Source organism: Balaenoptera borealis, assembly GCF_965194805.1.
Source record: "Balaenoptera borealis genome assembly, chromosome: 1".
Taxonomy (NCBI): domain Eukaryota; kingdom Metazoa; phylum Chordata; class Mammalia; order Artiodactyla; family Balaenopteridae; genus Balaenoptera; species Balaenoptera borealis.
The window spans coordinates 138201988-138346166 of record NC_138860.1 but is presented as its reverse complement, the minus strand read 5'-3'; the positions used below and the strand labels follow the sequence as shown (position 1 = coordinate 138346166).

Below are 144179 nucleotides of genomic sequence, written 5' to 3'. Positions count from 1 at the left end.
CCTTCTGAGGGTGTAGAGAGGAACGCGCAAGGAAAATTTTACCACAGGGTTATGCAGGCGCCAGGTATTTCAGAGGTGAGCCAAAAAGGGTGCCTTGAAGACATAATAGCTTTCTGTTTCATTCTGTTTAAAACATGTTTATTGAGGTTTAATTTAGATGCCATAAAATTTACCCATTTTAAGTGTAAACTTTGTTGAATTTTAGTGAGTTCATACCATTATTCAGCCATCACCACAATTCAGTTTTAGAATACTTTCATCACCAGGAAGAATTCCCTTGCGCCTATTTGCAATCCATCTCTGCTCACACCCCCAGCCCTAGGCAGTCACTGATCTTTCTGTCTCTACAGTTTTGCATTTTCTAGAATTTTCATATAAATGGAATCATACAATATTGAGTCTTTTGTGGCTGCCTCCTTCCATTTAGCATAATGCTTTTATTGTGTGTAATATTCTATTCTATAGATATACAACATTTCATTTACTGATTTGCCGGTTGGTAAACACTGTTTCCAGTCTGAGGGCTATTATGAATACTACTGCTATGAATATTTGTATACAAGTGTTTTTGTGGACATACATTTTCATTTTTATGGGGTAGATACCTAGAAGTTGAATTGCTAGGTCAAATGATTAGTGCATGTTTAACTTTTTTAAAAGTGCCAGACAGTTTTCCAAAGTGGTTGTCCTGATTTACATTCCCACTAGCGATGTATGTGTTTCTCCATATCTTCACCAATACTTGGTCAGTCTTTTTTGTTTTAGTCATCCTAGTAGGTATGTAGTGGTATCTCATCTTGGTTTTAATTAATTTGCATTTCTGTGGTGACTAATGATATTATCTTTTCATATACTTATTTGCCATTTATATATCTTTGGTGAGGTGATTATTAAAATATTTTGCTCATTTCTTATTGGGTAGTTTGTCTTCTTATTGCTGAATTACAAAAGTTCTTTATATATTCTGGATTCAAGTCCTTTATCAGATACAGGTTTTGCAAATATTTTCATTTTCTTAATGATGTCTTTTAAAGAGCAAAAGTTTTAATTTTGATGAAATTCAATGTGTTGATTTTGTCTTTGTGTTATATATAAGAACTCTTTGCCTAATCCCAGGTTGCAAAGATTTCATCCTATGTTTTCTTTAAGTTGTTATGAATGATGTAAGGTAAGGGTCAAGATTCATCTTTTTGCATGTGTTTATCCAACTATCCCAGCACCTTTTGTTAAAGGTCTATCCTTTCCCTCCCCATTGAATTACTTGGCACCTTCCTTGAAAACCAATTGATCATCAAGGTCTGTTACTGGACTCTCTATTCTCTTCCATCCATCTAAATGTCCAGTGTTTTTTTTTTTTTTTAATATTTATTTATTTATATATTTTGGCTGTAACGGGTTTTAGTTGCAGCATGCGGACTCTTATTTGCAGCACGTGGGATCTTTGTTGTGACATGCAGGATCTAGTTCCCCGACCATGGATTGAACCCAGGCCCCCTGCATTAGGAGCCCAGAGTCTTACCCACTGCACCACCAGGGAAGTCCCTCAGTGTTTCTTTTTAAAAACGGCTCTGTCCTGCTAGCCATCATTTTTTTTTTTTTTTTTAATTTATTTTATTTATGGCTGTGTTGGGTCTTCGTTTCTGTGCGAGGGCTTTCTCCAGTTGTGGCGAGTGGGGGCCACTCTTCATCGCGGTGCGCGGGCCTCTCGCTATCGCGGCCTCTCTTGTTGCGGAGCACAGGCTCCAGACGCGCAGGCTCAGCAATTGTGGCTCACGGGCCCAGCCGCTCCGCGGCATGTGGGATCTTCCCAGACCAGGGCTTGAACCCGTGTCCCCTGCATTGGCAGGCGGATTCTCAACCACTGCGCCACCAGGGAAGTCCCAGTGTTTCTTAATTATTGTAGATTGGTAGTAAGTTTTAAAATCAGGTAAAGTCCTCAGATTTTGCACTTCTTTTTCAAAATCATTGCGGTATTCTAGGTTTTTTGCATTTCTGTATAAATTTTAGGAACAGCTGTTAGTTTCTACCAAAAAAAAAAATCCCACTGGGATTTTGATAGGTATTACGTTGAATCTATAGTACATCAATTTGGGGAAATTGCCATCTTAACAGTACTGAATCTTTCAATCCATGGACATTGTGTATCTCCCTATTTTTATAAATCCTCTTGAACTTCACTCAGCAATGCTGTGTAGTTTTCAGTATACAGATTTGCACTTCTGTTGTTTAATTAATCCCTGAGTATTGTATTCTCTTGATGCTATTATAAATTAAAATTAATTCATTTTCAAATTGTTTGTTTATAGTTTATAGAAATACAATTAGCTTATTTATTTATTTTTTATTTATTTATTTTTGGCTGCGTTGGATCTTCATTGCTGCGCGCGGGCTTTCTCTAGTTGCGGCGAGCAGGGGCTACTCTTCTTTGTGGTGCACGTGCTTCTCATTGCGGTGGTTTCTCTTGTTGCGGAGCACAGGCTCTAGGCGCGCAGGCTTTAGTAGTTGTCGTGCACAGGCTCAGTAGTTGTGGCTCATGGGCTTAGTTGCTCTGCAGCATGTGGGATCTTCCCGGACCAGGGATCAAACCCGTGTCCCCTGCATTGGCAGGCAAATTCTTAACCACTGTGCCACCAGGGAAGTCCCATACAATTAGTTTTTGTACATTGCTCTTTATCTTGTGATTTCATTAAACACACTTATTAGTTCTAGTCATTTCTTCACAGATTCTTTGCAATTGAAAGAACTTTTTTCAGCTTCACTGAGGTATAACTGGCAAAAATTTAATACAGTTAAAGTGTACAACATGATGATTTGATGCACATATATATTGTGAAAGGATTCCCACCATCGAGTTAATTAACACATCCATCACCTCATGTATTTGCCTTTTTTTTCTTTTTTGCTGTAAACACTCAAGTTTCGCTCTCAGCAAATTTCAGTTAAACAATACAGTATACAATACAGTACAGTATCACCATGCTATACATTAGATCCTGAGACCTTATTCAACTTGTAGCTGAAATTTTCTACCTTTTTTCCAGCCTCTTCCTGTTTTCCCCAACCCTCAAGCTCCTGGCAGCCACCATTCTGCTCTCTATGAGTTTGAGTTTTTAAAAAAACTCCACAAATAAGTGATATCATGCAATATTTGTCTTTCTCTATCTGGCTTATTTCACATAGCATAATGCCCTCCAGGTCACAAAGGGCAGGATTTCCTTCTTTTTTAAGGCCAAATAATATTCCGTGTGTGTACGTGTGTGCGTATCACATTTTCTTTATCCGTTCATCTGCTGATGGACACCGGTTGTTTCCATACCTTGTCTATTGTGAATAATGCTGTAATGAACAAGGGAATAGAGATAGCTCTTCTTCTTCTTCTTCTTTATTTTTTTTGAAGTATAGTTGATTTACAATATCATGGTAGTTTCAGGTATACAGCACAGTGATTCAGATATATATATATATATATATATATATATATATATATATATATATATTCTTTTTCAGATTCTTTTCCATTATAGATTATTACAAAATATTGAGTATACTTTCCTGTGCTATACGATAGATCCTTGTTGGTTATCTATTTTATATGCAGTAGTGTGTATATGTTAATCCCAACCTCCTAATTTTTCCCTCCCTCCCTCCCCCTCTTGAAGAGATATCTCTTCAAGATAGTGATTTTGTTTCCTTGGGATATATATCCAGAAATGGGATTGCTGGATCATATGGTAGCTCTATTTTTAACTTCTTGAGGAACCCCCATACTGTTTTCCACAATGACTGTACCAGTTTACATTCCCACCAAAAGTGCACAAGGGTTCCCTTTGAGGTTTTTTATGTACAAGATCATGTTGCCTGAGGTTCACAGTAGCTTTTAAATTCTTTGCTTGCTGCATCTTGGTCAAGCCTCTCACTCCCTCCAGCTCCCAACACTTTGGCCCCCCAAAATCCTTACTCTTGATAATATTAAAGACTCCTCCTCTGAGGGTAAGATAGAGTGTCGTTAGATTCCTCCTAAAGACTGGAACGTTCCACTAACTGTAGTGTTGGCCTCCAGCTATGTAGCCTTCCACATCCATCTCTTCCAAAGATAAACATGTCACAAGAACCAAGAGCATGTGTTGATGCATCTACAATCCATATCCCCTTTGCCTCTGGGACTTGCCTGTGTCTTTGCTTCAGTTGTTGACCAACCATCCTGCTGATGTCCATACTCTACCAGATTAAAGTAAAATTTTTGCCAGGAAAGTTTTTGTCTCTAGTGATGCTGTCATTGTCTGCCCTGATCCATTGCTTATTCTATGTGTTGCTCTGAAAGGGCTTTTTTTTTTTTTTTTGGCTGCACCACCCTGACCAGGGATTGAACCTGGGTCCTCGGCAGTGAAAGCGCAGAGTCCTAACCACTGGACCACCAGGGAATTCCCTGAAAGGGCATTCTTTTTTTTTTTTTCTTTTCTTTTTTAACATCTTTATTAGAGTATAATTGCTTTACAATGTTTTGTTAGTTTCTGCTGTGTAACAAAGTGAATCAGCTATACGTATACATATATCCCCATATCCCCTCCCTCTTGCGTCTCCCTCCCACCCTCCCTATCCCACCCCTCTAGGTGGTCACAAAACACCGAGCTGATCTCCCTGTGCTATGCAGCTGCTTCCCACTAGCTATCTATTTTACATTTGGTAGTGTATATATGTCCATGCCACTCTCTCACTTTGTCCCAACTTACCCTTCCCCCTCCCTGTGTCCTCAAGACCATTCTCTACATCTGCATCTTTATTCCTCTCCTGCCCCTAGGTTCTTCATAACCATTTTTTCTTTTTTTTAAGATTCCATATATATGTGTTAGCATATGGTATTTGTTTTTCTCTTTCTGACTTACTTCACCCTGTATGACAGACTCTAGGTCCATCCACCTCACTACAAATAACTCAATCTCGTTTCCTTTTATGGCTGAGTAATATTCCCTTGTATATATGTACCACGTCTTCTTTATCCATTCACCTGTCGATGGACACTTGGGTTGCTTCCATGTCCTGGCTATTGTAAATAGAGCTGCAATGAACATTGTGGTACATGACTCTTTTTGAATTATGGTTTTCTCAGGGTATATGTGAAAGGGCATTCTTACTTTTAATTTCCAAATGGTGTGTGCAAATACACATGCAGGGGTGGGGGTGGATATCTTGTGATAACACCCAGTTATCATCCAGTACTCAAGCCACACTTTAAGTCAATCAAACTCTATACAACTCTTTTACATGTGTCACTGTTAATTCATTTGGCCTCCAATTGACCTAGTTTGGGAACTGTTTAGGACTTTATGTTTAGTTCTCTCAGTTACATCTCGTTATATTCAGCTCATTGTTCTAGACTACTGAGATCTTTTTGCAGCCTAATTTTCAGCCATCCTATGTAATTTATTCCACCAAATTCATGTTTTCCTATATCTGGGCAGTAGATCACAGTCTTTATCCAAGTAAATTTTGAATAAAAAGCTCAGGGCAGGGACAGCTCACTGTGGCATGCCATTGGAGACCTTCCCTCTGGTTGTTTGTGTTCAACAGTTAGCACTCTTTAAGAAGGGCTGCTCAGTCAGTTACGCATTGACTTATCTGTGCTTCCTTTTCCTCTACTGTTAAATGATAATTATAGTACCCAACTCATAGGACTTTTGTAAGGATTAAAGGATGAAACACCTGCAATGCGGCACAGGACATGTGCTCAAGAAGGTGAGTAGTTATTATCTGGGGAGGCAGGGGCTTTATAGTCAACAGCTTGGCCTTTATCTTCATCTTGTCATTTCCTGGCTGTGCATCCTTAGACAAGTTATTTAACTTCTCTGAACCTCAATTTCTTCATCTTAAGAACAGTGCCTTCTTTACAAAGTTGTTGTGAGGATTAAACGGAATAATATAGGTAGAGTATTTAACACAGTGTGTAACACTCAGTAAGTGTTTGTTGCAATGATTCTTTTTGACATTCATCTTGTACACATTTTAATCTCCTCCCTCCATTCTCCTACCAAGATACTTCCAAAAGCTTGAAGATATTCAGACAGGTTTTCTATAGCATTCCCCTGATCAACCTGTTTGGTAACTGAACTGGTAGGTTGCAGAGTTATGCTTCATTTTAATCAACTTTTAAAGCTCTTCTAGGGACTTCCTGGTGGTCCAGTGGTTAAGAATCTGCCTTCCAGTGCAGAGGACATGGGTTAAATCCTTGGTCAGGGAACTATGATCCCACATGCCGTGGGCAACTAAGCCCGCACGCCACAACTAGAGAAGCCCGCACACCGCAACGAAGATCCTGCGTGCTACAACTAAGACCCAATGCAGCCAAATAGGTAAATAAATAAATAAATATTTTTAAAAAAAGATGGACCAGTGTTCCATTCTAATAAATAAATATATAAATAAAGCTCTTTTAAAATTCTAAAAATACAAGCAAAATAATTATTGAAATGTTTAATTAATATATGTTATGGCTAGATTATTAATCTTAGATTCATTTTATGAGTGAATCCACCCTAGACTTGTGTGTTATATATGCTGTACGTACAGTTATAAGAGTACCCTGGAGACCCTTGGAAAGATTGGGATCATTTCATAGGCTGGGAAGTACAGCTTGATTATTCAAAATAATTATGAAGGTATATATTTGTTTTTAATCACTACTTTTTCCTTTGACTTATTTGGTGCTGAGAATATTGCTCAGGAATACAACCTCCAATAATAATGCTGTTTCTATGAGAAAATGGTCTGCCCCACAATGGTCAGCTGAGGTGTGGAATCTAGGGCTCACTGTGGTGAAAGCCAGATACTGCTTGCCAAATCACAACCCTCCTTATGTGTGGTAGTGGAAGAAATCTCAACTCTTAAAGGTATGATTTCCACAAAACAAACAATTCAAAAGCTCATGCCTTATAGTAGCTAAGAATCAAGGCCTGATTTTTTTATGTTGTTTTTTCAAATTCCTGTGTCAGACTTTCTAAAAAGTATCTGTGTGAGCATAACATGAAAACTTGCAAGTCAAACACATTTGGATCTTATTCTCCATTGTGCATTTTTTTAAAATTTGGAGCACATTACCTGTCTTTTTCAACTCTCAGGATTTATTTCTCAAAATGAAGATAATAATTACCAAAAGGATTGTTCCAAAGATTAGATGATGAGTATAAAGTTCAGGGTCTGGTGCATGATACATGGTAGGTGCTCAATAAATGTTGGTTCCCTTCCTTCCTTTTTTTTTTATTGTCAGTGGTGATCCATTAAAAAATACAAAGGAAGTGAGACAAAACTAATTTTTTTAACTCGGCTCTGGTTTGAGCTGGCTCCTTTAAAAGATACAAAGAGAAAGCTTTCATTTTTTTTCCTTTTTTTAACGGAAACCCCATGGCGAAGTTTTTAGCTGTGGAAGATGAGGCCCATGCTAAGGAGCTTTAAAAAAATGTTGGTACGGGGCTTCCCTGGTGGCGCAGTGGTTGAGAATCTGCCTGCCAATGCAGGGGACACAGGTTCTGGCCCTGATCTGGGAGGATCCCACATGCCGCGGAGCAACTGGGCCCGTGAGCCACAACTACTGAGCCTGCGCGTCTGGAGCCTGTGCCCCGCAACGAGAGAGGCCGCGATAGTGAAAGGCCCGCGCACCGCGATGAAGAGTGGCCCCCGCTCGCCGCAACTAGAGAAAGCCCTCGCACAGAAACGAAGACCCAACACAGCCAAAAATGAATAAATAAATTTATTAAAAATATGTATATATTGGTACCCTCATTCTACCCATAGAGACTACGATCTCATTGGACTAGGGGGTGGCCTAGGCATTAGGATTTTTTTAAAGTATAGTTTACATACAACAAATTGCACACATATTAGGTGTACAGTTCAATGAGTTTTGACCATTGTTCACCCTCTTCTAACCACCACCCTAATTAAGATAAAGATCTTTTCCATTACCCAGAAATGTCCCTTTCCTGTCAGTCTGTCCCACTCCCACCCTAAGTAACACATGTTCTGATTTCTATCACCATAAATTAGTTTCGACTGTTTTTTAATTCCACACGAAATTTGTAATGGAATCAAACAGTATGTACTCGTTTGTGTCTTGCTCAATATACCTTTGAGATTCATCAATGTTAATATGGATATCAATAATTTCTTCTCATTCTTCTTCTTATTATTATTATTATTACTATGCTTTTAAATACAAAAGATTCACAATTTGTTTATCTCCTGCTGGCGAACACTTAGTTTGTTTCCAGGTTTCATTATTATGAATAAAGGTGCTATGAACGTTCCTATATGATTTTTGTGTACATATATTTTCATTTCTCTTGGGTAGATGCTTGGAAGTGGAATTCCTGGTCACAGTGTGGGTATATTCTTTACAATAAACTGCCAAACAGTTTACCAAAGTGGTTGTACTATCTTATCCCCCACTAGCAATGTACATAAGTTCTAGGAGCTCCATGTCACTGCTAACACTTGATATTTGTCATTCCTTTAAAATGCAGCCATTCTAGTGGGTAAGAAATTGTATCTCACGGTTTTAATTTGCATTTCTCTGATGAATAATGAGGTATTCACACAAATTTACATGGTATTTTCACGAACACTGGTAAAAACCGTTTTATGTGTGTACTAGTGATTCATATAACTTCTGAAACGTCTGTTTTGAAATCAAGTGTTTTCTCCATTTTTAAAAACTGGGTTTTCTTTTTATTATTGATTTGGAGGAGTTCTTTAGTTGACTCCTGTTTGGGCTACCCTGTACCTGCTTTTATTATTCTTATACAGTCAGTAAGAGTTTTTAACTTGTATTAGCCCCATGTTGCTACCACTATGGAGAATGAGGGGAGAAAGAATATTGGCGTGCAGGGGTGCAGAGGGGCAGAGAGGAGAGCAATCTCAGGAGGCTTGAGAGTGTACAGGGTGGTCAAGAGGAATCAAGCGGGTAGCAGGCTGGCTGAGTGAGCCATGGAAGGAGACTTGCAGCCACCCTCTCAGGAGGAGCCCCCTGAAATCTTGGGTAGGTGCTGGACTTCCACACAGCCCCGAGAACAGGGATCCAGATTAAATATATATGTGTATATATATATATACACACATATATAGTTATCTGTGTATATATGTATCTGTGTATATATGTATGTAGCTGTGTGTATATATATGTATGTATATATACATATACATATTATATATGTGTGTGTGTGTGTTTATACATATATATCGCCAGAAGCCTGGTGTACTTGGATGCTTTTGTGTCAAAGACACGATGCAGGCCCTTTTTAAAAGTTTTTAAAAAATTTTTATTGAAGTATTATTGATTTACAATGTTGTGTTAATTTCTGCTGTACAGCAAGGTGACTCAGTTATACATATATATACATTCTTTTTCATATTCTTTTCCATTATGGTTTATCACAGGACACTGAATATAGTTCCCTGTGCTATACAGTAGGACCTTGTTGTTTATCAGGCCCTTTTATAAGTGATCTAGAAAACTAATATGTGACCCAACTTCTACCTCACTGTGAACTCCCCGAGGGCGGCAACAAATTCTTTTAGAGTTTCTTAAAATAGAAAAAGTCCAACTTGTGATGCCACAGAATATTGGCTCCTCTGTCGTGTTCTTGGTTCTCCTCTTAGCAGTTGTTTGCTTAGGTTACAGGTACAATTAGCAAGCTAAGGCTTTAATGTATGGGTAGAGGCTTATTATTATTACCGGCTTTAATGTGACTGTGGCTTAAGTCTTATTATTTTTGGACTTCAGCCATTACTGTCATTATTAGATCTGCTGATCATCAGTCATTTCAGAGACAAAACCAATAAAACACCAGGAACTGGAATACAAAGGGCAGTATAATCAACTCTTGTTATTCAGGGATTCATTAATTCAAGTCCCCAATTTAGAATTTATTAGAGTTTCCCCATTGGATATGCATTTGAGTTTAACTCTGTTTTGTCAGTAGCAAAAGACATTGCAAAGCCAAATGATAAACAAGATTGCAAGAGGAACGTTCACTCAAAGAAAACAGTAGGATGAGAACATTGGGAACTCATTAGAGATTTCCATGTACTTAAACAATTAGAAGCATGCATGTATTACACTAAGATCTCACAATGTATTTTGCTGATTTATTTTCCTCTCTGTGTCCCTCATTAGACAGGGCTTGGTTGAGGGCAGGAACAATGCTCCTGCACAGAGTAGGTACTCAGCATGTGTTAGCTAAATGAGCAGGTCCTTCCGTGCGGCATGGAGGGCTCAGGTGTTAGTCAGACTCATGGGTCCTTACACGTGTGTGTGTATGTGTGTGTGTGTGTGTGTAAAACTCTGTCAGTAGGGTCCACTAAGCTGCAGTTGGGAGTGCAAGAGGTTTGTCGGAGACAATGTCTGTATAAGATAAAAGAGGGGCTCTTCCCTTTTGCGGCCATCGCTGAAGCGCTAGCGGCCGAAATGAAGTTCAATCCCTTTGTGACTTCTGACCGAAGCAAGAACCGGAAAAGGCATTTCAATGCGCCTTCCCACATTCGCAGGAAGATTATGTCTTCCCCTCTTTCTAAGGAGCTGAGACAGAAGTACAATGTCCGATCCATGCCCATCCGAAAGGATGATGAAGTTCAGGTTGTAGGAGGGCACTACAGAGGGCAGCAAATTGGCAAAGTAGTCCAGGTTTACAGGAAGAAATATGTCATCTACACTGAACGAGTGCAGCGGGAGAAGGCTAATGGCACGACTGTCCACGTGGGCATTCACCCCAGCAAGGTGGTTATCACCAGACTAAAACTGGACAAAGACCGCAAAAAGATCCTTGAACATAAAGCCAAATCTCACCAAGTAGGAAAGGAAAAGGGCAAATATAAGGAAGAAACAATTGAGAAGATGCAGGAATGAAGTAATCTTGTATACAACTTTCATTAAAAACTGTTAAAATGAAAAAAAAAAAAGAAGATAAAAGAGGGGAAGAAGCAGGACTGTGTAGGAAAAGCCTGAGACCATGATCTGAGAGAGTCTTGGATGACCCACTGGGAAGCTCTGGAACCAAGATCGCCCATCAGAATAGGTCCACATTGGGCAAAAACTACCAGGCCCTAGTATCCTGCCATGCTTAGCTGTTGGCTAGGGGTTGCTGAAAAGGAGAATGACCTCAGCTCCTAAGCTGATCCTGAGGCAGATGCTGAAGATGCTGGTAACTGGAGGCTGTCAGCCAGCAGGGCTCCATGCGGCCACGCAGCCACTTCTCTCCTGAAGGGAGGTCTCCCCAGGGAACATCTCCCCACCTCTCCTCTGACCTCTCTCTCATCCTCTCCTCTGTGTATTGGGAGACAGAGAGCTCCATTTCGCCAGGGCGCCCGATGTCCCCAGTATTGGGCTGACATTATAAGAGTCAGTCAGCCAAGAGGAAGAGGCTGTGAATTACCACTCTGATCCACCACCAGTAGGAAGTGCCACACCCCAGCCAGGGCAAGGACAGATTTGGACGGCACTGGCTGACCCCCGAAACCCCCGGGCTGGCTGACCTGGTTTGCCCTGGTCATTTCAGTAACCTCACAGGGCCAAGACCACACATCTTACACAATTGAATTTTTTGACCCCACTAGGATGCTATGAGGGGATTTTATTGTATCTTTATTTTCAATTATAAAAGTCAAATGTGGTCTTTGTAGAAAATTTAGACAATGCAACCTATTCTAGGGAATAAAGTAAAAATCTGTCATAATATCACCTCCCAAAGACAATTATTAGCAATTATGTGTTTTCTCTTCCAGTTACATACATAACAAAATATCCCCTCTCTCCCCATTTATCAAAGGTCATGTACATTTCTCAAAGACAGACAATTCTTGTTCGTTCTTTAGCATAGCCTGAAACTGGACTGAGAAATTCCCAGTGCTAAAGTCAGATGACGGAGTGGCTTAGAGGAAGGAGGGTGGGCTGGGGAAGGTGGAGCAATCACTTCCAAAGCTGTATTTTGCTTTGGGCACTCTTTGAGGGTAGAACTGAGGATCCTGGGACCTCATCATGAAAGGACTTCTTTCCTCTCTTTGTCTTGGGGTCAGGTTGGGCTTGTGGATGTTTATGGGTCTGGAAAAAACACGGGGCTAAGGCAAACTCATGCTTTGGGTCCATGCGGGTGTATGACTGCCACCCATGCCACCATGCAGAATGGCAGACCAACTCATCTAGCTAACATTTACTAAGCGCCTATGTGTGATAGAATATTCTTCTTGCCCTGAAGGAGTATAAAGTATAGTGAGGGAGATGGGAAAACTGACCTTTAAAATACATTCTGGGACTTCCTTGGTGGCGCAGTGGTTAAGAATCCACCTGCCAATGCAGGGGACACGGGTTTGAGCCCTGGTCCTGGAAGATCCCACATGCCGCGGAGCAACTAAGCCCGTGTGCCACAACTACTGAGCCCGCATGCCTAGAGCCTGTGCTCCACAACAAGAGAAGCCATCGCAATGAGAAGCCCACGTACCGCAACAAAGAGTAGCCCCTGCTCACCTCAATGAAGACCCAACGTAGCCATAAATAAATAAATAAATAAATAAACTTATTTTAAAAATAAATAAATAAAATAAAATACATTCTGATATCTACTAAGTAGCAAGAGGTACATAATACAATGGGAGGATAAAAGAGGGAGTGTTTATCTGCAACATATGTGTCAGGTCTCCATGGCTGTGTTGGCTCTCTAGACAAAGGCGCAGTCAAGGGTGAGACAACACCATGTGTAAAACACAAGAGTGAGAGGTATGCTCGGGGAAGAGACTGATGCTTAGTGAGACCGAAAACTGGGCACGAAAAGGATGGGACTTTGCATGATTAATTTCACTGAATTAAAAAAATAATGACTGAATCCTTATTAGGTGTTGGGCTGGGGATACAAATTAAATAAGATGGAATTTTAAGTCACAGTGTTATTGAGAATGAACCAGGAAACATTGATTGAGACCTAGCATATTCAAGAATTCTGGGAGTTCTACTATGGCAGTTCTCAAAGTCCAACTCAAGCCAGATATACTTTTAGTAATACCAAATTCTTGGTCTTCCCATCCAGTAGAAGTTACATCTGAAATATAAAAATTAACTAAATAATTTGGTTTATAATACCTTTCAAACAAACTCTTTCTAGAATGTACAGTTTTAAAACATATTTAATGCACATATATTGTTATGGGCTGAATTGTGTCACCCCCCAGATTTATATATTTGGGGAAAGTTCTAACCTCAATACCCCAGAATGAGACTAGAATTGGAAATAGGGCCTTTAAAGAGATGATTAAGTTAAAATAGGCTGTTAGACTGGGCCTTAATCCAATCTGACTTTGTGTCCTTTTTAAAAAATTTTATTTATTTTATTTTTGGTTGTGTTGTGTCTTCGTTGCTGCACGCGGGCTTTCTCTAGTTGCGGTGAGTGGGGGCTACTCTTCTTTGCGGTGCGCGGGCTTCTCATTGCGGTGGCTTCTCTTGTTGCGGAGCACGGGCTCTAGGCACGGGCTTCAGTAGTTGTGGAACACAGCCTCAGTAGTTGTGGCTCACGGGCTCAGTAGTTGTAGCTTGTGGGCTCTAGAGCTCAGGCTCAGTAGTTGTGACGTGCAGGCCTAGTTGCTCTGCAGCATGCGGGATCTTCCCAGAGCAGGGTTCGAACCCGTGTTCCCTGCATTGGCAGGTGGATTCTTAACCACTGCGCCACCAGGGAACTCCCCTGTGTCCTCTTAATAAGAAGAAATTTAGACGCACAAAGAAACAACAGGGGCATGAACACACAGAGGAAGGACCATGTGGGATTACAGCTAGAAGGCAGTCATCTGCAGGCCAACGAGAGAGGCCTCAGGAGAAACCAACCCTGCTGACACCTTGATCTTGGACTTCTAGCCTCCAGAACTATGAGAAATAAATCTCTGTTAAGTCACTCAGTGTATGGCATTCTGTTCTGGCAGCCCTCGAAAACTGATATACATATGATCTGGCCAGATGTGTACATGCATTTTAACACATACTTTTGCTGTTTTTGTGTTTAAAAGTCTATACTTCATCCTGTAGAAATCAGGAACCATGTAGAGTTTTTGAGCAGAGTAGTGACAAGATCAGATCTCTGTTCTACAAAGAGAATTTTGATGTCAACCAGGAGGCCAGACTAGATAGAAGCTGGAAATCTAATGAGAGGCGTTGACCTCAAGTGGAGGTTCATCCTCTGTCTAAAGTTTCAGAAATATCTGGAGGGTAATGCTGAGAGCAGGGGTGCATTAGTGAGCTCATGATGGGAAATGTATTTTGCACAGTTATACCCATAGGCCTGAATTTAAACTTTCATTACCAGCTAGACTAGCCTGGGTGGCAAAGCATTCTGGGGGAAGTTGTCTTCGCTTGTCTGTGAGATCCCTGAGTGTTGGACACCAGTCTCTTATAGAAAACGGGTGCATTTCTTTTTCAAATGTTTGCTCTTCTTTATTTGGTGACTTGTCAAACTCAGATATCTGCTTGTTGTGCAGGAAAAATTACTTCCTTAGTGGGTAAAGAGATTTTACAAATCCTGCATGGAGCCAAAAGAATAATTTTGGACTTGAAATCAAGACCCCAGGGACACACACAGTGGAATACTATTCAGACTTAAAAAGAAGGCAATCCTGCCATATACGACAACACAGATGAACCATGCGGATCTTATGATAAGTGGAATAAGTCAATTGCAGAAAGACAAATACTATATGATTCTACTTATATGGGGGTATCTAAAATAGTCAAATTCATAGAATCAAAGAATGGAATGGTGGTTGCCGGGGGCTGGAAAGAGAGGGAAATGGGGAGTTTAATCAACAGGTATTAAATTTATTTAAGCAAGGTGAATAAGTTCTAAAGAATAAGTGCTATACAACCCCATGCCTACAGTCAGCAATAGTGTATTGTACACTTAGATCTCAGGTTAAATGTTCTTACCACAATAAAATTTAAAAATTTTAAGAAAATAGGGTTCAAACTCTGACTTGTTTAAAAGGCTGCTGAGGGGGACTTCCCTGGTGGTCCAGTGGTTGCGACTCTGCACTTCTAATGCAGGGGGCGTGGGTTTGATCCCTGGCTGGGGAGCTAAGATCCCACATGCTGCGAAGTATGGCCAAAATAAATAAATAAAATAAAAATAAAAAGCTGCTGATTTGCTTAGGGCTAAGGGCTTTTTCCTCCTCTGGGCTTTGATTTGCCCATCTGTAAAATGGAGAGATGAAGAAAACGAACAGTTATTCAGTCCTCTTATGTCTGAGGCACTATATACACATTATCCTATTCAATACTCAGAATAAGTCTGTTAAATATTACTCCACATCTTTGGCAGATGAGAAAACCTTAGTTTGTCCAAGGAAGCAGGGTTTATACTCGGGTCTAAAGTTTCATGGCCCATGCTTTCTAAGGTTCCTTCCAAAGCCAAAACGCTGTAATTCATGTGTGTCTGAAATGTTTTGGCTGAATAAACACTAATGACTAATCAAGCTGCAACAGTAAAGACAATAGATTCCCCAGTGATTTCTAAGTGGCTATGGAAGAACCACTCACCCTGCAGGAAAACGCGGTTTCTCACTGGAAGAGAATATAACAGATAAAAGGTGGCCAACAATCAATTTTTGAGCAGCAGATGGCATTTTCTTGGGTTGAAATTGTAGGAGCCTGGAATTTGGCAAGTGCTCTAGGCATTGTGAAGAATAAATGCTCTGAATCTCCAATGGCTTTAGGAGTGGAACAGGCATGTTAGGTCCAGGTAAAGGGGCATCTTTTGAAGTTGCTGCTAAAAGGATCTCCTCCTCCACTGACATGAAGCAGAGGAGAATAATCCAGGTCTCCCGATTTCAAGGCTAGTGTTCTTTCATTGTCCTCAAGTAGCTTTATGCTCTGGTTGAGAAAACATGTACAACACATATCTGTTCATTTCTTCATTCACTGACTCAAAAGCACTTATTGGACAATTTCAGTGTGTCAGCACAGAGTTGTATACAGAGATATAAAAGCAAAATCTCTGTCACACTTGATTTTGTCCCTCCCAAATTTGTAGGTTGAAGCCCTAACCCCAGCACGTTAGAATGTAACACTGTTTGAACACAGGATCTTTTTTTTTTTTAATTGGAGTATAGTTGCTTTACAATGTTGTGTTAGTTTCAGGTGTACAGCAAAGTGAATCAGTTATACATATACCTATATCCACTCTTTTTTAGATTCTTTTCTCATAGAGGCCATTACAAAGTATTGAGTAGAGTTCCCTGTGTTATACAGTAGGTCCTTATTAGTTATCTATTTTATGTATAGTAGTGTGTATATGTCAATCCCAGTCTCCCAATTTATCCCTCCTCCCCCACCCCCGACACAGGATCTTTAAGGAAATGATCATGTTAAAACGGGGCCCTTGGGGACACCTATGACTGTTGTCCTACGAAAAAGAGATTAGGACACAGACACAACAGACAGAGAGATGACCACATGAAGACACAAGAAGATGGCCAACTGCAAGCCAGGGAGAGAGGTCTCTGAAGAAACCAACCCTGGAACTTCCCTGGTGGAGCAGTGGTTAAGACTCGTGCTCCCAGTGCAGGGGGCCCAGGTTCGATCCCTGGTCAGGGAACTAGATCCCACGTGCATGCCACAACTGAGAGTTCGCATGCCACAACTAAGGATGCCACATGCTGCAACTAAGGAGCCCACGTGCCGCAACTAAGACCTGGCACAACCAAATAAATAAATATTAAAAAAAAAAAAAAGAAGAAGAAGAAACCAACCCTGCTGACACCTTCATCTTGGCCTCCAGAATGGTGAGAAAATTAACTTCTGTTGTTTAAGCCACCCGGCGTGTGGTATTTTGTTACAGCCACCCTAGCAGACTAATACAGTCTCCCTGCTTTGCAGAAGTTTCAGGGAGACAAAGCAGGCAGTAAACCACAGAGGGGTATCCAGGGAGGCACGGGCACACACAGGTGGGACTTCCTCCTCAGACTGCAGAGGGCGGGGGTCTGGAGACCATGCCGGGAGAAGCATGACTGCAGCCGAGTCCTCAAAGATGAGTAGGAGGTAACCAGGAGTCAACGTGAGCAGAGGTAGAGGGAGTCGTTGGAGACAAGAAAAAACATGGCACCTGCAGGGAATGGCAAGTCGTTCAAAACGCAACGATGGGGCTTCCCTGGTGGCGCAGTGGTTGAGAATCCACCTGCCAGTGCGGGGGACATGGGTTCGAGCCCTGGCCCCGGAAGATCCCACATGCCGCGGAGCAACGAAGCCCATGCGCCACAACTACTGAGCCTGTGCTTTAGAGCCCTTGAGCCACAACTACTGAAGCCCATGCGCCTAGAGCCCGTGCTCTGCAGCAAGAGAAGCCACTGCCATGAGAAACCCGCGCGCCGCAACTAGAGAAAGCCCGCGTGCAGCAATGAAGACCCAACGCAGCCAAAAATAAATAAATAAATAAATTTATTTTTTAAAAAATTGCAACGATGGGCGAAAATGCGAGTGCAATTGTGTGGTTCTGACACAAGCACACTAGGAGTTCAGAGACAGGAGACATGATTAACGACAACGAGGATAATATCTTATATTTTTACAGCAATTTACAGTCTGTAAAACACTTTCTCAGGCCTTATCTCTCAGTGGCAACAGGAGAATTGAACCATTTCATACACGTGGCAAATGAGGGTTGAGAGGCTAAATGGCTTGGCTGCAGCTTTACAGGAAGTTAGTGGCAGAGTCGAATCTAAAGCTCAGGGCTCTTTCTTCCCAAGTCCAAGTGGGATGCGGGGGTCAGAGGGCCCTTCGTCAAGCGCAGCTTATGCTTCCTTGTCGCTGACTTTGCTCATAGAGCTGCACACAGGGCAGCCTGAGGACAGAGCAGCCCAGGTTTGGTGGGTCCTACCGGACAGGAAGGAGCTGGAGTAGAGCGCCACAGCATCCTAACACACCACCTCCTAGGGCGGAGACAAGGGCGCCGACCTCTGCTCATCTTTCGCTCACTCTGTCTCTAATGAAAGGGTGTTTTAGTTCAAATGGAGACAAGAGTAATGGCGCCCACACCACCAGCTCTCCTGCCCTGCCTGCCTCTCAGGCAGGACATTTTTAACTCCAGGGACCCCATCCAGGGATGGACACTGGGCAACATGGCAGGGGAATCCCCTTAGGGTTGATGTGCTAGAAAGGTGAAAGAACAGTAAAAATGTACTAGGTGTTTTACAAAGGCAAGAGAGTCTTCCTATCTGTTTGGAATGGATCGTATTTAGGACCCTGGGAAGGGGAGAAGGAAAGGTTCTGAGCAGTCATTTCTCCCTCACTCTTTGCCTGCATCCGTGTAGCAGATGGTGTAGGTTCTCCTACCCACCATGTCCCTTGGTTTAACTGTTTCCGTAGTTCTGGCCTGAATATCAACTGCCAGTGCCTGGGTCTCTTTGGAAGAGGGCATTCTCCAGATGCCGGTGACCACTGTGCCTTCACCTGCCACAGGCTGGGACTTCCAGGGAATTCATGCCTCCTGGGAACAGCTCTCCACCATAGTGTAATGTGATCTGGTGGATAAGCACCGCAGCTCCTTCCTCTCTTGTGGGGTGACTACACTGACTCCCAGAGAGCTCCAGTCGAATGAAGCTCTGGTTGTCCATAGTGGTGACTTGCTTAATATCACAACAGTTACTGGTGTCTGTTCCTTTCCTATCTCACTTCCCCACTCCTCTACCAGTGTCTCCAGGAGTCACCTTCCAAACAGACCACTTGCACTCCGATCCTTGTCTCATGGTTTCCGGGGAAACCCAGACAGGACCATGCTCCCTGTCCAATGAGTTTTTTGCTGCTTTGGACATTGTGAAAGGGGATGGGGAAGACATTGTGAAAGGGGATGGCCTTCCTATGCCCTTACAAGCTAGGGAGATACAGACAAATCATTCATTCATTCATGCGTTCTTCACTCAGCAAGTACTTATTAAGCATTGATCTCATGCCAAGCACCATGCTGGGGGCCAGCTGGAAATCTCACCTCCTAGGGCTCTGAGGAATCATCCATCACCCACATCCTAGCTCACACACCCAGGCCAGCACTACCTGGATTGGAGGTGGGAGTGGTACCCAGACAGGCTTCATATGAAGGAGGTAGGGGGTCAAAAAGGGGAGGAGAAGATAGAGGTTCTGGGAGTCTGTCGGGGTGGAGAGGAGGGGTTGGCGAGTGACATGAGTAAACGAAGGCCAGTGGGTGGGAATGAGATTCACTTCTGCAAGGGGCAAAGGCTCTGGGCGAGTACATACATGTGGGCTTGGTGAGCGCCTGATTCTTGGGGTCATTAACTGTCAGGGCTGAGAAGGGCCTCAGAGGTCACAGGCAGCTCTCCCTCATTTGACTTCCCTGAGAACTGAGGACCAAAGAAGAGAAAATGATGTCCTCGGCCCTTTATGCTCTGAGTGCTCTTCCTCTTGAGAGAAATAGGCTACATCAATGTTTCTTAAACCCTTTTTCATTATAGTCCAGGAACTGTTGTAGACATTTTTCCTAATTGCCCCCTCCAATGAAATCTTAATACCACAGCTATTTGTATATCTGTTATGTACTATAGGTCTGTTCATATGCTACATACATAAAAAGAGTAGGATTTTTTTCAACCTCCAAGAACCAATATTTGCCCCCTTGGGGGCGATATTGCCCTTGTTGAGAATGCATGGGACAGAGAGACTAAATGTGGCCAGGTTTCCTAGGCCTTGAAATTCAGGCAAAGACACTGGATTTGGTGCAGTAAGCAATAGGGAGCCATAGTAGGTTCTTGAGCAGGGGAGATGGAGTGAGGAAAGAAGTGAAGAGTCTACCATGCGTAACAGTATCTATCAAACACTATGTGCCAGCTGCTTTGCCAGCATTGTAGATATCATTAAGAAAAAGGCCAGGATTGACATATACACACTGTAAAATAGATAACTAATAAGGACCTACTGCATAGCACAGGGAACTCTACTCAATACTCTGTAATGGCCTACATGGGGAAAGAATCTAAAAAAGAGTGGATATATGTACATGTATATGACATACATGTACATGATATATGTACATGTATAATCGATTCACTTTGCTTTACATCTGAAACTAACACAACATTGTATATCAACTATACCCCAATAAAATTTTTTTTAAAAAAGAAAAGGAAAGAGGCCAACTTGGCCTTCCTATGCCCTTACAAGCTAGGGAGAGACAGACAGTGTTAAATATACACACAATAATTATTTATTAGAGTTGTAATAAATGCTACTACCAGCTTTCTTTTTGTTTTGTTTAACCAACATTTATATAGTCCTTGTTATGTCCCAGAAGCTATGCTAGGCACTAAATGAATATTAGCTCATGTAATCCTGTGAGAGAGGTATAGTTATTATACCCATTTTACAGATGGGGAAACTGAGGCACAGAAAGTGTCTTACCTCAAGGCACATGGCTTGTAAAGGTGGAGCTGAGATTCAAACCCAGACAGTCTGGCTCCAGAGTCAGTGTTCTAAATCACTATACTATGATCTGAAAAATATAGTACATACGTGTACACATGTGTAACTATAATTCAGGCCGAACGCAGTGCAAGGTGCCAGTATAGATTCACAGACCTCTTGCAATAACTCTAATGGAGCCAAGGGCTGAAAGTTGGAGACTGGTGGACTAGAAGACTTTTAATGTCTGTTTGACTCTAAAGCTCATAATCCCAGTAGAATTTGAAAAACGGGGTGAGAGTTAAGGCTCTCTCAACTTCAGCTTGTGTAACCAGAACAAGCCAGCTGATGTCTGGCTCCCTTCTCAGCAATGAGCAAAAGAGGCACACACCTCTGCATTATATGCAGAAGAAATGTAACACAGGGGCTATAACTAAGTCACATACATGAGTCTGCAGAAAAGGACATATGTGCCCTTGGACCTGAAACTGGCGAGGCAGTGAAACCAAAAACATGCGCTCATGCTTTACTATTCAGCCACCTCTGAACTTTTTCCTCCACCCTTTTGACTGTTTCCAATGAATGAGATTTTTTTAATGATAATTTTAGCTTACACAGGACTCATATACCTGCCATAGTCTGTAATTTTTTCCTAAATTAAAAAAAACTGTTTTCCCTAGTGGTCTTATCCTACTGCTGTAGAACAGCATCCAAGATATCAGTTTGAAGGACAATGAGCTAAACCCAGAAGAAACCCCTCTCCAAACCTATCTTCTTGTTGCTGTCCTGTCTGTTTACTTATTGAACACCTACTACATGCCAGGCACTATACTGGGGGATGGAAATACAGAGATCAACAAGTCATAGTCCTGCCCTTTGGGGGCTCACAGATGAGTAGGGGAGACAGATAAGAACAGAGATCATTGCAATGCAGGGGATGTATATATATCATCTATATATATCATGCTCCACGATGTTTTTATCCTATAGACTTTTGCATATGTCGTTCCCAGGGCCGAGAATGTGTTTCCTTGGCATTTTGGCAGGCTGATTCCTGTGGGATAGATCATACAGCAGGAGCCCCTAACCTAGTAGAGGGACATCAGATTAGGCTTCCTGGAGAAGGAGGAATGTGTAGGCTGAGACTTAAAGAACTAACATTCAGCTTGGATGTCAATGTCTCTGATTAGTCTTCCTGACCTCATTGGCTGAGTGAGGTGTGCCTTTTTTGTACCGTTTAGCCTCTGGTTCAAACCCTTATTCCAGCAAATATATTTGTGACTGCTGAATAAATAGCACTTATCAATATCTGGTAATTGCCTATAGACTAGTTATCTTCTCCATAGGACTGTGATCTCTCTGAGAGAAAGGAACCTGTAGGATTTAGTTTTTATCTCCACCAATGAGGAGAGGTCTTGCTAAGATAAATCCTCATTAAATGTTTGCAGATTCCAAGATGGATGGAGGAGTGGCTGGATGGATGGATGGATGAGTGGTGGGTAGATGGGAGCATGGAGGAATGAGTAAGTAACAGCGCCCACATGGAGGTAAGTGGACAAATTGGATGGGAGGGTCAATGACATTTTGATAGAAGTGATGACTGGGTTAGGCCCTAAAGAATAATCTGGTGCAGTGCTTTTCAAACTGTAGTGCATTTATGAGTCATCTGGGGATCTTGTTAAAATACAGTAATTCAGCAGGTCTGGGGAGAGGGGTACCGCACTCTGCATTCCTGACAAGCTCCCGGTGGTACTGGTCCTTCTGGCCCTCAGACTGAACTCTGAGTACCAAGTAGGAGTTTGGGGATAGGAAAGAAGACAGGAAGAAGGGAAGATGATCCAAACAGGTGCAACTGTTGAGAGCTATGCTGGCTCTGCCCTGGTGCAAGCAGGGACCTCAGTGCACATGCTGGGGAGGAAGATAGGGGAGAGGGGATGGCATGGCACTGGTGGGCACGCAGGACTGTCTGTGAGGGTATTGTTACCAAACACTGGGTTCACCTCTTGGTGGGTGTTGAGCCAATAAACACAACCCAGCCAAAGATTGAGAGAAGGAAAGATTTGTTATTACTTGCAGCAAGTAAGGAGAACATTGTGGATCTTTCCCAAAGCGGTGTCTCCCAACAGCAAAATTGGAGAAGTTTTAAGCATATTCATGAAGGGGCTTGAGCAGAGGAGAATTCAGCATAGAACTGGGGCAAAAGTCGACAGATTCCATGCTTTAGTTGATTGAAGTCAGGAGGGTCAACATCATCATTCCGTCCTCCACCTGGGCGGGGTCCTTAGTTCCTGCAGAACTCAAAGATATATTATTATGTGTATCCCTTGAGGATCCAGGACCCTGCCCCAAGCCTGCACTATTGTTTCTTGACAGCACCTCCCTTGTTCCTGCATTCCCTCTCTTCCCTTAAGATTATTAATTACTGAGACGTGTTCAAGGGCAAGCATTGTGGCCAGGCAGAGATCACAAAATGGCTTAGGCCAAAATGGGTTCTCTTATGTCAAGAAAGCCATTCCTGGGACTTCCCTGGTGGTCCAGTGGGTAAGACTCCATGCTCCCAATGCAGGGGGCCTGGGTTCGATCCCGGGTCAGAGAATTAGTTCCTGCATGCATGCCACAAAGAAGATCCCACATGCCGCAACAAAGATCCCACGTGCAGCAACTAAGACCCGGCACAGCCAAAATAAATAAATATTAAAAAAAAAAAAAAAAAAAAAAAGAAAGCCATTCCTGGTTCTCTTTTTCCAGGGATCCCCTAACCTATCTGCTTACAGTATGGGAAATTCATGCTTTCATGGAGACTCAAGAAGGCCAGAAGCAACGGACATAACACCCAAAGCTGAGATGAGGGAAAAGCAGGCTGAGGAGGGAACTAATATTTCTTGAATATCTCTGTATCTCTATCTATATCCTGATCTATATCCATACCTGCATCTGTCAGTCAAACTAATTTCGTCCTCACAACAGCCCTGAGAAGATGCAGAAAATGGAGACTGTTTCTTTTCCTCCCTTCCTTCCTCTCTTTCCTTCTCTCCTTTGTTCCTTCCTTCCTACCCCTCTTCCCTTCCTCCTTCTCTCCCTTCCTTCCTTTCTCCCTGACTCTTCTCTCTCTGTCTCCCCTCTTTGCTCTCTGTCTTATTTATTGGTCTTTGTGCTTAAGTTGTTTAGCTCCCTACGGCATCCTTCTCTTATTGTGGCATAGGTGGCAGATTCAATTCCTGTTGAAAGTCACACAGAAAAACCTTTTTTATTGTCTCAATTTATTTTATTGATCACAGGGAAAGAGAAACATGAATCTTAAGTATTGAAAATAAATATTATAATATTTGAAAATATATTGGACTAAAAAAAGAAAAAGAAAATGGAGATTCAGAAAACTTAGGTTACTTGTTCCAGGTTTTACAACTAGTGACAGAGTTGGGATTCCAGCAAGGGCTAAGTAGGGTGTGAAGACCCAAACAAATAGACAGAGGTTCAGAGAAGAGCTCTCAGCCCAGTGGGGAATTCAAGTATAAATGAGAAATTTGCAGCCCTCATGCAGTGGTAGAGGCCAGATCAGTAGACCAGGAGTCTGAAAGGCTGGGATCTGAGGATGGGCGAGGGCAGGAGCCCAGGGCTCTTAGCAAATTGAGGGAGCAGCCCAATTCCAGATTCCCTGACTCCAGCAAAGCAAGGGCTGAAGTTAGAGGAGCCGCTTCTGTCCAGATGGCTAGAGGATTCCATGGTGAAACTCCCAGGAGAAGTAGCAGCCATGGAGAGTGAGGAGGCCTGGTGAAGACAAGGGAGAGGGAGTGAGGAATATTTTATTAACTTGGTAAACACAAGGATGGGAGAATCTAGACGGGAAGGAAGAGCCTTACTTAACTTTTAACGATGTTCCTGTCTCTTGTCATAAAAATATCACAGCCTTCTTGAGACATACATAGATTCTTTTCCAGCTGCACAATGCAAAGGCTCTCTCCACCCACGCCCATTCATTAATGTTAAATAGACACTACCCATCTGATCTCTGGCAACTTTCAACTAAGAAACGTCTAAAATATGTTTATTTAGGAATGAAATTGGTTCACTTCGTTTGTAATGAGCTCTGTTATTCCAACTCACTATGTTATGACTCATTTAGTCCCTTTATCAGAAAAACTGAAGATATATTCAGAAATCAATATTTTATACATAGCTCTGTACAAATTAGGAATAAGTAGGAACTTCCTAGGTAAACATAAAAATAAACAGCATTCGTCAAAAGTCAAAATGACAGTGTTTAGAGTGTGACCAATACACATGAGCCCCCCCAAGTAGGATAGAGAACATGAGAAGTCAGTGATGAAGAGACCAGGACACCGGAAGAATCATCTACGTGGATAAAGAAATCGCAAGAATAATGATGGGAACAGTGTTGGGGAGAGTCACAGAGAATCCGGAGCTAAGTCAGGGACCTAGTGTTGGTAGATGTCTGCAAGCGGGAGGGCGTTGGGCAGTGTGGTCTGATGATGTGAGATTCACTGCTGGGGCTTGTAGGGTTCCTGAAAGGTCCTTTAATTCCTTTCACTCAGAGGTTGAAAGTAGGGACCTGGTGACAAACAATTAAGATAGTTATATTTATTTTATTTAATAGGTGTACAGTGCTTATTATGAATCAGGCATTGTTCTGAGTGCTTTTACAAATATGAAGCCATGGAGACCTATGAGACAGGTATTATTACTATCCCCATTTTACAGATGAGGAAACTCAGACATACAGAGAGCTTAGGTCACTGCTTGAACCTTAAGAAACATGTAAATCATTCAACTGAGACACGAAGACCCAAAGAGGTGAAAATATTTGTGCAAAGCCGAAGAGTAGCAGGAAAGGATTAGAATTCCTGTCTTCCGAGCGTCAGCTCACTGCTTTTTAAGTATAGCATCTTGCCCATTGCTCACCTGTTAAGATTTTAGAAACAGTTGGGTAATTTCTGTGATGTCCTCTGCTGTCCTTTGTGGCTCTTCCAGACTTTGCAGATACCATTGGTGCACTTAACGCCATTGTCCTGCGAATATACCAGACTTCAAGCTGCTGGCGGGCAGCTACTATGCCTTTCTCATTTCCATGTGGACAGCACTGAGTGTAGCACCCGGCTTATATGAAACGCTCTATAACATTTATTGAATAAGTGAATGGATTAAATCCCAGAAAACCCACCCTAATTCTTTCCTGACTACTCGTGCTTTGTTGCCTTGGATTTATCTTTCTGAGACCGTGGCAGCCTGGAGGTATCTGGATGTCACCTGCCTTACCCGATGGCTCTCTGTGCCATCAGTGTTTCATGACTGAAGCTGTGTATTGCTTGTTCTGGGCCTGGCCCTATGCCAGGAGGTATCTCATTGATAGCTGGTCTGCAGAGCAGTCTTGATCTTCTATCTTTCCAGGTGTTTTAGTTCTCAGGTCTTGTTTTCTTCATAGAAGCACCAGGAGTTTCATATATTCTTCTTGGTCTCTGTTTTTCAGACTAAATGCCGTGTCCTTGAGTGATTAAGTTGCGTATGTAATGTAAGAACTTAAGATAGAAATTTATTTTGAGTAAATTAACAATCTATCAGGCATTTCTTATGTGTTAGGTACCTTGCATCCATTATCTCATTTAATCCTCAGAAAATTTCTATGGATAAGGTGTTGCTATCCTCATTCTACAGATGTTGAAAATGGAGGTTCCAGGGACTTCCCTGGTGCCCAGTGGTTAAGACTCTGCACCTCCACTGCAGGGGGCACGGGTTCATCCCTGGTCGGGGAACTAAGATACCGCATGCTGCATGGCCCAGCCAAAAAATAGAAAAAAAAAAAAAAAAAGGGACGTTCCAAAGGGCTAACTGATGGAACCAAGATTATGCAGCCAGTAAATGGTAAAGCTCAGATACGTTTGTGGCCAAAAATTATGTTCTTTTCGCGATAGCATATTGTCTCTACAGGCAAAAAATTAAAACCTATTTCACAAAAGTGTTTGGGGAAGACCTGCCTGGCTATGTGCTAGTGCTTTTTTATTTATTTATTTATTTTTTTGGCTGTGTTGGGTCTTCGTTGCTGTGCGCGGGCTTTCTCTAGTTGCGGTGAGCGGGGGCTACTCTCTTCGTTGCAGTGCGCGGGCTTCTCATTGCTGTGGCTTCTCTTGTTGTGGAGCATGGGCTCTAGGCGCACGGGCTTCAGTAGTTGTGGCTCGTGGACTCTAGAGCGCAGGCTCAGTAGTTGTGGCGCACGGGCTTACTTGCTCCGCGCCATGTGGGATCTTCCCAGGCCAGGGCTCGAACCCGTGTCCCCTGCATTGACAGGCGGATTCTTAACCACTGCGCCACCAGGGAAGTCCCGTCAGTACTTTTTTACTTTTTTTTTTTGCTGCGCCGCGTAGCATGTGGGATCATCTTCCCCGAACCTGCGCCCTCTGCAGTGGAAGAGTAGAGTCTTAACCACTGGACTGGACCGCCAAGGGAGTCCATGCCAGGAATTTTTTCAGAAATCCTCAGTGATTTGAGGGACAGTGAACTCCGGGTAAGTTGTCAGTGTTGGGCCTGGGGCGACTGCCATAAAGCTAGCAGTGAGCTAGAGGGCATTAGCCAACTTTGACAGTATCCAGTGTGAGATGAGAGTCTTGCTCTATTTGGTGAGCAAGACAGATACGTTCTCTGCCATCTGGAGTTCACAACTGGGTAGATTGTTTTTTTGTTTTTTTTCAGTTCTGGCCATGACAATTAAATTGGGAAGCTGACAAGCAAGAGAGTGTAAAAACCAGGATAGTAAGAAACAGGAAGGAACAGCTGAAAGAACTAAGAAGAGATAACAGAGAAGAAGTAGAGATTAGATATATTCTGAGCAGCGCTTGAAGAGATAAACATGACCAGCGTTAACAGACGACAGCCAGCATTTAAAAAAAAAAAAAAAAAAAGAATGTCCCCATAATTAGCAATGGACTGCCTCTAAAAATAGTGAGCATCCCATTACTGGAGGTGTCCAAGCAGAGATTGTGATCACATTTCAGTGACATCATAAAGAGAGGCAGTGTATCTGGGACAAAGAGCATAGAATCTGGAGGTTGATAGCCTGGTCATAAACATTTATTGGCAGTGTGACTTTGGAAATTTCCTTAGCCTGTTTCTACATCTGTAAGCTGGGAAAATGAAGCCCCTTCCTCCTAGGGATGTTGTGGGGATTATATCAAATGAAGAGCACATAGTTGATAATAAGCCCTCAGAAAATGGTGTCAAGTAGTATTAGTAGTAAGTATATCAGTAGAGGTGCAAGTAGATGGCCATTAAGTGCCTTCCAAGTGTACTGATTCTGTGGTTCCATGTTTACCATAGAATATGCTCCCAAGTGAAATTTTACAGAAATGATTTCTGAAGGTCCATGATTCCTATTCAAGTACCCTGGCTGGGAGAGAGTGGTAGAAAAGGTAAGGGGTAGGAGCCTCTGCTTGTGGGCTCTCAAGTCCCCCAAAAGCTGCTTATCCAGTTCATTTAGTGAGGTAACAGAGAGAAAGGTCTAGTTCTTCGGGAGGATGTAAGTTTCCTTGCTGAACCAATAGTTCTTTTGCCTTCTTTCTTTTGCACTTTATCTAACAATGGTCACTTGTGGCACTTCTCTAGGTCGTTTGCATTTTAGGGAGAAACACCTTCAAACTTGAAGGCAAAAAAGAGAAGAGAAAGAAGGAAAGAGAAAAGAAAAGAAGAGAAGATTTCTAATGGTGAAAATAAAGGCATAACCCAATGAACATGCTCCTGTTGTGAACAGCAAGGGCCCCAAGATCTTCCTGAACAAATAGGGCTCTCCCTGTAGGAAATGTGATCTGATTTTTCCTCTTCCTTTGCCATGGAAAAATTCCACTCCCACCACTAGCAACTTCTTTGGCAAAGAGCCAAGAGGCAATCGGGCTGCCTTTTTCTGCTTTTCTCCTTCCCTAGAACACAGAGTTTGATGGGCCATTCCAGAGCTTGGGCTTCCACAGTCCTCACTGCCCTCACTCAGCAGGCTGGTCAATTTAAAAAAAGACTTATGCAGCCCAGCGAGAGGGTTTTAGCCTCTTTTTTCTTTCTTGTCCAGGTGTACTATTATAACAAGCTAACCAGGGAGACTTTAGGAGAAGTCAAAGGGATCCTGCTTGTTAAACTGTTTTTTAGGTTTAAAGCACCAGTTGAGGACTTTAAAGTGTGTGTGTGCTTGGAAATTTTAGGTTTTCATTCTGAAGTACAAAAGTAATGACAGCTTGAGGCAACAAATCAAACAATACCACTGTGTAAAAGAGTCAGCAATATCCCCTTCTGCTTAATCTGCCTGTCTCCCACCTCCCATCATAACAAATGTGAACATTTTGGTACATATCTTTTCACATCCTTATCTATGCATATTATATATATATATATATATATATATACACACACACACACATACATACACTGTACATATGTATGTCTATATATGCATATATATTCACCTATTTAGAGATTTTTGTCATACTCTTTTAAAACGGGACTTATAAACTCATAAAAAAATCACTTGCTTTTTCCACCTATATTTCATTCAAACCCCTCCAGGTAAGTACATATAGATTGAACATTATTTTTATGCATAATATCCATAGTTTGGATATACCATATTTTATTTATATATTCCCCTATAGTAAATGCCCAAGTGGTTTCTAGTGTTTTTGTCTCTTGCCACTTCAAATAACATTTTGCATAAAATATTCGTGTATCTATCTTCTTATTTATTCATACTTTTAGTTTAGTAGAAGAGATTTCAAATTTCTGGGTTCACCTGAAGATTTTAGATATTACCAGAGGGAAGGATTCAGTGCCTAGCAAAACACATAGTCCTTTGGCAACAGCTTTTTCCTCTTCGTTGGGAAAGAGGCCTAGAAAAATAATGTCCCTTTCTCTTCCTTCCCCACACCATTATTCTCCTGCAGTAGAATGAGCAGGGATAATATATCCTTTGTAATTCAGCAAGGAATAAGAATACCAGTTTGCTGGGCTATTAGAGGATACAAGAGAAACCCAAATTAAACAACTGCATACTCCTCTAGTAAGTCTTTTGTTCCTTTTTTCTTCATGAAAAGGCAGATAATAAGAAAGAGGAGGCAGGGAAAGATTGTGCATTGCTGGGCAAATAGGCAAATAGTTAATGATGGCACCTGCAAAACCATTGCCTTATTCCTCATTCAGAGTCTGAACATATCTTTCTTCTCTTTGCAGACCAGAGGAGAGAGGGAGTGAGAAGAATGAGATGAATCACAATAAAAGTCCTCTTTTATTATTATTTTTCAGTTTTCTCATCCCAGACACATCAGAGCTCAAGGTTGGAAGGGGCCTTATGTCATCTGCTCTGCTCTTCCCAATGTATCTGGACTCGTCTTGTTCCAGTTTCTGCATTTCTCCTTAACACAGTTGTGTTTGGTTATTTCTTTCTTCCTCCCTTGACCCTTCAAAAGTGCACTTATTGAATGCTTCCTGTGGGCTAGACCCCAACTACGCTTTGGGGACAAAGAGGAAAGACACTGACCCTGGCTTCAAAGAGCTTACAAATAAGGGGAAGAAAAATCAGTAGGCTTAAAATTATAAGGGAATGGGTGCAAGTACGAAGGCAACACAGAACACAGAGAAGTACCTAACACAGCAATAGCCAGGAGGATGGGCAGTGACAAGAGGCTGGTAAGCTTAAGTTTATGGAATAGAAGTTTACCAGTGTAAACAGATAGGTTAGGGGGTCCCCAGAGAAAGAGAACCAGCAACGGCTTTCTTGACGTGAGAGAACCCATTTTGGCCTAAGACATTTTGTGATCTAAGCCTGGCCATAAAGCTTGCTCTTTTTTTAAAATAATTAATTAATTAATTAATCTGGTTGCACTGGGTCTTAGTTGTGGTAGGCGGGATCGTTAGTTGTGGCTTGCAGGCTCCTTAGTTGTGGGATGCGAACTCTTATCTGCAGCATGCATGTGGGATCTAGTTCCCTGACCAGGGGTCAAACCCAGGCCCCCTACATTGCTAGCTCGGAGTCTTTTTTAAATTTTATTTATTTATTTATTTATTTATGGCTGCACTGGGTCCTTGTTGCTGCGTGCAGGCTTTCTCTCGTTGCAGTGAGCAGGGGCTATTCCTCATTGCAGTGTGCAGGCTTCTCATGGCGGTGGCCTCTCCCATTGTGGAGCACAGGCTCTAGGCGCATGGGCTTCAGTAGTTGTGGCACACGGGCTTAGTTGCTCCGCAGCATGTGTGATCTTCCTGGACCAGGGCTCGAACCCATGCCCCCTGCATTGGCAGATGGATTCCTAACCACTGTACCACCAGGGAAGCCCCTAAGAGTCTTAACTACTGCACCACCAGGGAAGTCCCCATAATGCTTGCTCTTGAATAGGTCTCAGTAATCAAAGATCCTAAGGAAACAAAGGAATGTAGGAACAGAGAAAAGGCAAACAATAGTGCAGTGATAAAGCAAGAGTCCAATTCCTCCTCTAGGGATGGATACACATAATAATATATCTTTGAGTTCTGCAGGAACTAAGGCCCCTACCCAGGTGGAGCATGGTGACTTCAGGCTGAGTACAAGATTTCTGTAATGCCACCCTGTTACCTCACCACCAACCAATCAGAAGAAAGTCTGCACACAGTGGAAGATAACAAAGACTCTGAACCCCTCCTCAAATAATTTTCCCTTTAAAAACTTTCATGGTCAAGCAGAATATTTGGAGTTGGTTTTGTTTTTGTTTTAATTAATTAATTAATTAGGTTGCTCTGTGTCTTAGTTGCGGCAGGCAGGCTCCTTAGTTACGGTTCACAGGTTCCTTAGTTGCGGCACGTGGGCTCCTTAGTTGCAGCTCACCAACTCCTTAGTTGTGGTATGTGAACTCTTAGTTGCGGCATGCATGTGGGATCTAGTCTCCTGGCCAGGGATCAAACCCGGGCCCCCAGCACTGGGAGTGTGGAATCTTAACCACTGAGCCACCAGGGAAGTCCCTGGAGTTGGTTTTTGGATATGAGTCTGCCTTCTCCCCAGGTTGTCAGCCACCTGAATAAAGCAGCCTTTCCTTTCCAACCAACACTTGGCTCTCGAGCATTGGCTTTGGAGTGGTAAGTAGCTGAACCTGAGTTCGGTAACAGATATACAACTCAGGAGTTCAAAGAACTCAGTGACATGCTCAGTGACATCCATTCCCATCTATATTTTATGAACAGCTTTCTCAGCTCTTATACCCATAAAATCAAAAAATAGGAATGAAATTGGAATACAGTCTTCTCTATTCTAGCAATAGTTTATATTAATCCATGGATTCATGAACTAATTGAAAAAACAAAAACACAACCAGCTCATTGAAAGATGGATTTCCAATACAATTAGCTTTTAATATGTAATAATTATTTATCAAAATTTCAATACGCATTAAAAAATTTATTTTATTTAATTAATTAATTAATTTATTTAGGCTGCATTGAGTCTCTGTTGCTGTGCGTGAGCTTTCTCTAGTTGCCGTGAGCAGGGGCTACTCTTTCTTGCGGTGCGCAGGCTTCTCATTGCGGTGGCTTCTCCTGTTGCAGAGCATGGACTCTAGGCGCATGGGCTTCAGTAGTTGTGGCATGCGGGCTCTGGAGCACAGGCTCAGTAGTTATGGCGCACAGGCTTAGTTGCTCCACAGCATGTGGGATCTTCCCGGACCAGGGCTTGAACCCGTGTCCCCTGCATTGGCAGGCAGATTCTTAACCACTGTGACACCAAGGAAGCCCTCAATACGCATTTTTAAAAGACCTGTGTGCAAGGGTGATCAACAAATGACTTTCATGCATAAAATAAATCACAATAGAATACAATATTGAGGGAGAAGTGAAAAAGAGATATGAGTCCAAGAGCAGAAGGGAATAAAGCAAAACTTCTAGCCATTATAGACCTGTTCATGTATTTTTTAAAATAGATAATGTGGATACAAACTCACTTTTGGTTTTAAATTCCACCGGATGTATCTTAAAAAGTGATTCAGTTCTCCCTCTCAGTCCCATATTGAACCCAAGTTGGAAGAGGCCAGTCAGGTCTCAAAATGGAGGTAAGTCGTCTGCCCAGTTGCCCCCAGCTAGACTTTATCTGCCTCCAGAGGGCCAGGGCCTGTTTCTAGAGAGGATGCCCTAAAGCCTGGTGCCCATCTAACAGTAAAGAAATTGGTGATATTAAAGAAGATACAGAAGAATATAATTTGAGAGACTACTTTGAAAGCAATGGTAAGATTGAAACCATAGAAGTTATGGAAGACAAGCAGAGTGAAAGAGAGGATTTGCTTTTGTAATTTTTGATAATCATGATACAGTTGATAAAATTGTTCAGAAAGACTACATTATCTTTTTTATATATAAATTTATTTATTTATTTTTGGCTGCATTGGGTCTTCGTTGCTGCACGTGGGCTTTCTCTGGTTGCGGCGAGCGGGGGCTACTCTTCGTTGTGGTGTGCGGGCTTCTCATTGCGGTGGCTTCTCTTGTTGTGGAGCACGGGCTGTAGGCACACAGGCTTCAGTAGTCGTGGCTCGTGGGCTGTAGAGCACAGGCTCAGTAGTTGTGGTGCATGGGCTTAGTAGCTCTGCGGCATGTGGGATCTTCCCAGCCCAGGGCTTGAACCCGTGTCCCCTGCACTGGCAGGTGGATGCTTAACCACTGCACCACCAGGGAAGTCCCGAGACTACACTATTCATGAGCATAATTCTGAAGTGAAAAAGGCTTTTTCTTAACAAGAAGCACAGTCTGCTGGATTACAAAGAGGTCATGGAGAGGATGTGGCAACTTTAGGGGTCATGGAGGAACTTCAGCTATAGTGGTAATTTCAGGGGAGGCAACTATGATAATAGAAGTGGTGGCAGCACAGGTAGTTATGAAGGGCATAATGGTAGATATGGAGATTTGTAGGTGATGGTGGCAACAATGGCAGATGGTAATAGAGGGGGGAATGGACCAGGATGTGGAAACCAAGGTGGAGGATATGGTGGCAGTGGTGGAGTATATAATGGCTGCAATGAAGGAGAAAATTTTGGCAGTGGTAACTATGGTGGTGGTGGGAACTATGATTTTGGAAATTATAATGGACAATAGCAGTCAAATTATAGACCAACAAAGGGGGGTATTCTCTATGGTGGTGCTTATGGATCTGAATGTAGTGGTAGAAGTAATGGATATGGTAGTAGAAGGTTCTAAAAACTTGGCATAAAAGGGCTACAGTTTTAGCAGGAGAGAGAACAAGGAGTTGTCAGGAAAGTTGCAGATTACTTTGAGACAGTCGTCTCAAATGAATTAGAGGAACTACAGAAATCTGCCACAGAAGGAATAATGAATGACGATCATCCATGGTCAGAAAAGTTACTGTAGCTTAAATAGGAAACCCTTCTTGTTTAGGGCTGTCATAGTCAGTTGGCACAAAAGGCAATTAATGACTAATGCGATGTAGTGTCAATTAGATGTACATTCCTGAGATCTTTTAACAGTTGTAGCTTTTTCCTTTTCTTTTTATTGCATCAGGCATATTGCCCTGATTTGCAAATTGTGGTAGTAGTACCAGACATTTTAAAAATTAAGGAAATTTTAACTACCCCACCAAAGAAAGGTGATGCAATGTTGTTTTTTTCTTTTTTTTTTTAACTTTTTGGGTTTATTTATTTATTTATTTATACTTATGGCTGTGTTGGGTCTTCATTTCTGTGCGAGGGCTTTCTCTAGTTGTGGCAAGTGGGGGCCACTCTTCATTACGGTGCGCGGACCTCTCATTATCGCGGCCTCTCTTGTTGCGGAGCACAGGCTCCAGACGCGCAGGCTCAGTACTTGTGGCTCACGGGCCTAGTTGCTCCGCGGCATGTGGAATCCTCCCAGACCAGGGCCCGAACCCGTGTCCCCTGCATTGGCAGGCAGATTCTCAACCACTCCTTCACCAGGGAAGCCAATGCAATGTTTTTAAAATGTCGGTATTTATAATACCTAGGAAATTACAGCCTTTGCAATTACTTCAACTAATGATAAAACCTTCTAGATGTCAACATGAAAAGGTACAAGGTGAACAAAAATACTTAAAGACCACAGGTATAGAGATAAGAGCACACAGGCTTTGCTGTGAGGAGGCATAGGGGCTGTTTGTCAGTTGTGTGTCCTTGGGCAAGTTACTTTACCTCTGTTCAGTTTCCTCCTCTGTGTATGCAATCCTTGTAGGAGGATTAAGTGAAATAGGACACATAAAAGAGCGTGGAACAGGGTAGATAATAAATAAATAGAACTTCCTTCCTCCTTACAACAATGTTTCAAGAAGGTATCGATTCATTCATTCAACAGTTATTTTTAGCACCCACGTGTCTGTCACTATTCTAGGACCTGCAGATAGGGGCTGAATAAGGTAAACAAGGTCCCTAGAACATGGATAAGAGTGGGCTCTTGGAGCCAGATGGTCTGGATTTGAATCCACTCTTTACTAGCTGTATAATCATTGACAACTTATTTAATTTGTCTCAGTTTCATGACCTGCAAACCATGGATCATAACAGTACCTCAGAGGGTCGTTGTTTTGCATTGTAAAGGAGCTAGCAACGTGCCTGGCACACAGTAAACACTCAGTAAATTTTACCTATTAATGTGATTCTTCATGAAGCTTGAGGCTGATGTGGAGAGAAGGGGGGAGAGAATATTGGTCTGCATTTTATAGGTAAAGAAACTGAGGTTCAGAGAGAGAGGTTAAGTAAACTGCCTAAGTCAAATAGTAGGGTGAAGTCCTCTGTTGCATCAGACTTCAAAGCCTGCGTGCTCGACTATTTCTGTCTAATCGAGTGGACTCTTTCATGGCCTGTCTTCTCCCGGACATTACCCTTTACAAATTCCATTGGTGGGGGCAGGAGTTTGAAAGATTTTTCAATGGGGGATGTAGAAAAATCCAAGACCACAATTTGTAAGCCTCAGGGCTCTTCATTATCAGGTCTGTCCACTGCAAAGTCTAGCTTCTGTCCCTTTGGATAAAAGAGAGCATCAAACGAGTCATAAGGAAGGAACTCAGAATAAGTCTCAGGAAACATGCCATACATGGAGGTGGTGATTGCCTTAGGTTCAATACAATATGGACACTGGCCTTCTGTTTGTTTGTTTGCTTGTTTTAAATTTTGAAATGTTGCCATGTTACAGGCGCTTTCCTACATTATGAGCATATCAGGTCAAATACAGTAGTCTCTGCCTCTTCACAGCGCGCAGAGTCCCACAGGTGAAACCAGAAACCCTTGCACAATGAGCTGTATCCTACGATAATGATGATATGAAAAGCCAGCTGTAGGACTCCTGAGAAGGAGCGAGCTCTAGGGCCAAGTGAAACTCCAGAGGAGGCGGCATGCAAACTGGACCTTGAGGCATAAGTAGGTGTGTCCTAGTTAGAGAAGGGGAAGTAGAATATTCTGGGATCTGAACAAAGATCTGAAGAGAGGGAAGGAGAGTTAGATGGAAGGGGCTGAGACACAACGTGCAGAAAGGAATTTGGCGGGCAGGCAAGAGGATGCAGTGCCATGATGGCAGGGGCTTTCCTTGTTCACTCTGATGCCTCAGATGGTGCCTGACACATGGTTGGTACTCATTAATGACCTGTTGGCTAATTGAATGCTAAAACACGTACCTACATCCGGTGATTCTGACTTGACTGATCAGGGAGAGGGCTGGGGCACTGGTATGTTTTAAAAACTCCCCAGGTGTTTCTAATGTACTTCCAAGTTTAGTACTGAACTGAATGAATGACCTGAACCAGTGGAGCTGAGAAAATTTATCTCTCTAGTTTTCTGTGGGTCAGAAACCTTACTCCTTGAAAACGTTTTGGGTGAAGGTACAATGGTATTTTCCTGTTTTATCCAAAGGGGAAATGTAAGTTGCCAAAGATTTGTTTAAAAAATAAGTCTGGGGCTTCCCTGGTGGCGCAGTGGTTGAGGGTCTGCCTGCTAATGCGGGGGACACGGGTTCGCGCCCTGGTCTGGGAAGATCCCACATGCCGCGGAGCAACTGGGCCCGTGAGCCACAACTACTGAGCCTGCGCGTCTGGAGCCTGTGCTCCGCAACAAGAGAGGCCACGATAGTGAGAGGCCTGTGCACCGCGATGAAGAGTGGCCCCCGCTTGCCGCAACTAGAGAAAGCCCTAGCACAGAAACGAAGACCCAACATAGCAATCAATCAATCAATCAATAAATCTTTAAAAAAAAAAAAAAAGTCTGGCTGATACAGTAAAATATTAATGGTAGAATCTAGGTATACAGGTGGGTGTATAAAAGTTTTCACTTTAGATGTTTTCAAATTTTTTCTTAATAAACTGTTGGAGAAAAATTAGCTTGAATCAGAGCTGAAACATGATAATTGAGTCTCAATGAGAAACTGACAGAAACCTGAGTGTCATTTACTCCAGTATCCTATGAGGAGGCAGAGAGGAGCAGTAGAGGCCTCCCTGGTAGGAGACAGAGGTGCCGTGGTGGTGTGTTGGTCCACTTGGTTGGAGCAGAAGCAGGGGTCTCTGCTAAATGAACCCAGGTTGTTGATTCAGCTGGGTTCAAGTGACTTTAGGTAATTGGTGTGATGCTTCTGCCCCTTAGTTTCCTCATCTGTTAAGTGAGAGTCATATTAATAGCTTTCGTAAGTACCAAACTCACAGAGCTGTTATGAGGATCAAATGATGTAAATGATATAAATCTAATAGTTTTCAAAGGCAGATACAAGGACTTTCCAAGAAATCGGATGATACAGATACTGTTAAGGGAATTAGTTTCTGGATCTTGGTTTCCATAAGTAATTCTGCTAGAAAGGATTTCTCTGAGGAAATGCTGGGTACTGAGGTGTTAGGCCGGTTTTCCATTCCCAGCTCCCCATGCATAATCATCTTTGTCCCATTGGATAAAATAGAAAGACACAGTTGTCCCCATCTTATTATGGTAACTTGCACTGGGTGTAAAAACCTCCAGGCCTCCAAAGAGACTATTTAAAATACTAGAGTAGGCTAAGCCTCTTCTAATCCAGGCTGCCTGCACCCAAAGTCGGACTTGTGTTTTTTCTTGACTTATGCCACATCCTGTGAAGAAGGAAATGTGACCTCTGGGATGGACTATTTTGGCCCCTGTTAGATGTTTTGAATCCAGTTACACTGTAGAGTAGGGACATGATGGCATTTTTTATTTAACAACCTCAACCTTTCTGTCCCCTGACTATTGTCAAAGAATCTATCACTTCTGGAAATTCTCTGGCGGTCCAGTGGTTAGGATTCCGCACTTCCACTGCAGGGGGCATGGGTTCGACCCCTGGTCAGGGGAACTAAGATCCTGCATGCCGTGCGGTGTGGCCAAAAAAGAATCTATTACTTCTGACAGTCTTGTGACAACAAACAAACAAATGGGGGTGGGGGAGGGGTGGGGAGTATTGATCAAAAATTTAAAAACCTAACGGCACTTTATATACTTTATTTCATTCAGGAACAAATTTCTCAGCAAGATCCTCTCTCTCTTTGAATTCAGAAGTGAGATGGTTGTCATGAGGATGTGTCTTAATATATTTATTTGGATAGAAAAATGTAGTCAGATCTTTTTTGACAGTAAAACAATCTGATTTGGCTGGTTGGTTTGACAGTGAGGGCTGACTTTTCCAGTTAGGTGTTAGGCAGATATTTCCATGAGCTAAAAATACAGCACCAAGATTTTTGAATAAAATATATTTAAATCACACTATTTAAGAGAGAAAAATTCCTTGTCAAAATTTTTATTACCTAAGGTATTTTGAAGTTAATGGTATTTTCATTTTCTAAACCTTTCTGAACATACCAGGTTAATCAAAATGCCTCTAGGTGGAAAAGTAACAAGTCCGATTTAATAATTGTTTGATAATTCTTGAGAAAGCCCTTTTGATAAACTTCCGAGAAATCCAGAAACTCAATGGCTCTCCATGACTGGATAACAAATGCTTTTGCAAGTCAGGTATTTTCTAATTCTTTGCTTGCAACAGAATTGAGGGAAGAATCGAGTTTCAGCTAACAGATAAAATGCATTTTAATGATAGATCATTCTGCAGTTTTTGGAATATAACTTGGAAGGAGTTCAAAGAACTGAATGATATTGCTGCAACAAAACTCTATTCCCATCCTCTGATTTGCGTGGAAAAGTTTTCTTAACGCTTATGTCTATAAAACGGAAAATAGAGTGGAATTAATGCTGAACATTATCTCAGCCTAGCAGTAACATTTATATGATGTAATTTTTTAAGTATAATTTATCTTAGTAAGAGAGGCATTTATAATAAAATATTAATTTTATTAGTATAACAGAGCTGTTGTTCCTCACCCATATCCCCTTAATCCTCCCATGAGATCACCGGCGGACAATTCCTACCATGCAGATGGCTTCCTGTGTTTTTCTGCTTGAGGGACGCCTCAGGAGTAACCTTCTACCAATGAAAACAAGCTGGTGGACTAATATCCCAGGACAGTTCTGAGCTGTGCTCTACACAGTCATTCAGAAAGTCCCTGTGAGGATGAGCTCCAGTTGCCTCTCGAGGTGATCCGCTAATTCATGTGTACTATATCGGGCTTTTTTCTCTTTCCCTTTTTCACTTCTCTCCCTTACCATGCTTTCCAGGATCACCTCTCAAAAAAAAGACTTACGCCCAATTCCTTTACTCAGGATCTGGGAGAATCCCAAGTTAAGAAAGTCAGATTCTAAGGATACAACAGTGAGCTTTCATTATATGTATTTCATTATATGTATTATATTGCATGAAAATAGTAATGTAAGCTACACAAGGACAGATTTTTGTCTGTTTTATTCACTGATATATCACAAACACCTAGAACAGCGCTTGAATCATAGCATTTAATGAGTAGTAGTAACAGCTAATATTTATTGAGTGCTTAGTATGTGCTTGATATATGATTTTTTCAGAAAGCATTTAATAATCAAAAAAAATCTTATGACATAGCTATTATTATTATTATTCCCCTTTTGGATATAAAGGAATTAAGGTTAAACAATGGGTCCATAGCACCCATCTTGTAAATTGTGGATCCTGGTTTCTAATTAAGGTCCCTTTGGTACTGGAGCCCATTCTTTTCCAATTTTTTGTTTTTGCTTTGTTTTGTTTTGTTGTTGTTGTTGTTATATGTCCGACTCCTCCATTGGTCTTAAATTTTATGACAGGTAGGGTCCCTATTCAACTCTGTATCCCCAACACCTAGCCTAGAAGCTGGAATAAAGTAGGAACTCAGTAATGTTTGTTGAATGAATAAAATGAATAGTGGCTTATTTATACATATCTATGTTGAGGAAGAAAGGAAAAGGACGTATTCTGGATCCAATTGGAGAAAAGCCTTGAATATAACCTGAGATATGGTCTACTTTAAGACAAGGCATTTTTAGAATGCTGCCATTTAAAACTCCCCTGAGATTTTTTTTTTCCCTTGACCGCACCCCGTGGCATGGGGAACTTTCCCAACCAGGGATGGAACCCACATCTCCTGCAGTGGAAGCTCAGAGTCTTAACCACTGGACCACCAGGGAAGTCCTCTCCTGAGATTTTTGATTCCACCACCAATTCAACCTGGACTCTATTTTGGCTAGTGTTTGGAACTGACTTCCTTGTTGAATTTTCCTTCATCTAAGAATTTAACCCATATCTCTTTTTTTCATTTAGGGGTTTCCTGACAGAGGTATTTAAACCACTTCTGAACCTGAATTCCTTGTATCCGATAATCTGTAAGTCAATGAAAATGGGACTCTTTTGACCATTATTGTATTAAGTGCCTGGCATGCAGTTGGCACTCGATAAATGCTGTTAAATGAATGAATGAGGCAGAAGTAGAGAGTGGAAATTGTCTAGTTTCCAGTGATTATCCATGAATAATTAAAAAATATGTATATCTTCAATGCTTTACATAAGTCAATACTGGGTTTGCGAAAAAAGCAACTTCAATTTTATTTATCTATTTATTTATTTATAAATTTTATTTATTTTTTTGGCTGCGTTGGGTCTTCGTTGCTGCATGCGGGCTTCCTCTAGTTGTGGCGAGCGGGGGCTGCTCTTCATTGCAGTGCGTGGGCTTCTCATTGCAGTAGCTTCTCTTGTTGCGGAACATGGGCTCTAGGCGTGAGGGCTTCAGTAGTTGTGGCAGGTGGGCTCAGTAGTTGTGGCTTGCAGGCTCTAGAGTGCAGGCTCAGTAGTTGTGGCTCACGGGCTTAGTTGCTCTGTGGCATCTGGGATCTTCCTGGGCCAGGGCTCGAACCTGTGTCCCCTGCATTGGCAGGTGGATTCTTAACCACTCTGCCACCAGGGAAGTCCCAACTTCAATTTTAGATAATGTGAAATTTTAACAAAACGAATCTTAGTTCTTCAACTATGATGTGAAAATTGTAGCTTTTAAATTTTTCTATGACTAAAATTAATATTTATTATGAATCTATGTCAGGATGCTTTAACTGTGGGCAATAGAAAATATAACTCAAATTGACTTAAACAATAAAGAATTTATTGGCTAATGTAAGAGGACATCCAAAAGCAGGGAAGAATTCAGGGTTGGTCTATTGGTTGAATCATGTCATCAAGGACCAAGTTCTTTTCATGTTTCTGCTCTGTCATTCATGCTGTTGTCTTCAAACTCATTCTGGTCCCCCTCGTGACTGTAGGGTGGCTCTCAACAATAGTTGGGCTACAAAGACGTCTTGTTTCAAAGAAAGATAGATTGGCTCCCATTGCTGACTCTGAACTTTCCCAGAAACTTCCATAAATTGCTTTTACTCATAATTGCTCAGAATTGGGTCACTTATCATTCTTGAATTAATTAATGGCAGGGGGCAATTGAAATGCCCTTGGACCAATCAGGTATATCACTTGAATCAGGATCAGTTTCCCAAGTTTCATTGCTGGTCCTCAATTAGAGAGAGAGGGAATAGCTACTAGGGAGTCAAACACAATGTCTAACCCAACCCTAGCTTATATCTAGGTTGTAAAAGCTTCATCTCAGTCAATTCAGTGTTGCTATGCTTTCTCCCAGTTTTGGTGGAGAGTGGGACTTTGGAAGTGCCATAACTTTGAGGAAGCATCCTGGTCTAGTTGTCACCCATCCACATCTGTTCTTGGTTTTGTTTTGTTTTTTTGGTGGGATCTTAGTTCCCAGACCAGGGATTGAACCCCTGGACCCTCAGCACTGAGAGTGCAGAGTCCTAACCGCTGGACTGCCTGGGAATTCTCGTGTTTACATCTGGTTTTCAACCACAGCTGACCCGTCCTCTTTCTCTTCCTCTCGCACCACTCTCTTTTGAGTAAACAGAAATACCCTGCTGAGGCATACTGGGAACTGTGTGGAGTATTTTCATGTTTGTCTCTCTAGTCAGGGATTTTAAACTCAACGCCCGGGGACTTCCCTGGTGGCGCAGTGGTTAAGAATCTGCCCGCCAATGCAGAGGACAGGGGTTCGAGCCCTGGTCCAGGAAGATCCCACATGTCGCGGAGCAACTAAGCCCGTGTGCCACATGAGCCTGCACTCTAGAGCCCGTGAGCCACAACTACTGAGCCCACGTGCCACAACTGCTGCAGCCCGCTTGCCTAGAGCCTGTGCTCTGCAACAAAGAGAAGCCACCGCAATGAGAAGCCTACACACCCCAACAAAGAGTAGCCCCCGCTCGCTGAAACTAGAGAAAGCCCACGCACAGCAACGAAGACCCAACTCAGCCAAAAAATAAATAAATAAGTAAATAAAAAAAAAAAAAAACATAAATAAACTCAGTGTCTGTAGGGGAAAGTCAGTATAGTAGACCAGGTACAAGATAATAGGGATTGAGGACTGGTGAACCTAGGAAGGGCATGCTCCACTCAAAGTCATTCAAAATCACATAGTTTAAAAACCCTGTGCTTGCCAAACAAGACCTGCTTGTGGACAAGATTCATTCTGTGATGCACTTCACTCTGGGCTTTTGCCATTTCTCTAGGTCCTACCTGGGGAAGCGGCTACACACCTTCCCTGCATTTGGATCTTCCCAGTCTCTGTTGTTTCTTTCATCCTCCCTGCTGGGCTCAGTCCTGGGAAGTAAACAGGTAGGCAGGTAACCCCTTCTTTCCAGGAAATCATTTTCACTTAAATTCTCCTCTGGGGGCTTCCCTGGTGGCGCAGTGGTTGGGAGTCTGCCTGCCGGTGCGGGGGACACGGGTTAGAGCCTTGGTCTGGGAAGATCCCACATGCCGCGGAGCAACTGGGCCCGTGAGCCACAATTACTGAGCCTGCGCGTCTGGAGCCTGTGCTCCACAACAAGAGAGGCCGCGATAGTGAGAGGCCTGCGCACCGCGATGAAGAGTGGCCCCCGCTTGCCACAACTGGAGAAGGCCCTCGCACGGAGACGAGGACCCAACACAGCCATAAATAAAATAAATAAATAAATTCTCCTCTGACTCTCTCATCTTCCTAACCCAGAGGATTTTTCCAATTTCAGGATATGGGAAGTAGAAAGCTTTCTACCATTTGCAGACTCCCAAATCAATTGTATTTACTAAGCACAAGCATTTTTTTCCACTTCTTCTGGGGCCTTAGCCCAAAACTCAAAGCCAAGAAAAGACTCTTGGCTTCTCTCTTTCTGCTGCATTACCTTTCTTAAGATGATGGGCATAACATTCCTCAGCTGTTGCATGAAGAGGGAGAAGGATCATGGGGTGAAATAGGGGAAAATGTTATCCTGCTATAGAAGAAATATAGTGTCCAGAACAAGGGAGCGTTCATCAGACTACACAGGGAATGTCTTGTATGTTGCTGTGTATCTCATCTTAGAAAGAATATATTTATCCACAGAAGATCCAGGGAGGTGAAGGGATTCTGAATCACATTATATAAGTATCTAATCAATAAGACTTCTATATAACATTCAGCATCCAAGGCTGAGGATGTAACAGTCAAGATAGGCTAGTTTATGCTGTGATAGTAAATGACCTCTGCTCCACGCACAGCTGGGTTGGCCCATGCTCCGGCTGGCAGCGAGCTTTAACACCTGGGACCCGACTGGGGCAGCGGGGACCTGCGTGCAGTGAGCACGGCCAATGCACTGGGCTGGAGGCTGAGCCTTGTGCCCGGGGTGGGACACAGCTGACACCTCCAGATAAGGCCCAGGGCGGCCAGGGGACCTCCGGTGCCAGACGAAAATACCTTCCTGTTTGCGCCTAACCTCATCAGTTATGCACAGATTGTCTTCGCCATCATTTCTTTCTACTTCATGCTCTGCTGCCCCCTCTCGGCCTCCTCCTTCTACCTGCTCAGTGGACTTCTGGACGCTTTTGATGGACACGCTGCTCGAGTCCTTAATCAAGGGACCGGGTTTGGGGCCATGCTGGACATGCGGGCAGACTGCTGCTCCACAATGTGTCTGCTGGTCAACCTGGCCCTGCTGTATCCTCACGCCACCCTTCTTTTCCAGCTCAACATGAGCTTGGATGTGGCCAGCCACTGGCTGCACCGCCACAGTTCTGTGGTCCGAGGCAGTGAAAGTCGCAAGATGATTAAGCTGTCTGGAAATCCAGTGCGTTGCATCTACTACACCTCCAGACCTGCTCTATTTATCCTGGGTGCTGGAAATGAGCCCTTCTACTGCCTTCTCCTCTGTCATGTTCTCTGTAATCCTGGGGACCAGTCCCACCCCTGTGATCTCTCAGGGACCTTTAGTTGGCTTTGTAGGTCTTTTCCGAATGCACCTCTGGATCACCACCTGATCACAGCCGCCTGCAACATGGCTGACTTGGATGCAGCAGATCGTGCCAAGAAGACGTGACCCTGGAACCCCCAGTCCCTGGCTGCCCACCGGCCCTGGGAGTCTCACTGTGCCACGTGGCTCCCCTGTCCCTCCTAGGAGGTCCCAGGCTCACATCTTCCCAATGTGTCATCCAACCTGCTGGGAAGGGGGGCCAGCCTCTTTGGTGATGTCATGTTCTCCGTAATCCTGGGGACCAGTCCCACCCCTGTGATCTCCAGGGACCTGGACTTCAAATCAGGAAGGATGCTCAGGAGGCCCCACCCACACGGGCAGTGCTCCTGGGGCCCCAAGAGAGCTGTCTGAGGACGCGGTATTGTCACACCCGCTGGCTCAGCCCTGGGATCTGGCTTGGCCTGAGACCTTAGGGACACTTGAGCGAGGGAGGTGGGGTAGGGGCCAGGTTTCCCAAAAGGCAGGGATTCAGACCTCTGCCCCTGGCTAGAGGAATCCTGTGGGTCTAGTGGTCAGGAGAGAAGGGGCTGTCGAGATCCCCATTGCAATCTCCTCTGTCCTGGCTCTGAAAACCTTGATAATGAAGGTAGGAGGGTCACTGGAAAACAAACTAACAAGCAAACAAAAAAACCCTCAAAAATCTTGCTGACTTACAAAATTAAAAATTTATTTCTTGCTCCTGTTACATGCCCATCACGTTTCATTCTTTTCTAGGGAGATGGAGTCAGCTTTACTCTGGAACACACACAAACATTTTGGCAAGAGGAAATGGACAAGGGGAACCCTGACTCTTAAAGCAATTGCTAATATTTGCTAAAGTAAATCACATGGCCTGAGATGGCAAAATGAGGAGGGCTATTTCATGATGGGAAATCAGAATACTTCATGGACAGTTATATAATCTACCATGTGCGAAGTCCTGTATCATCTTCTTTGGGGGTCCTCTGTGGATCATCTAAGAACCCCCAGGGATTTACATGGTTCAAAATGAGGTCTCATACAAGGCATAGTAATATTTAATACATATTAGCTGTTATTGTTATTATTATTAATATTTCATTAAGAAGGGAACATTCTATATGTTACCTATATATAAATCTTTTGGCGATGAACAGGAGAAATTTCTGGTATTTTTTTTTTTAATTGAAGTATAGTTAATTTACAATGTTGTGTTAATTTCAAGTGCACAACAAAGTGATTCAGTTATTTATATATATATATTCTTTTTCAGATTCTTTTCCATTATAGGTTGTTACAGGACATTAAGTATAGTTCTCTGTGCTATACAGTAGGTCATTGCTTACCTATTTTATGTATAGTAGTGTGTATAAGTTAATCTCAAACTGCCAATTTATCTCTCCCCCTCTTACCTCTGCTAACCCCTTTGGTAACTATAAATTTGTTTTCTATGTCTGTGAGTCTATTTCTCTGGTATTTCTTGCTTGAACAGCAAAAGACACACTGGTGTGCTAGTCTCCAGCAAGATACCATATGACATAAGGAATGGTTGAGTAATTCAGAATATTCAGCACGAGGAAGAGAAGCCACAGGTGGGACGATACGGCTGTTTTCAAATATATGAAAGTCTTTATGTGAAAACAAATTACACGAACAACGTGCAGGTCCTCGGGACACAGCCCTGGTAGTGGAATAAATTTGTCTGGCAGGCTTAATTCTTCCAAGAACTTGCCTTTAGTGTCATGAAGCACAATGAGCTTTGTGGTGGTTGAAGAACCAATAATAATGAAACTTACACGTATATAGTCCTTAGTATATGCCAGGCATTGTTCCAAGTCTTTACATATACTAATTTAAGCTCTAAACAATCCTATGAGATAGGAACTATTATTTTCCCATTTTTCAGGTGGAAAAAATGAAGTACAGATTAAGGAACTGCTAAAGTCACACATCTGTAAGTGGTAGAGCCAATGATTGAACTTGCCAATCTGTCTCTAGGGTGCATCCTCTTAACCCTTGTGCTATATTGCCTTTGTATAGTTGGAATTCACTTGGAAAGCCTTATTTAATCAGTCTTATAACGTGGTCATTGAATTTCTGATCTTTGTTTCGCCTCTGGGTCTTCTGTGCAACTCTACAACAAGACACTTTAAAAAAAGTTGAAGTACAGTTGATATACAGTGTTGTGTTTCAGGTGTACAACAAAGTGATTCAGTTTTATATATATATATATATTTTTTTTCAGATTCTTTTCCATTATAGATTCTTACAAGATACTGAATATAGTTCCCTGTACTATAGAGTAGATCCTTTTTGTTAATCTATTTTATGTATAGTAGTGTGTATCTGTTAACACCATACTCCAAATTCATCCACCCCCCTTTCCCCTTTGGTAACCATAAGTTTGTTTTCTATGTCTGTGGGTCTGTTTCTGTTTTGTAAATAAATTCATTTGTATTATTTTTTAGATTCCAGTGATGTCATATAATATTTGTCTTTCTCTGTCTGACTTACTTCAATCAATATGATATTCTCTAGTTCCATCCATGTTGCTGCAAATGGCAAGATTTCATTCTTTTATGGTTGAGTAATATTCCATTGTATATATATACCACATCTTCTTTATCCATTCATCTGTTAATGGACACTTAGTTTGCTTCCATGTCTTGGCTACGGTAAATAATTCTGCTATAAACATTGGGGTGCACGTATCTTTTTGAATTAGATTTTTTCATCTTTTCCAGATATATGCCCAGGAGTGGGATCGCTGGATCATAGGGTAGCTCTATTTTTAGTGTTCTTTTGTTTTTTGGCCGTGCCCCACAGCTTGTGAGATCTTAGTTCCCTGACCAGGGATTGAACATGGGCCCTCAGCCATGAGAGCACGGAGTTCTAACCACTGGACCACTAGGGAATTGCCTATTTTTAGTTTTTTTAAGGAACCTCCATACTGTTCTCTATGGTGGCTGCACCAATTTACATTCCCACCAACAGTGCAAGAGGGTTCCCTTTTCTCCACACCCTCTCCAGCATTTACTGTTTGTAGACCTTTCAAAATTTTTATTCATTTATTTATTTATTTATTTATTTATTTTGGCTGCATTGGGTCTTTGTTTCTGTGCGGGCTTTCTCTAGTTGTGGCAAGCGGGGGCTAGTCTTCATTGTGGCGTGCGGGCTTCTCATTGCGGTGGCTTCTCTTGTTGGGAGCACGGGCTCTAGGTGCGTGGGCTTCAGTAGTTGTGGCGTGTGGGCTTCAGTAGTTGTGGCACGTGAGCTCAGTAGTTGTAGCTCGTGGGCTCTAGAGCGCAGGCTCAGTAGTTATGGCACACGGGCTTAGTTGCTCCACAGTATGTGGGATCTTCCTGGACCAGGGCTGGAACCCGTGCCCGCTGCATTGGCAGGTGGATTCTTAACCACTGCGCCACCAGGGAAGTCCCATGTAGACCTTTTGACGATGGCCACTCTGACCGGTGTGAGGTGATACCTCACTGTAGTTTTGATTTGCATTTCTCTAATAATTAGCGATATTGAGCATCTTTACATGCACCTCGTGGCCATCTGTGGGTCTTCTGTGGAGAAATGTCTATTTAGGTGTTCTGCCCATTTTTTGAATGGGTTGTTTACTGTTTTGATATTGAGTTGTATGAGCTATTTGTATATTTTGGAAATTAGCCCCTTGTCAGTCCCATTGTTGGCAAATATTTTCTCCCAGTCCATAGGTAAGACACACCTTTTAAATTATACTCAATTTCTACCCCTTTGGTTTGTCACTCAGAATGAGTTGTCTGTAGTGACCTCTCACACAGCTGGGGGTCTATGACTGAGGCTGGAGAGCTGGGAGCCAAGTTTGGAACTGGTGTGGTAGAGAGGTGGCAATGGTGGCGGGGGAGGGCAGCTGGAACTTGACTCTGGAGTTGGTAGGTTGGCCTGTGGTCATGGGGTGGAGAACAAAGTGAGAATGCCATTTGAGAGCCAGATCCACAGTGAGCCAAGCTCCAGTCAAAGGGGTCTAGCAGCAAGATCTGGGGCACAGCAATGATTTGGCAACAGGCTGGCAGCGGGAGGCTGACAGATGAACTGGCACGTTCAGGAAGGAAAACGTAAGTTAAAACCTGCAGAGATTCCTGAGACGGAGGGCCCAGTGGGAAGAACCTGTCATAGGACCCTGCTGGCCTCACCTAGCGAGTAAAGCCAGGTTGAACATAAGTGACTTTCTCCTTGCTGTTAGTATTTCTCTACAGAGTAGCAATCCGGTGCAAAGCCCTCCTGACAGAGTCTTAGGACCCTCTTCACTCAAGTACTGGGGAGACTGGGTAGTGTGTAGTGGTTATGTGCCTTGACCCTGATGCCTGGGTTCAAATTCCAGCTCTGGCTCAGTGACACTGGGGGATAAATTACCTAACCTCTTAGTGTCTTAGTTTCTTCATCTATAAAATAAAAAGATAACAGTGTTACTCCTGAATCAGCGTAGCACAGTGATTAAAGAGCCCTGTCTCTGGAGTCAGGATGCTTGATTTATGTCCTTAATCTTCCACTTATGTCTGTGGGACCTCAGGCAAGTTACCAGATGTCTTGCTTCAGGTTTAAGGTCTATAAAATGGACACAAAATAATAGGCACTTATGACCTAGGGCTGTGACAAGAATTAATATTATATATAACATAATAATAATATAATTATATATAATAAAATATATATATACACACATACGGAGAGAGAGAGAAACACTGGCACATAGCAAATACTCAATAAATGTTAATTATAGTCTATACTGCCCATATCAGAAGACCAAACTCAGAAGGCTCCCACAAGCAGGATCCCCTTTACCCATCGAACCTGATGAGCAATACTTGGGTGGAATAAACTCAGTGTTCAGTTCCAGTCCCTTCATCCAGTTGGAGCAGGAAGAAAGTTGCACTCCCCCTGGCAGTCAACTTTGCACAGAGGAAAGACACAGTCAAAGGCATCCAAAGTAGAGACTTGCCTACTAATCCCAAGGCAACTCTAAGAAGGAGTGATTGTGGTTAGGAAGGTGGCGTGAAGAGTGAGAATGACACAGTCTTGTTCATCCCCACTACCAGATGTGCAAATCAGAGCAAAGTTCTGAGCAAGATATCATCATTATATCACTACATTTGGATGGTAGAGCTTAACAGATTGTTACCTTGCTTTTTAGTGTTTCACAGTGAAAAGACCTAGGGTGGGAGTTCAACACCTTCATCTCCCAAGGAAGCACCTCTATCATAGACTGCTATTCCAGGAGCAATTTGTAAGTAGTCTTTTGCTCATGGAGAATAATGGGTCATGCCAGGTAAACATGAAGAATGTTGATTTCTTTCCTCCCAGTTCTTTTTTTTTAACTGCTTGGGAACTTTTTTTTTTGGTCTGAGAGCAAGCTTGTAAAAAAAAATGCTGCTGCCTCTTTTCAATAACTGTTAAGATGTTATAAGTTAATAACCATGTTAACTAGTAAAATTTGGAGATAAGATGATTCTTTCACTTGTAAGAATGTACTACTGTCACACATAATGCCCTGTTAGTCCTCACCATTTATTCTTCTCTCAATACAATTGTTACTGAGTGCAAGCTCACTCTACTCGCCACATGACAGGCCAATAAATCGGGAGGTGAGGTGTTGAGGCAAGGAATAGTGACTTTATTCAGAAAGCCGGGCGTCTGAGAAGATGGCAGACTAGCGTCCTAGAGTACCATCTTATCAGGGTCTGGATGATAGTTTCTTTTATAGAACAGAGAGGGGGAGGCGGTGAGGAAGTGAAGTAAAAGTAAAAAGGCCATAAGTCTTGCAAAATATCTCTTGGTTTGGTCAGCCTCGGGGAGGGGATGTGTTAATTTCTTCTTTCGTACAGCCATTCACAGGTGGGCAGGGTCAGAATGTTTCCCTGAGAACTGAACAAAGGCACTTTAGTTTAACATTCAGGCAGAGGGGCAGGTTCCCCGAGGCAGGCCATTTTGTATGCTTAAAGCTATAGACAGCATCCTTTTAGTGATTATAGCAACAAAAAGCAACAGAGAACAAAGGTTAAAGTAAAAGAAACAGATCCAACATAGAGTCAGATTTTGTTCTTCCCTGTTACACAATCTTTTGATGTCTTAAATATTTCATAAGTGCCTATAGGGAGAAAGGAGTCAGGCACTCTGGGGCTGATATCTTGTCCCTTCTTCCCATTATTTTACATCTTTCTTTTCTGAAGCTTGCCATTTCCAAGTCACTAGCCTTTCTTCTGTCTGTCCAGACACTTTATCCACTCTTCATTCAGCTGTGAGTCAGTCATTCAGTGATATTTACTCTCTATGTCTGGAATCGATACCTAACTCTGTGGAGGCCACAATATACAAGATGAAGCCACTTTGTAAGCAGATAGATTGCGGGGACCTTGGAGAAAGAGAACCAGGAATGGCTTTCTTGACACAAGTGAACTCATTTTGGCCTAAGCCTAGCCAAAATAAGTTTACAATGCTTGCCCTTGAACAGGTCTTGGTAATTAATGATCTTAAGGGAACAAGGGAATGCAGGAACAGAGAAAAGGCAGTCAAACGATAGTGCAGTGACAAAGCAGAGTTCTAGTTCCTCCTTAAGGGATATACATAATAATATATCTTTGACTTCTGCAGGAATTAAGACCCCCACCCAGGTGGAGGACAGGATGATGATGTTGACCCTTCTTACTTCAGTCAACTAAGACTTGGACTCTCTGGACCTTTGCCCCAATTTTATGCTGAATTCTACTTTACTCAAGCCCCTTCTTGAATATGCATGTACCCTTAGCTTAAAACTTCCCCAGTTTGGCTGTTTGGGGGGACACTGCTTTGGGAAAGATCTCTGGTGTTCTTCTTACTTGCTGCAAGTAATAATAAATCCTTCCTTCTCCCAATCTTTGGCTTGGTTGTGTCTATTGGCTCAACACCCACCAAGAGGCAAACCCAGTTTTCATGTAACAACTATGTTCAAAGAACCTACAGTCTGTATTAAATACAACAGAAATAAGCCTGAAATGATGATAGAAAGACAGTGATGGAGAATGATAGTGTGAAGAATGGGGGTGGGGTGGGGGCGTGAGGGTTAATGTTTGAAGTGAGAGCAGCATAATATCTGTGAACTATGGTTGAAGTGGTCACATCATTTAAAAAAATCCTGGTGAGGTTATATTAAATTACATTTCAAGGGTACACTTTGAAGTATGTGAAAGCATCCCTGATGAAGCAAGAGATAATTTGATGTGGAGCTAGAGCTGACTCTAGGTGGTACATGGATCTGGCTTTAGATGATAATAAACTAAATGTTAGGAAAGTATTCCCTTTCTAATCCTATTTTTAAAATATATTTTAAAAAATTTATTTATTTATTTGTCTGTGCCGGGTCTTAGTTGCAGCACATGGCATCTTCATTGCCACGTGCAGGATCTTCAGTTGTGGCATGTGGGATATTGCAGCACGTGGGATCTAGTTCCCTGACCAGGGATTGAACCCGGGCCCCCTGCATTGGGAGCGTGGAGTCTTAGCCACTGGACCACCAGGGAAGTCCCCCTTTCTATTTTGAGCTGTATGTTTATAGACAAACAGAAAGTCTCATTTAGATGCTGCATGTCTTTTTTTTTGTTTTTTGTTTTGGCTAACACTTGGTAAACAACACACTTACTTTTTTCTTTTTAAACAAAGATTAAGCTCAGAAACTCAAGAGGTAGATTTCAGCTGGAATTTGGTAACCTTATTTTTCTTGCATTTATTCTAGTGTATCCTTTTACTTATGGTTAGTGAGTTATATACAGTTTCTTTTCCAAATAAATTATTTAAACAAATTGAGTTGATATAAAGAAACATGATAAGCAGATTAGAACCAAGGTGGTACAAGGTTATGGCAAAATTGTGAAAGTAGTATGGAAATGACTGAAGTTTAGTAAATGAGACACTATGCCTGGAATGAGAAAATCTGGGTTTGAGTCCCTGCAATACCACCAACTAGCTCTGTGACCTTGGGAAGTTCACCGAATCTCTCAGAACCTTAGTATTCTCGTCTGTAAAATAGGAAGAAGAATCTCTACACAACCTTCTTTGCAAGCTTGTGAGAATCTGATGAAGGAAGGTGTAAAGTGTGAACAAATGTTGACTTTATATTATGTGAAGCTGCAGAGAGGCAACATGGCTTGATGGTGAGTGTGTTAGGATGGGGAGGGAGATTTGCCAACATTTACAGAGTACTTACTATTGGCAAAGTGCTGTAGATTTTTGAAAGTAGAAAAATGAATTCAATTTGGCCTTAGCCCTCAGAGTTTACTGTTTGTCTATGGACTAACACATAGATGTGTATTATTTTGTAGACTGTGATACATATTATAAATGGGTTTAAAACCCTAGGCAAAGGAAATAGGAAGAAGCTGATTACAAGAGCGTTTGTGATAAGAAGAGCTACCATTATGGCCCTTGCAAGGGCTAGGGAGTCTGTTACGTACTTTGTCATACTAGCTCATGACTCAGGAGCTGAGATCAGAGAGGCTAAATAATTGTTCCATGGTTAATCATGGTGATGTTCATGAATAAATACTTATTATATGCCCAGTCCCATGCTAAATTCTCTTATACATTGTTTCATTTAAGCCTTATCACAAGCCTGTGAGATAAGTCCTATCTCCCTTTTACAGATAAGCAAACTAAGACTCACAGAGATCAAGAGGCTTGCAGTTAGTGAATGGTGCTGTTGCAGTTTCATCCTGGGGTGTCGTTTTGATGCCAAAACCCATTTCTTCCAATTCTACGGCTTCCAATCAGCAGCTGAGTTGTGGGACTGAGGATGGCTGTGCACAAGGAAGGTCCATTCAGGGCTCTTGAAATGTTAGGTTCTAATCTCAGCTGGGCTTCTCTAAGTTCACTATGTCACAACTCCTCTTTTGTTTCATAATATATGTTCCTAAACTCTGAAAGGACCAAGTCCTAGGACCATGTGAGTAGCTAATATGGCTGCATGACACCATAAGGCGATATTGGTGAAGACATTTCAAAACTAGGCAAAAGAACTGGGTGAGAGGGCAAGGTAGGCTATCTACATCTAGTTTGCAGGGGCTAGAGGCTCTCTTTCCTGTGGGAACTTATAGGATCAATTCTTGGTAAATACAAAGGGACCTTGTGCTAAATCCAATCATCTCCTCAGTTTCGAAGGAGAAGACGTTAACGGCCAAAGGTCCCACAGCAGGCAGAGGAATCAGAGACCACACAGCTTCCCTGTCTCAATGCTCATTTCCCAAGAGCAGTGGTTTCCAGTGCGCTCTCCCGATCAGCAGCCCCAGCACTACCTGGGAACTTGTTAGAAATGCCCACCTCAGAACCACAGAATCAGAGACGGTGGAGGTGGAGCTCAGCACTCCGTTTTAACAAGCCTTCCGAGTCATTCTGATGCATGCTCAGCTTTGAGAATGACTGCAAAGTATCTGCTATATACTATAGAGCACATGGCGGGAAGAACAGTGGAGATTTAAGTCATCCCCTCCAAACCCCCAGAAATTCTTTTCCCTCTTTGTTCCCAGGAGAAGGGCTGAAGGGGCTCAGTGTAACAACCCCCCGAGGTCCACAGAACACTGAGATATTTTAGACAGGGGCGTGAACCTATGGAACAAACACTGGCCGGGGGTTGGCAGCCTGGGTGTGCTCCCAGGTAGCCAGAGACAGGTGCTGTCTGGCCATCAGTGTGTGGAGGAGGAGGGCTGGGACCTGGGATACCATCAGGCTTCCCCATCCCCCAGTCCCCCAACACAGACAGAGCAGCCAGGAATCTAGAGAAGGCTCTTCTCCACACTGTCCCTCCGAGTCTGTGAGCCTCGAGTTGGGCGCACTCAGAACCCTGCAGTGGATTTCCCAAAGGCAGGAGGCAGGAGGCCTGTGGAAGGAGGGCAGAGGACCAGAGCCGGTGGGATGCAAAGGTGTATGGAAGGCACCTGTGTGCCCCTGCTGACGATTTTTTGCTTTATGTTGAAGGGACGATAATATCTGAGGTGGGGAAATAATGGAAATTGATTTGCACTTTAGCAGTATCTCTGGCCGCTGCATTACGGATGGATTGGCGGAAGCCGGAGATTTGTGGGCAGGCGGTTATCACGCTAAATCTGAGTGGGAAATGAAAGCTGTGTGTGGTGTGGGAACAGATTTCAGAGAATATGGATTGGGATATTTGGTTATGCCGGGGTAGGCGAGGGAGGAGACAGCACCCACCGGGACTTAGTGAGTTGTAAACGTAGTGCCAAAGTCCTGGCTTCTGAAGTCATGGAACCAGTCGGCTATAAGACGCTGAGGGCTGGATGAGCTCCCCCCTCCCCGCCCCACCTTTTCCTCCCAACCCAAGGAACCTGGGCTTTGGAGTCCGGCAGATGAGAGTTCAAAATTCCCGCTGGAATGTAACTTCCACCGGGGCAGGATTCTATCTCTGGTTCGCAGCTATATGCTGAGGGACTAAAACAGTGTCTGGCACATAGTAGGGGCTCAATAAACATTTGCTGAATGAATGAATCAATGAATGAATGGCCATACTCCAAGCCTCCCTTCCTCCCTTGTGCATACCCTACTTGGAACGGTTGTTGCTGAAGGAAATCACCTAGCCGCGAACTTGACGCACAGTAGGCGCTCAGCACCTTGTGTTTTTCCTTCCTCTCCACAGGAGACCGGGTCCCCAGGCGACCGCAAAAGAGGGGTTTTTGTCCCTTGCGTCTTCTCCACCTCCCTTCGCCCCCGCGGACCCCACGGGGTCTTGGGGAGCAAGCGGGCCGGGGAGGCGGGTGGGAGCGGAGCTACGGGGCGGGGAGAGGCGCGGGCGGACTGACAGGCGGCTAGCGCGGGGCCGTTCTCCCCGCTTACGTAAGGCGCGAGTCCCGCGCGGCCGGCCGGGGCTCCGAATGGGGGCGGGCGGAGGCGGCGCCGCCCAGCGGGATCCGGGCTGGAAGCCTCGCGGAGCGCCGCGTCCCGGCGGAGGTGTGTGTTTATTTGACTGCTCCGGGTGGAGAGGCGCCGAACTCCGGCTCCTCACAGCTGAGAGCGCATCCGTCAGCCCTCGGCGGAGGTGGGCGCTGGGCCGTCCGCGCGGCCGGCAGCCGCTGCGACTCCCCGGGAGGTGACAGCCGCCGGGGAGGGGCCGAGGCGCGGACCAAACGCTGCCCACGTGCGGGGACCCGGGTTGGGGCTCAGCCCCCAGGCCTCCCGGGGCGTGGGCGACTGGAGGCGCGCCTGGAGTCACCGCCTAGCCCGGCCCCCCCACTCGGGGGAGGCTGGCGTGGGGATGCCCTACTCCCTTCTCGGACGGGGCGTGGGGCGCGAGGTTTAGGAAGGGATTGAGGTGGGACGGGCCGGGTGGACCTCCGAGCCCCCGACGGCTGCCCCCGCCAGGGGCGGGCGCTCGGGCGTTCGCCAGAATCGCAGCGTGGGGGCGAGGAGGGCGGGGAGGTGTAGCGTGGCGCTTACTCCGCCTTCGAGCCGCCCCGCGGCGGGGCGGAGGCGAGGGGTTGTCTCAAAAGTCTCTCCTTCCCCTGCAGGGGCCGCGGCAAGTCCCCGCGCGAGCCCAGGGTGTCAGAGGCTGAGGCAGAAGAAGCAAAGTTCCCGGGGCTTCTCCGAGGCCGCTGTCCGGGTTGCCAGTTCGGCCTCCCCCTCCTCGCCAAGGCAATGGCTTCCAAACTCCTGCGCGCGGTCATCCTTGGGCCGCCCGGCTCGGGCAAGGGCACCGTGTGCCAGAGGATCGCCGAGAACTTTGGCCTCCAGCATCTCTCCAGCGGCCACTTCTTGCGGGAGAACATCAAGGCCAACACGGGTGAGGACGTGCGGAGGCGAGGGGCGGGGTGAGCCGACGCGCGATCGGGTGAGGCCGGGAGGCGAAGGGCCGGCGAGGGGCCGGCGAGGGGCCGGGTCTCTTCGGTCCCCTGGCGCCCTTCCCCCGCCCACATGTGGTAGTGCAGGCTCCTACGTGCCGGGGCGCATGCAGCCGGTGGCCCGCGGCCGTGCGGCTTAACCGCGCCAGGGAGGAGGCCGAGGCTCGTTGGGAGGAGGGTGGGAGGTGCACGCGGCCCCTCTCTCCGCGCGGGCTGCTCTTGCCGTGGCGAGAAGCCGGTTACCACCCAGCTGAGGAGCGAGATCCAGGCAGCTGAAAGCCCCGAGCTTCCCTCTCGCCCGGCTTCCTTAAGGCCAAGCCATCCCCGTCCCTCGGCCACCTCCTACCCCGTCCACCGCGTCCCTGGTGACCCGCAGCGTCCCCTCCTCTCGCCCGAGCCCCCCGGGCCGAGCGCCGCCCACCTGTGGGAGTCGGGCGGGGCCGCGCGCTGGGGAACCTGTGGCGCCGCGGGGCTCGCAGCCGCGCGCTGCTCCAGCCCCTCTGCGCCGCCTGGGACCTCTGGGCAGAGCCCTGGGTGGCTTTGAAAGGCCTGTCTGTTCCCTGCCGCCTTCTAAGGTAAACTCTCACCACTAACTCCCCCCTCCTCTCCAAGCCGGGGCCTGGCCGTTAGGAGACAAGGAGGAGACTCGTTCTGATAAATTACATTTTTGAATCCAGCTTCCCTGGAAATGGCTTCTTGAGAATGCCTCCTTTGGCTTGCGTGGTGAATTGGGGGCTATAGATCGCCTGCTCTCTTAGCCTTTCAGTACGGCCCTTCTCCCCTCTCCTCCCACCCCACGTTCACACCAGTTCATAATGAATTGGCGTTCAAAGGCGAGAGGTAGCTGTGGTGCTGCTGCGAGGTATATACATGGCCCTTCTGGGATGCAGATGCTCACGATTAGCAACTCCTTTATGAAAACTTGTTATTGCAAACGGGGTGCTACACTGTGGCTTCTGTTCTCATCAGTGTCCTGGGTGGTTATGGCCTATTATGGGCTAATTATCCAGGGATCTTCATTACAGAAGCACAGATTAGTTTGGCGAGGTAGGTGGAGGACGGTGCTGGAAAACAGAAAGCCTGAAAGCGGGGAATTAAGATGTATCTCAAAGGCGGAGTTTTGTTCATTATCTCTTAAGCAGGTTGTAAAAGCAAGCTTTTATTTTGATCTTCAAGAATCCTGTCACCCTCCCTCAACATACACAAGGCCGAGTTCTGTGTACCAGATTGCACCTGGAATTTTCTCTTGTGGGTATTGTTACCACGATTGGGTCTATTTTAATTTTAATACCACATTCAAATGCATTTTATTCCTTCCGTGTTTGGAATGCAGTTTGGGTAGGGGGGAGAACTGTGTGAGAGGGAAGGCTGGCTCTCTACCCAAGGGTTTTGTGGTCAGGTGGGGCTTCTCCTGGTAGGCATAATGAGGGGAGGAAACTGCTGGGTGGGAGCCCATTTTTCTGCATTCTCTATAGCAACTGACTTGGTAACTTGTTTCTTCTGGCATGAAGGGCTTCACACCATCCATCCTGGTTCTGGATTAGTGGCTCTTCCCATTTTTAAAGAGAATATGATGGGAAATAGTTTATTTCTGCACTTTTTTAGGGGTTTTGAAAACTTTCCACTTGCTGTTTTCCCTTATTTTGTTCATTTTAACTTTCCTTTGTTCTGAATTTTAGTTTCCATTCTCTTTCAAATGCTTTCATTTCCCTCCCAGTGTTTCTCCCTGGAGTAAGAAGTGACTCTGCAATGTTTAAATTATCTTTTTCTGTTGGGAAGCAAGTAGTTTATGCATGAACAATTAAAAAGCTTTATCAGGGAAAGAAGAAGAAGAGGAGGAATAAAGGACAGTGATTCGTTTTGAAAGTGGCCTGTTTCTAGTGGACTTGGAGGATGTTCTCAGATTATTTTTTCTCTCTCAGAAGGTCTAAGAGTCTTACCGGCTCATTGCCTGGTAAATAAGAAAACATTCCACAGCATTTATTTTTCTGTTAGCGGCTGTTTGCTTTTCCCTAATTTCCTGGTAGAGAAGCACAAGGATCCCTCTGTAGGTACCCCTTTATAGCTGAAGGTTTGAAGGAGATGATGAAGCGCAGCAAAACCCCAGGAAATAAAACCTTGGTAGGAATTTGAGTTGGAAAGTAGCTCAGGCCATCTGCCGCAGCCTGGATTGGGGCATACTCCTGTCCGGGTGGTTTTCCTGCAGCCGCTCCCTGGTGGCTCCTCCAGGGAAGGGCTGGCTACTCATTGCTTTTGGGCAGTCTTCACTCACCTGCCTTGGCAGAATTCGTCTCTTTCCTCTGCACATAGCTTGTGGGTTCTGTTGCCGCCGTCACACACAGTTATGATGCAGTGCAGCAAATGTCTTCTGATTTATCCAGTAGAGACTTACTGAGTACCTGCTATCTATCAATGTTCTAGGTGCTGGGGGCTAGAGTGATATTTTTTCTACCTTCACCATGTTCCAGTTTCTGCTGAGAGACTTAAAGGACAGGGATCTGACAACTTGCCTAATGCATAAAAGGAGTTCAACAAGTCTGATGAAGGCATGGGTCACGGATTCTATCTACATTTTTTCCAGAAAAAGTCAAACAGCCTCTAGCGATCAAGTCCATTCTGCTTAATTAGCTCTATGATTTATGGTAAAAGTTTGTATTTACTGTGTATCTGAGATTAGCCTCATGGATAGATGCCACCCATTGGCTCTGCCTAGTCTGCCTGGAGCAGTGCAGGCCGAGACTTATCAAATTCCTTATTGGAAGACCCACTCCCAAGTCTTTGGCTCACATTGTCTTTAGCAAGTGAGTGAGTAAACAGATGGGAGAGTTCTCTTAGGTTGCCAGAAGCGGGGTCCTACACTCTGTCATAAAGAATATGAGCTTTCCTTGGGGCCTCCCTGGTGACGCAGTGGTTAAGAATCCGCCTGCCAATGCAGGGGGACATGGGTTTGAGCCCTGGTCCAGGAAGATCCCTCATGCCGCAGAGCAGCTAAACCTGTGCACCGCAACTACTGAGCGCGCATGCCACAGCTACTGAAGTTCGTGCGCCTAGAGCTGGTGCTTCTCAACAAGAGAAGCCACCGCAGTGAGAAGCCCGCGCACCGCAACAGAGAGTAGCCCCCGCTCACTGCAACGAGAGAAAGCCCGCACAGCAACGAAGACCCAACGCAGCCAAAAATAAATAAAATAAATTTATTAAAAAAAAAAAGAATATTAGCTTTTCTCTATGTGTGTGTGCGTGTGTTGTTTGCATACATATGCATGAGCCTGTGTGTGCACGCGAGTGCATGCGCACACACAGGAACACACACAGACCTGGCACTCAGTAGTGAGTTCCATTAAAACTTATATTTAGCGGTAGCTTCTTTTGTTGAGTGATGGGTGACTGAAACTTCCCTCTGAAGGGTATGAGAATCCTGTTTTAAGGGTTCTACTAGATCTGCTATCTCAAGTGCAGGAAAATTGGAAAGTTTCCATTTGGAAGCATCCTGGACTTGAGAGAAAAGATGTTCAAGAACAAACCTGTTTCTGCTCTTAATATTAACTGCAGCTCTTGCTGAGGTTTGCAGATGGGACTGGCATTTCAAATTAGTCAGTGGGCTGAGCCTCTCCTCTGAAAAGATGACCTAGTTCAGAGGGCTTAAGCTTTTTTTTGTTTTTTTGTTTTTTTATGCTCATTAAGTATTAATGTGTGTCTTTTTTTATGTAAGAATGAAAACTTCTGATAATTGGAGAAGTATTAAAGAGACTAATGTTCAACAGTGTATCTAAAACAACTTTAAATAGTTCACCTTTTTGTAGGTCATACAAAGTCTTGGCTTATTCTGCAATATTTGGAGTATGGTATGTTCCATTTTTTTTTTTTCCCCTAGCTTGGTGAGACTCAGGATGTAGCCCAGGTCAAGGGTCTGACCAGCTTGGACGCGTCTCTCCAGTCTACAGGTCCACTTCCACATCCCCCTATTTTTTCTGGTTTCTTTGTCTGAGGGTTTTCACGTGTACTTCGGGAGAACTATTTGACTTGAATAAGGTGTCCCATGACTGACTGACTTTGTCACATGCACAGCTGAATCTGAGCATCCTTCCGGTGTGGTCATTTTTTTAAAGTAGCTTTTTCCGATCAAAGTCACGCCTTGTAGAAAATTCGGAAAATGCGAAGCTGTGGAAGAAACTGAAAAGGCAAGTGAAAATTACCCACAATTCCACCCCAACACTTGGAAATTCCAACAGAAGTTATTTTACTTTTTTTCTTTTCTGTGTATTTGCCCCGCTACCCCCAACAAACTTGGTGTTCCATTAGTTGATAACCGTTCCCCCTCCCACTTAGATATGTATTGTAAGCATTTTCCTGTGTTCTTAAAGCTTCTTCAAAAACATTTAAAATTTCTGTATTATAGTCCGTTCAGATATTCTTTTGAGTATCTTTTGAGTACTCAGATATCCCTTTGTTCTTTTTTTTTTTTCTTTTTTTGTCTGCGTCGGGTCTTCGTTGCTGCATGCAGGCTTTCTTCTAGTTGCAACGAGCAGGGGCTACTCTTCGTTGCAGTGCGCGGGCTTCTCATTGTCGTGGCTTCTCTTGTTGCAGATCACGGGCTCTAGGCACGCGGGCTTCCGTAGTTGTGGCTCGTAGCCTCAGTAGTTGTGGCTCACGGGCTCTAGAGCACAGGCTCAGAAGTTGTGGCGCATGGGCTTAGTTGCTCTGCGGCATGTAGGATCTTCCCAGACCAGGGCTCGAACTTGTGTCCCCTGCATTGGCAGGCGGATTCTTAACCCCTGCACCCCTAGGGAAGTCCCTTCCTTTGTTCTTAGAGGTGAGAGTCCACAGCAAGGTGAGGGGATGCGGGCATTGAGGAGACAGGAGATAGCACATACAGAATAAGCAGCATAGTATTTGATGAAGGTGCCTGTTATGAAGGATGTGAAAGGGTGATGAGTTAGTGATGAGGCTAAGGTGATTATCCTAGGTTGTGTGGTTAGGGAATGCCTCTCTGGGAGGTGAGTAACCACAGGATGAACATATAATGATCCAGGAGCAGAGTGTTCCAGGGAGAAGGGACAGCAAGTGCGAAGGCCCTAAGGTGAGACTAGCATAGCTTGTTTGAGGAACAGAAAGGCAGGGAATGTGATTGGTGCCTGGTGAGCAAGGGGGATGTCGAAGGAAGTCAGGTGGAGCCTTGAGGGTCCTGGGAAAGATTGGACTTCAAAGGCACTGGAAAGCTATTGAAGGGTTTTATAGGACAGCAGCACGAGTGGATTCACCTTCTAAAGGTTGACTTGGGATTCTGTGTGAGGTGCCAAGAGTGGTACCAGGGACACCAGGTGGATGAAGAGAGTGGACCATGGCTTGGACTGGGCGGTGGCGGTGGTGGTGCTGAGAAATGAAGGGCTTTAGGGTGTGTATGAAGGCAGGGCTGACTGGACGACATGAGTTGGCTCTGAGGGGTGATGGAGGCAAAGCAGTGCACAGTGAGTCCTAGGATTTTGGCCTGAGCCTCTGTGTCATATGTACCTTAGGGTTGAACTAGAGTCTGTCTAACCAGTGTGGTATGGAACATTTGGGTTATTTGCTGTTTAGTAATGCTCTTATGAACATCATTGTATGTAAACCATTGAGCAGATATCCTTTCCTTGGGATGGGTTACTAGGAATAAAATGACTGGATCAGAATAGTTTTTTTAAAAAAATATTTTATTTGTTTAGTTTCACTGGGTCCTAGGTGCGGCAGTTGCGGCTTGCAGGCTCCTTAGTTGCAGCTCGCCAGCCTCTTAGTTGTGTCATACAAATTTTTAGTTGTGGCATGCATGTTGGATCTAGTTCCCTGACCAGGGATCGAACCCAGGCTCCTGCATTCGAAGTGCAGAGTCTTAACCACTGTGCCACCAGGGAAGTCCCCAGAATAGTTTTTAAACCATAGGGTAATGAGAGTTTTTTTTTTTTTTTTATCGTGGACTATTTTTAAAGTCTTTATTGAATTTGTTACAATATTGCTTCTGTTTTATGTTTTGGTTTTTTGGCCCCAGGCATGTGGGAACTTAGCTCCCTGACCAGGGATCAAACCTGCACCCCCTGCATTGGAAGGCGAAATCTTAACCACTGGATTGCCAGGGAAGGTCCCACAAGAGTTTTAAACTTAGCTTACAAACATCCAGACAAGGTCTTGGTGTAAAGGTATCTAATAGGTGCTACTGTATTCATGTAATTTTTGGCTTACTAAATATTTTATTAAGTACAGATATAGATACACATACATTTGTACCTTTGGGTTTTTTTTTTCGGCCATGCCTCATGGCTTGTGACATCTTAGTTCCCCAACCAGGGATTGAACCCCGGGCTCTCAGCAGTGAAAGAGTGGAGCCCTAACCACCGGACCACCAGGGAATCCTCTGTACCTATGTATTTAAACTCTTTCCTTGTTTTTCTGATTATAGAAATAGTTTGTATTAAGTTATCAAAGGTTTAGAAATCCAAGAAAGATAAGGAAGCAAAAAACTTGTAATCGCACTAACTGGGAGGAAAAAATACTGTTAATACTTTTTATATGCAGTATATCTTCCAGACTGTTTTTCAAGAATATATTATGTATTACTGTTTTAAAAATTGCTTGTTTTATTTCACAATGTATCATTTAATATTTTACAGTGTCATTACAGTCTGTTCTTTAATGTGAGTTTAATGCTTTGTACTATTTCAATATAATTTTTATTCCACTCTTGATTTTGTGAAAAGGTAGTACATGCAGATGGTAGAATTTTCAAATACACTAGGAGTGGAGTGGAAGATCTCTCTCCCATCCTGCCCTCTGGTTCCCCAGTTCTGTCCTCAGGGATACCTACTTTTTTACTTTTCTTGGATGTTCATCCAAAGAATTTGTGTATACATATATCTCATGTATGTATAGTGGTGCCTCTTTTAAAAAAAATGTACACATATATACTTTGTTTTGCCTTCTTTTTTTAAAACTTAGCAGTATAGCTTCGACACTGGTTTCTACTAGCACTTATCAACCTACCACATTCTTTAAAAAATAAGGCTGGATGCATACTCTTATTGTACAACTGTACCATTGTTTCTTTTTTTTTTTTTTCTTAAATTAATTAATTTTATTTATTGATTTTTGGCTGCGTTGGGTCTTCGTTGCTGCGTAGGCTTTCTCTAGTTGCGGCGAGTAGGGGCTACTCTTCGTTGCGGTGCGCAGGCTTCTCATTGCAGTGGCTTCTCTTGTTGCGGAGCACAGGCTCTAGGCCCGTGGGCTTCAGTAGTTGTGGCACGCGGGCTCAGTAGTTGTGGCTCGCGGGCTCTAGAGAGCAGGCTCAGTAGTTGTGGCACACAGACTTAGTTGCTCTGCGGCATGTGCGATCTTCCCGGACCAGGGCTTGAACCCATGTCCCCTGCATTGGCAGGTGGATTCTTAACCACTGCGCCACCAGGGAAGCCCCATTGTTTCTTTAACCAACCATTCTCAGGTGTTTTGGTCTCAGGACCTTTTAACACATATAAAAATCACTGAGAACCCCAAAGAGCCTTTTTTTATACAGGTTCTCCCTGTGGACACTAACTGTATTAGAAATTAAAACTGAGAAAATTTAAAAATATTTACTAATTCATTAAAGCTAACAATAATAAACCCATTACATGTTAACATATTTCTATAAAAACATAACTATTTTCCAGAACAAACGCCAATGAGAAAGAGTAGTTTTGTTACAGGTATTTGCAAATCTCTTATGTTTGGCCTAATAGAAGAAAGCTAGATTCTCACATCTGGTTCTTCACTCAGGCAGTGTGCTATTTTGTTTTGGTTAAAGTATTGGAAGAATATGTGTCTTCACCCAGATATGTAGTTAAAGGGGGAACTCGCAGACTCCTGGAAGGGTCTCATGGTCCCTCAGGGATCCTTGGACCATACTTTGAGAATGGCTGGTTTAACCAGTCCCCTGTTGATGGGAGGGTAGGTTATTTATAGTCTTTCAGTATACAAAGCATGCTGGGCTGAATGTCCTGTAAATATGTCTTTCAACAAATGTTTGAGTGCCAGGCAGTGTTGGCTTATGGAGCAGAAAGAGGGGAGACAAGGTCTATTCCCTGAAGGAGCTGCTAAGTTTATTGGGAGATGCAGTCAGGCAAACAAGCATGAAGTCGTGAAAGTGTGCAAGGTGTGCGTTTGTAGGTCCTGGGGACGTAGGGAAGAGGCGGTCTACCCGGCATTTAGGAGGAGGTAGGGTTCGGGAAGGCTTTTTAGAGCTGGAGGAGACTCCTGAGCTGTTCTGACAAATGAGCCCATCTGCAACGTGAGGAAAGGTGGTTGTTGCCACACAGAATTGGAACTTACCCTCTAGAGCTTGTTTGTGGTTCACAGGGATCTTTTGTGTGCTTTTGTGGCTTGATCACACCTTGTATAGTATCGTTTCAGACCTCATTCATCTCTTAGCTGTACATACTGTCAAAGGGAAGGGTTATTATACCTGCTCCAGATCACCTTTTCCAGTTTCCATTACTTGTGCTTACCTTTAAGGTACATACACATATGGTACCAGGAAACCTTTAATCTTCTGCTTCAGGCTTCCTGGCACTCACGGGATGGCAACTGATCATGAAACCTAGTAAACTGGGTACTAGACTATTAGCTATAAATCCACCCATTGCGAAGAGCACATAGAATTGCCTCTTTAACAGTCTACCAAGTAAATTGTTACGTGGTATTATATCATGCTAGTCTGCTCAGTAGCACTCTGTGGTCCATGTTGTGAGAAGATTTAAGACTCAGAAATTGTTTTTCTTGTAAAGTTTTAGACAGTATGCTTTCACAATGGATCAGATAATATCAACTACGTATTGTCTTTTAGCAAACTGATAGATACACATTTTTATTCATATATATATATATATTTTTTCTTTTTTTTATTATTGCTCCTCTAAAGCATTTAATATAACTTTCAACATATATATTCATATATTTTTAAAGCAGGTAGTAGAGGCTTTGGATTACTCTGCCTTTTTCCCTCCACCACTTGATATTTAGTTCAGGTTGGCCTTTAAGACATAGTACAAAAGGTCTCATTTGTAGAGCTTCCTGCAGTTCAGTTAGATGGCTGATGTTATATTTTAACAGTCTCACTTCCAAGTTCCAAGAGTTCTTGTACTGGTTAAACGACAGGTCCAGCAGCAAGCATCCCTTCCTTAGCCAGAAAGACTGATAGTATTGAAATAATGCAAAGTCAGTCCTGCTCATCAAATTCCCAAGAAGCTAGAAATCAACTATTTTCTGTACTAAAGCACTTTTTTTTTATTGACCAGCAACCTGTGACCCTGGCACTTTGTAATTCTTGTGACTGTAATTCTTTTGACTTGGTCATTGTAACTAACGTTTGCAGTGGATCAAGCGTGTGCTAGGCCCTGCAGTGGCTAATGTATGCACATTCTCTAGTCTACACACACATCTACAGGGCAGTTGAAATACATCATTTTACAAATAAAGAAATGGCCTCAGAGAGGTTGACTTACTTACCTTTGGTTAAACAGTTAGTTAAATAGAGAAGCTAGCATTCAAACTTGGGACCACATGGCTGGGATTAAACTTCCCATTATGTCGTGCTGATATGCAGGTACTCCAGTAACTACTGAAAATCCAGTTCATGTCTTAGAAATGCCACACTGGGACAGGAATGGCAGGGAACCTTTGCAGCTTAGTTCTCCACAAGTCCACTGAGATTCAGCTTTAAGGGTGACCTAGAGATATGTGGTGTGTTGTTGTTATCATTCTGTCCTTAAAACATTAAAAAAAAAAAAACCTAAAAAAGGACCGACTTCCTCCTTTCTCCTAAATAAAGGGCCAGAAAAGGTCTGCAATAGAAACCATGTGTAATTGTGAGGAGGCAGAAATTGCTTCTCATCAAAATGGTAAGACTTCTGGAATAGTACCTGTACTTGTTTTTTTATTAGTTGTTTGACAAATGTTTCTATGCCTGCATTAGGTGGGGGGAGGCATTCACAAGTGCCCTTGGAGCATTTATGGTTTAAGATTCAAGTTCTCGGTTCCACGTTACAGTCCTATGAGTCATGGTGGGGTGTATGTGGGTGAAGTGCTGGTCACGGACACGGTCGGGGAGGGCGTTATGCAGAGGTACCTTTCTCCCATAATGCCTTTCACACTTCCATTAATCTCTCAGTCTATTTTCAGTCCCATCACTTCCATGAAGCTTTTCCACAGCTGTTGCAGCTACATGTCATTTTCTAATCTGGAATTTCTCTCATACCCATCTGTACCTCTAACATGGCATTTATTAATACCTCCCTGTAAGATGATCTATTTCATAACTTCAGTTACAATCGTTCACCATCTGAATAGTAAGTTCATTAGCGTCAGTTCAGCTCAACAGATGTTTTGATAGCCTATTAGGGCAGGAGGGACAAACAAAGGAAAAATAATCAAGATAACTTTGTACACCTTATGCCTTATAAGTACTATGAAGAAAATGTAATAGTACAATGACAGAGTGACTGGGAAGACCACTTGGGAATGTGAAGTCGGAGGAGGGCTCTCTGAGGAGATGATGTATAATCTGAGCTCTGAACATGTGTGTGGAAGCCAGGTGTATGTAGACTTGGTCAGAGGGAAGATCATGTGACAAGACTGTAATATAGGAGTGAGCTTTCCATCAGTGGAGGGGAGAGGAGGCAGGTGTCTCTGGGGCACCATGAGCGTGGAGGAGATGGCAGAAAAGGAGGCTGGAAAGGTAGGCCTAGGACCTTGCAGGCTGGCCAGGAGTTTGGGCTTCATTATAACTGGATGAGAAGTGATGGGGTTTGTTGTTGTTGTTTTTTGTTATTTTTGTTTACTTTTTATATATAACAGCTTTACTGAGATATAACTTGCATATAGTAAAGTTTATCCTTTTAGAGTGCACAAAGCAGTGCTGAAATCAGTATATTTTATAGAGTTGTGCAACCATCACCACTATCTAATTTCAGAACATTTTCATTACCCTGGAAAGAAACCCTGTACCCATTAGCAGTCATTCCCCATTCCCCCCTCCCTCCAGCCCCTGATAATCACTAATCTACTTTCAGTTTGTATGCATTTGCCTTTTTTGATGTTTCATATAAATGGACTCATACAATATGTGATTTTTTTGGAGCTGGCTTCTTTAACTGCATGTTTTCAAGATTCAACTATGTGGTAATATGATATATATCAGTACTTCATTCCTTTTTATTGCCTGATAATACTCTATTGGATGGCTATACCACATTTTGTTTATTCTCTCATTTGTTGATGGACACTTGGGTTGTTTCCTGCTATGAACATTAGTATACACGTTTTTGTGTGGACATATGTTTTCATCTCCCTTGGGTGTATACCTAGCAGTGGAATTGCTAAGTCATGTGGTAACACTATGTTTAACATTTAGAGCAACTGCCAAACTATTTTCTAAAGCAGCTGCATCATTTCATATTCCCACCACCTATGAATGAGTTTTCCAGTGTTTTCACATCCTCATCAGTGCTTGTTATTGTCTTTTTCTTTTTCCTTTTAGCCTCCCTAGTGGGTGTGAAGTGGTATCTCACTGTGGTTTTGATTTGCATTTCCTTAAGGACTAACGATGTTGAACATCTTTTCTTGTGCTTTTGTATGTCTTGTCTTCGTTGGAGAAATGTCTATTTAAATCCTGTGCCAGTTTTTAAGATTGGCTCATTTGTCCTTTATTGTTGAGTTCTTTATATATTTTGGTTATAAGTCCCTTATTAGATACATGATTTGCATATATTGTCTCCCATTCTGTGAATTGTCTTTATTTTTTTGTTTTTGTTTTTTTTTGTTTTTTTGTCCGCGCCATGTGGCTTGTGGGATCTTAGTTCCCCGACCAGGGATCAAACCTGGGCCCTCTTCAGTGAAAGCACCGGGTCTTAACCACTGGACCGCCAGGGAATTCCCTGTGAATTGTCTTTTTACTTTCTTTTTTTTTTAAATAAATTTATTTATTTATATATTTATTTTTTGGCTGCATTGGGTCTTTGTTGCTGTGCGCGGGCTTTCTTAGTTGCGGCGAGCAGGGGCTACTCTTTGTTGCAGTGTGCAGGCTTCTCATTGCGGTGGCTTCTTTTGTTGTGGAGCGTGGGCTTGAGGCACATGGGCTTCAGTAGTTGTGGCTCATGGGCTTAGTAGCTTTGCGGCATGTGGAATCTTCCGGGACTAGGGCTCGAACCTGTGTCCCCTGCATTGGCAGGCGATTCTTAACCACTGTGCCACCAGGGAAGTCCTACTTTCTTAATGGTGTCCTTGGAAGCATAAAAGTTTCGAATTTTGATGAAGTCCAGTTTATCTGTGTTCTTTTCTTCTTTTGCTGCTTGTGATTTTGGTGTTGTGGCTAAGATACCATTGCCTCATCTAAGGGGAAGCCACTGTTTTTAAATATGGGATTGACAGTCTGGTTCACTTTTTTTTAATTAATTTTTATTGGAGTATAGTTGCTTTACATGATTCACATTTTTTAATAGATCACTCAGGCTGTTTGGAAACTGGACTGGATGGTTCTAGAATGAAACTTCCAAAGACAGGTAAGAGGTTGTTACAGTATCCACAGACAAATGGGTAGACTTTAAACTTCAGTAAGCACTTGTCTAATCAAGGTATTCTAATAGCATCCTGTTAGTAGGAATAAAAAATGGTCTCCACCTGTAAAAAATTCACAAGGTAGGGACTTCCCTGGTGGCGCAGTGGTTAAGAATCCACCTGCCAATGCAGGGGACATAGGTTCAAGCCCTGGTCTGTGAAGATCCCATGTGCTGCTGAGCAACCAAGCCCATGTGCCACAACTACTGAGCCTACGCTCTAGAGCCCATGAGCCACAACTACTGAGCACGCCTGCCACAACTACTGAAGCCCGCGTGCCTAGAGCCCATGCTCCACAACAAGAGAAGCCACCGCAATAAGAAGTCTGCACACTGCAACAAATAGTAGCCCCTGCTCGCCGCAACTAGAGAAAGCTGGCGTGCAGCAACGAAGACCCAATACAGCCAAAAATAAATAGATAGATAAATTTATTAAAAAAAAAAAAGAAATTCACAAGGTAAAACATATAGCCAATTAATTGTTTTATCAGGCAGATTTTACTGAATACTGTATAAAAAGAATGAAAATTCTATTATAAGAACAGTGAGGAGAGTTCATTTTTGTATCTCCAGTGTCTTAACATACAGTCAATGCGTAATAGTTGTTTTGTTACGCTTCTGGATGACAGAGTAACTGAAAGCTGTGACATTAGAGCTGGGCCTTGATAGATAGGTAAGGTACTGGCAGTTGGAAAAATGGGAGCAGGTTGTTTTTGATGGAAAGATCATGTCTGGGAATAGGTGATTAAAACTAAGGGTATTTTGGTTGAAACCTAGAGTTGCGGAATTATAGGCAATGAGGCTGGAAATGTCCCTGGGGGCTTATATGTAATTCCAGGTTGAGTTTGTAACTAGGAAGACTGTGGGGAGTCAGTGCCTTCCTCAAACTCCTTTAGTGGTTTGATTGCTTTTCATAGCAAAGTATGGGGTCGACTGTGATGGAGAGGAAGTGGAGCACAGCTAAGGTAGTGTCACAACTGTTAGATCAGGTATACGGTAAAAGTAATGGAAAGAAGCGTTTGGGAGAAGTTGAGGTGGTGATGGCAGTACCTGATGTGACTGTGTATGGGAATGGTGGGCAAGGGCAGATCCAACTGCAGCCCTTTGAAGTGCAAAATTTCAACGACTGTGGAGAAAAGTGGTCTCATTTAACAGAAGGAGGGCAGTCCATACCTGTGGGAAGTTCCAGTTGGAAGTACCCATGTAGGTTTGGCATAGCAAGTAGTTGGCACGGAGATTGGCTCCATGGCGTAGAGGAAATATAGTTGGGCTTTGGGGTCATGCATACCTCGGGCTCGACCTCTATTAATTGTGTTGTCCTTCTGTTTTCCTTTGAATTTTCTTGGCGTTTCCATTCTTGTCCAAACAAAAATACTTACATTAAAGTTACGTGTGTGCCTCTTTTGGAAGACTCCCTTAACGTAAAATTGCTTTTTAAAAGTTGTGTCATCATTAAAAGGGACAGTTTTCTAACTTTACCTATTTGTCTGATTGGATAGATTTTCTCAAGGTCTTTTAATATACAGGTAGCTGACAAATCTGATTCAACTTTTGCTTTGCTTGGTTTTCCTAAATTCTAACACAACTGCTTCTGTATTTTTTCTCCTACATGACCCCTGTAGATCTTGGTAAAAATAACCCATGTGATTTGCAGGAGAGCTATAAAATATTGATTGCATATATGACTATAGTTTCCCAGTTTTCTTAAATGGTGACTATAAATACCAACCCAGGACATAATTTAGTTTTTCCAAGAGGGAGACTGATTTTCAACTTGCATTACTTCAGTGGGCTTAGTTTTTTAAAAAAATCAAGGGTACAGCTTGGAATGGGATGAAAGTGCAAAACCTTTTCATTGAGCTCATAGTTTTGTTTCAGTTTTCTAGGGTTCTTAGGAACTAAACACTATGCATAACAATGACTGTATTAGTTTAATTATTTGTTCCATTTCTTAACATCTTAGAATTGGAAGGGATTTTAAGTCCTTCTGTCCAAGTGGCCATTCTGTGCTAGATCTCCTCTATAGAAGCTGACAGCCAACTTGCAGGCTCTTTCATTGCTGGACAGGTCTAATTGTTGGAAGATTTTTTTTCCTTATACTGAGATGAAAGCCAACTCCTTGAAACTGTCATCCATAAACTGTCATCCACTTATCCAGCTTCAGTCTTTTGTTGTCACATAAATTAAACCCACTAGCTCTTCAGATAATTGAAAATAGTTGCTAGGCACCACTTCCCTGACTTAAGTTGCCTTTTTTTCCCCCAAGAGAAACAGCCCTAGTTCCCCCAGCCATTCTTCCCATGATACCATTTCTAGGTTCTTTTGCAGCCTGATTTCACTATGACCCTTTTAATCTGCAGTGGCCACCCTTCCGAACAACTGGCTAAATGTGGCAGGATCATTGTAGCTATGTTACCGGAAAGCCAGGTTCACCTCTTGGTGGGTGTCAAGCCAAAACACACAACCAAGGTGAAGAATGGGAGATGGAAGGACTTATTACTTACAGCAAGTAATTTGGGATCTTTCCCAAAGCAGCGTCCCCAAACAGCAAAACTGGGGAAGTTTTAAGCTAAGGGGACATGCATATTCATGAAGGGGCTTGAGCAGAGGAAAATTCAGCTTAGAATTGGGGCAAAGGTCTAAGTCTTGGTTGATTGAAGCCTAGTGGGTCAACATCATCATCCTGTCCTCCACCTGGGTGGGGGCTTTAGTTCCTGCAGAACTCAAATATGTATATTGTGCTGTGTATCCCTTGAGGAGGAAATAGGACTCTGCTTTATCACTGGACTATTGTTTGACTGCCTTTTCTCTGTTCCTACATTCCTTTGTTCCCTTAAGATCATTGATGACTGAGACCTGTTCAAGGGCAAGCACTGTGGCCAGGCTTAGATCACAAAATGGCTTAGGCCAAAATGGATTCTCTCATGTCAAGAAAGCCATTCCTAGTTCTTTTTCTCTGGGACCTTCTAACCTATCTGCTTACAGTTATAATAGATTTACTTATATATTCTACTCTAAATGAACATGTTATTTGGGAGTATTTCTGAACATTGTCCTGCAACGCACAGTGTAGTTCAAGTAGCCTTGTAAAGCTGACAGTATTTGAGGGTATGTACTAGGCTCATCTCAGACCTAAGTACAGACACCAGCTACTCCACACTACTCAACTCTATAGTCCTGTCCTTGAGTGAGGGTCCAGAGATCCTCTCTCTTCCTTGGCTCCTTCTGAAGGTTAGAATAGCTAAAAAATTAGGGACAAATTAGAAAGATTCCAGGACGAACTCCAGATGGAATTAATCACTTAGCCTAAAGATTGCAGGACACGGATCAGCGATGAACAACTCATGACTAAATTTACCCAGATTGTCATTAATTATAGTTTATTTGGATTGTTTTCCACATATTATTTTATGAAACCCAGGACTGTAGAGACTTAGGTTACTGAATGAGAGTTGGAGTGCCTGATGCACAGTGAGGCCAAATGAACAGAAAAGTCGGAGTTTGGAGCAGGCAAAGTTTTATTGCAGGGTCAAGCATGGAGAACGGGTGGCTTGTGCACAGAAACCCCTGAACTTCCTGATGGTTTTTGGGGAAAGGGTTTTATAGGCAAAATTTGGGGTGAGGGCTGCAGGATGTGTGACTTTCTTCTGATTGGTTGGTGGTGAGGTAACAGGGCGGTGCTCCAAGAATCTTGAGCTCAGCCTGAAGTTACCTTCCTCCACCTGGGTGGGGCCTTAGTTCTGCAGAAGAACTCAAAGATATTGTTATGTATATCCCTTGAGGAGGAACTTGGATCCTGCTTTAATCCCTGCACTGTAGTTTCTTGATTGTTCCTCCTTTGTTTCTTCATTCCCTATTGCTCTGATTAGTAGCTGTTTGAATCTGCCCTTTGGAACTCAGGGAAGGTTTAGAAGGCTGAAGCCTTTATCCTGCAAATAAGAAGTGGGGACCGGGAAAGGCTTTTGTGCCCAGGAGGGCCCCACAGGGTCCTGCTCAGTTTCACTTATGGTAAATATTTTAGCGATGCAAAGCTCTGAGAGGTAGTCTTTAAGAGTTTGGGCTCTGACCCACATAGCTGGGTTTGGAATCTGACTTGGCCACCCTACCTGTATGAACTTGGGTAAAGTAGCTAACCTAACCCTAAACTTTTTGTGTTTACTCATTTGTAAACGAGAGTAATGGTAGAGCTACCTCACAGGGTTTCCTTGTGCGTATTAAGTTAATATGAGTCGGCAGGGCGGAGGCTAGGATGAGATGAGCAAGGCACTCTCCTTGAGTAAAAAATTTAAAGGGGTGCCAAAAAATCAGTAAACAAGATAAGTAGTAGTGTAATGCAGTAAAATGAACAAATACCAACATTTTAAATAAAGACCAGATCCGACAGGACTGAGATTAGGGTGAGGTGAGTGAGAGTGAGTTGTGCGCAGGGTTGGATCCTCTTTAAAATTTTCATAGTTTTTCATCCTGGATTTTTTGCCTTAATTTGATATTTGAAAACACTGGATTAAAATATCTATCTTGGTTACTAGAGCTTGTTTTCTCTTGTACCCTCTCCAATTTTTTGCCCAAGGTGAGTGCCCTGGTTGCAGGCAAATGTGTGTTGATGTTTGTTTGTAGTTATTGCAGTGATGTTAGTTTTGTGGAGGAAATGCATTCTAAGAGCCTCCTGGAAGGATTACTTTCCCCAGCATAGATATTTCTGTTACGTTATCTCAGAGTGCCAGGCCAAATCTCGTAATCAAGGTCAGTTTTAGGTTTCCAAATGTCATGTTTCAAACACTGCTGAAGTTCACACTCCAGAGAATAAATGCATGCACTGAGCTTATGTCTAGAGGAATCCAGCCAAACCAAACAGCACTGCAACATTGATTCTCCTCGATGGTAGGGATTGTGAAAGATGAACACAGACGGTGGCTGAGCCGGAGCTGGAACTACGGTTAGTCGGCACGAGATGTTCTAAGTGACAGAAGGCAGGACCCCACTGGGGGTTGGGAAGTGGTGTTTCTAGAAGTTAAATTATGGTGGTAGAGTCTTTCTGTAATCTGGTTCTGCTCCAGTTTGCCTTTAGTTATACAGGCCTGATTCTTTTTTTTTTAATTAATTAATTTATTTTTGGCTGCATTGGGTCTTTGTTGCTGCGCAGGGGCTTTCTCTAGTTGCGGCGAGCGGGGGCTACTCTTTGTTGCGGTGCGCGGGCTTCTCATTGCGGTGGCTTCTCTTGTTGCAGAGCACGGGCTCTAGGCGCGTGGGCTTCAGTAGTTGTGGCACGCAGGCTCAGTAGTTGTGGCTCGTGGGCTCTAGAGTGCAGGCTCAGTAGTTGGGGCACATGGGCTTAGTTGCTCTGCGGCATGTGGGATCTTCCTGGACCAGGGCTGGAACCCTTGTCCCCTGCATTGGCAGGCGGATTCTTAACCACTGTGCCACAAGGGAAGCCCCAGGCCTGATTATAAACATGTCCTGCAAATCTTTTTCATAGTTAGTGACCAGTGAAGGGCAAAAAAAAAGCTGCAGAATGTTTTAAAGCATTGTTCTTGACAGTCCAGATGTCACATAGGCAAGGCAAGGTATCTGCTGGGCACCACCTTATTGCAGTAGTCTTTCCTTCTTTCCTTCCTTCTTCCCTTACCCTTATACAGATTTATCCAATGTTGCTTTTCGCACAAAGTAAGAGAAATAGTTGTTCTTAAAAGGTCACGTGAACTGGGTGTTGATGCTTTGCATAAAATACGTAAAGCTAAATAAACTAATAATCACCATAGCAGTTATCATTGGCTTTGATTAGGTTTAAATTTACCTGCAGGTTTTCTCATTTTGTTTTTATATACCAAAGAGTGGAATCCAGTTACATACTTGAGAAGTGGAATGAATTAAAACATAACTTCATTTTGTTGGCTGCTGCCAGACAGTTCTGCTTTGCTGTGTCGAGGTGGCTCTATTGCATGAATTTGATCATTTTTAGAGACTCCAGGTATCTTCTGGCTTAGCATTAAAAAAAAAAAAGGGATGAGAAATTCTTGTCTCAAAAGAGTGTATGTCACCTTCTTTGTACCAATTTTCAGAGAACAGCTGTGGCAGCTGCTGAGCTATATATGTCTGCTTTGTTTTCCCTCTTTCATTTGGTGGGTGGAGAAAGTGTGAAAGTTTTAAGTTGAGGCTAAAATTGTATATCTGGTGGAGCATTCAATTTCATGTATATGCATATCTAGCAGAAAATGTAGAGACCTGGGTGTATATTCTACACTCAAGTGTAGTGTAGAATTCAGCTTCATCGAGGGGCCAGCAAACTAGTGGCGCTTTCATTTACAAGGGAAACATCCTCAGTTATTGAGGAACTCCTTTTGGGATAGAGGCAACTAACTGTGGGCATACATTGTCCTAGCCTGAAAGCAATCCTTTGGTTTAATGGGCAGAGGTTTATGTTTCCTGTTGGGTAATTTACCAGCTCATCTTCAGATTAGTTAGTGAGGTAAGACTTCCAGAGTCAGAGAATGAAATCCAGTGCTATCTTCTCTTCCTCCTCATTACTTCTGCTTCTGGGCCAGCTTGGACTGAGTTTTAAAGAGATTTGCAAACCACAAATCCTGGTCGTTAGTGTTGAGTCATTACGATGTGTGGCCTGGGAGTGACTGTGCTCAGGCATAGACGTGCTGTCATGGTGTGGGTGATGGGCGACCCTGGGGAACAGTCTGTGGCACTTGGCTGGTCCTCCAGCATTATCTGTTGAGTTAGGAAGACTCAGGTTCCCATCACCTGCTCGGTCAGTACACAGCATTTCACTCCACCATCTACGGTACTGGCCACTCTCTAATCACTCCTTTTTCAGATTTCACGCTTCCCTGGAATTCTTCACTTCTGCTTTTCAGTCTTAATGAGGGCTGCCGTTTTCTACATTCCTTACTCCTTGTTGGACATTAATCTTCTTCTTCCAAAGGACTCCTAATCTTAGGTGGTTGTGTTAAAGGTTTGGGGGTGATGAAGGTTAGAGTCTGGCATAAGCAACATCTTGACATGGCATATTATTATTATTTTTTGGCCACGCCACGCAGCTTGTGGGATTTTAGTTCCCCAGTCGACCAGGGATCGAACCCGGACCCCCCTGCAGTGGAAGCATGGAGTCTTAACCCCTGGACCGCCAGGGAAGTCCTGACATGGCATATTAGACACCACTGTCTGAAAACCTGTCTGCCATTCCCTACACACCCCTTTAGCCCTGCCTGCCCCTCTCCTACCTTAGAGTTCAGTTTACCTTCCTGTTCTTTTCCCTTCTGGAAAATTTGCTCTTTTTCTGTCTACCAGCTTTCAATCATCCAAAACCTGTTGTTACTTTCTTATCCAGAGCAGTTTACCTTTTCAGCGTCTACCCCGCAGATAAATCCTAGCCCTACCTTTGCTGAGCCAAAAACTCATTAAATTGCTTTCCCTGAATGAAGTGTAGACATATGCTTTAAAACTTTAGTGTGCTTTTTAAATCTCATTAAATTTTAGATAAAACTTTCTTATGTCCCCTCAAGTACTTCTAAGAAAGAGAAGAGTATTATTAAGACTTAGTTTCCCAGGACTTCCCTGATGGCACAGTGGTTAAGAATCTGCCTGCCAATGCAGGGGACACGGGTTCAAGCCCTGGTCCAGGGAAGATCCCACATACCACAGAGCAACTAAGCCCGTGTGCCACAACTACTGAGCCTGCACTCTAGAGCCTGTGAGCCACAACTACTGAGCTCGCGTGCCACAACTACTGAAGCCCGCGTGCCTAGAGCCCGTGCTCCACAACAAGAGAAGCCACCGCAATGAGAAGCCCGCGCACTGCAACGAAGAGTAGCCCCCGCTCGCCACAACTAGAGAAAGCCCCTGCGCAGCAACAAAGACACAACACAGCCAAAAATAAATAAACTTATTTAAAAAAAAGACTTAGTTTCCCTTTGCCTAGGACAGACCCTCAAGTGTCAGGGTTTATTATTTTTTTTTTCTTGCTACATTTTGCTTTTCTTCCTTTTTAAAAAATTCTATTTTTATTTGTTTGCTTATTCAACTTTGAAAACCTCTTGAAGGCATCCTTTGCTCCCTGAGGCTTAGTTTAAGTCACTCATCTAGACCAGACCTGCAGTTGAGATGTCCTCAGTTCAGAAGGGGAGAGGGCAGATGGCTGAACAAAGGATGGCACTGTGGGAGGAATTGGGAGGAAGAGACTAGTTGCCTGAGGAAGTGGAGAAAGGCTTGGAGGCAGGGCCAGGGAATTCAGCACTTTCGGGCATGTAAGATACAGGCTCTGGGAACACATCGCCTGGGAAGCTAAAATACTTCGTATCTCCATTTCTTCAACTATAAACCAAGGATAATAATGGTACTACGTCTGGGACTTCCCTGGAAGTCCAGTGGTTAGCACTCTGCGCTTCCACTGCAGGGGGCACGGGTTCAGTCCCTGGTGGGGGAACTAAGATCCCACATGCTGTGCGGTGTGGCCAAAAAAAAAAAAAAATGGTACTACGTCTTAGCCTTGTTGTAAAAATCAAATGAGATAATGCATGTAAGTGGTTTGAGTAGGGCATGGCCCAGTGTTAAATTTTTTAATGTGACGCATAATAAGGTTGAAATAAATTTCCAGGCCCAAGACAGAACTGCTTCTGCTTGGTGTGCCACACCAGCAAACTGAAACTTAGATAAGTTTCATGTCCATGTCAGTGTTCTGCTTGACCATAAACATGGTACATCCAGTCAGCCAGTCCCCAAATGCCAAGCCAGCTCTAGGTCTTCTCACCCTAAACCAGATCGACTGACGATGTGGCCCCAGCCAATCAGATATCTTTTTCTTGTCTCTTCCTTGTTCTTTATTCTTTATCCTATAAAGGGCTTCCTGCCTTCTGCCCCATCTTGCAGTTCTCTGAAAGGAGACTGTCTACTTCATGAAGTGTTTAAAGTTTGTTTGTATCACCTAAATTGTCATCTTTAATCATTTTTTTTAACAGTAGGAATTAGTAGAACCTTGCAATTAACTATATACCTACAAATACATAAAATGACATACATTTAAAAAATTTGTAATATTCTCCCTTTTTGGGTACAAAACACTTTTTTTTTTTTTAATACTGGAATACATATCTGTATCTTTTTTAAAATTAATTAATTAATTTTTATTTTTGCCTGTGTTGGGTCTTCGTTTCTGTGCGAGGGCTTTCTCTAGTTGTGGCAAGCGGGGGCCACTCTTCATCGCGGTGCGCGGGCCTCTCACTATCGCGGCCTCTCTTGTTGCGGAGCACAGGCTCCAGACGCGCAGGCTCAGTAATTGTGCCTCACGGGCCCAGTTGCTCCGCGGCATGTGGGATCTTCCCAGACCAGGGCTCGAACCCGTGTCCCCTGCATTGGCAGGCAGATTCTCAACCACTGCGCCACCAGGGAAGTCCCAACACTTTTTAATTTCAAAACCAGAATTGTGATACTGACAGCAGTTTGACAACCACTGGTCCAGCACTTAACAAGTGTTTAATGACTGTTGCCTCTGGTATTTTCCCCCATTACACTCTATCTGTCTATCTTATCTATCTATCTATTTTAAATTGACCTGCTTTTATTTTATTCATTTATTTTTATGCAGGTATAGTTGGCATACAACATTATATTAGTTTCAGATGTACAACATAATATTTGTATATCTTATGAAAAGATCACAGTAAGTCTAGTTAACATCTGTCACATAGTTAACAGAATTAATTTTGTTAATTCTCATCTCTCTCGTGATGAGGACTTTTAAAATCTACTCTCTTAGCAACTTTTCAATATGCATACAGTATTATCAACTGTGGCTGCCATGCCGTACATTACATTTCCCATGACTGACTTATTTTACAACTGGAAGTTTATACCTTTTGACCCCCGTTACCCATTTTACACATCCCTCACCCCATTCCTCTGGCAACCACCAGTCTGTTCTCTGTGTCCATGAGCTTGTTGGTTTTCTTTGTTGTTTTTTCTTTTAGGTTCCACATATAAGAGAGAGCATATGGTATCTGTCTTTCTCTGACTTCCTTCTCTACTTTCATTTACTTATTTATTTAATTTTTGGCTGTGTTGGGTCTTAGTTGCAGCATGTGGGATCTTCGTTGCAACGCGCGGGCTTCTCTCGTTGTGGCACGTGGGCTCAGTAGTTGCGGTGCGCGGGCTCTCTGGTTGTGGCTCAGGTGTTCAGCAGTTGCTGCACACACAGGCTTAGTTGCCCCGCAGCATGTGGGATCTTAGTTCCTGGAACAGGGATTGAACCTGTATCCCCTTTATTGGAAGATGGATTCTTAACCACTGGACCACCAGCGAAGTCCCTGTCTGACTTATTTCACTTAGCATGTTGCCCTGAAGGTCTATCCATGTTGTGGCAGATGGCAAGATTTCCTTCTTTGTTATGGCTGAGTAATATTCCACTGTGTGTGTGTGTCTGTGTGTATATGAGTGTGTGTGTATGTATGTATGTAAGTATGTATTTCTCTCTCACATTTCCTTTATCCATTCATCTACTTATGGACCTTTAGGTTGTTTCCATATCTTGGCTATTGAACTGTAGTGAACATGGGGCTACATAAGTCTTTTCGAGTAGGTGTTTTCATTTTCTTTGGATAAATACCCAGAGTGGAATTGCTGGATCATATGGTAGTTCTATTTTTGATGGTTTGCAGAACCTCCGTACTGTTTTTCATATGACTGCCCTCTGGTATTATTATTATTATTGTTGTTGTTGTTGTCCTTGCTGGTGTTAAAGGATGATTGCATGTCGGCCTTCTCAGTGGACCATATGACCCCACTGGGAGCCCTAGCAAAAAGAGTGGTAGCATCAGCTGTTTCCCTCCTTCTCTTTCCCTTTGTTCGCAGGACTCTCTCCTACCAGCCGTGGGAGGCTGGGGAACATGTACCTCTTCGGTGTTCTTGGAGTAGTGCTTGACCAGAATATTGCCGGAAAGCTATGTGACAGAGGGAGGGAAAAGGGAGGGAGGCAGGGAGAGAGAGAAAAAAGTCCCCCATGGGCAGCAGTAGCAGTCCATTCTGTTTGAGCAGATGGCACTGGAGGAAACAGCAGCTTCCCTTGTACAGATCTGCAGCCAAGATCCTGCCCAGAGAGGCAGCCGACAAGACGCCTGGTACAGCCAGATCCACACCCGGGATCTTCTGCAGTGGGAAGGAGTTCCTTTTATGTTGCTTTAAAAGTGAAATTCCTCCCTGTCCTCTGAATGGGGCTAGTAGTTGGGTTGTGATAAGGTTACAGGGGAGTTGAGAAAATCTAGAGAGCTTGTAAGATTTGAAGTATGATCCTACTCCTTGGAGCTGAAAGTTCCCGGTATGGTGGATGCCAAGGCAGACTTGCAGAACTCGAGCTTGAGGAGATGGTTAAATGCTCTGGGTCTAAAACTCATCTTTGATTTTGGTAAACCTTGTGGATTACTATTACTTGCCTTTCCCCATTTGTTCCCTTGCCCAGATTCTGTTGCCTTCATCCCAGTCTGCTTTTTCTCCTTTGCTGCTTATGTAAGGCAGCATGTGGTCCTTCTCCAGATGTTCGTGGTGTGTCTATAAATGCATGTGTTCCTATTCTAGGCCAAGAAAATATTCCCGACATAGGACATCCAAATTTTTTTTTGGCTTAATGAAATTCCAGTATCTTTTTCTTTTCATGACTTATTTAAAGTCTTAAAATGAAGTTACTGTACAATTTTATTCTTTGAATCTGTGTGTGTGTTGGGGGGGGGCGGTCACATAATTGATCTGCTAGTGGGATGAGAAAGCTTAAGGGTATTCCTTGTGCTTAGATATTGGATCACCTTCTTTCTCCGTAATGCTAGCCCCTACCCTATCCAAAGTCATGGCTTTTGTCCATGCATATTTTTATCTTGGCTATTACAGAAACACACCCACTGCCAACACATTTCTGGACCTAGGGTACAAAATTAGACTAAGTGAATGTAAATATCCAGTCTGGCTAGAGAGGAAAAAAGCAAAGAGGCCAAACAAAGCATTGGACCTTATTCCCAGGCAGACTGTCACGCCTGAGTTCTGGTCCGGATGCCACTCCTCACATCTAGAATGGGTGTAATGATCAGCGCCTTAGCTGCCCATGAAGGCAGGGAGAGACTCTCAGTCTCTGGGGTCCCTGTCCTTACCTCAGAGGTGGAGTCTTGGTGGTTGAAAGGATCCTGCTGTGGCTTTAGGCGTACTGAGAAGCCAGCCCTCTAAGCCAAAAGCCAGGTACAGGAAATTGAAATTCCACCTCTGAGATGACAGAGGAAGAGTCCACCTCCCTCATGCAGATGAGGAAACTTGAGGCTGCGATAAGTGAAGGACATTCATGTGTTCAGCCCTGTGGGCAGAGACTTGGAGGCAAGCTTCAGATCAAGACTCCAGATTCCCAGCCTGGTGGTAATTCATTGTAGCGTATTGGCTCTTTGCCTCATTATGAAGCCATTACAGTGTTTTTGAAAGGGTATTGTCCCTTGATAAAAATGCAGATATCAAGAGTAAATAAACTGTATGATCTCACTTATTTGGAATCTAAAAAACACACAAAACAAAACAAAAAACCTTGAGCTCACAGATACAGAGAACAGATTGGTGGTCAACAGATTGGTGGTCGCCAGAGGCGAGGGCTTTGGGGGATCAAAAGGTCAGTTATAAGAGTCCTGGGATATCATGTGTAACATGGCGGCTATAGTTAATAAAACTGTATTACGTATTTGAATGTTGCTAAGAGAATATATCTTAAAAGTTCTCATCATAAGAAAAAAAGTTTGGGGACTTCCCTGGCCGTCCAGTGGTTAAGACTCCGTGCTTCCACTGCAGGGGGTGCGGATTTGATCCATTTGTCAGGGAACTAAAATCCCACATGCCGTGTGGTGCAGCCGAAAGATAAAAAAAGAAAAAAAAAGTTTGTAACTATGTATGGTGACAGATGTTAACTAGACTGATGGTGGTGATCATTTCAAAATATATGTGAATATCAAATCATTATGTTGTAGGCTTGAAACCGATGTAATGTTATATGTGAGTCATATCTCGATAGAAAAAAAGAAATCACATTACAAATTCTTTCATTTTAACCTCAGAATTAGTGGTAAAGAGATAAACATTTGTACTTTACATAAATTTGGGTTCAAATCTAAAAAGAAAAAGAAATTTTTTTTACTGTTAACATCCTTTTGACGTAGGGAGTGATTGATTATATAGATCACGGATTTAAATAATTTTTCGCTGCAATTTCCTTTGGTTAGAACACAAATAATAATTGACCCCATGATGAGCTAAATTTTTTACCCTGAGACTGAATGGCAGAGGAACGGTTTTGAAGACAGGTGTGGTTCATGTGAAATCAGGAGAGACGAGGTCAGTGACTTGATCCTGTTGGGCATCTTAGTCTGATGATGTCCAAAGGGACAAAGAACAAATAGGATTTAAGTCTTTATAGTTTCAAGGTTTTGCATTATTTTACAATAAATAAGTTATAAATTTATCTCAGGTACCTTTTTTAAAATTTTATTTATTTTATTTTATTATTATCATAGTTTTTTTTGGCTGCTTCGGGTCTTCGTTGCGGCTCAGGCGCTTCTCTTTAGTTGCGGCATGCGGGTGTTCTCTCTCTAGTTGTGTCGCGCCGGCTCCAGGGCGCGTGGGCTCTGTAGTTTGTGGCACATGGGCTCGCTCATTGAGGCGTGCGAGCTCAGTAGTTGTGGTGCGTGGGCTTAGTTGCCCTGTGTCATGTGGGATCTTAGTTCTCCGACCAGGGATCGAACCTGCATCCCCTGCATTGGAAGGCGGATTCTTTACCACTGGACCACCAGGGAAGTCCCAGAGCATACACTTTTTAATAATTATGTTCATGAGTCTGTCCCCACTCTTCATTCTTGGAGGTGTTCTTATATTTGTATCTCTTGTGCCTTGCGTGTAGTAGATGCACAGAAAATTTTGCTTAGATAAGTGGCATGTTCCTGGGGAAGAGAGTTTTCACCTGTGGTTCTGAGTAATTGGAGTGACTCTCATACACTAGGGGTAAAATGGGAGGTCTCTGGTAGGATGCTGGCAGGGTCATTGCACAGCTGGTTGGAGGCCCATGCCACAAAACACCCTTGTCATTGTTGTCCTTATGCTGGCACTTTCTGGGCTAGTTATTGAAAAAAGTATTTGACAAAGAAAGACAAAAGACAGATATATTCAAATAAAATAAAAAGACCTCATTGCCTTTGCTTAAAGTATTAATAGTAGTTGAGGTTTGATTTCAAGAGACTTCCATTCCAGTAGTGGATTTTACCTGACTAAAGTTGATTATCTTTCTTAATCTCCACCTTTGTTAAAACAAATCTTTTTGTCTCCAGTGTCAAGAGATTAAGGGAGCCTGGTTGACTTTCTGTAACCCTGGACTAGGATTTTAGGGGTAACTCTTCAGTGGTCAAAGGTGAATTAGCTGGCAGGTTGAATATTTGACCAAATACTCTCACTTAGTTTGTGACCAATAACCTATTTCTGTTTCAAAATATATTTATACGGAATTTTATTGGCAACGTAAGAGCTTGTATAAGTATAACTTAATGTGATAATTACCGACTGTTTAATTTTTTTGCCTGACAGAGTAAAATTCCATAAAATTTTGCTATTGAAAGCTTTCTGTGGCTGGCACCTGACCCCAGTGTTTAGGTTCTGAGCTCTGGGACAGGCCTCCTCTGAGGTTGGCACAGGGCCTGGCACATGGTAGATGCTGAATAAATATCAACTGAGTGAGTATTAAGTGGATTCAGAGAGTATTTAAACCATAAAACCAACCACATCCCATATTCTCCAGTTTCCCCTTAGTGAACTGTGTTTACCATCTCCCCCCACCACCCCAGTTCAGTAATGTTGTCTTTCACATTTTGGATCTTTATGCATTTATTTCTTTTTGGAAGTCATTCAGTCTCTGGAATGTTTGAGCTGGCAGTTGTGAATATTTAGGGTGGCTATAGAATGGATTTTGTGCCACCTACATATCTGTGAGTGTTTTCTCATGGTTTTTCTAAAGAAATATTATTTGCTTAGTGGCTCTCCTAGTTATTTAGACAAAGGTTTTTTTTTTTTCTTTTCTTTCTTTTTTATAAATTTATTTTATATTTGGGTCTTTGCTGCTGCATACAGGCTTTCTCTAGTTGCGGCGAGTGGGGGCTACTCTTCTTTGTTGTGCACGGGCTTCTCACTGTGGTGGCTTCTCTTGTTGCGGAGCACGGGCTCTAGGCACGCGGGCTTCATTAGTTGTGGCACGTGGGCCCAGTAGTTGTGGCACGTGGGCTCAGTAGTTGTGGCTCGTGGGCTCTAGAGCACAGGTTCAGTAGTTGTGGCGTACGGGCTTAGTTGCTCTGTGGCATGTGGGATCTTCCCGGGCCAGGGATCGAACCGATGTCCCCTACAATGGCAGATGGATTCTTAACCACTGCACCACCAAGGAAGTCCCAGTATTTTCTTTTTAATCAAGATAATTCAAATCGTGTGCCCAAAATCCTCCCCTTTTAGCAGTGGACGGTGTTTTGCCATATTTGCTGCCCAGAATACAATGATCTATGTCAGTCTGTTAAGTGAATATGGACAACTTTAATGTGAAAGAACTGAGGTCAATAAAAATATCTTCCATAGCCTGGAAGCCTGACTTTTGGAGAAATGACCAATTTAATAGGTACTTAAGTTCTGTGTTATCTTAAATTTTTCTACTTGGTATTATTTTAAATATGCAACTTAATAGGTAGTGTTAAATTCTGAAAACTTATATGTTGTCTGATCTGGCTAGAAATTGAAAATATATATTTCTCAAGGTAACCAAGGTCATGTCTATTTTAATTTATATTTAGTAGTAATTAAATGGAATAGGTTTTTAAGATGCATTGCTACAAAATTTATATTGTAAAAGAGGTGGAACATTGATTTTCTTCTAATACATTTAACATTGACAATGGTAATATATATCTATACATATACATACATAATTCTATAATACATACCATTTTGTAATCTGACACTTTCCCTTTCTGAAGAAAGTTTTTCCAAATGTGGCCTTAATCACTGGTGTTCTGGTCAATCTCATAAACACATGATTAGTTTTATTTTTATTTTTTAGTTGTTGTGACACTTAAGAAATGCAAAGCTGTTGGCCTTTTTTTGAGTTACTCTTAATTTATTAAGTTTATTTTTGAAACCTTCCTGGTGGTTTATGGTTTATTATTTTAGTGAGTGTGTGTGTGTGTGTGTGCATGTGCACATATGTATACACACTAAGGATGCAAAAGCAGTGTAAGACAACGTATGTGTATGTACAGCCTTTCTTTGGAATACTGCTTGAGGAGTTGGAGCAGGTATGTGTTTTATCCAAACATGCTGGCATTAGCGTTTAATGATACTGCTTTCTCCTCCAAGCAAACTGACAAGGGCAGATGAAGGTCCTGTTTTCTGGAATGGGCTTGTCTTCTGACTAGTGTTTTATTTCAGATTACTGTTGTAGTGAAGTCTTCATTCAGATGTAGATACATTAAGTCCATTTTGCTCTGGCTGCTGTTGACTTTTCCTGGTTTTTAGGGGGGGGTGGGGTGTGGAGCGAGAGACATGGAGCAAGTTTGATTTTGTATCAGATTGGAGGGCATGCTGTCTGTCTTGCTCCAGAGAAGAGCCCAGGCTGCCAAAAATGGGAAAGGATGCTGCTTAGATCTTTCTCTTCACTAGTAAATTGGATTAAGATGGTTCTGGAAGTCTTCCACAGAGTTATTTTGAACTTGGAGTTGCACAATCTCCGTTGGGTTAGCTAAAGGTACTCTCAAGGGCCAGAAGGTCTTCTAATGTTGCCTCTGCTTTGGACCAGGCCTGTTTGTGCTTGGATTATTGTCACAGCCTCCTTGGCTTTCACCACTCCAGCCCTGTCCAAATTTCACATTGCCGTGGACATTGACTTGTGTAGTCACACAAGGCCCTGCACTTAGTGCAATGCTCTGCTGTTGCCATCTAGACATTTTTAGTTTCTGAACAAGGAGGCTCCATGTTTTCATTTTGCACTGGGCCCTGCAAATTAAATAGTTGGTTTTAGCTGTGGGAATGGCATTTCTGGAACTACCCATTTTTCCTTTAGTCCCTCGAAGCCCATGCTCCTTAACCTACCTGTCTAGCTCTCTCTCATGGCGTGGTTTTGTCAGATGTCACTAATTGAAGTTCCTCCAAGTATGCCAAGCAGCCCCATGCCTCTGCAACAGTGGGTCCTGGTGTTTCCTTCTCCCCATTTTCCCTCCCCGACCTCATTCATTGCTATTCATGGTTTGAAAGGCTGAGGAAATAAGACTGAGCTATGAAACCCTACATGGCCATCTCACCTAGTTAGTACTGATCACACTTTGTCTATATTTCCCTTGAAAAAGTTGATACCTGGCAAAGTTGACCTATCTATGACCTTGGGGAAATGGTTCTGTAATAACTGTATAGGAAGATCAGATTGATTTTTGCCAGGGGAAAAGAATTCTCTGTAATCTTCAGTGTATTCATTCATTCATGCAACAAAATTTTATGGAGTTATCTATACATGCCAGATTATATTCTAAGCACTGAGGATATGGCAGTGAGCAAAGTAGTAGTATTTTTTCAATGAACTAATAACAATATTCTAGTGGGGGAGGACAGAAAGTGAATTCACAAATACATCAGTATACAATATGTAAAGTCTGTAGTTCTAGAAAATAATGCACAGTAGGATAAGAGAGTAGAGGGTGATAGGGGTGTGTGTTTGTGCTTGTGCTGTGTAGATAGGGTGGGAAGCCCATTTTGAGGTGATACTTAATCAGAGACCTGGATGCAATGAGGGCTTGACCCATGTGAAATTCTGGGGGAGAGAGTGTTCCTGGCAGAGGAAAGAACAAATGCAAAGGTCCTGGCGAGGGCACATGCTTATGATCTTCAGGAAAGTGCAAGGAGGCTGTTGTGTCTGGACTAGGATGGGCAATGAGGAGAGAAGAACCCTATATATATATACTATGTTTTTTCTCTATACATAGATACCTAGGATAAAGTAATTTTGATAAAGTAATTTTATGGTAAAGTAATTTATAAATTAGGCACAGTAAGAGATTAACAACAATAATTAATAAAATAGAACAATTATAACAATATATTGTACTAAAAGTTACGTGAATGTGGTCTCTCAGAATATCTTTTTGTACAAATTTAATGCTTTTTTCATCTTAACTAAGCCCTTATCATGCACTGTGTTCATAACTTTCGCAGTTTGAGGTTCAGCAGCAAAACTGGCATGAATTTCTTTTTCCTTCTTCGCAATTTCCCGGATAGATTTGTTCTTACCATATACTTTAGCAGCCTCAGCATACAATGTTTTTCCTTCCTCCTTAAGTCGAACTTTTACCTTTTCACTTTAAAGAAGCACTTTATGGCTTCTCTTTGGCACATCCAAATGGCCAGCATCGCTACTCTTGCACCTTGTGTCATTATTATGTAAAATATGGTCACTTGAAGGTACTGAGACAGTTGATCTGATTACCAAGACTGCTACTAAGTGACTAAAAGGTGGGATACTCTGGACCAAGGGTTGATTCACATCCCAGGTGGGACGGAGGAGGATGGCAAGAGATTTCATCATGCTACTCAGAACGGCACCCGATTTAAAACGAGTTGCTTATTTCTGGAATTTTCCATTTAATATTTTCAGACCGTGGTTGACCTTGGGTAACTGAATCCAAGAAAACTGCGGATAATGGGGGACTCCATTACTGACAAGGCAAGAAACACTAGGGCAAGAGCAGAGTGGGAGGGGAATGTTGATTTTGGACAGTATAAGTTTGAGGTGTCAGTGGAAGCCATTTAGGAAAGTCAGGAGATAATCAGAGGCCTTAGACGTATCATTTTTGATACTGTTCTTCATTAAATTACTGAATTCAGATATATCCTAATACCATAAATCCTCCAACTGAAGGGACCTAAAACATGAATTAAGCCCAATCCCCAGTCCAGTTTTCCAAATCTCTCTATAATATCCCTTGCTGGGCAGTCTCCATTCAAACATTTCCTTAGGCAACTTTTCCTGTCCATTTATAATTCCTACTACTAGTCCTAATTCTAAGCCCTGAGGATTAAATAAGTTAATGCCTTTTCCATGTGTCAAGTATCAGGTTATGGGTAAATTGTTGTCATGTCCTTTTCTGGTTCTTCTCTTTTCCAAACAAGACAATCCCTACCCGTTACTGTTTCCTCATGGGATATTTGCAGCCAGTTCACATCTTGGTCTCTCACCTTGGAAGATGTGTGTTTGTTGTTTATATGTACCTTAAAGTTTGGTGGATGGGACTAAAAAACAGGGCTCTGGGGCTGGCCTGACCATTGCAGAGTAAACACCAAGCTTGTCAGTTACTCTGAGCATTCTGTCTGACGGTGATTTTTCAGATATAAAACATATATACCTTACAGGTATTACCGAAGAGAACTGAAAGCATGCATTCACACAAAAACTTGTACATTGCAGCATTATTCAAAATATCCAAAGAGTGAAAAAAAATAAGATATGTCCATACAACGGAATCATAATATTCAGCCATGAAAATGAATGAAGTACTGAGAGGTGGTGCAACATGGATGCGTCTTGAAAACATTATGCTAAGTAAAGGACCCAGACGCAAAAAACCACATAGTGTGCTTCCATTTATGTGAAATGTGCAGAGTAGGCAAATCTATAGACAGAAAGTGGATTAGTAGAAGCCAGGGCCTAGAGGGAGGAGGGAATGGGGAGTGACTGCTAATAGGTACAAGGTTTCTTTCTGGGGTCATATAAATGTTCTGAAATTAGGTAGTGGTGATGGCTGCACAACACTGAGGAAGTGTTAAAAAACCACTGAATTGTACACTTTAAGATGGTGAATGTTATGGTGTGTGAATTATATCTCAGTAAAGCTCTCATTAAAAAATATGGGTATTACCTCCTGTCTAAAGTTGAGGATCTTAGGAATCAATGAAATAACACGTATAAGTGCCTGAGATAATATGTACTCTCAGTGAAGATTGTTATTGTTGCTCTTAAGGAAAGTAATACTGCTTAGAGATGAGTAACTGCAACTTTTAGTCACTGTTACACTTGTAGAATATTACCTGTTAAATTGTATGCAGTCAACAAATCCTTGTTGAATGAATGTGTTTTGTTCACATTCATGTTTCGCCACATATACGTTCTGTTTCTTGCACGTTACCGAATCCACATCATTGGGCCTAATTTTGGGATCCTTGTCCAGTGATGGGAACTCTTCACAGCCCACGTGTCAGTGTGGAAGTCAGAGTTGGGAGTATAGGCTCAGTCTGGGGAAGGAAGGGCTCTGCCTTAAATTCTAGGTGAAGGTGGAGGCTAAATGATTCTTGAGCTTTTTTGCCTAGTAATATAATTCTGCTATATGTTTTTATAAGAACTTAATTGGCCTGTCAAGAATGTGTTTCTTAATGGTTCATTATCAGATCCCTGGAGAGCAGAGGACTTCATCTTGGTTAAAAAAAGAAAGTCAGTTCCTAGAAATTTAGCAGATTTAAACTGCTAATTTGTTCTCCTGAACCCAACTTATAATTTCCACATATAAGAAATTGTTATTTTAAATTATGATATGAGCATTTTTTTCTTTGAAAAAAAATTTAAAATTCACATCTTTTTATGAACTTGGCATTCCACTAATAACACTGCGTTGCTTCTACAACTGCGTCAGCAAGGTGCCATCTGCTTATCCTGAGGCTCATGAAAAGAAATAAACCGGTTGATGTTTGTGTCATCCAGCATTCTTTCTAGAAGAGCAGTGGAAAACTTTTCCTTTGGTCTCTAAGGAATGGTTGTGCCTCTCAGCTTCCCCGTGCCATCAGGGAGAAATGAGAAAGAAGGCAAAACTGTCAGAAAAGAGTTTGTAAGTTTTTTTTTTTTTTTTTTGAAGCTTCTTTTTTGAGAGTGTCTTTTTCCTGTCTTTAATAGAAGTTGGTGATATGGCAAAGCAGTACATAGAGAAAAGTCTTTTGGTTCCAGATCACGTGATCACACGCCTCATGCTGTCAGAGCTGGAGAACAGGCGCGGCCAGCACTGGCTACTGGATGGTGAGTTGAACGTGTGGGTCCGCTGGACCTCTGCCAATAGCGGGTCATGGTCTCCTTGCACACTCCCGTAATTTCTTACAGGTTGCAAAATGCCCTTTTCCCCTAAACGTTCCGTCATCTATTTAGACATATTCCAGTTCGGCAACGTGATAGAAACCTCACGTGGTGAAGCCTTTTAATTCCTCTGTCTGCAGACCACCATCCTTAGAGCCATCAGCTTGAAGCAAACCTTCACTGAATTCCTGTTATTGTTCCAGTTTTGATCGTGCCTTTGTTTCCATGACTGAGTCGTCATAAGTATGACTCATCTTAAATCAGAGGTTCTTTCATTCAAAATAGGCCACATAAATTAAAAGCATTAGTTATCATTTTTTTACCTGTCAGATTAAAAAAGATCGAAAATCTGAAAACCTTTTATGCAGAGTATAGGAAGTAAGTAGTCTTGAGAGTATAAAATGGGCAACCTTTGGAGGGCAGTTTAGCAGTCTTTATGTTTTTTGATTCAGCAATTCCCTGCTTGATTTCTTGCCTAAAGATGTATGTTAAAGGATGTTTGTTTTCAGTGTTATTTGTAAATAGCAAGACACTGGTAACAACCTATCTATCTATCATAGGGTTGCCTTAAATTTTGGTATGTCCATTAACCAAATAATCTGTACCTCTGTGTTGATATGGATAGAGCTCTAAGATAAACTGCTGAGTGAAAAAAGCTAGTTGCAGTATAGTTAATATCATATACTATTATCTCTATAAAAATGGAGTGACAGTATAATATTACTATATATACTTACAAACATATACATAAGCTGTCTTTGGAAGGATATAAAAAACTGATACTAGTGGTTGGCTCTGGGTAAGGATTAGGGTTGGGAGAGAGATTTACCTTTCACTGTATATACCCATTCCTATTGTTTGATTTTTAATATTTAAATGATACATAGGCCTGATTTTTAAAAAAAAAACTCAGACGAATATCATATGATATCACTTATATGTGGGGCTAAAAAAATGATACAACATCAACTTACTTACAAAACAGACATAGACCCACAGACATAGAAAACAAACTTATGGTTACCAAAGGGGATAGCAGTGGGGAGGAGATAAATTAGGAGTTTGGGATTAACATATACACACTACTGTATGTAAAATACGTAAACAACGTGGACCTACTGTATAGCACAGGGAACTATATTCAATATCTTGTATTAACCTATAATGGAAAAGAATATGAAAAAGTATATATATTCAGTTATACATATAACTGAATCACTTTGCTGTATACTTGAAACTAACACAACATTGTAAATTAACTATACTTCAATTTTATAAAAATGGTTAAGAAAACTCAGTCATTCCTATGATACTTAACCCAGGAAGATGCATACAGATGCTCACACACAAAATACTGCACAGTTTTGTACTTGAGGAAGCTGGAATTAAGGATCATCTACTTTTAAGTTTTACCAGTATAAATCTTTTCATTTATTAAAGGAAAAAAATGGACTGGATGGATTATTTGTGTTACTCTTTAATAGCAGGAGTCCTTGGCAATGAAAATAAGAACTTGATGAATATACTGCTTTCTAGGTACAGAAAGGGTAGTGAGATTTATATATAAGAAACTTCTTTCCGTTGCAGAGTAGTTTTCCTTTAGTTTACACAATGCACTTTTCCCTATCTCAGCAAGTTGCGACAGCTGAAACTTTGATGTTTGCCAGCCACAGAGAAGCCAGAGTGAATTGTCCTACATTTTAACTATCAGATTGCCTATATTTCTCCTAAAGTCTGGAGCCATAAATCTCCATAATGACCAACATGTGGTAGAGTGTTTATTCTACACTGGTGTTTCTCAAAGTGTGTAGTGTGCAGTGTTAGTGATGGCTAGACAGAAAAAACAGACTTTGTTGTTAAATGTGTTTAGAAAATGTCAATTTAAATATTAAAAGTTGCTTGAGTTTACTGAGCACTTACTGTATGCCAAGTATTGTTCTGAACATTTGATATTTATTATCTCATTCAATTCCTACAATAACCATATCAAGGTAGAGACTGTTATTTCCATTTATTGATGAGAAAACAGAAGCAAAGTAAGGTTCACTTGCCTATCCAAAGTTAGTAAGTCCAAAGTTAACCAATTTCTTAGGACTTTAATGAACCTTTAATATGATAATGTGATTTAACTCTTCATAGAAGGAAATGTCACGAGGCGTTTTCTGAATGTATATGACCATAGAATCTCCTACCCTACCTCTAACCTCTGGGATTTGTTCTATGGTCCATTCTTTGTGAACTCTACTATTCAACATTTATTCTTCACTTTGGAGGTATTCTGAAAAGTTGACTATAGAGTAGATCATATCTTTCTAGAATGCCTTCCATTTAAAAAAATCAGGACCTATGTTCTCATGGGGCTGGAGGGAACCAAGAGACTGAACTGAAAACTTTTGCCAAGAGAAAGGCTATAATGGCTTGTGGAAGGCATGTATTTATCAGGCAGTAATGAATAAAGCTCCTACTGTGTGTCAGGCACTATCAGGTGCTGCTGACAAAATGACAAGACACTTTCTGTATTCTTACGGGACTTATATTACAGTAGGGGAGTCAGGTGTATAAAAAATTGACAGTATAATACAATCATATACATGTGGTACACTGAAGACACAGTGAAGACACAAAGGAGAAAATTGTCGGTTCTATTGGTGGGAGGCAGGAGTGGAACAACTTTATGGAAAAAGAGATGAATAGAGAGATGTCCTGCAGGTTGATGAATGGGGGTTGGGAAGAAGGATTTTTCCAGCAGAGGCCCAATGTGAACTGGGTAAGAGAGGAATGACTTAGCCTAGTGTTTTCCTGGGCCTGCAAACAGAGAGGCAGGGGAAATCCTGCGATGATGGATTTTGATTCTGTACAGAGATGGTGGAACTGGAAATTTTTGGCTGTAGGGACCACCGAAGAGTTAAAAAGGGGAATAACATAGTCGGATGTATTTGTGTTTCAGAAAGACTATTCTGTTAGCAGCAGAGCTATTGGATGCTGGGGTAGGGGAGGAGGTGGTGACTAGAAGCTGAGTAAGAGATTGTTAGCACAATTGGACCAAGAGATGTTGAAGGCCTGAATTTAAGCATCAGCAGTGAGATGGCGAGGAGGCACCACTCCTGAAAGACTGCATTGAGGAGGAAGAATCGACAGGAGTGTGACTTATGTTAGGCACTGTAGCCCTGGGGTTTTCTTTGATCGCCTTCCCAGCTTTTGGAGTTTCTTGACTGTCATCACCTTCCCTACACTTCTCCAGCTATGTTAATTTCTCCAGACTCTAAATATTTAACTCAAAAAAGTTAGTCTCCCACTACTTCTTCTTATGTGGGTGTTTGCCGGGATTGATAAACTTTAGCTCTGCCACCACCTAACAGTAATTTCTCTAGTTTAAATTCTTTAATTGTAAGGCTTCTCACCTTATAAAATAAACTTGTGTAGTTTTAAGTAAACTTAACTGTTTTAAAAAAGGATCATCATCTATGTTAAACTCCTTTGGGAAGGTGGTTAGTATAATAACCACTAATCCCAGTTAGAACCAGACTACCCCCTTTGAATCCCAGCTCTGCCATTGTCAGTGCCCTTGGGCAAGTTACCCGTAGGTCTCTGCATTTTTTTCCTCATGGAAAACAGAGATTACAAAAAGGATGAAGTAAGTGAATATACGGAAAGTGCTTATATTTGCCATATAGTAAGTGCTATGTGAGATTGTGTGATTTGTTGTACATAAGGTACAGGTCATGAATTTTTGTTTTTAGGTTACTACATGAAGTGGTAAGTTCAAAAATAGTTTAAAAAATATTCAGCCACGTGAAGTTGGAAAAGTCAGCTTTTCAGTTGTGAAATGTTTTATGTATCTTTTCACTGCTTTGTTTTGCTATAACTTCCTCTCGGTGAGTAACTGAAGTTCTTTTACATCATAGGCCTGTTTTTAGTAAAGGACGTCAGTCTCCTAACTGATTTAGTTTGTATCTTTCTAAACACATGTGGTCACGGTTTCGGTTGTGATTTTTCTTTAAAGCTCTGGAATAAATCCATTTGGCAAAGTGAGGACCATCAAGAATGCTAAGTTCTGTGTTCAGTTTGAAACTCCTTATGTTCCAGGGCACGTGTTCTGCGGAGGACGTGCCTATGGAGTGTGCTAAAGGTGATTGCATGTGGAAAGGTCAAGAAAAGAATTCTGGATGACAGATGACTCATCATCTTGGTCCATATGGCTGTAAACAGGCATCCTACAAATGGTGGGTGGAAACGCGTAGCATGGATGCAAACCAAGGGGACGGCAGGGGTGGCAGTGGATGGGCTTGGTGAGTTCTCTGTGGTTTGGTCAGCTATGTCCTTGCTAAAAACAGTTCAGCACCACCTTGCCTTCACAGTGTGCTTTTTAGTTGGATAAGAAACACTCTTTTATGTGTTAATATGTGTATATAAGTGTGGTTTTTCCCCTCTTTTTTTCTTTTTCTTTCTTTAATTTCTTTAGACGTTTAATGTGTGAGAGCAGTTTTCTGAAAATAATTTTAATTTTTAAGACAAATATTCAACCAGAGGAATGTCATACACAAGCCTTCTAATTTTGCTATGATGGTTTTGTTTTGTTTGTTTTTTGTTTTTTAAAGAGGGTGTTTACTGCTTACTAGGTGATCTTAAGGTGAAGTAACTAGGGAATAATAACCAGCTCTTATAAATAACCAGCTCAAATACAAATTCTTCACTTTTTAAAAAGCAGCTGGCAGTGAGATGGGGCCCCGTAGGGAGGTGTGTTAGGTAGTAGATTTTTTTTTTTCGTTTCTAAACTTGGTTGCCGAAACCTGTGCATTTAAACAGTAACCTGCAAGTTCTCAGGCTCAGTCCCAATTTATCTCAAGATGTAACAGAATTGTCTGCCAGGTGACTTTAGGTGTCATCTAAATATTTAAATTTGTTGTCAAATTTCGGTTTGACAGAAAGCAAATTTTGGAATTATAAGTGGAATATAATTTAAGCCTTTTCATTGGAGATAAAGGTAACTTTACAAGGAGAGTCATCATTCAGTCCATGGTTGTATATTCCATTTGATTCATTCTGAGCACTAGCTGGTGCTTTCTGTGGGTAATTCTGGGATTTATTTATTTATTTATTTTTAGCACAAGTCAGAGCCACTTCAGTGTGTGCAGTGTTTGTATGTGTTTGTTTTCCCTGAGAGGTGAATGATCTCAGACCTAAGATATTCCGGGATACATGCTCATTCAGAGCCCTTGGTATCCAAGTAAAAGGTGGATGCTGGGAAACCGAACTACAGATGCTGGAGCTACAGTATCTTGTCCTGGTTTTGCAAATGTGTTTTACCATACTGGACTGTACATAACTGCTCTGACCTTATCCCCTTCATATTTTTCTTTCTTTTTTTTTTTTTTAATTAATTAATTAATTAATTAATTTTTGGCTGTGTTGGGTCTTCGTTTCTGTGAGGACTTTCTCTAGTTGCGGCAAGCGGGGGCCACTCTTTATCGCGGTGCACGGGCTTCTCACTATCGTGGCCTCTCTTGTTGCGGAGCACAGGCTCCAGACGCGCAGACTCAGTAGTTGTGGCTCACGGGCCTAGTTGCTCTGCGGCATGTGGGATCTTCCCAGACCAGGCCTCGAACCCGTGTCCCCTGCATTAGCAGGCAGATTCTCAACCACTGCGCCACCAGGGAAGCCCTATTTTTCTTTCTGAATCAGACCTCTGAATGGTTTTACATCCCACTGGGCAACATATGCCTACAGAAAAAAAGCTGACAATCCCGTGTCTTCTGAATCACATCTTTTAAGAAATGCCAAGGGCAATTTTTTTCTGTTGCCCTTGTGAATGTAGGGTATGTTTCAAAAATAAAATGTATAATAGGTTTGTTTGGAAGGTCACTGAAGACATTCTCTTTGGAAAAAAAGAATCAGGCTTTCTTCTCACGTGTGTGTGTGTATGCACGTGTGTGCGTTTAAGACGGTGATAGATTATTTTACTCATTTACCTTCAGATGTGTTTTTTTTAAATTTTTTTTTTTATTGAAGTATAGTTGATTTACAGTGCTGTGCCAATCTCAGCTGTACAGTAACATGACTCAGTTATACACGTATAGACATTCTTTTTTTTATATTCTTTTCCATTATGGTTTATCACAGGATATTTAATTTAGTTCCCTGTGTTATACAGTAAGAGTACCTTCAGATGTTTAGTCCTGAAAAATATTGTCAGATAACATTTGTGTCTTTGATCACTGTTAAGGCAATATGTATACTGTCATACCTTGAACAGAAGGTTTGAAGCAATTGGAGTGACTGCTAAAGAATGGAGAGTCATAGACTTGATGGAACTTTGCTGGGTACGGTGGCAGTGTTCATGCCTGCCAAGCATGGATTGAACAATTGTAATCTCTGCTGCCTCACCAGGCTCATCCTTCTTGACGCGCCATATGTATAAGAATGAATATGAATATGAGGAAGATATGTATATGTACAGACACCAATACAGATATTAGAACTTAGCGTTTCAATAATAAACTGCTGAGAAATTTAACAAAATGTTAAATCTTCGTGAGGATCGTCTTTGGTTTAAATCACAGTATAAGAACTTTTTTTTTTTTTTAGACTTCTTATTGTATATTGGAGTATAGTTGATTAACAATGTGTTAGTTTCAGGTGTACAGCAAAGTGATTCAGTTATACATATACATGTATCTATTCTTTTTCAAATTCTTTTCCCATTTAGGTTATTACATAATATTGAGCAGAGTTCCTTGTGCTGTACAGTAGGTTCTTGTTGGTTATCCATTTAAAATATAGCAGTGTGTACATGTCAATCCCAAACTCCCTAACTACCCCCCACCCCCGGAACCCTTCCCCCCGGTAACCATAAGTTCAGAGAACTTGGTTTTTATTCCATGACTCTTCCTTTGTTCAGTGTCCTTGGTGTCTGAATGAGCTCAGAGTATGTGACTGAAAAACATAGTAAAACTCTGGATCTCTTCTTCTTCATTTTGTTGGATTCTCTCCTGAGACCCTGTCCCTGTGTCCATTTCTGGTGGGTTTCTTCTGATTGATCTGACTGCTGCCCCAGGATGAGGAACAATCTTAATATAGTAGACAATCCTGACTTTGTTTAATTCGGTTTGTGTTTTCAGGGAACGACTAGATTTTAACATGCGAGCATTAAGGGCCATATGGGAACCATATGTATACAGATATTTGAACACATTCTAGAAAAACTTGGTTCAGAGTTCAAAATCAAATTGAGTATACATGATTTGTGTATCCCATCGATCCATCGGAGGAGGGAGTAGCACACTTCCTGACTTCATAGCCCAGAAGAAGCAAATGCTGCATTAAACAATCATAGTGTAGGATCTTGGGAGCACCAGTGAAGGGGGTGAGAGGGGAGAGGTAGCACAGAGGAGAAAGTGACTGGCCCTCTCTTGGGGGCGAGGGAGGCAGCTATTAGGAAGGTTTCAGGGAGAAGGTGACACCAAGAGCAAAATTTGGAAAGTGAAAATTAAGCACATTCTAGATGGAGGGAACATCGTGTACAAAAGGTACAGAGGCATGAGAAAAGAATCTAAAAAAGAGTGGATATATGTCTATGTATAACTGATTCACTTGGCTGTACAGCAGAAACTAACACATTGTAAATCAACTATACTCCAATAAAAATTAATTTTTAAAAAAAGGTATAGAGGCATGAAACAACAAGGTGTGTTCTGGAAACCACAAGTAGTTGGATAATCCTAGAGCTGAAAATATGAGCAGACGAGGCTGGAAAAGTGGATGGGGCCAAAAGTTAAACACTTCTTGAAATTCAAAAACGGAGTTGATTAAGTGTCAAAGTTAATATTATAAATGAGGTGGAAGGAAGTTAAAAATAAAATTTAAAACTGAGTTTGAAAGAGTGAATAATTTATATTTTAACTTTCCTTTCAACTAACATTTAAAAGTTAACTAAATTTAACAAATTTTAAATTCAGACATACTTTAGGTATTAAAGTATGGTTTCCCTGTATTTGGGCCTGTCTTGTCATACACTTTCAGATACACTTAGCTCATTTGCTAATGCTACTTACTTAGAAGTCTGTAAAGTAAGGCACAGGATGAAACTAATTTTAGATGTTAGGAGAGGCTGCTTCCCTAATTTATGAAGCAGGTATCTTGGGAATTGGATGAACTAAGAGAATTCATTGCAAAACTACATCCAAAGCATATGAGGTATACTTGGCTAGTTTAATAATAAAACAATGATTGTACACTTACTATGCACAAAGTTCCATACTAAGAGAACAGTTATGTGGTGGAAAAAGCATGGACTTAGGAGTCAGGCCTTATTAGCTTGTAGTCTTGAGCAAGCAAATTTACCTTTCCTGGTTTCTTTTTTTCTCATCTGTAAAATAGGAGTATGTATGTCGTAGGTTTGCAAGGACTGGCTAACAAATGTAAAACTTGTAATGGAGTTCTGGAACACAGTAGGTGGTCAGATGTTAGATGTGTGTTCTTATTTTCAGTGTAAAGAAAATTTAATTGAAAATTATTATGAATGTAAATATATACATAGACACTGATATAGATGTTAGAACTTAACATTTCAATAATAAACTGTTGAGAAACTTAACAAAAATATTGTCATTCTAATAAATAAGGATCATTTTTACCCCTCATTAAGTACACTTGGGTAAAGCCTAAGTGAATAAAATCAGCCATCTTCCATTAAACCTTACCTAGTAAATATAAAACAAAACAGGATAAAACTCTCTTGATTCTCCTATTACTAATATGAAAACTCTGATTTTGGAAAGAAGAACAAGTTGATTAGGGTTAAAAGTAGAAGATGATGTGGAAAAATGCAGACAATTTATTTTATTTTATTTTATTTTTGGGCCGCGCTGTGTGGCTTGCGGGATCTTAGTTCCCCAACCAGGGATTGAACCCAGGCCCTCGGCAGTGAAAGCGCCAAGTCCTAACCACTGGACTGCCAGGGAATTCCCACAGACGATTTAACTTCACCTTTTTTATACTGTTTTTATAGAAATTATACATGATCACTATAAAACACTCAGGCCATATGGAAAAAGGCAAAGAAAGGCAACAAATTGCCTAAAATCCCACTTGCCAGAAATAACCAGGGTTAACAATTGCAAACCATCATTGTAGATACCTCTCCATGCACATATGCAGATAAAAATCTGTAAGAATGATATCATACTTTACATTCTTTAAAAAACGCAATTAATTTTACTCAAATTTAATATAGCAAAAGCTAAAGTGAACCCTAAGGAATTATCACTGAATTTCAGATAAAACTTTCATCACCAGGGATATTAATTCCTATGGGAGCCCCTTAAGAATGTGAAAGATGGAACTTTCCTGGTGGCACAGTGGTTAAGAATCCGCCTACCAATGCAGGGGACACGGGTTCGAGCCCTGGTCTGGGAAGATCACACATGCTGCGGAGCAACCAAGCCTGTGTGCCACAACTACTGAGCCTGCACTCTAGAGCCCGCGAGCCACAACTACTGAAGCCTGCGCGCCTAGAGCCCATGCTCCGCAGCAGAAGAAGCCACCGCAATGAGAAGTACGCACACCGCAGCGAAGAGTAGCCCCCGCTCACCACCCACGTGCAGCAACGAAAACGCAATGCAGCCAAAAATAAATAAAATAAAATAAATAAATTTATTTAAAAAAATATGAAAGACATTAGGAGATTGACAAATTTGTTGTTTTATTTTTAGCCTCATTTCAAATTTAGAGAATATACTTCCATCTCCTCTCCCCTTCCTTCCAATTTTTTTAGCTTTTATTGTTAAAATTTATTATAAATTTCTCTGTAACTTTAGTTTCCCATTTTTTTGGTCTTACAGTTAAGAAATTTTAATGAATTCTGTGCACTCATTTTTTTCCTCACTACCGCTTCTGTTAATTTTATTTTGATTAATCTTAGTTATATCCCTGAATATACCAGAAACCATTGAATAGTACACTTTAAATGAGTGGCTTGTATGGAATATGATTTATATATGAGTAAGGCTGCACTACTTTTTAAAAAAATTTATTGTATTGAAGTATAGTTGATTTACAATGTTGTGTTAATTTCTGCTGTACAGCAAAGTGATTCAGTTATACATACATATATATATATACATACATACACATTCTCTTTTATTTTATTTTTTTTTAATTTTTAAATGTTTATTTATTTATTTATTTTGGCTGTGCCGGGTCTTAGTTGCGGCACGCGGGATCTTCACTGCAGCACGTAGGATCTTTTAGTTGTGGCATTCGGACTTCTTAGTTGTGGCATGTGGGACATAGTTCTCTGACCAGGGATCAAACCCGGGCCCCCTGCATTGGGAGCATGGAGTCTTACCCACTGGACCTCCAGGGAAGTCCCCCGTGCTTTTAAATGGTTGGGAAAAAATAGTATTTTGTGACATGGGAAAATGCCCTGAAATTCACACTTCAGCCTCCCTGAACAAAGCGTTCCTGCCACACAGCCATGCTGTTGGTGCGAGGCCTGGGGCTGCTTTTTCACCCCCACGGCAGAGGTGAGCACTGCCACAGAGACCACACGGCTCACAAAATTGAAACAGTCACTATCCAGCCTGCTGACCTGTGTCCTAGGACACACGCAGAGAGTCTGGAGGTGGGGAGCCCATCAACCCATTGTTGGCCACTTGTGTGAGAGCAAAGCTGGGGATCTGATTTTGAGACGTGCTTCTCATTTTTATATAACAGGCGAGTCTACATAAATTGCATGAAATTTAAACAGTGAAATCATACTGTTTGGCCGCTCGGGCTGCAGGATCTTAGTTCTTGGGGCGACAGCAGTGAGAGTGCCAAGTCCTAACCACTGGACAACCCGGGAATTCCTGTGAAATCATACTTTAAACGCACTAAAAGATCTCGTGCTTTATGAGAAACATGCTGAATTACTTTAACAAAGGAACCCGTTTTTGTCCTAAAAGAATGCCCGGTGCTGATGGAGGATGCAGGAGGGAGCCTGGGGCCAGAGGAACCGCCGGCCTGGCTTTCACTGCTGGGCTCACCAAGGGTGGGGGTGGGTAAGGATTACTTTCCATCTGCCCCCTGACCCCCAGAATCTGCGAATGTGACCTTATTTAGAAAAGGATCTTTGCAGACAGATGTAATTAGTTAAGGATCTTGAGATGAGGTCCTCCTGGATGAGGGTGACCCTAAATCCAATGACCGCTGTCCTTATGGAAGAGGAGAGACAGACACAGAGGAGAAGCCACGTGAAGACAGAGCCACAAGCCAGGGACGCCTGGGCCCCCAGCAGCTGGAAGAGGCAGGAAGGACCCTTACTGGAGGCTCGGGAGGGAGCGTGGCTCTGCCGCACCTGGATTTCTGAATTCTGGCCTCAGAACTGGGACGGAGTAACTCCTGTTTTACGGCTCTCAGCCTGTGGTGCTTTGTTGCAGCCGCCCCAGGACACCAGAAGAGGGACTGCCTCACTCTTCCCCTCCCCCGGTCCACGTCCAGAAGGGTTGGCGCAGGCCTAGTCTGGATGGGAGCGGGTGGCGGGGAGCGGTGGTGACAGAGCTCCCTGCGCCCCCCGGGGCTTCGGGCGCCCCGGCAGGGAGTGGGTGGCGTGGTGGCCCCAAGTCAAGGCCGTGGCCCGATGTGCGCTTCAAACAACCTGCCCAGCCCTGGCCGACGAGGCAGGAGCCGTGAGAGCCAGCGGTCAGCGGCCAGGCCCAGCACGGACAGGGCGGCCTTCTGAGTCACAGCGTGGGCACCGCGGTGTGGCCCGACACCAGGCTCCCACAGACGACGGGTCAGGAGAGAGCTGGTGGGCGTGGATGGGTTGGGCTCAGAAGCGCCTGGGACCCGGGTCCTGGTGAACCCTCATGGCTCTGGCTCAAGAGAAGTGGGCAGAGGTGCGAGATGGGAGCTGAGTAGGAGGGCGGCGCCCGCCTCCTCTTTAAACTATAAAGAAGTCAAGACGGACTAATTCTTCAAGTCCCCTGAGGGCCCCGGAGGCCGGGCGTCTTACGAGATGCGAGACCCCTCTCCTTGCCCACGGGGTCGGGGGGTGGGGCGATTGCTGGGCAGCCCTCGGCAGACCGAGCCCCGAGCATTGAGAGATCCCGGGGCGCTCCTGAGAGCAAAGTACGCAAGTCGAGCTCTGCGCCCCTCCCTGCCAGAGGTGGGCCCCGGGGACCCTCCCCTCGGGGCAGCCCAGCCGCTGTCACTGGGGCCCCTACCCCTGTCCAGCTCTCGGTCCTGGAAAACTGTCGGCACGTGCACAGGGCACAGCTGGCTAAACGCTGGTCCTGATCAAAGCGGCTACGTGGACGCGGGTTCCACGACCCACCCTGGAGCCCTGGGCCGACCTGCGCACGTGGATGCGGGCTGCCCCCGACGGAGCAAGAAACGGGAAGGGAAACAGGGCCGCCCAGTGTGCAGAGGGACCTGTGTACCCCACCATCTGCTTCATAGGTGCCTGTGGGGCTGAGACGCAAAGGAGAAGCTGGGGAGGGCCTGGGAGATGGGAGTCAGTGGAGGGAGACCCGCTGCAGCACGTCACACGCTTTCAGGGGAAGCTTCCTGTGGTTCTCACGGGGCTTCTGAAGGCCAACGCAGGCCACGGACGCAGGCCACGATGCCGCCCGCCCCGAAGGCCCTACCTGCTGCGGACGTCCTTGGTGCGGACGGGCGCCAGGAGGCTGAAGGTGGACCTGGCCGAGTGAAGGGAGCAGTCGTCACAGGCCAGGGGGCTCGGGGGCCGGCCGGGGCCCAGGCTGCTGTGGGCCCGGAACCGTCTGGCCTGTAGCCGCACCTTGCAGTCCGCGTGATCCCGCTCCACCTTGTTTGCTGTCCGCAGGGCGTCGGAGGCGGCGTTGCCGTCCATGGCGGGCAGTGGGCGCGGGGGAAGCAGGCTGGCCAGCCGGTGGATGCTCCCGGCCGAGGCCCCATCCCGGTGCAGGAGGTCCAGGGAAGTGCTGATCATTCCGGAAAGACAGTTACCCCACGAGCAGGGGCCTCCGCTGCCCGGGGCCCTGCGGGTTGTGGGGATCTCCTGCAGGGAGGTGCTCAGGCAGGGCGGGGAGCCACTGCGGGCCGGGGTCCCGGGGGCCTCGTCCTGCGGGGAGCCCCCGGAGGGGCTGGCCCCATTCCTCGCGGCCGGGTCCTCACGGCTGGTTCGAAACCGCCTCTTCCTCCAGCTCTTCTCATCCTGGGACAGTGCTCGCTCCAGCCTGGGCCTCGGCGGCGGCGGCTCCAGACTGAAGGGTCTCCCCCTGGCCTGTGGGTCCTCGTTGCTGACTTGCGCCGGGATGTCCAGAGGGAGTGCTGGGCTCTTCTCGGGTCCCCAGTGGTGGTCAGCGGCCGGGGATCCTGGGCGGGCGGCGAGGTCTTCATCAGTGTTTGGAAGCTGCCCCTTGAGCATTCTGCCTTCAGGCTGCAGATGCCGCTGGGCGGCCTCCGAGTGCCCCAGGCTCGCCAACTTGGATGGCATAGTCCAGGGGCCAGCCCTCACACCCGGGGGCAGCCTGGCCGAGCCGGGAGACGGCCCCTCCTGGGGCTGCCGGCGACGTCCAGTGTCAGGGATGCGTGGTCAGCCGTCGCTGGGCGAGGTGCGGAGGAGAGAAAGGGCAGCAGCTCCCCCTCGGGCTGGGGGTGGTCCAGCTGCTGCATGGCTGGGAGCCCTGATGGTCTGGAGTCCCCGGCAAGTCCCTCTGGGCGCCGCCCGCTCCCCAGCCCCGCGGGCTTCGGCCGCCGCTCCCCGGCAACCGGCGGGCAGGGTGGCCCACATTCTCTTTTAAAAAATTTTCATTGGAGTCTGGTTGATTTAAAATGTTGTGTTAGTTTCTGCTGTATAGCAGGGTGAATCAGTTATACATATATGCACTCTTTTAAAAATTCTTTTTCCATATAGGTCATTATGGAGTATTGAGAAGAGTTCCCTGTGCTATACAGTAGGTCCTTATTAGTTATCTGTTTTATATATAGTGGTGTGTATGTGTCAATCCCAATCTCCCAATTTATTCCCCCCACCCCTTAGTCCCCCTGGTAACCATAAGTTTGTTTTCTACATCTGTGACTCTATTTCTGTTTTGTAAATAACTTCATTTGTACTACTTTTTAACACAACTTTGCCATTCATCACTTGGTTGACTGGATTTTGTTGAATCCCTCTCTCCTCTCCTCTCCCACCCTCCTTGCAGAACAGCTCATGAGGTGCTATATTCCATGAGTTTTTGAGTTTGAAAGTATCTCCTTATTGTTCAACAGCTGAGCTGCCTGTGATATTCTTGAGTGGTCCTTGGGTCCTTTGCAGCCATGCTTCATCATCTTCTGGCCTGGATTATTGCTCTGTAGAAGCTTAAGGCCAGTCTGACTTTTTTTTCCCTTTTGTGAATATGATTCTTTTGTCCCGTATAGACTTCCTGACGAATTGTTTCTTCATACTGTAAGTAAGTAGAATCTCTCTATTGGTTTTGTGTTTCCTCTTATATATAGTGTGTCCTTTTAATCTCCAGTTCAGTTCTTTCCTTTCAGGGAAGTTCTCCTGTATTATGTCATTTTTTTGGTCCATCTGTTCAGTTTTTCTGTTTCAAGAATGCCAGTTATAGTGGATGCTATGTTGAATATTCTTTGTCATTATCGTATTTTGTTTAAACTTTTCTTACGGCTGTGTTTCCTTTTGCCTTCGAACATGTTCAGGGCAGAGGAGGGCAAAACTTTATTTATATTTCCATAACTACTTTATGATTTCTTTACCTTTTGTTGCCATGTATGCTATGCTGTAGGGCCTTTGCACTTACTATGCCCTCTGCCTGCGATGCCCTGGCTCCTGAAATCCATGTGGATTGCTGCATTCACATCTCTACTCAGGTATCCCCTCCTCAGTGGATCCTTCGTGTACCATCCTATCTACCCATGTCACTCTTTCTTCTTACCTTATAATCACATGACATTAGATATTTATCTGCAAATTTGGTGTTGTGTACCTTCCTCATGCTCCCACCCCCAATGAAGTCTTCAGAAAGCAGAGATTATATCTGTGTTGTTCGTGGTTGTATTGCCTACCACAGTGTTTGCTGCATAGAAAAGGCTTAGAAGTATATGTCTGATTATAGAGAGGTCTGGCCCACAGCCTGTAGCTAAGCCTACGTAGGGGATACTTGGGACAAAAATGTGGGCCCTGGTGAAATCATTTACAAATCCCTTTTGTCTCAATTGAGATACAATGGGACCAATTTTCCCCTCATTTGTTTCTAGAGACTGATGTTCAAAGAATGAGCAAGCAGAATTCTTAAACAGAAGAGCCTTTAAGCAAAGGATTTGCAGATGACGGCTACTTCCTCAGTGCAATACCCATTTTCCCTTACTGGTAAAAGGGCTTAGTGCTGTTAGAATAACCTGTTTAAGAACAAAGGTTTTAAGTTAGTAGTTGTCCTCTATGTCCTTAAACAGGAAAAATCCTTAAACTGATGCCAGAGGATGTCCACGCCATTTGGGAATGTCCCCAAGAATGCCTACCTAATAGAAATTCTTTAATTTCAATAAGCCATTTTGAAGATCCAAACTTGTGGTTTAAAGCCAAATTTTCTGTATCTTGTATTTATCAGTGGATCACTAAGTAGTGATTATAGCGTATCGGTTTTTAAATCATTTACAGCTAACCTATATAAGCTCTTTGAGAGCAGTACCCATTTATTACAAATCTCTTAAACTCGAGGATGTATAACAGGATTTCCAAGTGTCCCTGGGAGGTTTCAGTGAGCGGGAATTAGGCCCTCGAGCTCTCTTGGCATAGTGGGAAATGTGGAGCTCACAAAGTGATAGGAGGTAGCATAAGCTCCGTTTGTCAACATCTGGAGCACAGCTGCTTCTTAATCTTTTCACCATCTGTTAATAAAAACTGGCTGAAAAGGAATATGGAGGTCTTAGATACACATACAAATAAATATTGAATAAACAGATAAGATATAAGAGAGAAAAGGCCTTCACAAAACAGATTTTGATGGTGATTAATTTTAAGTTACAACTAAGGCTTCCGGTGGGTGGTGTGAAAGGTTTGAATGCCCCACTGGGTTAGGGAAGACTGTGGAAGAATAACTGACTGCTTTCAACTTTAATCCTTCAGTGATTAATTGTGATGAACAGTCTGTAACCTGGTTCTTGTTTTTCTAACAACTGGGAAGAGATGGGTGGTCAGAAGCCACCATGTTGGCCCCAGATCTTAATGGCGGTAGGAAGGGGGCCTGATGTTGCTTGGCCTTTTCACAAGCTGCCTATCCCAGGCGGATGTTGGAAGTTGCCCTTCAGAACTGCCCTTTTATTTCCATCAAGTGGAGGGCTTGCTTTTCTGCCTGGGAATGTGGTGGTGGACTCTGGCTCTGTGCCCTTCCTCTGCAGTGAATGCACTCCAAATTAGAAAAACAAACGTCCTAGTTCCCTCTTGCCCTCCACTGCCTGAGCTTGTTGCTGTGGCATCTCCTGCTTCAGCTGCCCTCCCTCAGGCTCTTGGCATGGCTGACAGGAGTCGGTGCCAAGGTCCAGTGGCCAGCACTGCTGGGAACATAATACCCGTCAAGACTTTAGTGACATCTCCCTGCACCTGGTAAATCTTTTGGGGAGGTTTTTTTTTTTTTTAATTTTATTTATTTATTTATTTTTGGCTGTGTTGGGTCTTCGTTTCTGTGCGAGGGCTTTCTCCAGTTGCGGCGAGCGGGGGCCACTCTTCATCGCGGTGCACGGGCCTCTCACTGTCGTGGCCTCTCTTGTTGCGGAGCACAGGCTCCAGATGCGCAGGCTCAGTAGTTGTGGCTCACGGGCCTAGCTGTTCCGCAGCATGTGGGAATCTTCCCAGACCAGGGCTCGAACCCGTGTCCCCTGCATTGGCAGGCAGATTCTCAACCACTGCACCACCAGGGAAGCCCTTTTGGGGAGTTTTTATAAACAACCTGTAAGGCACCATAAGTAGTGATGCACCATGATAGCTTCTGGGAGACTGTATAAAATTTCAGCTTTCAACGTGGATTGGCTGTTTGAACAGGACAGAGCAGCTTTTCCAGGCCAGGTTATGAGATGAGACAGGGAAACCATGAAGTAGGTTTTCCATACTCCTGGTCAGAGACCATGCAGTGGAACAGTGTCATATGTGTAGTTAAAGAGAGGAAGCAAGCTTTCTATGCTTAAATATGATCTTTCTTTTACTTTACCTGTTGGGCTTTCTGGTTTCCTCAACAATGGAATGTATTCACTGGTAACAGGCTGTCTAAGGAGGCTGGAATACTGCTAGTCATTTAGAAGCATGTCTTTCAGGGTTAGTTTTAGTAAAAATAAAAGCATACCACAATTGTTGCAGTTCTTTAAGTGGAAAAATTATTAATGCTGCCACCTGTTGACAGAATTTGAGTGTGCATCAGCCCACTTGGTTAGTAATCCCTGCCTGCCAGGAATACCATAACCACATGAGATCTGACTGTATCCTGGGCATTTCAGGAATAAACACAGCCCCAGCCCTCAGGAATCTTGTAATTTTAATAGGCTCCATGAGCAAGCATATTTAAAGAAGAATAAATATCCACAGCTAGAGTGGCAGGTTCTCCTTGGGCCTGCCAATGTAATCATAGCCTGCCTCATCTAAATCACTTAATTAAGAGACGATAATCTCTTGGTTAGAATGTATTTAAATACTTTGCATATGCACTGAAATACTTTCATGTTCAGAATGGCTATTCCTATTTAGATACAGATTTTCTGTTACAAGACTTCCATGGGATCATGGTTTAACATTCCATACATTAGCTAATTATTTGTTTCCTTCCAAATCCCAGTAGCCTAGCAATTCAAAATACCAACGAGTTGAATCTCATACCAAGAGTAGATCTCTACAAGAGAACTTGGATCAGTGGATATCAAATGGTAACTAAGTGTATTCTAGAGCAAAATGCCCACATTTACCCCACCCCCAAAGTCAATATGAACATCTCATGTCCTGATACAGGGGCATCTTGCTTGACAGGTTTCAAGTAGTCTTCATACTCTGCCCCTCTGACATTATGTTCTTTTTATTTTTTTTAATTTATTATTATTATTAATTAATTAATTAATTAATTTATTTATTTATTTTTGGCTGCGTCGGGTCTTCGTCTCTGTGCGAGGGCTTTCTCCAGTTGCGGCGAGCGGGGGCCACTCTTCATCGTGGTGTGCGGGCCTCTCACTGTCGCAGCCTCTCCCGTTGCGGAGCACAGGCTCCAGACGCGCAGGCTCAGCAGTTGTGGCTCACGGGCCTAGCCGTTCCGCGGCATGTGGGATCTTCCCGGACCGGGGCATGAACCCGTGTCCCCTGCACTGGCAGGCGGACTCCTAACCACTGCACCACCAGGGAAGCCCTATGTTCTTTTTAAAAAATATGTATGGCTGGATAATAACGCTTTTTAAAAAACGGTTTGAAATGTGCTGGTCGCATTGCACCTCTTCTGACATTCTCTTCTTGGCAGCTGATTGATGTGAGAATTACAAACGAATTACTTTGGGACTTCCCAAATAAATAAATAAATAAAATAAACAACAGACAGTTATAAAAACAAACAAAGAAAAAAACAAATGAATTACTTTGAGGATTTACTCAGCCCAACTTGAGACACTGGTGTAAATCACTTCAAGGAATTCTGGTGCTACCATGCTGCCTTTTATTTTTTTATTTTTGGCTGTGTTGGGTCTTCGTTGCTGTGCGTGGGTTTTCTCTAGTTGCAGCGAGCAGGGGCTACTCTTCGTTGCAGTGCGCGGACTTCTCACTGTCGTGGCTTCTCTTGTTGCAGATCACGGGCTCTAGGCACGCGGGCTCAGTAGTTATGGCTCTCGGGCTCTAGAGCGCAGGCTCAGTAGTTGTGGCGAATGGGCTTAGTTGCACTGTGGCATGTGGGATCTTCCTGGGCCAGGGATCGAACCCGTGTCCCCTGCATTGGCAGGCGGATTCTTAACTACTGTGCCTCCAGGGAAGCTCCCATGCTGCCTTTTTGAGTACCATTTCCTATTGTCTGCCCTGAAGTCTTAAAATTAGGATCTGTAGGCCGAAGGATATTCATTTTTTAATTATCTTATAAGCAGATAAACAGCACTCCTCACTCCATGGAGCCTTTGTCCTTACGCCTAACTAGAGTGACAGACAGGACCTGTGACCCTTCAGGCCTGTGACATTGTACCCCAAACTTCAGTGGGAGCCCCGGCCCATCCCCAGGGCCTTGGTGACCACTTCAGAGCTTAGGACACCACAGCTGCCCTGAAAATTATACTATTTGAGACTGGTTACTTCCAACTGCGATGCTTGATTATTAATAGAAATGTAAGTCATCCCTCTTACATTATATCCCTCACATGACCTTTTAAAAATCCTCTTCTCTTTGTTACTGATTCCCCTCCTCCTGCCCCCTAATTCTTGACTCTTCCACCGTACTCTGGAATCCTCTTTCCTTATCAATTTTCTCCACCTTCCACGTGCCCTCTCTTTGTAGAATGCTCTGTCTACCTTCTGTCTTAAGGAAAACCTGGGTCTCCCCTTACGATGCTACTTTTTTTTCTTGTCTCTTCTGTTTTTGAGGCGACTCATTTCTCAAACGTGAAAACATCCTGTTGGGTGATTGTGGTGGCGATGGTATTATTCTGTCTCCCTACCACCTCTTTCATACTTTTATAAAAGCCCAAGCTTATCTTTATCCTTCATGTCTTTCTTACTGTCAAACTTGCTATTTGTCTTTCGACCTCCAGCTCCACATGGTTTTCATTTTCCCCCATTTTCCACTCCTTGTCCAGCAGTTTGCCCTGGGCCAGCCAACACGTTGGGATTTACATATAGTAATTTTTTGAATTAGGTATCATCATTCTCAAAGGTACAGAAAGGTTAGGTAACCAATGTCGCAAAGTGAGAAAACCATAGGTGAACCGCCAGCCGAGGAAGTTTGTCTCCAGAGCCTATATTCATTCTCAGAGTCTATATTTGCCATGCTGTTTTTCCCTAGTCATGTGTTTAATGGTGTGTGCAATGATATTTATTGGAGTATACTGGAAACCGTTTAGATGTCCAGCAGTAGGGGGATTGGTTAAATTATGACACATCCAAACTAGGGAGTACTCTGCAGGTATTAAAGAGAGTGAGGGAGCAATGTGTACTATGTATAAAAAATCTTCAAGATATATTAACAGAAAAAAGCAAGATGCAGAATATTTATTATGCATATGTGGGAACAGAATCTGGCGAGTCTGTGCCTGCAGCACTAGACCAGGCAGAACCCCTGAAGCCACCAGGATTTGGGTTTCTCAAGTCATTTTGTAAGCTGACTGCTCTGGTCGCCAGCAGCAGGCAGGCACCGCTTCCCATCTGAGAATTTGCTTCTCATAGTATGCAGTTTTCTGTTTCAGAAGGAAGAAAGCAAAGTGTGGTACATGGTGTGTGATTCTGAAGTCAGATAGCACTTGGTTCCTTGGTTCTAGGTTCCTCGGTTATTAAATACGTGGTCTTGGGCAAGTCACTTAACTTTTCTGAGCCTCAGCTTTTATAACTTTCAAATGGGGATGACGCTTACCTGGCAGAATTGTGACTTTTGAGATATTTATTAATTCATTCAACAAATATTTATTCAGCACATACTATATGCCAGGCACTGTTTTAGGCAGTAAGGATATGGCAGCAAATAACTTTAAAAGTTCTGCCCTCACTTCGCTTACATTCTGTTGGGAATAAAAGCACTCAGAAAATAAGTCATAGACAAAAAGTGATGCAGAGAAAAAAAGAAAAAGAATGAAGGGTGGGGCTTCCCTGGTGGTGCAGTGGTTGAGAGTCTGCCTGCTAATGCAGGGGACACGGGTTCGAGCCCTGGTCTGGGAAGATCCCACGTGCCGCGGAGCAACTAGGCCCGTGAGCCACAACTACTGAGCCTGCGCGTCTGGAGCCTGTTCTCTGCAACAAGAGAGGCCGCGATAATGAGAGACCCGCGCACCGCGATGAAGAGTGGCCCCCACTTGCCGCAACTAGAGAAAGCCCTCGCACAGAAACAAAGACCCAACACAGCCATAAATAAATAAATAAATAAAAATTAAAAAAAAAAAGGGGAGATGCTGAGACAGCGTGCCCCCCCCCCCAAAAAAAAAAAGAATGAAGGGTGAATGGGGCGCCAGTGGTGGGCTGGTTAGAGAAGCCCTCACTAACAGACCTGCTTCGAGCCAAGGCTTGTGAAGCTGAGGGCATACCTGGACATCTGGAGTGAGAGCCTTCTAAGCAGAGGGGACGTGAACTATAAATGTCTTAGGCGGGAGTGAGCCTGCCTGCTTGAGAACAGTAAGGATGTCAGTGATGGGCAGGGAGATGAGGAGAGAAGAATCAGGAACAAGAGCAAGCCTTTGCCGGCTACTGCAAAGTTTTGGTTTTTCTGTTGCATGTAATATATCTGGCACATTGAGGATGCTCGACAAATAGTAACCATGATGACGAGGATGTTACCATGATGCTCTGCTCTTTTGGTTGAAGAAAGATAGATGGGGTGACATTTAGGATTCTTTTAAGTACCCCCCTTTATACCCCTGGAACAGCAGCATAGTAGAATGGAAAGAGCGCTTGAAAGACCAGAGACCCGATGTTAAATCCAAGTTCCTCTGTTGACCCTCACTGAAGGCAAACATACTTATCTATCCAACAGAGGGTGATCTTTCCTGCTCTGCCCACCTCCTAGGGTTGATGTGAAGAATGAAATAAGTAAATTTATATAAGTACTTTGTAAACAGTAGACTAAAAATACACGTGAAGCATAAAGGCTGTGTTTGCTGAATTATTATTGGAACGTGGAAACTATCTAGTCCAGCTTCTAGAGTTTCCTTGTCTGTGTGAATGTTTCTAGAAATGGGGTGCACACTGGTGGAAAGGACTGCAGAGCCATAGCTTTCTCGGTGTGGGTTCTGTTACAGTTAGTGCAGCCTGCATGTAGATTAGTTCCGCCTGCATGTAGATTAGTTCCTGGCAAGTTGTGTCCCATTGCCGCCACGAGGCACACCTGTACTACCAGCAGCTTGAGGCTGAATCTTTGTGCTGAATCTACCAGTCTTCTGAATTTTAACCTAAATTAAAGCTCATCATGATAAGGTATTGAACTGGATCAGGAAAGTAAATTTAAAGAGCTTTATTATCTAAAAATGAGGCGATAAAAGGGGTAAACAGATAACTAGAGTGGGAAGGTTATTGCCGTCATGGTTATGCTGTGCCCGGGCTCTAAGCCGTGCTTGGGTTGAGTTCCCTGGTGACTGGGTGGGACCAGAATGCGGAGTCTGTGTGCTGAACTGTAATTGTGGCAGAGAGCAAAGAGTACCAGTGACCCCCTAAACTCTTAGAAAATCTCAGAAAAGGAATTAAATATGGGTCTGAGTGTGAGAGCCCAGTAGGTTGGCACTGCCCAGCATGTTTTTGAAATCTGTTCCTTGGGAATTCAGCTTATTTTGTACACAGTTGCATTTCCCACCCATTCTTCCAGAGGCCCCCAAAGTTCAGAAACAGTTCTAGGGGAGCTGAGTAGACGGGCTTCTGAACCTCATTAGACAAGGAAACTTTAACCAATAATATTTGAGTTTTTTTTTTTTTTTGAATTATTAGCACCTTTAATTATTATTTATTTATTTATTTGGCTGTGTTGGGTCTTCGTTTCTGTGCAAGGGCTTTCTCTAGTTGTGGCAAGCGGCGGCCACTCTTCATCGCGGCGCGCGGGCCTCTCACCATCGCGGCCTCTCTCGTTGCGGAGCAGAGGCTCCAGATGCGCAGGCTCAGTAGTTGTGGCTCACGGGCCTAGTTGCTCCGCGGCATGTGGGATCTTCCCAGACCAGGGCTCGAACCTGTGTCCCCTGCATTGGCAGGCAGATTCTCAACCACTGCGCCACCAGGGAAACCCAATATTTGAGTTTTTATTTGTTGAAGGAATTGTTATATTCTGTTTTAGAGCTGCCTCTTCTTTCCTACGGCTTTTTTCAGCTCTCAACCTCTACCCAAAGGATAAAGAACAATGTTTGCGTGTCAGGGTAGTGACTAGTGATGCTGGAACACAAGGCCCCAGGGACTGTGGCTGAGAATTGAGGCCTTTAAGTGATTGCTAAAATTCTTTGTGCATAGTCATCAATAAAAATGTTGTCTACATCTTCAGTATATGGATATTTATGTATAAATATATAATTACATACAATTTTATTAATATAAAACTGGTAAAATGGGCCCTCCAAAATAGAAGATTAAAAAGAATGAGAAAAAAACAATAGAAGTTCTGTTTCTTTCTGTACTCTAAGGAGGGTCTCTTTGGAAGCTACTGCGTTAGAAGATGGCTTTTCCTTGAAATTGGATTTGAGGAAAGAGTGAAGATTGATTTGGGATTGTTTTGGCTGCAGGCATCTTTCTAATTCCAGTTGTCATCTTGAAGCTTCAATGAGGAGTGGGTTATACAGGGAAAGGCAGGACCTGGCCATCAGTGCCTTTATGTGGAAGGCTTACTGCCCTCACTTTATTGGTGTTTCAATGTAGATTGTACTGGGCATAGCACCAGGAGATAACAAGGGGAGTGAGACACATCTTAAACCCCCACCTCAGGAAGCTCATCTTCTAGGGCAGACTCTGGTGCGTGGTGTAGGTGACGTGGACTAAGAGACTTGGCATAGTGCCTGGGCCTGCTACCAAAGCGCTCACTCTAGCATCCCCAGCCTGACCTACAGTGAGCTGTTGGGAGGAGGGAGACAGAGGAAAGAACCTGGCTGAGGGTGTGTGTAGTATTCAAAAGGGAATTTGGTGGGAAAGAATTTGGCGTGGTTTTATCTGGACTCTCCTAAGACCCCCTTCCCTGTCCCCCAGTCTGTGTAGCCGTAGATAGAATTGAGCCGTGAGCGCCCACATGGGTCCAAATCTTGCTCCTTGGTGACCCAGCTAGCATTACATTATTATTTACGTGGTAGCTGTCACATATATGGGGCTCCAGAGTACACTCAAATGCTATGAAACCCCAATTCTAAAAGTCAGTCTGTTTTTGAACTTCATAGTAATCAAAAGAGAAGTTGCTTAATGAATCAATTTTAAAGTAATCAAGCCATTCCATAATAGAAAGAGGGTTACATATAGACTTTACAGAGCTCAAGAGTCATATAATTTCATGGAATTATTTACAAATAAGGCAGACTAATCAAAGAAGTATATTCACTTAATAGAAAACTAGAAGGGGACTTCCCTGGTGGTCCAGTGGTTAAAAATCCACCTTCTAATGCAGGGGACGGGGGTTCAATCCCTGGTCGGGGAACTAAGATCCCACGTGCCGCAGGGCAACTAAGCCCGCACGCTGCAACTACTGAGCCCGTGTACTCTAGACCCTGCGTGCCACAACTAGAGGGAAGCCTGCGCGCTGCAGCGAAGATCCCGCGTGCTGCAACTAAGACCCGACACACCCAAATAAGTAAAATAAATAAATAAATAAATAAAAAAGAAAGAACAGTAGAAGACAACTACTGTAGTGTTTGCCCACTGTGCACCAGGTGTTGCTGCCTTCCAGAGCTAAGGCCAAGGTGTCTACATTGTACTTGATCTTAGGCAGATATGATTTGACCTTTTACTTCCCCAAATACCAAGCAGTCATAATCTGATCTGACAGAAATTATGTTGAGATTTGAAAAAAATCTGGTTAGTTTATTTAAAGGCAGTATTGTTTTCTATTTTGAAGATACTATATCTCAGTTCCCATTGCAGAAACACCATGAACGTACTTCCAAGCATAATCTCCCAACATGCGGGTACCTTTATGTGAAGGGGATGCTTAGCCAGTGTGGGAGGAAGGAGAGGATACAGCTGAGTGGCTATTGGCACAAGAGCCTAGGCTGCAAGATTAGAAATACCTATTTCTCTGATGAAGCCCGCCTGAATGCAAGAGAGATCACAAGAGGACAGCAAATGAGGATGTGAAAGCAGTTTCTTCTGATGCCAGCTGTAATGTTGGAACAGCTCTTTTGCCTGGTGGAAGCATGTGTTTAGCTTAGGTTGGGCACATGATAGCTGATGAACTTAGATGTGCTCTGCAAGATAAGCCTCTCCTCACCTCTGTTTGAACTTACTCTGTCTTTCCTTGTCATAAGAATAGAGTTGAAATGTGCCCTGGGTTTGGGTCTCTTTGTTCTTGTATCCCTTTGCAAAGAGATACCACTTAATCTCTTAAGAGATTCTGCAATAAACAACATCAAAATTTAGAAACTTGGGCCATTGGATAATTTCCCTTACTGGAGAAATTAGAAAAGAAGCTCCGGGGGAAGCCTAGAACAAACTACCTGTAGCGAAAATCCAGTTTTATTTGTTTTCCCAATCCACTGCAGAGCAATCTTTTTTGCCAAATACAAATTACTGGAAAAATTAAAAGGAAAAAACCCAGTAAATTCAAGCCCAAATTTTAGATTCAACAGAGTTAAAATTACTCTGTGGAATTGCTATAAAATTCCTAAATGTTTTTTCTCATTTCTGTACTTACTGTGACCAGGGCTTACATTGGACTGCAGACCAGATGTTGAGTTTAGTAAGATATAGGGAATGGATAATTTCTGATGGAACTTGCAAAGATACTTAGATACAAAGTACTGTAAGCTCATCAGGGCATAAACTTTGGAAATAGCCACAAGGCCCTATACTAAGTTGCTCATCTGTGTTAATTTTTTAGGAGCTGAAGGGTATAGCAATGATCAAGACAGAAAAAGTCCCTTTTCTCAGAGTGAGATAGGGATAGAAAATAAGCATAAATACTTGGAAATTATTCATAGTAATAAATAATAGAAAATAAAGAGTAATGAGATAGATAGTGGAAGGGGAATGGGACTATTTTAAGTATACTAGTGTAAGAAGTCTCCCTGAGGAAGTTACATTTATGCATATATCTCAAATGATAAGGAGTCATATTCAGAGACCTGCAGGAAGAACATTTTAGGCAGAGGACAGCAAATGCAAAGGCCCTGAGGCAGAGGTATCTGACACTACAAAGATTGAAAGGAGCTAGTGAAGAGAGCAATATTGAAAGTAAGTCGATGTGGCCAAAGTCAACCTTGGGCATCATGTCATGTGATACTGAACAAAAGAAGAATAAATTATGGAAGTGTAGGTAAGGAAAATGGTGTCATGGGTAGCCCAAAGGTGAAGTTGTGCTAACAGGTGAGCTGGGTTGCAGCTGGGGAACATGCAAGACCAAGGAAAATCAGAAATATCATCCAGAGTCCTGGTGTATGGAGAGGAGAGGAAGAGGGACCTATTTCTATGTGCAGAAGATGATGGATGAGGACCCTGGGAGGAATGGGCTTTGGAGAAAAGGGCCTGGCCTCACAGGCAATAAGGAAGGCATCAAAGGGAACAGAGGTTGGTACCTGGAGCGGGGGCATAGAGACAGCGTTGGGTGGGTTTTGTCACATTGAATGCAACAAACACTCTGAAATCACCTTGGCATTCAAACGACTTGGGGATTTTAACACAGAGTGCAGCACATTCATGTTTGAATAACTGACTTCCTGTAATAGGAAAAGGAGTTCTTTGATTGTTAAGTGTTTTAGGGCCATGAAGAGCCATCTTTACAATGTCCTCTTGATACTTCCAATGATGAAAGGGTGGGGATGGTCTGGTTTCCTTATCTGAAGTGATTTAAGTTTGTCTTCTGAATATTGCACCTCCTATTATGCTTTCTTTCCTGCTCTCCATCCACCCAGCTCTTTTACCTAAGATTTAAAGGACATTTTTTTAAAAAGTGATAATTGGATACAGTAAGGTTTTTAACAAAACAGACCAACTTGACAAACTATTTAGGAACAAGATACTACTGTGTACCATCTCAGTCAAACCTAGGGTTACATTTAAAGCAGGTCAATCCCCGGGGTTGGGGGTGGGGGTAGGAAATATATATATATATAAAATTTGGGGTCAACTAACTGCAAAACAGAAAGTGATGCCCATGAGTCCAAATTTCAATTGCAGTTTATTTTCCGACATTTAGAAAAGTAGGGTGAATTTATAAGTTTTGCAGTATCCAAATAGTTTCAAAAGCACCAGTTCTTTTAGAGATTGGAATTTTGCCCACCTTGTTACTAAGGTGCAGGCTCAAATGAAGGTCTGAGTGAAGGATCCTACTTTAATTGATTTAGACTTAAAAAAATATTTGTGTGTATATATAGTGGTATCCTAAGAATAATATGCTCATAAGCTGTTAGAATTAAAAGGACACAAATAAAATTTGCCCCTTTGATTCTTTAACAGAAGAAGAAATGGAGGTGTTGCAACGTGCCCAAGGTCACACGGGTAGTTAAGAGCAGAGCTGAGACTAGAGCTGGGACTAGCCTAGTGATGTTTCGCACTTATTGCTTTTATCATGTGACTCCTTAACCTTTCATATTCCAAATGCTAAAGCTAGGTTGTAAAGTAGCATATTTTCTTCTAATATTAAATTTATAGAAGTAGGTATAAATTCCTGATTAAATCTCCTTTCTGGGTAGTGTATGTGCAGATTTGATTATTCTGTCTCAGAAAATATTTCAACAACTAATTGAATTGGGAAATGTCTCACATTTGATGTGTTTTGTTTGGCATTTAGGTTTTCCTAGAACATTAGTTCAGGCCGAAGCCTTGGACAAAATATGTGACCTGGACCTAGTGATCACTTTGAACATTCCATTTGAAACGCTCAAAGATCGTCTCAGCCGACGCTGGATTCACCCTCCTAGTGGGAGGGTATATAACCTGGACTTCAACCCACCTCATGTACATGTAAGAATATACAAAATACTTTCACATATTGACAAGAAAGAGGTAAAACATTTCAGTTGAAAAGCGGAGGAACGATATGAATAGGCTGTTCCAAAAAGAGCAAATATACATAGCCAACAAATATTTTAAAATTCTCATTCACTAGTAGTGAAGGGATGTAAATTAACGTTTACAACATTTATTGCTGGTTGGGATCTGGGAAAATGATACTCTTATCTGTATGAGGTATATGAAATATTAACAGTCTTTTAGAAAAGCAACCAAGCAACCTACATTAAAACTTTTAAATACATATTTCACTCAACCCACTTCTGGGAGTACAGTCTATGGAAATGTAAGCACTTTCAGTCAGGTCATGTACATGATGAGGCTTATTTCCATGTTGTTTGTAGTGGGAAAAATAAAACAAAACTTGAAAACAAAATGAATATTCATCTATGTGGATGATTAAATAAATTTGAGAATATCCACATTTTGGAAAATCATGTATAAGGTTAAAAAAAAAAAAGAGACATAGTAGTACATTCTTTGGCCCGGAGAAATATTTCCCCTGGGTATTGTTGAATGAGAAAAGCAAATAGCAGAATGATTACATTTTTCTAAAACTGTGACCGCCCTTCTTCTTTTTTTTTTGCTTGCGCTGCACGGCTTGTGGGATCTTAGTTCCCCAAACAGAGATTGAACCCGCCCCTCAGCAGTGAAAGCAGAGAGTCCTAACCACTGGACTGCCAGGGAATTCCCTGTGACCACCGTTCTTTATATATATCTGTTTACATGTCTCTAAGTTCTCTCTAGCTTCACAGGAGTAGTGATAAAGATATAAAGGAACTATCCTGGGCTGGCCAATGGTTGAGGCTGGGACAGAATAAGGAACAGGGTTAGAGTGAGTGGGGTCATGTGAGTGGTGGGAGTGAGGAGCAGGGACTAGGTAGGACTAAAGGCATGAAAGATTGTCCTTAAAAAGAAGTTAAGGGCTTCCCTGGTGGCGCAGTGGTTGAGAGTCTGCCTGCCAATGCAGGGGACATGGGTTCAAGCCCTGGTCTGGGAAGATCCCACATGCCGCGGAGCAACTGGGCCCGTGAGCCACAGTTACTGAGCCTGTGCGTCTGGAGCCTGTGCTCCGCAACAAGAGAGGCCGCGATAGTGAGAGGCCTGCGCACCGCGATGGAGAGTGGCCCCCGCTTGCCACAACTAGAGAAAGCCCTCGCACAGAAACGAAGACCCAACACAGCCATAAATAAAATAAATAAATAAATTAAAAAATGGTCCACATCAAAAAAATCTTTAAAAAAAAAAAGTTCAAAATATAACATCTATGCATCTGCATAAGATTAAATACATGTAAAGGTATATGTTTAAAGAAACTTTTGACAAATTCATTTAAAGAGTTACTGTTCTTTCTGTTAAAGATATGAATTAATTCAATCTGATAATTCTTCAGTTATTTGGTGGTAGATACTATTACTTGTTCTTATCCAAATGTGGAAGGGGTGGCTATTGTGTCTTATTGGGTTAATGTTTGTGGAATAGGCTAGACTTGAATATAGATAGAGTCAGTAATAACTATAGAAAACTACTTCAAGGGGTTAAGGACGCCTTCCTAGCTCTGTAAGTCTTCATTAAGTCCTAATGAGTCTTTTTCATTTGGGCTAAGCACTGGTCTCCTTTTCAGGTTTTCTTTTTAAAATGTAAGTAGTTCTGGACGTCCTTTATTAGAGCCCTTCCTCCATTCCATCCCCAAAAGCTAGTATGGGGAAAAAAAATGTAGAGGGAGGAAAATAGGGTTCTGAACATGCATTGGAGTCTAACACAAAAGCTTCATATTTTGGCTCTGCCTAGACCTGCTGACACAGACTCTCCCAGAATTTGAGAAGCTTTAACACTGAGTTGCTTTCCAAAGACTGGGTATCCCTAAAAGAACACCTGCAATTACAGTGCTATTTCCAAAGATAGCAGTGAAAGTGCTACTCTGGGCTAAGTCAACCAGCTGTTGCGGCCAAGCTCCCCCAGGAGAGATGCTGATGTCCTATTCTGCTCTTTCTGGAAGCAGTTGTTATCTTCTGATGCTCTGAAGTCCTGGAAATGGCTTCTGAGCTTTGCAGCAGTAAGTAAAATAACGGAGAGAGAACTATAGGTGACGTACAGCTTTCTCCCATGCCCATCTCTCATGTTTTGTTAGGGTAACAGCCCTGGAATACCCATGTGATAATTATCTGGCTCACCAATAAATCCTAAGTGTAAGTTATGTACCTAAGGCCCTGAGCTATAATAAAATTCTAGTGAATTTCACACTTACAGCCAGTTTCAGACTATCCTGTTGAGTTGCCTGAGCCTTTTGTTTCTGCTTTAGCCTATCTTTTGACAGATTTATTTCTTTTACTCTCTCCCCTGATAGGCAATAGCCATGGACATAGGTGACAAAATTCTCATGTGTCCATTTTGCTATTTGTAAGTAGGTGGTATGGCTCCTGAAGTTAAAATATATTGAAAATCAAATTCTCTAAAATTGCAGTTTTTCAGTTCTCAGAATGTTTGTTCCTGATTATCATGGGTATAATGATTCATGCCTATTCTACCTTCAGATGTCATTATTTAATTTAGTAAAATAACCTGAGTAAGTTTAATCTCAGAAGAGCTACGTGACAGAATTTGAAAGCTAGCAGAGACAGGACTGAAATACCTCCTCCTCAATTAAGTGTTTTCCCTAAGTAAACCATTTGGTTCTTTGAGATATTTATTTTCCATATTATGAACTCAGGCTTTAGAAAGGCAGCTAGTTTTAGGAATATTTAGAGGGCTAGAGTGACATTGTCTAATGGCTGTTTGGTGTTGGGGGAGACAGCATGGAATTTTGAACTGTGAGTTGAAGGTATCATTTATCAGAACCACTGGAACATGTTTTGAAAGACATGAGAAGTTAATAAAGATTTAATGTCAGCTCTTACGAAAACAGCTTAACATATTGTTACGAACGCTATTTCTTTTTCAACTACCTTCACCATTACTATTGTACCCCAGGCCTAAATCATCATGGGGTAGGAATCAAAGATGAATATATGGTGTTGCCCAGGAAGGTTTTATTTAACCTGTGGAATAGCCCAACTGTTGGCCATACTAACTGGTTTCTCTGGTATTTGTAGGGGATCGATGACATCACTGGTGAACCATTGGTCCAGCAGGAAGATGACAAACCTGAAGCAGTTGCTGCCAGACTAAGACAGTACAAGGACGTGGCAAAACCAGTCATTGAATTATACAAGTGAGTGTGCTTCAGTGTTTCCATGGCAGATGGCCAGCCAGAAAGGTGTGGCTCCTCTAGGGAAGGACATTGGGCTGCAGTGGGGTAGTGTTTCTTTAAGCCTGATAAACCCAAAAGGCCCAGTACCTCTCAGATGAAAGTCATATGAAATGTTGGCATTGTACGTGGGAGACAATGCCTGGTACTTTTATGCTGAAACTCTTATAAGGACCAAAACCTGATCATCTCTGTCTGCTTGATTGTAAAACTGCATCTAGACTTTTCATTTTTCTCTTAAGGGACTGAAATAATGGCTTACATTTTGATACTCCCATATGTAAATATCTGACTTGGGTAGAAGATTAGAAGGGACTTTTGGCCCCGACATGTCTGGAGGGTGTTTAAATTAAAGAAGAGCTAAAACTACAGATTGCAAATTCACACGGCTATGGAGGCAAGGCAGTTATTGGAAATGAGTGTCAAACCTGGTGGGGGACTTGTCAAGCTGGGCTGTTGAGTGACAGTTGAACTGGACAGCTTCCTCTGTTTCTCCAGCCAATTATCACCCCAGAGACACTCAGGCTCAGTGTGACCAGTGATCCCTGTTTTTCAAGAGAAGCAGAAATCAGGCTCTCTCTGTGGAAGAAAATCCCAATTTTAATTTTTTTTTTTAAATTTTTATTTTTTTTATACAACATTTACAGCTTTATTGATAGGGGATAGCCATTATGCCAGAATTCAGCCATCATTATACAACCTCATTTCCCATCTAAAATAAATGAGAATATATTTTACTTTCAATGGGGCGTACTGGCAAAGTGCCAAGAATTAAAGACTAACCTTAAAGTCTTAATTTCATACTTCAAATATCACAAAAAGCAGTGATTCCCAAAACCATGAAAGCATAATGAAATAACTACACAGAAAAAAAGGACATTTAACTCATTTCATGCTTTCTTAATTTTATATAGTGAAAACGGACATATTTATAACTTCAGCATACTTCGTAAAATCATTATTCATCGGAAATAGACAAATGTTTACAAAGAACGTTTAACTTAAATTTCATAGTTGCTTATCAAAAAGGCACTTGAAAGATTGACCTAGATAAAGAAATGAGTCTTGTCAAGACATGGTAAACTGTAAATATAAAATATACCACAATGTTAAAAACCTCATAGTGTTCTATAGGAAAATCTCTAAAGATAACTTAATCTTTAGGGGGAAAAAAGTATTTAGCATTACCAATTTAAAATGCAAATTTTATATATGAATTCAGTAAGGAATACATTTAAACCTTACATTGCCACATAATCATGTATTTTGTGGAAAACAATAAAAATTATGTACTTTTTGAACATGTGTACATCAAAACCAAAAGGTTAATTTTTGCTTTTTCCTTTATTGGCAACTTTGATGCATTTTTAAGTTTTGGTTCCCAGAGGGCATTTTTTACAAATCTTGAAGCTGCCCCCCGTCCAGCTTGCCAGCCTTTTTCTTGTCTGTTATTTCCTTGACTCTGTTCATGTATACTCTGATTCTTTCTAATTCTTGCTTTACTGGATGTTCCTTAGGATTGATTCCCTGAGTTGCCAAATAAACCCAAAACACTGAATTTAATGTGTAAGTAGAAACTAAATCCACTTTTTCGCTTGTTCGAATGGGTCCAACTTCTGCAACAACTCATTTCTAGAAACAGACATCATGGTCTTCAGCGTCTCATCCACAGCACCAATGGAATTCTGAAACGTTGATAATTACCATGAATTTCTACAGGATAGTCTTCATTAATTTCTTCGCCTGCCATTATGACCAACTTGCGGGCCTTGCACTCCTGCCTACCTGAAATCAGTCAGCGGCAGTGACATCAGTGGTGCACCGGCTCTCCCCAGTTTTCATATTGGCAACAAGTTAAAAAAAATTTAACCTCATGGAAGCCAAACAAACCCTATATGTGGACTGCATTCAGGACAGCAGTATACAGCCTCTGCTATAATCAATTTCTGACCTTGTACCCCCCGAATAAGTTAGCAACCCTGTAGATATGAGGTTTCTGATCATATTATTAGGACACATCTTGTATTTCATGATCTATTGTTGTAAGTAATAAAGGTTTTAGAGTAGCAAGGATTGTCAGTGATTTGCTTTTTAAATGTGTATATTGAGGCAGATTTGGGGTTGTCCCTATAATGTTATTCTTTGATATGTTTTTATTATTTATTTATTTTTTAAAGGTTTTTTTTTGTTTTTGATGTGGACCATTTTTTAAAGTCTTTATTGAATTTGTTACAATATTGCTTCTGTTTTACGTTTTGGTTTTTTGGCCCCGAACCATGTGTGATCTTAGCTCCCCAACCAGGGATCAAACCCGCACCCCCACTGCATTGGAAGGCGAAGTCTTAACCACTGGACCTCCAGGGAAGTCCCCTTTAATATGTTTTTAAAGGGGAGAAGAAAAGGTGGCACGATGGCAAGCTTGCCAGAATTAGTGGGGGGTGTTGATACGTTTGTAGGGGCTGTTTTGGCACTCAGTGATGTGTGACATAGACAATGAGATTGTGCTTACATTATGCCCGGGATCTTCTTCTGCTCTAATATCATGTCAAAAGGAAACCTAAAGTGCTTTGTATGTTGGACTTTGTTTTTCAGGAGCCGAGGAGTACTCCACCAATTTTCCGGAACGGAGACTAACAAAATCTGGCCCTATGTTTACACACTTTTCTCGAACAAGATCACACCTATTCAGTCCAAAGAAGCCTACTGAGCCCGCCCAGTGGAAGAACCAGGAAGATATGGTCATCCATTCAATTGTATGTGTAGTGTTGGTGCCATGTCCCAATTAGCAGCTAGCTGAGATAGCTTGCAGCATCTTTTCTAGTTTAAATGGTGAACTGCTATGAAAACTAATGAATAGAAAGAGTTAATGAAGAGGCTCTTCTCTGCCTTTCTAAAAGAGGGGCTACCTGCACATGTTTAAGATGTCCCTGCACATGTCTCAAGTCCTTCACAAGAAAGAAGGCAAGTACAGGCTGGATTTCAAGTGGTGTATAACCCAAGCTCTAGCTGATTTTCGACAGCCATGGTGTTGCCACAGTGGCCTTTTCACACGTGATGGTGGGAGGTCTCTGGTTCTCCCCAGCCCCCAAAGGCTGTTGAACCATAGCACCAGGAGGCCTGAGAATGCCAAGGGCTGTAGCTGCCTTTGTCCCAGGTTCTCTGGTATGTGCCCTCCTGGTGACAGTGGGGTTGAAGCTAAGCTCTCGGTGGTTGCTTCTCTGGCCTTGAGTCAGTCTCCACGATTCATTTTTTCTGTTAGGAATGACGCCTTCTCTCTGCATCCATACTCCATAGAATCTCTCCTTTCCAGACATCCTGGAATGAAGGATTTGGCTTTTACTACTTTTATTAGACATCTGTTTTCTCCCTTCCTAGACTATTAAGTAATGCAGATTGTTCCTGCTTTTATCCCTCTCAGATTCCTTTCTAAGAGCTGAGAGCCAGGGGACTGTGTTGAATCTCTTTATGCACCAGGAACTGAGCTATGTGGAGGGTCTATTTAAACTGCTGGTCTGACTCTCATGGGCTGACACTGCTCCTTTCTTGTATTGTGGCAGAATAAAACCCTCAGAGTCTTTAGGGAACCCTCAAAAACTGGCAAATATTCACCTCCATAAATGTTAAAAGATCCTATCATATCTTATGTATAGAAGTAAATAAGACCATATGGAATTACTGGACTAAATGAATAGTTTAGCTTTTTAGTCAAGACAAAAAAAAATGTATTTTGAAAATGCTGCTAAATATTGAATGCTGACAGTGTTTTTCTCCTGTGAGTGACCCAAGCATATTATAAATAGTTGGTGAAGGGAATGGAGCCTGTGGGGTTGAGGAAAACGTTGCACTAGCCATGCCTAGACTGATGATGACAGGTTTACGATTATGGGATTTGACAGAAATCGTAATTTTTTATTCTATTCCAAAGATGCTTTCTATACGGTGGCCATTAAGTCTAGAAATATAGATCGTACCATTTTGTCATTCACTGAACTGTAGTATCAATAAACCATTTATTTAAGGATTTGCCTGGTTTCCAGACTTGGTGGCCATCTTTTATAATTCTTGCTCTCCTCTGGGAAGGACAATGAAATTTATTCCTGTTGCCTTAAAAATAGATATTCCTCTTCATGCATCGTGGTTGTCCCCAGGGAGGGTCCTTTACTATTCCTGGGAGTGACTTTTGTCTAACTCTTCATACTGGTGAGAAAACGAAAGAAGCCTATTTCAGCATAGGTGGTGTTGAAACACGTTATTTATTTTCCGAAGATGTCGCAGTGAATCCAGTCAGTTCACTGACCCATGGCTTCTGTATGGTAGCCGTACATCTTCCTTACAAATACTTCCCCCACTCTTGCCAGTCCCTCTCCCTTTGTCCCTTCATGTGAATGTTCTTTGGCTACCTTAGTGGAAACACAGAGCAGTTTCCTCCTTATCCTCTGAATCAAAGTGAAATAAGATTATTTACTTTTTAGGTTCATGCATTTAAAATGCCCAGTTCAAGTATTTGAAACATCAGTGCATGATAGTGACTTTTTAGAAGAGTCGTGTTTGAATGACGGTTGATGGGGATAGGGTGAAAATCAGACATGCAGATACAGCTCAGGTTTCCTGGGGAATCAGGCAAAGAGAAAAACAAGTCTGCTCTGAGGAAAATTGCGTCTGCCATGGAGACAATTTCCACAAAGTGGGAAAAGTAGAAAGTTAAGGTTATTACATGGATCATTCAGAAGAGGAAAGTGTGTGCTTTTTTGGAAGCGGAAAAATCTTCAGACCTCTTTCTTCACTTCTCTCAATGTTTAGCAGATGTTCCAGTGTAACCACTGGCTTTGGAGTTTTTGAAAGAGGCATGGGAAACGGCCTAGGTGGCCCCTGACCCCATATACTCTGCTCCTCCATCCTTCCCTCCCTTCTCCCTTCCAGCGAAATAGACACTTAGTGCCAGTGTCTCAACACTGTGCTGTTTCTGAGGTTGCCCTGCAGTTGAGGGCAATCACCTTTGCTAGGTGAGACCAATAAAAGCCAAACACTGTTTCTGTGGGCTTTGAAAGATGATGCTTGTTTCATGTTCAGTGGCCTAAAAAATCTGCTTCTGGTTTTCTTCAACAAAGTCTAGTTTTTCCTTCAGTGATTTTGTAAAAAAAAAATAAAATTTTCTTGAAAATATTTTGACAAAGGTAAAATTAAAGGGATATCTTTCTTTAGTTTTCCTTCTACTGCCACACATGAGGTTCCATTACAGTTAGGCAAAAAAGAGTAGTTTGGATGGTTTCTAAGATTCCTACGTGTCCCCACCTTCTGTGATTCTAGCCGGCTCTGCGTTCATTTTGCTTTCCACTATCCTGACCGGCTTCCCGCTTACTTGGAACTTGAAAATATTGCTGTGTTTAATACACTCTAACACTAAAGCAAGCATATAATAGGTACCATTTATTGAAGGCCTACTGAGTGCTATGTACAGTTTTAGGACCTTTACAAACATCTCATTTAATCTTTCCAGCATCCTTTGAGATAGGCACGATTCCATGTTTATAAACAAAGAAGGCGAGGGTCAGAAAAGTAAAGCATCTTGCCCTGGCTCCTGCTGCCAGTACACAGTGTAGACAGGACTCAAACCCAGGTTTTCCTGACTCTGCTCCTGGATGTTAACTACCTGTGTCCTGTCCCAAGCAAGGCAGGGCACTGAGCTGCTTGGTTTTGCTAATATTTCCAAGGGGCCTCACATCAAAAATAGCGGAGTTCACTATGGTGACGTTCAGCTCTGTATGGGACTGTTCCCTTTTTTTTTTTAATGTTTTTTTCTTTTGCTTAAGCAAAGGAAGCTGCTAGAGGAGAGTCTGAGCCCTTGATCCTCCATAACTACTCATTTATAAATAAAATGAAAGGCTGTCAAAGTAGGCTTGGGTCCAGGCTAATCTGTGGCAGAGGCAAGCTCATGGTCTTCACCTACCCTTTCGGTGTCCATGGTATTGTGCCCCTGAAGGGACCTTTATGCTTGAGCCACCCCAGCCGTGGTGCTCACACACAGGCCTGGACTCGTGCAAGTTCACCAGACATGACTCACTTTGCTTCCCTGACATCAGAACAAATCCCTCCCTCACTCCCACCCTGAGACAAGGCCCTGATAGTAACTGATCTTCCCTAAAGGGCTAGCAGGTGAACAAATGGTGACTGAGCCCCTAATACCCTTGACTTTCATACTATCTTCCCTGTATGACATTACACATGAACATGATCCTGAATGCCAAATCCACACCTCTGTCCACGCTCGGATGTTGTGGCAGTGCTTATCATGCACAGTTCTGGCAGAAATGGGATATTGGCTTCCTGTCTCACCTTCCTTCCACAGGGTCACTCCTGGCATCCTCCAGCAGCCCAGCTTCACCCAGGCTGTGCCCCTCTCTTTGGTAGGGAAGGGCAAAAGGTAAGAATAGGCATAGGTGACAGAGGATTCTTGGGAGAGAGGTGGTGCTGTGGTCTTTTCTGCCATTAATAGGTTGTTGACAGGATAAATTTAGATAGAAAGATGCCTATATATAAACCCATAAATAGGGTTTTTGTAAAATTTAGTTCACTGGGACCTGAGTTCAACATCTGACTTTGGCTATTCGTTTAAAGAGGTCTTACCATCTGCTGGGGGTGGGGAGTGTCTCTGCCCAAATCATAAAGTCAGCAGATTTCCAAATATGTTAAGGTATCAGCATATTCTTGGTAGTTACTGTTTATTGGTACTCGGTGCTAAGTGTACTGCATCCATTGTGTAATTAAATCCTCCACAATTACCCTATGTAATAGATAGTATTATCTCAATGATCTTGCCCCCTTGTATTTAAAACCTGAAATAATCCTGTCTACTTAACCTTTTCCTTTACCTATAGGGATTAATCAGGAAATTCAAAAAGGCCTTTTTTGTACGTTTCTGTAGTTTGAGCTCCCTGTTCTCATGAATAGGTAAAACAATATATTTGCTCCCACCTGGAATCCTTGCTTTTGGCTCTGGTGCTGAGACAGGAAATGGGCACTGGGTGGGTCCTGGTGGTAGTTGCACACTGTATATACAGAGGGCATGTGTCTCATCTGTACTCTGCTGGGTCACAGGATCTCGGGAGGCATTTGTATCTACCTGATGAATTTCATTTCTTTTCATTTAATAGACGATATCTTTTCTCACTGCAGTAGTTTTACCAGAAAGGCAATTCATAAGACAGAGTTGTATTCGTAGTATGAATTGCTTTCTCTCTATTCCCCTCCATTTTCAGTACTCCTTGTCTGTTTGGTGTTTCAAAAGAAGAACCCAGTAGCAGAGACTTCTTTTAATAAGGGAATGTGGTCTGGTCCTAAGTTATCGTCCCTTTCCATAAATAACTGACCCAGTCTGGTTTCCAGATGAAAAGTGTGCAAGACCCAGGTGTCGGGGAGCCATGAAGCTGTATTTCAACTATGAGGAAAAATCTGCTTCCTGCATCTGTTGAGACATAATTACAATTGTTGAGAAATGCCGGACCTTATCTTTCTTTTAACAAGTTGCACAGTTCTTGCCAAAATAAATGCCATTATCTGTATGCTTCAGGGAATTCCCTAAATTGGTGTGTGTGTGTGTGTGTATGTGAGAGAGAGAGAGAGAGAGAGAGAATATTCATTCCAGAAAGCACAGTGTTAATTCTTGACCTAAAAGATTTCCTGTTTAAACACATGTCAAAGAGCAGCGCACCTTAAAGATTCTCCCTGGGGTTGATGTGTGTCTAACTTCATTTCATAAAACCTTTCTTTTCTTCATTTAAAGCTTTGGATATAAAGTCAGAAATGTGTTAAATAAAAACAATGTTTTGTGTTTAATTTAGAGAAGAATAAAGGGAAGAAAAACAAAAACTCAGTCTTTATGTAAGCTCCAGGGTGTCAGGGCTTAGAGGGCTTTTCTAGTTTTATGAGAATTTATACTACTGATTTTTATATGTTCTTGTTTTTGAGATGAATAGATCTCGGGAAATTGTTGAGTTACAATGGCATTTCACTATGATCCCTCTCGAGCTTAAATCAGTTCTCTAACCTAATGACAACTTGTCTCTGGTTTACTGTCCTGTGAGATGTCAGCTCCATTTTCCCAGAAGTCGTGTGTTTACGGTGAGTCAGTGCTTTTCCTCAGTGTGAAAGTTGTCGGCCCTCTTGATTTTGGTGTACGTGCTTAATTCAAAGATTCTAAACCTGTAGTCTAATCTGTACATGCTCTCTTAACTGTTAATTGTGTTATTGATTTTATCTTGCTTGAAGATCGATTCATACTTTTTAATTTGATAGAAATAAAGTTTTTTTTTTCTGCTTATTACTAGTGAGTTCATTTAACATTTCTGTAGCTTTTTACACTTGGCAATGTACATCTTCACAGATATTCTCATTTATGCCACTCTGCAACCACCCCATTATCAACAGTGTTTTCTCCAATTTGTAGATGGGGAAAATAGGGAACATGGCGTTCGCTGGATAAGGCGACAGTTGGTGGCAGAGTGAGATCCTGAAACCAAGAGTTATGACCCCGAGTCTCATTTTCTTGTCTGTTCATCATGTTGCCTTACTTTGTTTACCCTCAAGCTCCTTATTTTCCAGCACTTTATTCTTAACATATTTTCATGGACCTTCTTTGGTTTATTCTTAAAACAGCTCGATGATGTGAGCAGATCCCATCATCACATCCTACACAGATCACATCCTACAGATTAGGAGACTGGATCAGAATATGTGAATACGTGACTCTAAGGTCCTAGAGTCCCGGCTTACTCAGCAGAAGCAGAACCCCCAGGCCTGTCTGGTGGGAGCTCGAGGCGTGGAGGAAATACAGCCTCTGCAGGAGAAGCTCCCTGTGGCAGGGAGAGTGGCAAGCGCCTCTCTCATCTTCTCCTGCCTCCTAAAGGGCCTTCCATTAGCTGCAGCCAATCAGAAGCCAGCTGACACAGGCCCTGCGGCAGGGAGAAGGGCAAACACCCAGGCTTCCCTGGCCCTGAAAGGTGAACTGGACACGATGGCAATGTGGGAGATTGTTTTCAAGTTCAAACCATTCACCTTTCAGGAGGATTTTACATCTCTGCCCCATTGGCTTCATGCTTGGGTATGTGATGTGCTTTAGCCACTGGGCTGTGAGCAGAAATGAAGGTGCCGCTTCTGAGCAGAAGCCTTGGGAGCCAGAGCATGGGCACCCAACCCTCTGTAACGAGACTGGCAGCCTTATGGGGCTTTTCTTTTACCTGAATCCTGAGGTGAAGACTTGGAGCAACGCTGTAGCCAATGATGGACGAGCAGTGTGCATGAAAAACAATCCTTTATTTTTATAAGCCACTACGATTTGGGTGGAGTTTGGTACCATAGCATAGTTCATCCCAAGCTGACTGATAGAAATGGGTCCAAGATGAGTGTGTCATCCAGTTATAACTTTCTCTTAGCAACACTGTTAGGCTGTGGGGCTGCAGAGATGAATAAGACCCAGTTTTTGTCCTTGACCTCCTTACAGTCTCCTGGAGGGGATGGACACGATTAAACAACTACACATAACTGTTGGAGTTAATCACTGGATTACACTTGACAGAATATAGGTGGAGTGACTCTTGGCTGGCTAAGTAGAGACCAAGGGAGAGTTAATATTTGAGCTGAGTGATGCAGGAAAGAGGGAACCCAGGCCAAGGGAATGGGATCCGTATGGACGTATAAGCATGTATGCCAGGTGGAGGCCAGGACTGGGGAGATAAAGGTAAGATCAAGTTGCATTGACCTGGTCTTAAAATTTGCAATAGACAGTACAGACTCTGCTCGGAAGTGACTTACCCGATTTGCATGATAAAATTGTAATTGTACTACAGATCTGAACTAAGATGTAGGGTTCACCAAAAAGGAATGGTTGGATTATAACGAATGCCTCCAGGGGAGAGTTAAATGCCTCCAAGGGAGAAGTCAGGAACAAAAATGAGTGAAACGAGAGTGAGGGGAGGTGGTGTGGAGCGGCAGGGTCTGTGAGGAACTGCGGGACACTGCTTTTGCTGAAAGGGGAGCCACTGTGAAATCTTTTTTTTTAAATTAATTTTTATTGGAGTAGAGTTGCCTTACAATGTCGTGTTAGCTTCTACTGCACAGCAAAATGAATCAGCCATACGTAGACATATATTCCCTTGAAATCTTATTTTTAAATGTTGGCAATTTAAACGTTAGAAAACATTGCACGGGCCAAACAGCATATCATTTTAAGCTGGTGTGGGACTTCTGGATCAGAGGCACTCAGGAGGTAGGAATGAGGGTCTTAATCTAGATATCTATGAAGTGAGGGGGTAGGATATGTAAGGGTAAGGCACTATGAAGGGGACGATTTTCAAACTTTGATGACCAAAAGAAATGCATAGTTATGTAGAATTTTGCTTTATCAGAGAACAACACCTGTTTAAATAAATCACTTGAGTTTTTTCTCCCAGAGGTCGACTGGGTATGATTTTCCCCATATTCATTTCAGCCACTGAATATGTAAGCAACCAATAATTAAACAAAAACCATACCCATACTTGAGGGAACCTACCTAAACTAGTTATGTTGTATATGCATTTTATATATGTGTGTGTAAATAGAATTATATATGTATATGTGTGTACATATATGCATATGTTACAGAAGATAACAGTTACAGTTTACTGAAGGTTTACTCTGTGGTGGCAGGCAATGGGCCAAGCAGTGTACACCAGTTATAGATGATGAACCTCAGGCTTAGAGAAATTAAATAATTTGCTCAAGACCACCTATTCAGTAAGTGGTAGAATGAAGACTGCAACTCCAGTGCTCACTTAACGATTATTCAGCTGTTCTTCCTCATTCTGACTCTCACTACCCAAAGACCCAGAAGGACCACAATTAAGGGCCCTGCAATCAAGGCATCTTTGGCCTTGGGCAGGACTTGCAGGAGTCAGGGTGGAGAGCCTTGCCACTTGGAGGTGACTAGGACCTGAGCAGTGTTGCGTTTCTCCTGTGACCAGCTTTTCTCCTAGCCAGTATCCTAGCGCCAGTCCCTTTAACAAGGCAAGAAGACCTCCCGTGGAGAGATTAGTCTCATATCCCATCAGACATTGCCATCTTGCACCCCCATTCTAAGTCCATGCACCCTGAGCAAATGATTCCCTGCCAAGGAGGAATCAGGGATACAAAAAGGAATGGTCCATATCCAGATTAGTCGAGACAGATCAGCCACTCTCTTCACATAATGGTCCAAATACACTGACCACTCTAGATCCACTATGTTATATTCCATCAACCACCCTGGGTGCACTGACCATCTCAGACTACTCCGGACATGTTGACCTCCAAGATGTACCCTGGGCACATTGATCATATGCACTCAGCACAATATGGAAGCCTTCTATCAGCCCAGCAGGGTCAGGGAGGAGGGGGTACAGGCTAACATTGCTTAAAGACCTGAATGAACCATCTTCCACATTTTATCTGTATATAAAAAAAAAAACTGTTGTGTTTCCCCCATATGAAGCCAATAAAACAGCCCAATTATTTAGTGTTCATATGAAAACCTTACCTAAAAATTTATAAATGTTGGTATTTATCAATAGAGGTTAGATGGTGAGGGCTCTTTGAAGATGACATACCTCAATCTTACTGTTTCTACATGTCTTCCCCAAACTATAGAGATCAAGGAAAGGAAACAAAATCACAATTAACTCACCACATAACACAATTATATCTACCACATAACCAGGAAACAGAAGACTGCAAACTCTCATTGCATTTGAGTGGAGAAATAAATATCTGTAATTAGTAGCATGGAGCCCATGTGGAAATGGAGAGTGAGGCAGGGATTATTTGGAAAAAGGAGAGTGCAGTGGCATCCCAGAGAGTCCCACACTAAGTGGAAAAATACTGAGGCCAGCCATGCTGGATTAGAGACCTCACTAATGGGGGAAAGAAGGGGCTTGAAGGTACATGGGTCTAAATGTTTCTAAACATGTATGAAGAGGTGTAGCTTCCGGGAGAGAACAAGGAGCTTGGAAGGAGGAGATATCTCTTGGAGAGTTACTGACGAAGAGGGAAGAATAAAGAAGTTGGTGGAAATTAAGTTTTTCTAAACTCTCCCTAATCATCCTTCCTTATCCCATAGAGCCTCTTCGTTAAAGAAATTGTATTTCACTGTACCAACTGAAGAGGGCACTCTTGAACTAAGAAACTAGTAAGTCACTCAAATCCTTCAACCCTATCCGTAGAAACATCTGGTCCAGAAAAATCCAAAAGTCTTGAAAATGAACAGGTGAAAGCAGCCAACATCCACACAAAGTCACTTTCAAAAGGAAATAGAGAATCAAAAATCTTCAGCTGATGAAAACACCCAAGACCCAACCTTAAACCAGAAGAAACTGTAGTACAACACTCCAACATGAATCATATATTGTTAGACAAGGCATAAAAGTTATGAAAAAACATCACAAATCAGTAATTCACAAATGCAAAAGAGAAGTGGGCACAAAAAAAGGTGTGAAATAAGAATTGACTGAATGCAGAAAAGAAAGTGATTGAAATGACAATGATCTCCAAAATGAGGACTAAATTACAAGATGTACAACAGGGAATAGATTCAACAAAGTATGCAAAGGAGATATGGAAAAGTGAAATGAAAATTTCCATGAGGATGAAACAAAATAAGAAAAAGTGAAAAGCTCAGAAAGAAAATAATGGCTATAGAAGATAGACAAAGAAGACCTAATACACCTATAACTGATTCTGTAAAGAAGAAAAACAAATAATAAAGCCAATGTTTAAAGCTATAATTCAATAAAAACTTACCAATAAATAAATAAATAAATCCTGAATCTATATATTGAAAAGGACACTGTATATTGAAAGTTACACCATGGAACTTTGAAAATTGACTCAGAATAGTCAACTTTAAGACATATTCTTATATGTCCAGGAAAACTCCTCTAAGCCTTCAGGCAAAAAGACCAAGTGATTCAATGTACAAACCAAACCAACAATGGCACAATATTTTCAAGGAAAGAAAGTGTGAACCAAGGATTCCATATCTAGCCAAGCTGGCCTTCAGTTATCAAGGAGATGTGGCAAAAAAAGAGAGAAAGTTTACAGTTGATGACTCTGGGTGAAGGGCACCAGGGGTAGTATTCTTTTAACTTTTCTACAGATGGGAAAATTTTTAATTACTAAGTTGCAAAAAAATTTTAACTTTAAAAATGTATTGACTATTTTGAGTATTTACTGATTTCTTAATTCCTCCCTCTCCCCAGCCCCTGGTAATCACTAATCTACTTTCTGTCTATGGACTTGCCTATTCTGGACATTCCATGTAAATGGAACAATATATGTGGCCTTTATTGCTTGGCTCTTTCACTTAGCATCATGTTTTTAAGGTTCATCCATGTTGTAGCATGGGTCAGTACTTCATTCCTTTTCATGGGTGAATAATATTCTATTATATAGGATATACCACATTTTGTTCATCCAGTCATCACTTGGGTTGTTTCCACTTTTTGGCTATTATGAATAACGCTGCTATGAACATTTGTGTACAAGTTTTTGTGTGGACATACGTTTTTAATTCCCCTGATTATATACTTAAAACTTAAGTTCCTGGGACAAACGTATGGATACCAAGGGAGAAAGGGGGCGGTGGGATGAATTGGGAGATTGGGATTGACATATATACATTATTGATACTATGTATAAAATAGATAACTAATGAGAACCTACTGTATAGCACAGGGAACTGTACTCAATGCTCTGTGGTGACCTAAATGAGAAGGAAATCCAAAAAATAGCGCATATATGTATACGTATAGCTGATTCACTTTGCTGTACAGCATAAACTAACACAATATCGTAAAGCAACTATACTCCAAAAAAAAAAGAAAGGAATTAAGTTCCTGGGTCATATGGTAACCCTATGTTTAACTTTTTAAGGAATGGCCAAACTTTTCCACTTTTCCAAAGTGGCTGTTACCATTTTACATTCTCACCAGCAATGAGTTCCAGTGGGTTCCAATTTCTTCACACTCTTGCCAACACTTGCTATTGTGTCTTTTTTATTATAGCTATTTTATTATAGCTATTCTTGTGGATGTGATCTTACTGTGCTTTTGATTTACATTTCCCTAATGATGTCAAGCATCTTTTCATATTTCATTATTGGCCATTTGTACGTCTTCTTTGAAGAAATGTCTATTTAAATAATTTGCCCATTTAAAAACTGGATTATTGGGCTTCCCTGGTGGCGCAGTGGTTGAGAATCTGCCTGCCAATGCAGGGGACACGGGTTCGAGCCCTGGTCTGGGAAGATCCCACATGCCGCGGAGCAACTAGGCCCGTGAGCCACAACTACTGAGCCTGCACGTCTGGAGCCTGTGCTCTGCAACGAGAGGCCATGATAGTGAGAGGCCCACGTACCGCGATGAAGAGTGGCCCCCGCTCGCCACAACTAGAGGAAGCCCTCGCACAGAAACGAAGACCCAACACAGCCAAAAATAAATAAATAAATAAATAAATAAATAAATAAATAAATAAATAAATGAATAAATAATAATTAAAGGTGCTAATAATTTAAAAAAAACTGGGTTATTTGTCTTCTTATTGTTGAGTTGTAAGAGTTCTTTATATACTGCATACTAGACTTTAATCAGATATAAGATTTGTAATATTTTCTCCCATTGTATGGGTTGTTTTTTTCACTTTTTTGATAGTGTCTTTTGAAGCACAACAGTTTTTAATTTTGATGAAATGCAGTTTACCTAATTTTTCTTTTGTTGTTTGTGTTTTGGTGTCATATCTAAGAAACCATTACCTAATCCACAGTTCAAAAAGATTTATCCCTATGTTTTCTTCTAAGAATTTTATAATTCTTACATTTAGGTCTTTGATCTAAATATTATGAGTTAATTTTTGTATATGGCATAAGGTAGGGGCTCCAATTCCTCTGCATGTGGATATGCAATTGTCCAGCAACATTTGTTGGAATGACTATTCTTTCTTCGTTGAGTTGTCTTCGTACCTTTGTTGAAAATCAACGGACTATAGATATATGGTTTTATTTCTGGGCTCAATTCTCTCCTATTGATCTATATGTCTATCCTTATGCCAGTACTACACAGTATTTTTTTTTTAATTTTTAAAAAATTTATTTATTTTATTTATTTTTGGCTGTGTTGGGTCTTCGTTGCCGTGCATGGGCTTTCTCTAGTTGCAGTGAGCAGGGGCTACTCTTTGTTGTGGTGCACAGGCTTCTCATTTGCGGTGGCTTCTCTTGTTGCGGAGCATGGGCTATAGGCGTGTAGTAGTTGTGGCGTGTGTGCTCAGTAGTTGTGGCTTGCAGGCTCTAGAGCGCAGGCTCAGTAGTTGTGGCACAGGGGCTTAGTTGCTCTGTGGCATGTGGCATCTTCCCAGACCAGGGCAGGAACCCGTGTCCCCTGCATTGGCAGGTGGATTCTTAACCACTGCACCACCAGGGAAGCCCACTACACGGTCTTTTTTTTTTCTATACCTAAAGTTAAATTCTGTTTTGAGAACCATTCCTCCCAGGTCATAGAAACTTTTTATTTATTTATTTTCTTACACAGCAGGTTTTTATTAGTTATCTATTTTATGCATATTAGTGTATATATGTCAATCCCAATCTCCTAATTCATCCCCCCCACCCCCCCACTACTTTCCCCTCTTTGTGTCCATACATTTGTTCTCTACATCTGTGTCTCTATTTCTGCCTTGCAAACCGGTTCAACACACTCTTGATTACTGTAGATTTGCAGTACATTTTGAAATAGAAAATGTGAGTCTCTAAACTTTTGTTTTTTTCTTTAATTTTTATTGGAGTATAGTTGATGAGTCTCCAACTTTGATCTTCTCTTTCAGGAATGTTTTGGCTCTTCTGGGTCCCTTGAATTTCCATTTGAATTTTAGGATCAGCTTTTCAATTTCTGCAAAAAATGACAGCTGGGATTTTGCTAGAGATTGTATTTAATCTGTAGATCCATTCGGGGAGTATGGCCATTTTAGCAATATTAAGTCTTCCAATCCATGACCATGTGATGCATTTCTATTTATTTAATTCTTCTCCAATTTCTTTCACTGATATTTTGTAGCTTTTGGTGTACAAGTCTTTTGCTATTTTTTAAAAAAATTATTTCTAAGTATTTTATTCTTTTAATGTTATTGTAACATTGGAATTGTTTTCTTAATTTCATTTTCAGATTGTTTTTTGCTAGTACAGCTATACAATTGATTTTTGTATATTGATGTTGTGTCCTGACATCTTGCTAAATGCCTTTTTTAGCTCTAATAATTATTCTTTCTTATGCTCAAATCATCCCAAATTTGGCAAGTAGGATCCTTTTCAAGTTGTTCTTGTTTCTTTTTGACATGGTTCCATTGGTGACTGAACACTTACTTGGTTGTTGGCATAAGATTTCACAGTGTCATCTTGTACTTTCCCTTCTAAGACCTGGAATTAGTCATTTCTCCACAGAGCTCTGGTCTCTTTTAGTGGGGTAGTAGGGTATTTAGAAACCACGAAGATCTTGGCACCAAGTATGCTCATTGTTATTGTGGTAACATTAGATAGAATTAAGAAATATATAAATTTTAAGTTATAAGTTCATACTGATATTTCTAATTCCAATTTAATCATTACAGAATTTTTCCATACCCTCTTTTATTTTATATCTTTCTCTCAGACTGAAAATCTTATTTCCTATTCACATTAATATATTTATTTATTTGCTTTATCCCAGTGCTACTCCCAGTGTTATATAAATCAACTCATTTTGTTCTTCAGAAATTAGGATGTTTTTCTTCTAAAAAATTGTTAGTCCAGTTCAATAGTGTGCTTAGAGGCCTAGTTGGTTTACATCTGGTTCTAGCTCCTTATTTTCTTGAAGACCACTAGCAGTTGGCTGACTGGCAGTTGGCTGTTGATTTTTGTATGTTAGCTTTATTTTCTGCTATCTTAAGGAATTCCTTTATTATTTCTTTGTTATAGTATTGATTCTGTTGGGTCTTTCATGTATAATACCTGTACATAGAAACAGTTTTACTTATTTTCCACTTTTTAGTTCTAATTGTTTTCTCTTGACTGACTGCATTGGCTGATATTTCCAATACAGTGTTAAGTAGTAGTGGAGACAATGGCAACCTTATCTTGTTTCTAGCCTTAGACTCATGTTTCTCCATAAATAAGCCTTCTTAAATTTCCTCCATTTCAAAAGTTAGCTATGTTCCTTTCATTGATTCTTTCCTAAGAAGTTTTAATTATGTATCTATGTCATATTCCATCGATTTATGTTTTGTCTTTATTATCTCCTTCCTTGTGGTTTCTTGGTTCAGTTTGTTGGGTTTTTTTTTTTTCCTAGCTGTTTAAGTTGAGAATTTAATTCATTTATATTCATTCTATTATTTTTATACATGTTTAAGACTGTGAATTTCCCTCTGATTATTGTCATAGCAATATCTCACAAATTCTGAGATGCAATGTTTTCATTATAGTATTTACTTTGTATATTCTCTTCACACAAAGACTGTTTAATAGTTTTTCTTTTAAATTTCTATGTGGAAGGGGTTTTGATTTTTAATTTTGATATTAATTTCTAGTAGTATTGCATTGTGGTCAAAAATTTTTTGGTATGATTTCTACTTTATGGAACTTTTGAATATTCTTTTGTGAAGTTTTGTGACTCTCCATGAATTCTTGAAAAGAAGATATATTCTCTATTATTGCATATCTGCATTTAAGTTATGGACAACTATAAATGAGTTCTGTTATTAAATTCATTAAGTGTTGCATCTGAGAAAAATGAGATTGTTAATCAGGATTACATTGCAATATATTAACATTAGATTCTACTCAAAATCTGGTTTGGCTAACCACTTTTTTTTGGTTAGAAGTTTGTACTTCCTCAGTTCCTAAGGTGGGATATGTCAGTTGGCCAAAGCTGGAAAGAGGAAGAAAATTTCATATTTTACAATTACCCTGAAGTGAACAATGAAAAACATTTTTAGCTATCAAACTCTCAAGAATTAAAAATACTGATGATATTCAGGATTGTGAGGTTATAATGTAAAGGGAAACATATAATGTCACAGGATATACAAGTTGATAGAGTGACTTTGGAGGGCAAGTTGCTAGTATATATCAATATTAAAAATTCACATGTCCTTTGATTCTATATACTATTTATTTTAAGGAATCCTTCCTACAGAAATACATATGTGCACAAAGTTATATACATAAGAACGTACATTGAAGTCTTGGTTGAAACAGCAAAAACTAGAAACAACCTAAATATCTTACACTAAGGATATGGTTAAGTAATAAATAATAAATCATACTCTATCTTTATGTGGAACACTATGTATTGGAAAAATTGTCAGATATATTCTTAATGAAAAATATAAACAATATGTAGTTTATGATTCCATTTATGTAAAAAATTGTGCATGTGTGTGTATGTGTGTGATGGATAGTAAGTCCATAACTCAGGTGTACAAGACATAGGCCATTTTTTTTTTTTTGCCTGCACCCCACGGCTTGTGGGATCTTAGTTCCCCAACCAGGGATTGAACCCGAGCCCTTGGCAGTGAAAGCGCCAAGTCCTAACCACTGGACCACCAGGGGATTCCGAAATAGAACTTTTAAAAATTTTTATAATTTTCTCTTATAATTTGGTCTAATTTCTGTTTCTAATCCTCACCACATGAACCTTGTAGGTATACTCTCAATGAATTTGAAGTTTCTCATTCCTTTTCTCCAGGGTTGCATCTGAGTTCCAAGGAAATGGGAGATGGGATAGCAATTGGTCCCTCTGATGCTCGAGGTCCTTTGTCAACACAAGCATCTGCCAAGATACCCATCTTCGTGATTCTTGGTCATCAGTCACATAGGTGTTTCCATCCTGTCAGCTTAAGATGTTCTTCCTGCTTCTTCTCCATCTTGCCCATGGGCACAGAAATCATTCTTCAGGCCCAGGACTCGTTTTGCTGATCCTTTTCCCTACCACAGCACTGGAATGTCTGAGAGACTGTCTACGGGCAACGTCTCAGGATGCTGCCTCAGAGACAGGCTGCCAAGCCCCTCATTCCAGGACCCTCCAAAATCTGTATCTTCACCTCTTTCTTTCAGACTCCCTGCTCCCCTCCTCCCAGGGAAACATCCAAGGGTGAGGAGAAGATGAGTGGGCCATCCCTCTGTCCTCAAATCCTCTACTTTTCTTACTTATAGTGTGTATAAACTAAGATTCATCCTCATTCCTGGGGTTTCAGACTTTGGAAAACCAGAGCCAGGGGAAGACCCTCACAGCCCTCATACTTGTTTTTTCTCATCCTTCTCTCAACGAGCACAAAAGAGCCAAGGTTCAAAGTTCAAAATGGGAACTTTGAACCCATTGGTAGGATGTCCAGGTGGCCCCCAGGCAGATCAGCCAGAGGGAAGAACTAAACTAAACTCCATAGGGAAGAACTCATGGCTGATTGGATGTGCAAGCTGCTGACGGGGCAGGACCACCTCTCTATCCCCCGGGGGTCATGCCCTCCGAAGTTCATGGGTCACCAAATTCACGTGGAGAAAACAAAGATCAAGATGGCTTGCAGAATTTTAGGGGACTTTATTGACCTCTTAGTGCATGCCATAGCTTCCCCCCACCCCAAAGGAATCTCAAATCCATATCTTTCCTGTTTCACTTTGTGCCACCTTTTCCATTGCTCACCAAGCTTCACCCATGCAGGTCTTCTCTGTTCCTGCCCAGAATGCACCAAATCTCAGCAGACCATTGTGACTAAGTATACAAACTCTGGAGCCAGATCGCTGGAGTGCAAATCCTTCCTTTGCCGTTTATTAGTAACTTATTAACATTTCTTTGCCTCAGTTTTTTCACTTGTAAAATGAAAATAATAATAGCACTTACCTCATTGGGTTGCCGAAAGGATTAAATGTGTGACTATATGTAGTGTACTTAGATCACTACCTGACATATAATAAGTATTATAAAAGTGTTGGTTAGTATTATCAGTAATAGTAGTCCTCCTACATTAAGATTTGCTTCCTATATCTTATATATTTTTCCCCTGGGCAGCTGGTCATCCTGCAGGTCTTGAAGTCCATTCATTTTCTCAGGGAGATGTTTCCCTTTCAGTGAGCTTAGTCACCCGCCTCCTCCACCCCCACCATTATATGTTCTAACAGTGCTGGTACGCTGGGCTTTTCCTTCATAGCACTTATTCCACTTGCATGATTATCTGTTTGGGTAATTGGTTATTTAATGTCTTTCTCCTCCATTAGACTATAAGCTCCTTGAGTAAAAGAACCACAGTTGTTCAGTTGTTCAGAGTTATATCCTAAGGGACTAGTGGGATATTTGTTCAGAGTAGTTGTTTAATGAAAGAAAGAATTCATGAAAAAAAAAAAAAAGAAAGAAAGAATTCATGGAGGCATGTCAGCCTCACCGGATAAGGCAGTGTAATATTTCAAGCCAAGCTCACAGAAGCCAACCCTCTCAAATATTCAAATTGTCAAGTATTCTCCATTTTGTAACACCTTTTACTATCCACCCAGTTTAGTTCTCTCCATCATCATTAATGACCCACAGTTGAAAATAAGAAGCAGAGGTAGTTTTTCATGGAAGAGGGAAACGTAAACCAGCAAATGTAATTGAGAGAAATTCGTCCTTAGAGGTTACATCCAATGATCTTATTTGTTTTTTGTGGCCCCTTGGGAGATGTTGATATGCAGCTCCAGCTAATCTTCCTTGGAAGTGTCCATCTGGCATCATGTCACCAGGGATACCACTCAGAATTAGATATTTCTGCCTCAGTATGCAGTCTCTTTAGGTGTTATTAGGTAAGGGGATTCTGACTGCTGTAACAAACAACTGCAGAATCTCAATTCTGGACATGACAGAGGTGTTTCTTGCTCACACTGCAGTCCAATGAGATTGATGGAGGAGCAGGAGAGATTTGTTTCATGCAGTCATGCAAGGACCCAGGCTCCCTCCATCTGAAAGCTCCACCATACTTCTGCACTTCAAAATCAGTAACTGGGGCTTCCCTGGTGGCGCAGTGGTTGAGAGTCTGCCTGCCAATGCAGGGGACATGGGTTCGAGCCCTGGTCCGGGAAGATCCCACATGCCACGGAGCAACTGGGCCCGTGAGCCACAACTACTGAGCCTGCGCATCTGGAGCCTGTGCTCCGCAACAAGAGAGGCCGCGATAGTGAGAGGCCTGCGCACCGCGATGAAGAGTGGCCCCCGCTTGCCACAGCTAGGGAAAGCCCTTGCACAGAAACGAAGACCCAACACAGCCAAAGATAAATAAAATAAAAATAAATTTAAAAAAAAACCCACAAACTTTAAAAGAAATAAAATAAATTAAAAAATAAATAAATTATTAAAAAAAAAAAAATCAGTAACTGGATCTTCAGCTTCCAGTCAGCTGATATGTGAAGAAAGAGGGCTTGGAGGGTTATGTGAAAAGTTTCAGAGGCCAGGCTTCTGAGTGGCTTACATCATTGTTCCCCATTCCCTTGGCCAGACTCAGTCACATGGCCATGACCAACTGCAAGTTAGGCTGGGAAAGTAGTCTAGCTGTGTGCCCAGGAAGAAGAGAAACATGGATATTGGTGAGCACCAGCCATCTCTGTCACAAAAGCAAATTAATACTATGATAACAAAGATACACAGCAAACAAAGGAGGGGTTAAAAACTCCAATGTTAAATGTAATTATACCTCAACCGAAAAAAAAAAAAAGGGGCGTATGTACACATTCTAAGACTTAAAAGCATGCCGGCTTTCCCTGAAGGCATTACACCACAATACTAAGTATTGCAAAGGCACTCTCCAGGAGAATGAAAGATGTGAGGATTGCAGACCCAGCCGGTGAGACTGGTTTGAAATGGCCACCGCTCTCCCATGTGACTGCAGCTGAGTCCCTAGTAGAACCCACCTTATTTCCATTTTCCTATTACCACTCATTTTAAAGCCTCACCAACAGAGTCAGCTTTTTCAGTTGGCCTAAAACTTGGCACTTAATTTTTTCTTTCTTATTATACAAGTTAAGATTCACACACAGAGAGCTTGAAAGAAAGAAAAGAATTAGAAAGACATGAAGAAAAAAATCATTTATCATTACACAATTGGACTGTCATTTTCAAAAAAGTCTCTGACAAGGAGATTGAATACAGGAGGAGGGACCCCCAAATCACCCTCCCTCAGCCCCCATCAGCCATTCCCATGGCCCTGTCCTTCGCTACTTTGAAGGCTCCCCAACTATGTGTCTGTAGATAACCACTCACCCTGTATTTCATTTCCCCTCCATCAAAGCCTACAGTTAAACTCTGAGCCATGGGGCCAACATTTCCAGAAAGATCCCTTGCCCTTTGATAGATTTTCCAGGCTCCACACAATAGTTCTTCTCTAATAGAAAAGAGAGGAATACAAAAACCTTTTGTTACAGCATGTTCTGTGTCATTTAAAAAGGGAGGGTGAGGATTAGCATAATTTGAACATTTGCTTTATGCCAGACAAGCCTAGATGCTTTGTAAATGTAATCTCACATCTCATCTTCAGCGTGCCCCTTCGAGACAGATATGAATTTCCCTATTTTGCCGAGGAGAAAACTAAGGCACACAGAGGCTAGTAACTTGCCAAGGGTCGCCCAGAAGTGATCAATTCTGTGACTTTAATCACTCTTCTCCGCTGCTCCGAAATCCCAGATAACATAAGGGAAGACAGGGAAGGAGGATTTCTGGAAAAGCTCCCTGGAAGTGAGGGATGTCTGGGCTATGTGGGGCTGCACATTGAGGTACCGGTCAGAAAACATTTTCTGAAATCCCTGCAGAGGCTGTTTCTTCTCCTAAGCATCCATCCCCTTGGTTCCAGCTTCCGTCCGGTGGCCCCAACCCCCCCGGGCTGCTGTAACGCCTTCTCCTTCTGCCCTTCCAGCCTAGAGTGGTAGTGACTTTTTACTCTGACTCTTCTCTGTACTGCCTCATGATCACCACTCCCCTGCAATAAAGTCCCTTTGTTCTGATGTAAACCGCAAACAGAATAAGAATACATTTAATGAGAACGTCTACTTTGCCAAGTCTGTGCCGAGTGCAGAGAATCCTGTGATTAATAAGCCAGGTGTCAGATGCAAAAATGGGAGCTCTAGTCTATGGAGGAAAGACAGATTTTTAAGCACTTATTTTCAATACAATATGAACTTCAGAACTTCAGACTGAAAAATAAGTTTAAAGTAGAGACTGCCCTGAGTTGTTTCCTGTACTAATAATAGTCCTACTGGCATTGCCATTGGGGTAACGTGAAACAGCATCCAGTGGTTCCAAAGGCACCTGAGATGCCTTTAGGTTATACAGTTTAGTTTACATTCTGGAAATTTCTGTAAGGGAGGGTGAGTAACAGGACACCTCAGGCGTAAAAGAAGACAGACATGGAATTAAAT

General features: G+C 42.4%; 1 protein-coding gene and 3 pseudogenes across 11 annotated transcripts; 3 read left to right on the top strand and 1 right to left on the bottom strand.

Moving 5' to 3' along the window:
• The first annotated feature begins 10396 nt into the window (after positions 1–10396).
• Positions 10397–10965, top strand: LOC309612977 (large ribosomal subunit protein uL24 pseudogene; annotated as a pseudogene). Its single transcript has one exon. The product of its transcript is annotated as a large ribosomal subunit protein uL24 pseudogene (transcript).
• Positions 10966–42567: 31602 nt separating this feature from the next.
• Positions 42568–50977, top strand: LOC309613014 (CDP-diacylglycerol--inositol 3-phosphatidyltransferase pseudogene; annotated as a pseudogene). Its single transcript has one exon. The product of its transcript is annotated as a CDP-diacylglycerol--inositol 3-phosphatidyltransferase pseudogene (transcript).
• A 3963-nt stretch (positions 50978–54940) lies between these two features.
• On the top strand, positions 54941–129041 carry AK4 (adenylate kinase 4; the record flags this gene model as incomplete). 8 transcript variants are annotated; one of them, XM_082358769.1, is made up of 6 exons in its annotated part: positions 54972–55053; positions 55611–55882; positions 89514–89633; positions 117257–117429; positions 120570–120688; positions 123317–129041. In XM_082358769.1, the coding sequence occupies exons 2-6, from the start codon at positions 55738–55740 to the stop codon at positions 123429–123431; spliced, it is 672 nt and encodes a 223-aa protein (XP_082214895.1). In that variant the 5' UTR covers positions 54972–55053; positions 55611–55737. The 8 variants fall into 8 exon arrangements, with proteins under 8 accessions (XP_082214897.1, XP_082214898.1, XP_082214893.1 ...); XM_082358765.1 differs by having other exon boundaries at positions 54988–55141; XM_082358768.1 differs by lacking the exon at positions 54972–55053 and adding an exon at positions 55064–55192.
• On the bottom strand, positions 120698–123310 carry LOC309613251 (nuclear nucleic acid-binding protein C1D pseudogene; annotated as a pseudogene). Its single transcript has one exon. The product of its transcript is annotated as a nuclear nucleic acid-binding protein C1D pseudogene (transcript).
• Positions 129042–144179: the final 15138 nt, after the last annotated feature.